The sequence below is a fragment of the Nilaparvata lugens genome, chromosome X, assembly GCF_014356525.2.
Source record: "Nilaparvata lugens isolate BPH chromosome X, ASM1435652v1, whole genome shotgun sequence".
Lineage (NCBI taxonomy): Eukaryota > Metazoa > Arthropoda > Insecta > Hemiptera > Delphacidae > Nilaparvata > Nilaparvata lugens.
In genome coordinates, this window is record NC_052518.1 from 88662190 (window position 1) to 88784378 (window position 122189).

The 122189-nt window shown below is 35.1% G+C and overlaps 2 protein-coding genes and 1 long non-coding RNA gene across 6 annotated transcripts; 1 reads left to right on the forward strand and 2 right to left on the reverse strand.

Moving 5' to 3' along the window:
* The first annotated feature begins 31363 nt into the window (after window positions 1-31363).
* On the forward strand, window positions 31364-83025 carry LOC111047128. Of its 3 annotated transcripts, XM_039443284.1 has the most exons (9): window positions 31364-31443; window positions 39443-39705; window positions 43633-43888; window positions 50692-50881; window positions 51547-51781; window positions 53906-54095; window positions 56348-56608; window positions 80433-81525; window positions 81673-82063. In XM_039443284.1, the coding sequence occupies exons 2-9, from the start codon at window positions 39467-39469 to the stop codon at window positions 81699-81701; spliced, it is 2493 nt and encodes an 830-aa protein (XP_039299218.1). In that variant the 5' UTR covers window positions 31364-31443; window positions 39443-39466; the 3' UTR covers window positions 81702-82063. The 3 variants fall into 3 exon arrangements, with proteins under 3 accessions (XP_039299218.1, XP_039299217.1, XP_039299219.1); XM_039443283.1 differs by having other exon boundaries at window positions 80433-83025; XM_039443285.1 differs by lacking the exon at window positions 43633-43888 and having other exon boundaries at window positions 31376-31443; window positions 80433-83025.
* LOC120355034 lies at window positions 41576-43616 on the reverse strand. Its single transcript, XR_005573377.1, has 2 exons — window positions 42941-43616; window positions 41576-41732 (listed from the first exon to the last, which is right to left on the reverse strand). It is a non-coding gene; the product is annotated as an uncharacterized LOC120355034 (long non-coding RNA).
* LOC111046975 (glucose-6-phosphate isomerase) lies at window positions 80063-116859 on the reverse strand. 2 transcript variants are annotated; one of them, XM_039443287.1, is made up of 12 exons: window positions 116488-116859; window positions 116237-116330; window positions 110132-110323; window positions 105467-105547; window positions 101960-102175; window positions 100519-100758; window positions 96052-96191; window positions 93621-93804; window positions 92208-92412; window positions 91446-91512; window positions 90606-90722; window positions 80063-80098 (listed from the first exon to the last, which is right to left on the reverse strand). In XM_039443287.1, exons 1-12 carry the CDS (start codon window positions 116694-116696, stop codon window positions 80089-80091), a joined length of 1755 nt encoding a protein of 584 aa, XP_039299221.1. In that variant the 5' UTR covers window positions 116697-116859; the 3' UTR covers window positions 80063-80088. The 2 variants fall into 2 exon arrangements, with proteins under 2 accessions (XP_039299221.1, XP_022188326.2); XM_022332634.2 differs by lacking the exon at window positions 80063-80098 and adding an exon at window positions 88939-89304.
* Between the last annotated feature and the right edge of the window lie 5330 nt (window positions 116860-122189).

Below are 122189 nucleotides of genomic sequence, written 5' to 3' on the forward strand. Positions count from 1 at the left end.
GCGCTCATATAACATGGACCTTAGGTGGACAAAATGTTCTATTGGAAGAGCTGTGGAATAACGTCAAACATAAGCCCAAAATAAGTGTTTTTCTTCTTTTTCTCAGCTTTTTCGAGAACAAAAAACGTTCAAATTAGGTACAAATGTTCAGCTAGAGTCTAAAAATATTATGTTGAAAGGTGTCCAATATTTCATCAAAGATACGCTCAAAGCTCGCGTTTTCCAACTTTTTTTATACTTTTCGGTTTTTTTCATTATTTTATGGACAGAAATCCGTGTAATATTTTTTTAATTTCAGAGTAAGTTGTTTTTCCAGGGTTTTCAGAAACAACTGAATTTGGAAGTGTGAGTTTGAGGTAATGGCGATGATAAATCTGAGGGATTCTTTTCTGCAGTTTTTCATTTAGTTTTCTATGCATATTTCTACATTTCTCGGAAAATTTATTCATACCTGAGAGAGTTTGATATGAATGTTTTGTAAGTTTACCACGTCATTCCTATCTCAAATTTTAAAGGCCTGAAATAAATACAATAATTATCATAATTATTTTTCTGCTTTATGTTGAACAACTACCCAAAGAACTGATGAATGGTAGAGCTCTCTTATTTGCAGACGACACGTCACTTATTTTCAGAAGCTCTGTGTTGTATAATCTCAAAATAAATGCCCACTTAGGGGTGCAGTCCATTATAGTTTTTGAATCTACTGAAGCTGACAATAAATAGCAAGAAATGTCAATACCTCCAATTCAAAAACAAATATAATATAATAGAAGATAGGAAGATAAGAAATTTTTGTGAATGATTGTCAACTTGATGATGAAGAACAGGTTCAATTTTTGGGTATTTTATTAGATAGGCGACTGACTTGGTCTCCTTATATTGAAAAACTGTGTGCCAAAATAGCATCTGGAGTATTTGTCATGAGACAGCTTGCAAGGCTCGAAGATAAAAAGCTACTAATAACAGCCTACCATTGTCTCTTATTGTCGCATATAAGGTATGCCATCATAGTGTGGGGTAACTCGTCAAAACAAAATATGGATAGAGTATTAATTTAAGATGCAAAAGAGAGCTGTTAGGTGTATAGGAGAAGCGAATAGGCGATTCTTGCAGGCCACTGTTCAGGTCACTGGGTCTACTAACAATGCCTAGCTTGTTCATCTGTGAGGTTATTTTATTCGTAAAAGCAAGTGATTTGAGCCAAAATCTTGACGTTCATGATTACAACAAGCGAAACCGATCTGACTACCACTTGGTGAGGCATAATAGTAGACTATTCGAGAAAAAACCAAGCTATACTGGTAGATTATTCTATAACAAGCTACCGCTCATGCTGAAAAGAATTGAAAATACCCAGACATTTAAAAACCAATTGAAAAAGTATTTAATTGATGCAGCTTTTTATAGCTTACAAGAGTTCCTTTCAGATTGAACGAACTCCAAAGAATTAAAATATGACGAGTAACTAGAGTAGGGCTGTATTATTGACTTATATGTTCACTTGACTATTCCGTATGGATTGGTGATTTATACACTTTGACTGTTCTGTACTGTATGGAATTGAGTATTCATAAGAATGACTTGTCTTTTACTCCCTCCTGGAGTCTCCAAGACGAAATCTAAAAAAACATAATAATAATATCCTAACAAAGTCTCTAAGAGAAATATTCATTCATTCCAATAGAAACACGATTTTTCCCATCCTGCACTACATAATTTAAATCAAACGGTTCATGGAAGACTCTTTTGATTTTTTGATGGAAAGAGGCATGTCCATATGAAAAATCTGGTGTGGTACACTTACACAACTTTCCTTGCTCATTGAACTGTAAGCCTCAGTCTTAAACGAGAATAATTTAGGGGAATAACATAATGACAATTGATGGCAACATATTTGAAACTACGATCAGACTACTGTATATGTGTATATATAATTGTTTTCAGAGTACTTTTTCCTTTGTATAGATTGTGAAATTCGATGATTTTTTTCAAAGTTGTCAAAACAGCTGTTCTACAGATGAAATATCTCGACTATGTGTTCTTTTTATAAACTGCTTTACCTACCTACCTCATGCACGAGGAGGAGTTTACAAAGTCCATTTCTCAAGGATGGGGTTGACCCCATTAGTTTCCAAGGGAAAAGACTCATGTAAGTTGATAGAGCTGATAAATAACTATACAGGGTATGAATTTGAAATAAATCAGTCAAGTCATTTTTGAGAAAATCGTGAAAAACATGATTCTTTAGTAATTATCCGCCATTTTTTCAAGAATATTACGGAGCTTCTGCAATTTTCCCAGAGATGAGACTTATGTCAGTTAATAGGGCTTATAAATAGCTATCCACGGTATAAATTTGAAGAAAATCGTTAAAGCCGTTTTCGAGAAAACCGTGAAAAACATGGTTTTTTATTAATTATCCGCCATTTTTCTCAAGAATATTACGGAGCTCCTGCAATTTTCCCAGAAATGAGACTCATGTCAGTTGATAGGGCTTATGAATATTCATGGTATAAATTTGAAGAAAATCGTTGGAGCCGTTTTTGAGAAAACCGTGAAAAACATGGTTTTTTAGTAACTATCCGCCATTTTTTCCGCCATCTTGAATTGAATTTCATTGAATTCCTTATTGTCGGGTCCTCATCGTATAAGGACCTTAATTTTAAAATTTCAAGTCAATCGGTTAATTAGGAATGGAGTTATCGTGTTCACAGACATACACACATACACACATACACTCATACACACACACAGACCAACACCCAAAAATCATGTTTTTGGTCTCAGGGGACCTTGAAACGTATAGAAAACTTGAAATTGGGGTACCTTAATTTTTTTTGGAAAGCAATACTTTCCTTATCTATGGTAATAGGGCAAGGAAAGTAAAAATGCAGACAAGCGAAGCGAGCCTGACGACTAGTCTCAAATATTTTTTCATCTCAAATTTTTTATATTATTGCTTCTGGATCCTCCTTGAGCCGCCACTGCCAGTGATTCCATGACACCTGGACCCCGGCAGTGTCAATGGGACTCACTTCGCTCGCCTGCAAATCCCATTGAAACGGATCTCTCTTGTACATCATATCAGTCAAAAGGGTAATTTGAACTTGCTTCACTCGCTTGTTGTTTTGAAATGTGGCTCTTGGATAAGAACATAAAAATATGAACCAATACCTAAGCTGACCTCATTATGAAGTTTAAACTTGGATCTTGGTTTGAAGTGGTTCTTGAAAAATGTGATATAACTCTTAAAAAAACGATGAATGACTGGGAAAACCAGGCGTGATTTGAGGAAATCCATAGAGTAAGTGCATGAAATATATATGTCAGTTTACTCGCGAAAACTCCGGCACTTAACCTAGCTCCGCAGTGCAAGCTGGATGCTTGTCTGACTCGGACTAGGCGCTGAGACAGCAAGTTGGTGGGAATGCAAGCGGCCGCAGTAACATCTTCCACCCAGCATTGGTCGGCGTAGTTCCGCCTAGCGGACAGACGAAAGATCAATCCAGTCGGTTATTTGATCCCTCCAGGCAGGCTCAGCCAAGCAGCCGAGACAATAGAACAATGGAGTGACGGTCTTAGAGCGTGCGAGGAGCTTGGTTGTCGGGTTCGGTGACAACAGCCAAGCTCCTCGCACGCTAGCGTGAACTAGTCTCCCCGACAGTAAATACCCTACTGGTTCAGAGGGGACTAGTTGTCGGAACCGTAGACGACAACTAAGCTCCTCGGTCGCTGACGACAACTAGTCTCCCCGTTAGTAAAGCTCCTCTTTCAGGAGCTTAGTTGACGCCGTCAGTAAATCCCCTCGAATGTGGTTTCAAAAGGAGCTTTACTGTCGGGGAGACTAGTTCCCACAATAATAATAATAATACAGAACGGTGGCTCTGTTTCAAATCAATGATTCATCAAATTGGCTATTATAAAGGGAAAACTCGAGTGAGAGAGAGTGAAACGTGTGAGAGAGAGAGTGAGAGAGAGAGATTGTCTGATTCGCTGCTTTTATTAAAACCTCTCGCATTGGAAAAATATTATGCAGTCTTAATTATTGCCGGTATTGAATTAAAATTATGTGTCTTATGAAAAAATATGTTCGACATGATCAAATTTATAGAGTAGAGAATTGTTCCAGAAATGCTTAACAAGCTTGAAATTACAGGGATATAATAAAGTTGACAAAAATAGAAATAATTGTCTAAAAACATCAAAACCCAATCGGTGTCTAGGAATGATTGTGGTATCTGAAAAGATTTTGATTGATTACTGAATGTTCAGAAGAGAAATTATATATGTTTGTCAGGTTTAGCTAAATCATTCAATATTTCATTTTATCGATAGTGTAGTGAGATTTTCTTGGAAAAAATTCGTAGGTAATTTCACCTTTCACGATCTACAGCTCAAAAACTGGCGCGCCGATAGATCGATTCAAATTTCCCACTTCGACTAGCATTTCTGGCACTCTTCGCAATTGGCCAAACTTTTGCGCCAAGGCACATGATTCGTCGGCCTATATTACATTCTTATTTACTCCATTAATTAGATCATTAATATAATCTTCAGGAGCCAGGATTCTGCCGTGTGGAAGAGTGTTTTATTTTACTGAATAAAACAGATTGATTATCAATTCAAATTTTCTTATTGTTCGTACATTTGGAAGATTACAAATTGAGAGTGTTTATCTGATATGTTGTATCCTATTACATAATCCTCACAATTTTTGTTCAGAGAAGTACACTCTTCCTTCTTTCTTTTTCTTCTTCCGTTTCTTTCCATTTTCTCATTATCCTTCTTCTTCTGATTCTTGTTTCCTCCTTTCTTGTTCTTCTTCCCTTCGGTTTTTCGGTGTCATCTCCTTTCCTCCTCATGTCTCTTCTTCTGTTTCATGCCTTCTTCTTCTCTTGTTCTCCTCGTCCACCTTTTTTCTTCACCCATACAAGCTAGCTTGGTATTATTCTGTATTATTTTCATACTTTGTTACATTAACTCTTTTTGTATACCAGACTTAATATGTTTCAATATTTTTTATAAATTTTTCCATCCCCATTCAATTCACTTTTTCTTTGTATCTATTTAGTATTTGTCCCAATTCCTTTTCGTCTGATTCCTTTCTCCTTCTCCATGAATATGTTTTCTTCTCTCTTTTCCATTTTCAATACTAAAAATGATGAAAAACAAAGTAGATCATTAACGTTACACATTCTAAGGACATCATGAATAATAATTATATTCAATGAATTGCTTCATCATCAAAACGTTTCCTTGAATATTCATTCTACGTCTACCAATGTATTTCATTCACTCAGGTGAGCGAGAAGAATAATAAGAATTTTAAAAGTTTAACTGTATGAAATTCTTTTAAATTTTACTTTCTCAAGTATAAAGTGGTGAATGAGAATAAAGAGACTTTAACTAGAACGTGACAGCATTAAGCCTTCCGAGAATCCGACTCTCACACGCGCATGTATGTTTACATTGTAGATCATCTCGACTTATGGAGTGCCGTGCAGTGCAGTGAGGATAGAATGTAACATATGAATGTAATATATACTGTAATATAGAATGTATACTGCACTCTCTGGTGTAGTAAATAGTTCATTTTTATTGCTGATACAGATGTTGTGAATAGCGAGAAATTACAATGATCATAGGCGCCGACTACTAGTGGCTGGCAGGGCTTCATCCCCACCCATACCATCAATCTTTAATTTTCTACTAAAAATGAAGATTATTCAAAAAATTAATAGTGATAAGTGGTGATAGGGCTGACAATTTGGGGAGGAGACTTTATAACTTTACTTTGTTATATTAACGTACGGTAAGGTCGACATAGATTTTTAATTTATAGCCTAGTACAATAAAGTTCTCTCATAGTTTAAAAATGAAATCATTCAAGTTCACAGGTAGAACAAACATGCGTTTGTAGTTTACATGTAGAACAAACAATTATTGAAAGAGTAATGTCAACCCAAGTAAGAAGCTGCACCAATAATATTTTATAGAGATAGCAGGTTGTGAGTCTGAGTCATTGAGCACTGCTTTTTAGTGATGAAGAAAAGAGAAGTAGCCTCTCACAAGGAGAAGAGTCTACACTCCCAAATTACAAAAATAAATTATAAACCTTTTCAGGGAAAACATTTTCAGGGGTACCGCTGGCGAAGCCCCCCGCCGAGCTCAAAGTGCGAGTTATAAATACTAGGCACAGGAATAATCTTAGATCTGAATTTCTACAAATTGCAAGATCTCAAAAAAGGTGGCTTTATAAAGGTACAAAATTATATGTCTGATCATCTATAGTAATTGATAGAGATCTTTCGGGTATATTTTTCAAAAACACAGAAAAAAATATTTTTAAGGAAGAATGTTTATATAAAGTTGCCGATTTTTCAAATCAACTTCCTAGATCATATAAGAAGGTTATTACTCTAATCATCGTACTATGTAACTTTTTTCGATTCTCTGAAGCTTATTAATTTTGAAAATTTTAAATTGTTTTGATGTTGACTATGCATTGGAAAATGTTTTATGTCAATAAATGAACTTTTATTTCTATTAAGTTGTAAAGAAGTTTCAGCATGTAAAATAAAGAAACCCGCATCTTCCCACCCTCCAATTGAGTTTCGTCAACAAAGGTGGTCAAGTCTTATTAAATTGAAAAGAGCATTCAGTTCACCCGGTAGTATGTTAGATATGATATACATTTCAGTACTTGGATGGTGGTCCCTAAACATATTTTTAAGTAATGGGAATCCATTACTACTGTATTATGCCTCCTTCATTGACAAATCTATACATCCATCTTCTATCTATATATAAGAAGAGATGGTGTCTGTGAGATGGTTTGTGAGCTCATCACGCTTGAAATACTTGACTGATTAAGCTGTAATTCTTCACAATGATAGCCTGTATACCGACAAGTGTCATAGGCCTATTTTCGTTCTGAAAATCCTTTTAAGATAAGCCCTACGATTCTTCAAAGTTCATATGCTTTTTTCCATGAAGGAAGTTTCCATTATTTGGATTTCAACAAATCAGATGTTATAATCATTACAAAATGTATTTCATAACATCCATCATACACTAGATGAAAATGCACTGTTGACCCATTAGTACAGGTATAGTCTGGTATCGCAGTAGGATGTGTCCTCAACTGTCGTCTGCTGCAAGCGACTCTCAAACTTTTGTACAGGCCCGACAGTCGAGACCTGCGACATTCGACATTCGAGGCCAGCGACGGTAGAGGACTCCTGAAAAACAGGCCTCAAATGTCGCCTGCGTTAGGCGACAGTTGAGGCCTCTTCAATTTTTGAACAGCCCTGACAGTTGAGACCTGCGACGGCAGAGGACTCTTCAATTTTCGTACACTCCCGACAGTCGATGCCAACGACCGTAGAGGACTGGAAAACAGTCCTTAACTGTCGCAGGCCTCAACTGTCGTCGGTCTCGACTGTCGCGCCCCCCATTAGGCTTAGGCAATGAACTGACCATGTGCTACTGTTCTGACTGCGTGAACAATACACTGCAATTGAATAATGCATTGGAACTAAAAATGCTTCCGACAGAACCGTTCAACCGATTTGTTTGAAATTAAATTTTAAATACTTGAAAAAAAATTCCCTTTAAAATGACTACCTGCATTAGTTAAATTTTTACTTATTATAAAAGTTATCAATTGTAAACACTTATTCAGAAAAAAAATGTATTAAGTGAATTGCAAACTTTGTCAATCACTCACTCCCACATCAATTACCACGATATGGTCACTGACTACAGCTCCAAAGAATGAAAGCTCTGGAACTAGTGAGATAGATTTATTGATTGATTAGCTGCCTTCATTAAAAACCTAGGAGGGCGAAGTTAGGGCGCAGCCGGGCCTCTCCTACACTTAAACCTCCAATACAATTCTAAGTAAAACTAAAACACTGTACAACAAAGATTATAAGGTAAAAAAAACTTTTTTTTTTTAGCACTACAGCCCAATATGAGCTTTGGCCGCCTCCACTACAGCTCTCCACGCTTCTCGGTCCTCTGTTAAATGTCTCCATCCTCTATATCCCATTTTTTGGAGATCGTCTCTCACTTCATCTTCCCATCTTATTCTCGGCCTTCCTATCTTTCTTCTTGAATGTAGCCTCTCCTTGAATATTATTCTAGGCATTCTGTTTTCGTTCATTCTACAGATATGTCCAAACCATCTAAGCCGCTGTGCCTTAATAAATTTTACAATATTTCGGCCTTTTATCAATGCCTCGAGCTCTGAATTAGTTCTTCTCCTCCACTCTTCTCCTTCTTTAACTGGACCATAAATCTTTCTTAGGATTTTCCTTTCAAAAACGCCTAAATGGATTTTGTCTTCTTTTGTTAACGTCCAAGATTCACAGCCGTACGTTACAACAGGTCGAATTAGGCTCTCATATATTTTAAGTTTCGTGTTCCTACATATGAGCCTGTTCTTCAAAAGTTTCATGTTACTGAAGTATGCTCTATTTCCAGCCAATACTCTTTGCTTTATGCTGTAACCCATCTTGTTCTCGTTATTTAGTTCAACCCCCAAGTAGCTGAAGTTCCTTACACCTTGAAAGATTTTATTTCCAATTCGGAGGGTTTGTGGAACTCTTCTTGCTTGACTACTTGGTAAAAAAACTAATTTTTCAAAATAATAAAAAACCAAATAGCGAATGAAAGAAAGAAAAAAAAACAAAATTTCTTTCCAATTTGAATCAGTGAAAAGAAGACAATGAGAAAAAAGAGGAAAGTGAAAAGAGAAAACGGAAGAAACGTCAGTTCAAAATCCATAGATCATTTCGATAGAAGTAGAAAAGAAGAAAGAGAGGAATAAAAGAGGAAAGGACCACATACTTACACACACACACACACACCACACACACACACACACACAACACACACACACACACACACACACCAACACACACGTTAAGATTCAGTGAACATTCCAGCCGAGTCCACCACCTCTGATCCACCGCAAGACAGCCGCGCCGAACCGACGATGTCCCTCAACAAGCCTTAGCTCAGCAGGCAGAGAATTCCACAAACTTCACAAGGAACGACTTGTTGTATATAACAGTCCTATGTGTTGGGACAGCCAGCAGATGGGATCCATGCCGCGTTCCTCCACGACCAAAATCACCAAAGTAACAGTACTCTACTGCCAGATACTTAGGGGTTTTAGTTTTCAATATCTTATAGAGGAAGCACAAAGCATGTGATCTACTCTCATGCAGCTTCATAAGTTCAAGTCTGGTAAAGTATTCAGTTACATGGTTGTCGCGTCTCAGGTTGAAGATAAAGCAAACACAGTAATTATGTGCACGCTGCATCCTCTGCAGAAGTTGAACTGTCATGTCAAGAGTCACAATGTCTGGTCGTAAGTAGAGTGCTTGTCACGTCATTTATGTAGATGCTGAACAGCAGAGGACCCAATACCGAACCCTGAGGAACTCCTCTGTTCACTTAACGCCACCGTGAAGAGCCATCCCCAACTCTCACACACTGACACCGACCCTGGAGATAGGACCTCACCCATGCCACAGTGGAGTTGGAAAAACCTAAGTTTCTGAGTTTATAGAGTAAAGCAGGATGGAAAATGCTATTGTATGCCTTACTAAAATCTATTAGGACTAGAACTGTTAACTCTCTACCATCCATAGCCCTACGAATGTCCTCAGTGACTCTCAGGAGTGCAGAGGTGGTGCTATGACCACTATGGAACCCCGATTGAAAGTCACAAATCAACCCAGAACCACGGATAAATGAGCTTAATTGGGAGTGAACGATAATTTCCAGAACCTTGGACAAAACGGACAATAAGCTTATAGGCCTGTAATCAGATGGAGAGAGAGGGTTAGGGATCTTGTTCAAGGGAATCACTATGGATAGCTTCCAGTCATTAGGAAAAACGGACGTTAAAAGTGAGGTATTGATCAAATGGTTGAGAAATGGGAGAATAAAAGGAAGTATAATTTTGATGAACTTGATCGGGATACCGTCTGTACCAACAGCATTACTCTTCACTGTTCTACCTCAATAAACATGTATTCAGGTCTAGCTGCACGGGAGGTATCAGAGGAAAACTTATGAACAGGCAGCAGAGAACACTTCACAAACGCGGCAACCCCTCCCCCATTCTTGTGTAACCGGTCATTCCGGTCATTCCGAATGAGCACATAATCCTCGAGTGCAACAAGTCGATTAGGGATTGTCGGTTTCAGCCAGGTCTCGGATATAAGAATGATGTCACAATTTTTGTCCTCGAAAGTGTGCCTAAATTCATCTATATGACAGAGAAGGGATTGCGCATTAACATGAGCGATCTTAAGTCGATCTGGGAAAGGAGAGAATGCCCGCTTGAGGGAATCGCCGACACTCAGCGCGGCCGCGCCATCATCCTGCTGTATAGACAAGGTGGCTGCGACGAAGCAGCAAGGCAGAGAGGGGTGAATCGGCGAAACAATGAGAAGATACAAAAAAGACACTTACCACATTCATACTGACACAGACACACAAAGAAGGAAATGATAGAAGAAATATAGAAATCATAAGAGATAGAAGAAGAAAAATAATCAAGGGAAGAAGTCGAGCGCTATGAAACGATAAGATAACGCTATATTAGATGGCCTAGGCGGTTCGGCTCCATTGATAATTGAAAACATATTAATACAGTTAATGCATATATTAATACTACAAGAATAGCGAATATTGATAGAAGAAAAAAGAAGCAGAAGGCTGATAACTAAATCAAGATACTGTAATTAGGTGGAGAATTAGAGAAAAAATTATATAAGGCAATGAACTGCATGCTGATAAATATAGGTATGAGCGATAAGTGATTTACATTGTGACACAGAAAAATGAGAAGATTACTTAAAAAATATAAGTAATAATAATAATAAAAAGAGTAAATAGTCGATAATAATAGGAAAGAAAATAATGTTATCATGTAACTATATCTTGACAAAGTGATAAACCCTACCGATTAGGAAGAATTAGAACAGAGAACAGATGCAACATATAAGTGAGGCGTAGTAAAGATAATGGGATGAGAAAGACAACCAGATCACAATCACATGAACATGTGAGATTCTACTCTTCATTCACACACAGAAATACACATAATGCAAAAAGTAGCATCAAGACAAATATATATTATGGATTTGACTGAATGGAAGGTTTTGCTAAGAAATGTTATACCGACTCAGATTTCATCCAACCAGCTGACTGATAATGAAGAGAAATTAAAAATTGATTTGATTTGAAAAAAAGAGTGAAAAGAACTATAAGAACTAGTCTGGTAGGAACTCCAATGAAGTAATCATTGAAAGAATCAGCTAACATTTGCTCATCAGATATTACCGCATCATCTATTTTCAATTCAATAGTCTGATTCTTCTTAGAGGTGTGTCCACATAAGTTATTTATTTCCTTTTATTGGTTTTTTACAGATAGGTTTTTCAAATTCGAATAGTACTTTGTTTTCTCTAGTTTGATCCATGCTTTTATAGAGTGGTTGTACCCTTACGCGATTCAGGTCGAGAAGAGACTCGACTCTAGTACACAACATTAATTTTATTTCGAAATGGTGACACTCAGACCAGTCGATTCTAGTCTCCACGACGTCACCATTTCAAAACACATTTTGTGGACTAGAGTCGAGTCTCTTCTTAACCTAACTCTCGTAAGTGTGAGTTCAGTCTTTGATTGCTTGCACAAAACTCTGGCGAGAGGCAGCACACTAAAAGCAAAGAGAAACAATAGCATAAGTAGATATCCCATGGTATATGACTTTTATGTCGCAACTTTTACTGTTATCTCAAGCCTATAGTCCACGAATTTCTTCCCCGTGAAGCTTTATGACGCTGGTAGTCTCTCATTTTGTGCCGTTCATACACTCTTACCCGGTCAAAACAGTAAAAATCGACAATAATCGACAGTAATCGGCTTGAGATAACAGTAAAAGTTGCGACATAAAACGCCCTATACCATGGGATATCTACTTACGCTATGCTTAAAGTCAGTTATAAGTAATAAATGCGGTGCAATTACATTGAAATTCATTTAGTGAATTCTTTACACATCAAGGAAAGGTTGTTGATGACAAAAATTGATAAAATTATCAACCATTTGGCGAAAACCCTTCCTAAAAAGTTCACTGACGGAAATTAATTTGAGTAGAGGAAAGCTTAATGTAGTTGTAGAGTGTTTGTTAAGATAGCGCTGGCAGTAAAAATGACACACGCCAGTTATTGATTTCTGTTTTGATACAGAAGAACAACACAGGATATGAGTAAGAAGGCAGGAGATAAAGAAGAAGAAGAACACAGGAGATAAAGAAGAAGAAGAAGAAGAAGAAGAAGAAGAAGAAGAAGAAGAAGAAGAAGAAGAAGAAGAAGAAGAAGAAGAAGAGAAGACTGGAGTTAAAGAAGAAGACAGGAGATGAAGAAGAAGAAGAAGATAGAATCAAATTCAATTGATTTGACATGGAATTGATTATTTTATGACGGGAATGGAAACTAATATTAGATCAAATTCAATGGGATGAATTGAGTAACAGCTGTGTACACTCAGTAGCAAAATAGAGTCAACTCGGCAACGTTGTTCTCCTATCTTTCTTCTTTGCTATTATAAAGTGGACCTCACGATAGGGATTAGTGAGAATGGGTTATAGTTATAGAAGGGGTTATATTAGGAGAGGTTATAGAAGGTTAAAGGTTAGGTTTGGGAGCTTCTGCTTTAGAATGGCAATATGCTGGTATTATTCAGAATATTTTCATCTTCTATTTAATAAGAGAGAGTAGGGTTGTGTTTGTTCGCATCAAAACATGTCAACTTGTAGATTGCATACCGGAAAAACGGGATTGATTTAGACCTCCAAACTTTGCACATAGATTCTAAAAATATCAATCTCGTGCACCTCGAAGCCCAAATTTCAATTTTCCTTCTAGATTTTTCATAATTAATGTTCAAATTTCATTCATGGGACATGAAATTGCATATGACATACATTGTTTTAGGCCTGAAATGAGTTTTTTCATAAGTAGGCTATATACTGACATTCATTTACGAGCGGAACCATGGGGAAATGGTAGAGTAGGCTACTCGGTTTTGGAGCGTAAGTTTCTTGGATCTAATCCCGATTCTTCCAATTTTTTTTTTTGTTCTCAATTTTTCCCCTCGAAACTTATCATTATGAATTATTATTTGAAGGAATTTGTTTTCATTACAATTGAACTTGGATTTTATGGATCAATGTAAATTTTGCCACCAGTAAAAATGAATTGGACACAGGCTTCATGCTGTATCATTGGAATTCATAAGGAAAACATGAATAGATCACAATAAATTAGTAATAATTTATATTCTTCAGTTATAATGTAGCCTACTATCATACAGAAATTCGGTGTAAAACGAATATTGTAAGTACTTTGTTTGGAATTGGGGAAATAAAAGGCTGCATGATTCAAATTGAGGAGGATCTAATCTTTACTAAATTTGATGTATTGAAAAAAATCAATATGATACAGTGAGGGTTTCAAGTATTATGTCTTCTTCAGTTAGCTATACTGTTATAAAGGAAAGAACTGGCTTATACAGGTAGGGAATAGGAAATATTATGTTTCACACATCATCACATCTGAACTACTCAACTGAATAGTTTGAAATTTCGCATATAGATTCTTAATCAACCGAGGATGGCTATAGGCCTATTTTCAATTCTTCAAGATTAGGTGAAAAAGTAATTATACAAATACTATCAAATCTGCAAAATTAGGTTTATTTTAAAACCATACTCGAGTTTCAACGCTATACTTGACATCATCTTCAGTGGAAACTCTTCATATTCCACAGAGTTTCCACTAAAAATGATGCCAGGTATGGCGTTAAGAATCAAATTGAAAGGAATTTTATGTTCTATGAGCACATAATCAGCATGAATTTTTCCCATCGATATTCAAAATGTTATAAGAGCAAAAAAAGCAAAAAATTGAAGGAATGCATTTTTTTTTTCTCAAAAAAGTCACACCTTCGAGAGCAGATATCTCGAAAAGTAAAAGAGGTATAGGAAACGTTTTAGGATGAATATTATAGGAAATTATGTAAGCTTTAATAATGTATAAAATAATCATGTCCATGAGTTGCATAGTTTTCGAATTATATGGGAGAAACAAAAAAAAATAGTACCTTTGAATAACCCTCACCCCCTTAGCACTGTGGGCAGGGGTGGGGACTTATGATATAATTTACCTCCTTACTACCCTAAACAGAACTGCGGGGTCAAAAACTGTCTTCCAAACTTTTCCCTCGTTGACTGGACTAAAAGCCCTGTGTAGAAAAACGAAGTGCAAGGGTTTGTATTATTAAGGGTAAGGCAAGGGAAGGGTATTATTTCACTGTAAGGGTTTGAAAGGTGAAAGGGTAGGTCAGGAGGTTAGGTTTTTGCTTTTATATGGCAAAATGCTTGTATTATTCAAATGTTTTGATAATTATTGTAAAGCAGAAACAGAAAGATTCCATATCAGAATATGTTCGTGTTACATAGTTTGGCTATACGTCACCGTCCAGTTATATAATAGACACGGCCCATTGTATATTCATACTGAAAGTCGATGAAGCCAAGATCTACTGCCATATCGCCCCATCGTGACGTCATCATCTGATAGAAAACACTTCTGTAGAGTTTGTTTACATTGTTTTCTATTTCTATTTCAGCGGGAGTTTACCATTTTCATAAATAATCATTTACTTCCATCTGAAATAGACACAATCAGCTATGGAAAACAATGTAAACAAATTCTGCAAAAAAGTTTTCCATACGATGCTGACGTCACATCGGGGCGATATGGCAGTAGATGTTGGCTTCAGAGGCTAGACTTTCCAGCGTGTCTATTCTATAACTGGTCTGAGGGTGTGCACTGTGACGCTTTGAATTCCAAAAACAAAAGAGGAGAAAAATATTATTATTGTTAATAGTAACAGAACATCAGAATATGTTGGTGTTATATGGTTTGGCTATACGTCACCGTATAATTTTCGGGAATATGATATTTTGCGACCTTGATCTTTGGTCTTTTGACGATGGCGGTCCCTGGCGTAATATTTGAGAATCATTCTGTGCAAATATTTGACCGTTTGTTCAACCGGAAGTCGCCAGTCGCCATATTGTTTGGATATTGGATTTGGTGTGACACTGTGACGCTTTGAATACCAAAAACAATAGAGGAGAGAAACATTGTTATTGTTAATAATATTGCTATTTCAACAACAAAGGTGAGTTCTCAATTTTGTTATTAAATTACATTACATTAAGATAATGTTCTGTAAGATTATTTGATCGCTTATGTCCAGGTACTCAGTGAACAGTATAAATAATTACAAATGTTTTTGAAACTCACTGAAGCAGAATAACCAATTCTAAAATGTTTCTTCACGTTCATAGGTTTATTAGAATTTCTACTATCAACATACAATTAAATAATTCCAAAATTAAAGCTTAGTAAAAGTTTCAACTTTTAATTTGTAAATGTTGTAGATAGTTGTTTCGTAACAGGGGAGTGTACTAAAATCAAAATTTCGATTCAACTGTGGCATTTGAAAAGAAGTTTATGCCGTCTATCATATTGAATCTGAGTTCATATTTTAATGAGAAGGGTGTCATGTTATACATGATTTCTATGCAGTGAAACAAATATGTTGAGGTTATCCTCTGCAGAGGACGTACAGTAGACACATCCCCATAATAAAACAATCTAATACACCTCGAAAACTATTCCTCTTACGAACACCACTATTCTATACATAATTGAAGCTTACATAATTTCCTACAATATCCATCTCACAAATTTATCTAAATCCTCTATAGTTTTTTAGATATCCGCTATTGAAGGTGTGACAATTTTGAAAAAAACACGATTTCCTCCAATTTTTGCTATTTCTGCTATTAAAACTTTTAAAAAATTGATGGAAGGAAGCCAGGCTGATTATGAACTTATATAGCATCAAATTCTCTTCAAGTTGATTGTAAAATCTTTAGTTTTGCAACAATCGACAAAGGAATTTGGAGGAAATGTTTTGAACACAATTTCTGACTTTGTAGCTCTGTTCGGACCAGTTAGGAGGTGAACATAATCATGAAGAGACCCCATCCCTACCCCTTGTGCTAATGGGATGAGGATGATTTAAAAATTGCATTTTTCAATCTTTGGCTTACACGCTTTTATGTTGGGAAAAAATGCGTGCAAACAATATGAATAACTATTCAAAAATGAAGCTTGATAAATTCTGGCTTGATATAAGTTTTGTGATTAACATATTTGTGATATTAACAACAGCTATTTCCATCGTAAAAATTAATGCTTATCGTAGGTTTGTAGAGCATTAAATTGTCTTCAATTTGATCTCTTCTCTCACTACCCTTCAAGTTTTCCTTTCATTATAGGCAGATCTAATGTACGGGGTCAAATTTTTAATGTTGCAACAATTGATCATTTGACAATGAAATTTGAAATGGGTGTTTGGAACATAATTTTTAAAATTGCAGCTGAATTTGGACTAGTTAGGAGGTAAACATAGCAAAAGAGCGTATCCATCCATCTGTTAAAGGTGGAAACGCTAAGTTGACACTTGTTGCAGAGTTAATAATTTCACCTCCAACATTGAAGTTGCATTACAGTACCACTGAAAGAAAAACATATAATAATGAAATACTTAATCAGATTGAAAAGAATTAATTGCTCTACAAAACCACGATAAGCATTATTTTTTACGATGCATTGTTGAAGTTTTTACGAAAACTGTTGGAAATATCACAAAACTCCACGAATCAAAACTTGTAGGGAATACATCAAGCTTTATTTTTGAATAGTTATTCATGTTGGTTGAACGCATTTTTTCCCAAGATATAAGCGTGTAAGCAAAAGATAGAAAAATTCAACTTTCAAGTCACCATCATTCCTTTAGCACATGGGGTTGGAGTAGACCAACTAGTAGTGAGGAGATGCAAGAATAAAGTTTTGCACAAGTTGAAAAAACAAAATTGTATTCTGTTTTTTTTACGGAACTACTGATGTTTCACACAAATCTCAGAGTCTCAGCATCCGGTATTTGATCAATAAAACAATGAGGAAGGATTTATTCTCGAAAAATATCCACCTTTCACTCTCTCTCTCTCTCTCTCTCTCTCTCTCTCTCTCACTCACTCTCTCTCTCCCTGATCTACTTTCAGCCTACTCCATTTTAATAATCAATGATTTGATCTTACTTACTTATATAATTCAATACTTAATTATTGGTAATTATTTTACTTTATTAATTTTCTGTTTTTTCTCTCTTACATCTTCATATTAATTAAAACTTTTACAATATTTTCATTTTTAAATAAATCCTTAGTTGAAGTAATGAAATTGACGTTTTGGTAGAGAGTTAGTGGGAAGGATACTTCGAATATTCTTTCTGAAGAATGGACATTGATATGTCCAAAGCTCCGCCAATTTATGTAGATGCATAACAATATTATCTATTTTATTTATAGTTATTACAAATTGCTCTATTTCATATCATAAACAGCTCAATAATTATTTTCTCAGTTTATATTTTGTAAATTCATCTATAATTTTGCTGTATTGTAAGCTATTGTATATAAGTGTATAAGCCAGTATATATTGTAATCTACATAAATAAAGTACTCAATCAATCAATCTCTCTCTTTCTCTATTTTCTACTCTCCTTCTCACTCACTTTCTCTTCCACTCTCTCTCTCACTCACTCACTCTCTCTCTCACTCTCTCTCTCTCTCTCTCCTCTCTCTCTCTCTCTCTCTCTCTCTCTCTCTCACTCTCTCTCGAAGAATGAGGTCAATGCTCCGAAGCCAGCTATTTCCGGAGCATTGTCCGAAGAGACCCTCCTCATTATTCGACAGCAAATCGAAGAGTCTGTCCACAGTGCTGTTTCAATGGCTGTGAAGTCTATTTTCGAGGAACTTCAGGCATTGAAGGAGGAGAACAAACAGCTGCACGATAGAATTCGTGAGCTGGAGGTGTCTTGTCACCTGAAGGTCGACGACCTCGAGCAATATGGACGCCGACATTCCATACATATTTTTGGGATCCCGGAGAGTGACAAAGAAGACACGGACCTGCTGGCGCTCAATGTCTTCAACAAGAAGCTGAACGTGCCCATGACTCTGGCGGATGTCAACCGCTCGCATCGCGTTGGAAGGCATCAACCACCTCAACAAGGGCAAGCTAAACCCAAGGACCGACCCATCATAGTTCGACTCTGCAGCTACCGGACCAGGAAGATGATCTTCGACGCTAAGAGGAAGCTGAAGGGTTCCGGCGTCACCATTCGCGAGGATTTGACTGCGGAATGTCTCAAGATCCTCAATGCTGCGGCCGACCGTCATGGGCACAAGAATGTCTGGTCATCTGACGGGAGGATTAAGATCTCTATCGGCGAGGGAGGATCCAAGAGGGTCCACACAGTCGAGAGGATGACCGACCTTCAAAAAATAAAGGTAAATTAAATCATTTCAGGATTTGATGACTAAGGTGCCCTTCACTACAATAATAGGAAATTCGTATTAATAGATTTCACAGTAGATAAACCTTAGCATTTTTCATGAGCTGTCTTTCTGTTCTATAAATGAATCTTTCCACTACTATTCATGATTGTATACAAGGCAATTATTTCAAACGGAAGAGATCCACATTTGTTAATACTGATTAATAATTTATCTTGATATTAATTCCCAAAACTACGTTCAATGCATCAACTACTCTATTCCAGAGGGTACTAAGAAAACCATTATCTCTATTCTTACTAATAATTACATCTCTTACTAATAATTACATCTCTTACCAAAATTATTTCCATAATAAACAATTCTCGAAATGCTGAATTCAAAATAAATTGGATTATTAACATACGTTATAGATATAGATGTAATCTATGGGTATAGATAGTAATCTCTTCTATATTAGGTGTACATAATGATATCTTCTACTATTGCCACAGCTCGAACAATAGAAGCTAACGTGTGAAGAGTTATTGATAGAGCAGAGGGGTGGGTAGTCTGTTCATATGCTTATAAAGGGGCTGTGTTTCATTTAACGTTATCTTAGACATTCAACACTAAAATATTACAGTACTCAATTTACTACTTATATCGTTATTGCAACTCCCAATAGTTGATTACACTTCTAATACTATATAATACTTTTTAAATTTCACTGTTCAATCCTATTTAAAACTCATCTGAAATAATCTAGCTCTTTCTCAAGCGTCTCCTCTACTTCTTATTTTTCTTTCTCATTTCTCTTCTTAATCTTATAGCTATTATGATTACTAGAATATTGTTGTAATTTTGCAATGTGATTCTTGTGATTTTTGTGACTTGTAACTTTTGCAATGATGATTATTATTCTTTTCTATTCTTCTTCGTCTTCTTCCTCTTCTTCTTCTCCTTCTCTTTCTTTTTCTTTTCTTCTTCTTCTTCTTCCCTTGATTAATTCAAGATCACAATACGATGTTCTATTTCTTATTCTATAGTTCAGTTTCATAAGTTCTTCTCAATTGTGCACATTCCTTCTTTCTATTCTCTTCTTCCCTATTATTATCATTATTTTCCCTGTGATTTTCCCACTAGCTATCCAGCATGTTCAAATGTTTATTTCTCTTTCTACCTATTCTCTTTCTATCTGATCACTTTCCACTAATATCCATATTTATATTCGGTTCTTTCTCACATTAAATCATACTATTCCTCTTCCATTTCATGCAATTATTATTCATTATCAGTTGTATTATGTATCTTTTCTCAATTGATAACTTTCTTCAAAGATTTTTCGTTTTTCTGCTGGCTTTTTCTTCTCTTTTGCAGTTTTTAATGGATCCCATTTTGCTCTATCTCCACCTTGAACACAATCTTCCACTACCGGATTCCATCTCTCTCTATCTCTAATTGGACTTGATTTTCCACCACTGGATTTCATCTCTCTCTGTCTCCACTTGGACTCGATCTTTCCACTACTGGATTCCTACTCGCACAATCTTCACTTTGACTCGATCTTCCACTACTGGATACCTTCTCGCTCTACCTCCACTCGGACTCGATTCTTCCACTACTGGATACCTAATCGCTCTATCTCAACTTGAACTAGATCTCCCACTACAAGTTCTTCCTCAATCTTCATCTTATTCACCATTAGGATTATTCATCACCGTAACTCCACAGATCACAACATCTACATCTTATTGATGTGTTTAGTGAATTTTTTGAACTAGTGTTTTTAAAATAGTGAAGGGAGCCGAACTGTCAATGCATACAGGATGCACTCGAATCAAGAGACTTTTTCATTTAGGTTAAGTTTTATCAGTTTCATCCCCATTTCCCCCGTCATGTGTCGTTCTGAGGTCGGTTCATGATTGGTCTGCTGCTTCCATGATGCCTCTCACTGACACGTCAGCACGCTCGCCCTCAAGTAGGTATGATTATTTCAATAATAGTAATAATGACGCAGGTATGTTTCTAGCAAATAAGCTCCACTCTTCCAAAAAACTTTTCAAGGCTGCTCACCTTAATGTCCAATCCCTCAGCTGCCACATTGATGAACTCAGAGCAATCTTCCGTTTCCAGGACTTCAATATAATTGGAATTTCCAAATCATTTTTGAAGCCTAGTATTTCATCACATTTTGTTGCATTACCTGTATATAATCTTTTCCGGAATGATAGATTAAATAAAGCTTGTGGGGGTGTAGCAATTTATGTGAAAGATGGTATCAAAACAAAAGTTTTAATCACATCTAAACAAGAGTATTGTTCCAGACCAGAGTTTATGCTACTTGAATTATCCTTATCTAGTACTGATAAATTACTCGTTGTTATCTGTTATCGCCCACCAAAAATAGGTCATTTTACAGATTTCGAAAATGCCTTGCTTTCTCTAATGCCTTGTTATAGCCGTATACTAGTTATGGGGGATATGAACACTGACTTGAACATGACAAATCGTAACTTTGACTACTTTCAACTGACTACTATTTTCCAATGCCTAAACATGACTATTTTACCTCTCGATCCAACTCATCATACTAATGAATCTGACACACTCATTGACCTTTTCATTGTTAGTGATCCTAACGAGGTTGTTCAAGCAGGCCAAATCCCAGTCCCAGCTATTTCTGGACATGATTTGATCTACTGTATTCTTTCCCATAAGATACCTAAGCCAGAACAGAAAATTATCACTTATAGAGACCTCAAAAACTTTGATGAAGCCGCCTTCCTGACTGATGTGGCTCAGACTCCATGGCATCAAAATTAAAGCGTTACCCTCAGTTGATGACATGGTCAAGACTTTCGAGAATTGGACTTTGACTCTGTATGACAAACATGCACCTTATGTGACAAGGAGGATTAATAGAAAACGACGAGTACCGTGGATGACTGAAGACATACTTAAGATTCTACTGCACACCCACCTAACAAGCTGAAAAGTAAGCATATTGCTTACACTCATACCTCAAGAATGGATTGAACTATTTCCTTGAAAGTTCGTAGGACTCAACTATATGCTTTTACAGAGAGCATACGCTTTTCATAATTTCATTATTTCTTCAAGTTTTTCTTATTTTAGCTATTTAAACATGAATTTGCTATTTTGGAAAAGAAGCATCGAGAAACGAATTTGAAAATACAGTGACCTTTAGAATAACAACACAAATCTAAATCCGTTTGAATTTTGTTCAAATTCCTAATAGTTTTGCAATAAACTGAGTCGTTAAATTGCAAATTTGAACCAAAAATGAACCGTTACATTGCCAACCTAGTTGAGGGTTATTCTCCAGAGAGCTCTACTGTTGAAACGTAACCCCCACCACCACCACCTACTACTTACATACTAAGACTGCCCAGCAGTGTATCAATGAATGAATTGAATGAATGACCACAAGAAAGAGTGGGAATGGGAGGGGAATAGATGAGAAGTCTGTTACACTCTCTCTGTCTCTCAATTCCAGCTAGATTTTGCCATATCCATGCCATGTGTGACTTATTAGTTCGTTGAAACGTGACAGTGACAGTTCATCCAGTCATTTGTCATAAGTTACTATGGGTTTTCATTTATAGAAACGTTTTGCCTTGTTTATTCTAGACAATCCTTGTTAGTGAATAATACTTTTCCATTCTATTCCTATTGACTTCGAATTACGTGAAATGTTATAAAAATGTTGAAGTGCATGCGACCAAATTATTTATCATAAAAAATGGACGAAACGCCGAAGCCTCATCAAAGTCGCCGACGCTTTAGACACAAAAGTGGACGCAGATTGAAACTTAGCGCGAAACCGCTTAAACGAAGAGGAACAGCGTTAATTCAATACTGGGCTTCCAAAAGGTAAGCTAATATTTGATACACATCCATAATTTCCTTCATCAAGAACCATAACAATCAATATATCTCCATTTGTAATTTGAGTAATAAAGCTTCAATTCTCAATCGAATATACAATTATACATGTCAACGTTTTTAGAAATATTGAACAGTTTCACGATTCTATGCTATGAAAGCTCAGGGAACTTGGAAAACACCCATTCAAAAATGTCAATTGTCAATTACGAATAGTGTAATCGGCAGACCTATCTTACACTAATTTTACTGCATTTTCCATAATATATTTTCACTATTTTTTGAATGGGAAGTTCGTCATTGCCACCTATGAATAGTCCTATTGATCTTGTTTTTTTTTGTAATTCCAGGGGCAGAGGCAGAAGTGAAGCTCAGACCGAAGAGTATAATGACTCCGAAAATTCTACGATAAATACGTAAGTTACCAAATTATTTTTCTGATGTAGATATTCTGTTTCACGTATTTGTTATCAATGTCCAACTATCATAGATTGAAGAAAGCTCGGGTGTATTCAGGATTTACAAATAATATTTAATGTTTTAAAAATAGATTCTTTTTTGCAAATCATAACTGTTATGTTCAATGGACTTTGGTGGTACAGTTTTCTTAGATCCACTATTATTGAATAATTATATGTTTTCATTTCCATTCCGGAACACAGTACTTTCAAGTATGGAATACTGTAATAAGCATTTATGACCGTGAATAACAGTGTCTTTATCTTCTTATTTCCAGGGCCTCTGACGCAGATTTCGTCGCTGAAGAAAGCAATGTCTGTGACACTTGTCCAGAAAACAAAGACGTTTACGACACTCATACAGAAATAATGTAAGTAGAAATCACTGTATTTTTTATTTGAGATTTGTTAGAAAAATATAATTTCTATTTTCCAGTAAAACTGTAAAAGTTTCAGGGATTTCTTTCTAAATATTTTTTGAAATTAAAAATAAGAAGATTTCCTTTAATAAAAAAAATCAAGTTCGCAAAAACACGCATAAGAGAAAGTGATAGGTCATCAGAAATAAATCATTGGATAGGTCATCATTGGAAAATAAATCCTCACAATGATAAATTGATAGAAAGCAACTACTTCCAATCTGGTGTGGCATAAACGTTATTTTTTATTGAATGAAGGGTGAATTCCTGCAATAGATATTCCATTCTAGAGCTTGTTAGACGACCTATATGTTTTATTCACCAATAATTTATTGACAATTTGTTTTTTCTTGTTTTTCAGTGCAGAAGAAAGAAAAAAAAACAGAAAGCAGCATCACCAAATTAGAAGGTAGACGAATAGTGGACATCAATTCGTTTATTGTGCAAATTCAACAAATCGATGACCACTTACCATTTCATTGCGGTTTTAAAGATATGGTAGTAGTGAAAGAACGAAGAATAGGATTAAATTCGTGTATAATATTGAAGTGTAAAATGTGCAATGAAAAGAAATCACTGTGGACAAATTTTTCAAACGAAAACACCATGGATGTGAATACATCAGCAGTTTCCGGTACAATCAGCACAGGAGGAGGACATGCACAGCTGGAAGAGGTTATGTCATCCCTAGACATTCCCTGCATGACCTACCACACCTTTAGGAAGTATCATGACCGAGTAGCTGAAGCCTGGAAGGAAACCGCCGCAAAATCAATGGAGATGGCAGCAGAAGAAGAAAAGCGGGAAGCGATCAAAAGGGAGACGTTGATAGTGATGGAGTACTTTTATTGACTGTTGTTGCGGATGGCTGTTGGGCGAAGCGCTCCTATTGTACCAACTATAATTCCCTCTCTGGTGTGGTAAGTCTACTTATTATTTATTATTATTTATCCAGCAATTGCAATAAAACAAATAAATTACAGATATCCTGAATGAGACATTCAATTTACAAAACAAGTTAAATATTGCAAAGTACACAGTTCAATTCAATAAAGCATTCATAGACGAAATATTCAATAATACTCAATTACATAGCGACTTCATAGAGAAATTGTGATAATACATTTACAGTCTTTATTTATTTATTAGAATAAAATATGGGCTATATGGGCTATATAATGTGGGCTATTCATTGATGCCGATTTTCCATTTCTGGCAGCATCGCCGGATGGATTATTAGAAGATGGGCATGGTATTGTGGAGGTCAAATGCCCTCAGACAATAAAGGACCTACTCCCAAGGGAAGCAGCAAAGTTGAAAATATTGAAATTTTGCAAAATTGAAGATACAAATATCGAATTGAACACAAACCATAACTACTACTATCAATACAGGGACAACTCCACATTACGAAACGTCAGTACTGCTTATTTTGTATATGGTCGCCAAAGGGGACAGAAGTTGTTACTGTATACAAAGATGAGCAGTTCTGGAGTTCGAAGATTCTTGAACAAGTGAAAAAATTTTATATGGACTGTGTATTGCCGGAACTTGTTGATCCTCGACACACGCGTTCAATGCCAATTCGAAATCCAGATTGGATTATTGAGGCGCAAGAAGCACGTAAGAAGAAATAATGATGACACAAACATAACTGGAAAATAAAAACAAATATTGTCACATACCACTTATTTATTATTAAAACTTACATTAAAGTATTATTAAAGTAAACTTACATTAAAGTAATGTACCTAGGTTTCATAATGGCCTAGGCTTACATTACTTTAATGTAAGTTTTAATATAAATAAGTGGTATGTGACAATATTTGTTTTTATTTTCCATTATGGAGAAATACCACAACATCTCCTCAAACACAATCAATTATACAAACATAACTATTCTTCCTTTTCTCCTTTTATAGTAGTAGTTATGGTTTGTGTTCAATTCTATTTGTGTCTTCAATTTTGCAAAATTTCAATATTTTCATTTTTAACAAAGTCATTTTTCATTGTTCATTGCACCGGTAAGGGCATTTGTGCAGAGAGAAAAAGAGAAAGAAACGAGTGAGAGCGAGGAGGAGAATGAGAAGATTTAGAACGGAAAGAGTGAGGAGAAGTGGATGGAAAAGAGGAGAAGAAGAATAAGGGGAAAAGAAGGAGGAGAAGGTGAAGGAGGAATGAGAAAAAGATTAAAAGAAGGAGGAGAAGGTGAAGAAGGAGGAATAGGAGAAGAAAGAGGAGAAGGTGAAGAAGGAGAACAAGAAGAAGTAAGGCTTATTATTTCTCAAAATTCACGTAATATTGTTTGAAGACCATCAAAATATTTTATCGTCTTATCTGTCTCAACTTCCGCTGAAATATATATTTAAAATACATAGAAATATATTTTCAATTACTTCTTTTATATTATTCTTTTTTATTAATAATACTTTTTTAGATTAATTTTTCCATTTTAAAACAAGTAATAAGTTTGTACTTCTCGCACACATTTTGTGTTTGAGAAAACTCACAAAGAAAAGTTTTCTTCTGATATTGATAAATTTGAAGTTGTAGGGTATAATAGTAGCTTCAGTTTCTAGTGTAATAGTAGTTCTAGTAACAGTATAGTGTATATTTATGTGATATTGAATTCCTGGCTGACTACCTTTAGGATATAATTCAATTATCTTCTGACTTATTGTAGTTTATCAATGTATATATAGAAATATATTTTCAATTACTTCTTTTATATTATTTTTTTATTATTAATAATACTTTTTTAGATTAATTTTTCCATTTTAAAACAAGTAATGAGTTTGTACTTCTCGCACACATTTTGTGTTTGAGAACACTCACGGAGAAAAGTTTTCTTCTGATATTGATAAATTTGAAGTTGTAGGGTATAATAGTAGCTTCAGTTTCTAGTGTAATAGTAGTTCTAGTAACAGTATAGTGTATTTCATTTTATTTGTATATTTATTTATTATTGATTCATTGTTATAGCCGTATACTAGTTATGGGGGATATGAACACTGACTTGAACATGACAAATCGTAACTTTGACTACTTTCAACTGACTACTATTTTCCAATGCCTAAACATGACTATTTTACCTCTCGATCCAACTCATCATACTAATGAATCTGACACACTCATTGACCTTTTCATTGTTAGTGATCCTAACGAGGTTGTTCAAGCAGGCCAAATCCCAGTCCCAGCTATTTCTGGACATGATTTGATCTACTGTATTCTTTCCCATAAGATACCTAAGCCAGAACAGAAAATTATCACTTATAGAGACTTCAAAAACTTTGATGAAGCCGCCTTCCTGACTGATGTGGCTCAGACTCCATGGCATCAAATTGGTGCGTTACCCTCAGTTGATGACATGGTCAAGACTTTCGAGAAGTGGACTTTGACTCTGTATGACAAACATGCCCCTTATGTGACAAGGAGGATTAATAGAAAACGACGAGTACCGTGGATGACTGAAGACATACTTAAGATGATGGGACGTAGAGACAAAGCACATAGAAAATTTAAAAAGACATTTGACTTGGACAGTTTGATAGAGCATAGGAGCCTTAGAAATAGAGTTGAACAGGAATTACTGAACTCAAAGATTAGGTACTTGAATTCGTTTATGACAAACAATAGACAAGACTCTAAATCACTTCGGCAGGGAATAAAAGAATTCGGGCTTGGCAAACAGAAATCGAATCCACAAATTGACTTACCATTGAACAATATAAATGACCATTTCATTTCACACTCTAACCAACGCGACGAAGTTGTCATTGCTAATCATATAGATGATCTTGAAGAGCAGGTTACAATCTTAGATTTACCAATTACTGATCAATTTCATTTCCATCCAATCTCAGAAGAAGACACTTTCAGAGCAATTCAACGTATTCATAGTAATGCTACGGGTGTAGACAAAATTCCTATTTAATTTATCAAGAAGATGTTATTTGCTGTTTTACCAACCATTACATATATTTTCAACAAATCACTTGAAGAAGGCATTTTCCCTGAAAACTGGAAGTTTGCTCTGGTTCGCCCTCTAAATAAAGTTCCATCACCCAATAAAGTTGAGGATTTTAGACCAATCAGTATTTTACCTGCATTGTCCAAAGTGCTAGAAAGACTCATTCATGGTCAAGTTGTAAAATTTCTAGACAACAATAGTAAGCTTCATAACTTTCAATCAGGCTTTAGAAAATTCCATTCAACTGAGACAGCTCTGCTTCGTGTCACTGATGATATAAGGTTAGCTATGGACCAAAGAAAATGCACCATCCTCACCCTATTTGATTTTTCTAAAGCATTCGATACTGTTGATCATACAGTCCTTCTGAATAAGTTGGCTATTCTTGGTTTCAGTCACAACTCGTTAGTTTGGTTTAAATCCTATCTATTAGGTAGGAAACAATGTGTATCTGTCGGTGACAATAAGTCTACTTGGAAAAACGTTATGCATGGAGTACCACAAGGTTCAATTTTAGGCCCTCTCCTCTTCACTTTGTATGCTAATGACCTTTCTTCCATTATCAAATTCTCCAGTTTCCATACTTATGCAGACGACCTATCTAATGAGGATATCAGTTCGATAGTGGAATGGACAAAGAAAAATGGCCTTAAGCTTTATCCCATCAAAACACAACCCATTATAATTGGATATTCTCGTCTTATAAACAATATTGACCTTGAATCGATTCACAAAATTAGTGTGGATGGTAATGACATTCCTTACTGTAGCTCAGTTAAAAATTTAGGCATTATTATGAATAATACTCTTGACTGGTCAGAACAAGTGAACAAAACTTGTAAAAAGGTATTCTCAGCCATGCATGCATTGAAGAAAATGCACGATATTCTCCCTAGAAACATTTAATTATTATTGGTTCAATCTCTCATCTTCCCACATATTATGTATTGTAATTCTGTTCTTAACAATATGCAAGTCACTGTGAATGATAAACTACAGCATTGCCAAAATTATTGTCTACGTTTCGTCTACTCTCTCCAACGCCATGATCATATCACCCCAGCCCACATTGCTAGTTCAACATTAAAGCTTCCCGATCAAAGGCTTTTTCGAATAGTCAAGCTTGTTAGAGATTTCTTGAAATACGGTATCCGAACTATTTTAAAGATGATTTCAAATTTGTCTCTGAAGGTAGGAGGATAGATGCTTCACATACTAGAACCGGAGAAAGTACTTTAAGGATACCCAATCATCGAACTACTATTTTCACAAAATCCTTCTTAGTCAGTGCCTGTCGTGCATGGAATGCACTTCCTGTTTCTATCAGGTTCATCGAGAGCCAAGCGAGCTTCATCCTGACTTTAAAAAAACATCTTCTGGAACAAATGACTGAAACTGTCCGGCCCTAGAACGATCACATGACAACCATCCCCCACCCATCCAACAAATACAAACCTTTAAACCTGTTATAGAATGAATTGTGTATATATATATATTATATAAACTCATGTTTTTTAATTATCCACTGCATACTGCTGTATATTACTGAAAGTTGATTACCCTTACTACTTTCAGCCTACTTCATTTTATTAATCAATAATTTGATCTTATCTACCTATATAATTATTTTACTCTATCAATTTTCTGTTTTTTTTTTCTCTTAAATATTTATATTAATTAAAACTTTTACAAAATTTCCATTAATAAATAAATCCTTAGCTTAATTAATTAAATTAACGTTTTGGTAGAGAGTTAGTGGGGAGGATATTTTTAATATTCTTTCCAAAGAATGGACATTGATATGTCCAAAGCTCCGCCAATTTATGTAGATGCATAACAATATAATTATCCATAGTTATTATATTACAAATTACTTTTTCATATCATATACTTTCAATAATTATTTTCTTAGTCTATATTATGTAAATTAATCTATAATTTTGCTGTATTGTAAGCTATTGTATATAAGTGTATAAGCCAGTATATATTGTAATCTACATAAATAAAGTACTCAATCAATCAATCAATCTATTGTATTTATAAATTAAGTTTAAGATTCACTCTTTTTACATATGTGATTGTATTTTGATTAAGATTTTTATTTATTTCTATTAATCTTATGTAATCTTATTAAATAAAAATGTAATCTATTAATCTATTATTTTTGTATTCTTATGTAAATTTTTCATTTTGTAAAGGGTTGTGTGGCAGAGAGGACCAGGAGTCCTAACTCCGCCCTAATAAAGGCAAATAATCAGTCAATCTCTCTGTCTTAAATTATACTATTATTTTTATGTAGCCTATTGTATCTAATAATCGTGGGTTAAGGCTGTGCAAAGGCTAAAAATAAACTTTCTACTCGTGATATTTTTCAAAGTGTTTTGATTTATATATCATCAAGCTATCAAAATGAAAAAGTTTTCTTGAGAAATTTTTTTTTCTGATCATTACTTTTTGAGATATGAGCGCCTAAAGATTAAATTTTTGGGACAGAACATTTCAAACTCGGTAAGAGATAAATCCATGAGATTTAGAGGATAGATTTTTCATGGTAATGTTATGCTAGTAAAAGAAAAATTTTCAGAAAATATCAATTTTTAAGATAGTTATTCAATTTACTAAAAATAACTTTTAATTGAGTTATTTTTGGTAAATTGAATAACTTTTTCCAAAAATGATATTTTAAGAAAATTTTTGTTTTACTAGATCAAAAATACCATGAAGAATCCATCCTCTAAATCTCATGGATTTATATCGTACCGAATTTGAAATGATCTGTCCCAAAAATTCAAACTTCAGTCGCTCATATCTCAAAAAGTAATGATCGGAAAAAAATGTTTCCCTGAGAAAACTTTTTCATTTTGATAGCTTGATGATATATGAATCGAAAAACTTGGAAAAATAACACGAGTAGAAAGTTTATTTTTAGCCTTTGCACAGCCTTAACTGGAATAACATGACTTTTGAAATTGTAGTGTGTAAATAAAAGGCATTTATCTATCTATCTATCTATCTTTCTATCTATCTCCTACTTTCTCACTCTCTCTCCCACTCTCTTTCTTTCTCTCTCTCTCCCGCTCTCTCTCTCTCTCTTTCTTTCTCTTTGGTAGAGGGAGTTACTGAGAAGGATATTTTGGATATTCTTTCCGAAGAATGGACATTGATATGTCCAGATCTCCGCCAATTTATGTAGATGCACAACAATATTATCCATAGTTATTCCAAATTGTTTTTTTTCCATATCATATACAGTTCAATAATTATTTTCTTAGTTTATATTATGTAATTTTATCTAAGCTATTGTATATAAGAGTATAACCGAGTATTATAGTAATATACAGTCATAATTAAAGTAATCAATCAATCTCCGGTCGTGTGTTGATGGGAAGGATATTATTTTTTTTCCTCTTCAGAGAGAGGTATTTGTTGAAACAACGCCGATTTATGCAAGTACATTGCAATATTATATCATTATTCGAATTACATTTAATCTCCATTGTGATAATGTTTTTCATACTTTGTAAATTTTGTTGTATAATTAGATATACAGCCCGTGTAAAGGCTCCTAGACGATAGATATTAATAGACATAATATGCTATTATCCAATAGGACGACGTACTATTTACGTAAAAGTATGTAGCCTCTCTATTGCATTATAATATATCTGAGTTTTCTTGAACCAAACTTCTTTCTTGAATTTCATTCTACTAAATGTCCTTCTTCTCTCAGAGTATCCTTAGGAACCCAATGTTTCCTAGCAGAAGATGTTTGTTTCAATAGTGATACTTCTAGTAAACGTCATTAGTTTCATATAGCCTTCAATCATATTTTACATTCTCCTTATTTGGGAGCACAGTCAACCCTCATTGTGTGAAATGCGTGTGACTCTTGCTTTCTGACCCTCTCTGACTCTTTTTCTGCAACCCCCACCTGAACTTTCACAGAGACCACAGAAGGTCTCTAGGCAACCCTGAGTTCGGGAGAGAACAGAGACCTTTATAATAATCTGTGCAAAATCATGACGTCAAGTCAGGTGAGCGCGCAGACCAATCAATTTTACCATGACGACCAATCCATTCAATGGATCTGGGATGAAAAGTTGCGAGCTTCGATTCAGATAAGTACCGGAGCTGTTTCTTGCAGCATATCCAAGCTCCGTATTCTCCTCTACAGTATTTGTAAGTAGCTTTCCAAATAAACATATCCTTGAATGGAATATGATATCATTTTGGAAGACTGAAATCATGTATAGAGTGTTCAGTGTATAGATTCTTTTATTAAAAAACTGCTGTTTTTGAAAAAGCTATTACTTTTTAAAGATAAAGTTTTTAACTTCTTAAAGTTGAATATTAAGTGAAATCTTGATTCTCAAAGAATGTGTTCTATAAAATTGGATTTTTTTAATTACAAAAAAGTTGCAAGTAAATAAATTACATAGTTGTGTAGATATGGCAACCTCCTCATTTTCATGTTTTCGGACGCACACTGGCTATGCATATATCTCGTAACATTGCTTGTAGAATGGTTTAACCCTTATCTTGGCAAGGATACATTATGACGTTGGAGAAGTTAATTCTTGCTTTTTTATCTTTATAAGGCTTGAAAAAGATGTATATCTTGTAGGATATCATGTAGCATACTCTGCCAGGTTACCGGGAAACAAAGTTTTTCAACTATTAACAAATTTCAATTGTTTGTTATTGTTTTTCAGTCCATCGTAACTTCCCAGTAATTTTCCCAGTAAGTTTCCATGGTAACTTTTCATGGTGACGGTCCCAAGGGGGGATTAGAAGGATATATCCTATCACCCAAAATATTAAGTCCCCTCCCCTTAAAGAGATAAAAAAACTATTTTATTGGCGAACATAAATAGTATAAGCTTGAGCATATTTTAGAACATAATTTATTAATTCTCAATGTTTCATGAAACAAAATTCTATGACGGGAGTTACTTTTATCAATTGATCCGATTCTATCAATACTACTTGTGTTTGTTTATTCGACAGATCTCGGAAAATGCTTCAACAATTTCGTTGAAATTTGGATTATTCAGTATGATATATATTGAGGATCTTTTTAAAACTTCAAAAGTGTCCGTGGCAGAATATGTGTGTAAACAATAACGAAATTCGGTCAAAATTTACTTGGGAAAACTTAAGGGTTGTTTATTAAAACGACCAAATAGCTTTTGTTGCTTTCCCAAATGTAGAAATGTCTTTTCTACTATCTTCTATCTTTATCTTTCATCTTTCCTTCTATCTTTTATAGAAGTAAGGCGCTTTTCCCCTGAATCAATCATCCCCAAAAATTGATTGTTTCATCAAAGAAAATAGAAGGTAGCTTTCGATGAAAATAATGGAGAATTTGCATGACTTGTTGATTTTCACATCAAACTGTCAGTAGCATGCCATCAATAGCATCAATGATCCACATTCAAACAATACTGACACATTGATGTGAAATGTACTATAATTTATTTACATTAGATCAGATGAAGAACATTATATTAATGATCACACCTGTTTCAATATTATTTATGGCATTTTTGCATTTTATCCCAACTGTTATACTAGTAGTTCTGTGAGCAGTAGACCTCACGCTCTGTAAGTTACATTGACCTGTTGTTATGTTTTCTCAAAAATTAATAAATAATTTATCAATTTAAAATGTCTAGAAAAAATCCTGAATAAACATAGAGCTTTCTGTCCTATCGTACCGTTACGTGTCGTCCCGGAATGTGAGTGTGAGCGTTATCAGGTCTGTCTGCCGTCGATACGCCAATCCAATCAACCCATCAGAGAACATTCTGTGTTGTCGTGTTGGCGAAAAATCGGTGTGTTGTGATTAACAAAATAAACTACCATAATGCTGATTTCCTACAAACTTCATTTCTCACTTTTCATGATTTTATAAATTTCTTTTCAATTATAATTGTTGCAATTTTAATCATCAGATTAAAAAAGAAAAATGTAAAAAAATGTTTTCTATCAATAACTTCAAACTCTAAACTAGAATCCAGGCCTCAGCTTATTGAAAGACAAATTTAATTAATAAAGTCTGTAAAGTTGTGAGGAATATAAAATATAAATACAAAATATTAGTAATAACTCTTTAGCGAATGTGTTCTAAAGTGAGTGTTTATTTCAATTACTATAACAAACTCAACTCATTAGGACAGCTGATAATATTATAAATACAACATATGCTTAACACTACAGTAGATATCTGTCTACCAACGTTGATGGAAAGATACATTTTCAAGATTTTCGATGTTTTTGAACGGGTAGTATTATAGTCCACTAGACAGCTGATGAATAATTCTATCGTCTGATTTTTACCGTAATATTGGCGTATGAAGGAGGCTCCTTTTTCGTTTTATATTATCCTTGAAATGCAAAATTTCCAAAAACCTTGTATATACGTCGACGCGCAATTTGAAAAGGAACATACCTGTCAAATTTCATGAAAATCTATTACCGCGTTTCGCCGTAAATGCGCAACATATGAACATAAAAACATTCAAACATAAAGAGAAATGCCAAACCATCGACTTGAATCTTAGACCTCACTTCGCTCGGTCAATTATGTGAATACTCTCATTATAGAAATGCAACTATTTCTCCAGCTTCTGCTGAATCGTTTCCCCTGTTGCTCTTTGTTTGTACGCAGCCATGGCCTTTAACCTAGCGCCGCAGTGCAGGATGGTTTCTCACAGCTTGGTGTTGTTGTCATTTGAGATGGGTTTCTGGCTTGGAAGTGTTTCGGCCGCATTGCAGGATGACTCATGTTAACGGTTGCTGGAAGATTAACAAACAGCTGGGGTTTTTCGTTATTTTTCGTGATAGAGAAATTCTGATTGCAGATTCGTTCTCAGCGACCCCAAGTTTAGCCTGAAGGCTCAGAATGTCAACAATGTTTTTAAATAATAAAAATCATCATGAAAAGTAATTAATTTGGTAGTACACCACGTTTCTGGAAACTTTTTACTGGTGACTGGAGTTATTATTGATTATAAGTAACACAAAAATCAAAATAATCGTGAGAAAGAAAACTGTTGATGAACGCGAATAAGACCGTCAGCCCGTCACTCCATTGTTCTATTGTCTCGGCTGCTTGGCTGAGCCTGGCTGGAGGGATCAAATAACCGACTGGATTGATCTTTCGTCTGTCCACCAGGCGGAACCGCTCGCCCTACGGCCTCTTTCACACGATAGGAGACGTGCAACTTGAACACTGAACAGTGTTCACGTTTTTTTGTCGAAGTACATTGAGTCAAATCGTGTCTTTCACATGGTGACTCCTATCCAGGAACCTCGTTTTGTCATGTCTTTTCCCCTCGAGGCAAGCAGAGGCAAGATCTAACAACTTTGCCGACGTTTGCTCAAAGTATATGACTCATCACTTTTTCTCAAAGTCTAACTTCCTTAAAAATATAGATAGAAGATTTCTGATTTCGGATTTGGATTCAGCGACCCCAAATTCTTTGAAGCGTAAGTCCCGTTTTCGAAAATATCCGAAAACAAGGAAGTTATGGCTGTTTTTAATAAAGCTTTCTATTATCATATAATTATACGGTAAAAACGAACAGGTACTGTACTATACAGTACGTAAGTACTGTAGCTATTATAATACAACTTACACTGTATTCGTGTAGGAAATTTGGTAGGTTATTTATCTTGATTTCTGAAAATACCCCAAAATAAGGGAGTAAGATAACTTTGAAAAACCAAAGTTTTCCTGCCGATTGAAGAAACATTAAAAATTAGTCTAAGACATATTATGTCTTAGAATAAAAACGTGTAACAAATATCAGATCACTATTCAAGCTATCAAGCTTTTCATAAATTTATTTGTCTCCTCATGGCAGAAGGTTTGCGCCCAACGTTTTCACTTAAACATTTCTATGATTAAATTGTGATAGAGAACATTATCGTATTGATCTTCTAAATCCAGTTACATGTACATCGATTTTCGTAAAATTGATTTTTTTACCGTTCCTATGAATTCTAAGAATTCTATGAATTGTTTATACAGGTTCATCACAGCCAGGTTGGTCTGAGCTATTCATGACTTTTTTTCAGTATGCATTATCAACTCAGCAGTTCTAATACACAGACATCACTACTTGGAATGCCATGACATTTTCTATTCTTTCAATTCCTATTATTACCATAGATCGATTCAGATCAGCACAATGTTTATACAGTATGTTCATAATAGATTTTTCTGATTGTAAAAAGAAATAGTCAATAATTGCTGGGAATTTAAAGTGATATTCAACGATTTGAACCTGATAAATTGGATTGTTGAATGACAATTGAAATTCAGTGAATTTTACTGTACAACATTCCTTTTCCTCCTATTTTATTGGGTGATGAGTGGAGATGATTTATGATTTCATATTTGGATTCATCTTTTCATAGTTCAATATTTTTTTGGAAAACTAGAACTTTTAAAAATTAAAAATGTTTATGTATAAACTTCTCAGGTGTTCAAAAACTTCTTAAAACCTTTGCCTGCCCCTTTGTGAGGCAGGAGTATTATTATCTTAGTACGTACTATATAATCATATGATAATGGAAAGCTATATTAAAAACAGCTATAACTCCCTTGTTTTCGGGTATTTTTGAAAATGGGACTTACGCTTTAAAGAATTTGGGGTTGCTGAATCCAAATCCGAAATCAGAAATCTTCTATCTATATTTTTAAGGAAGTTAGACTTTGAGAAAAAGTGATGAGTCATATACTTTGAGCAAACGTCGGCGGAGTTGTTAGATCTGTCAGCTTATTCATAAGATCCCCATGTGAAAGTACAGGAGAGCTGCAAAATATGAAATATGATCTTCCGTAATATGATATTCCAGGAGTGAGGTCTCTGCCGTGTGAAACTGGCCTACCGGTTAATGTTGAAAAATTAATGAAAAAAGTTATAAATTGTAAAGTCATAGGCTAATATTGATTACTTCTATAACTTATAGTGAAACAAGAAATCTGCTAACCATAATAGTGATTTAACCATATATCTGATTTAATGATTATTATATGCAATCGAAAAAAATCCTCAATTTTGATTATTTTTTAGTACTCGCGAAGCATTTTATTAATTTGAAGGCGCTGAATCCGAATCTGAAATCACAATTTCTTTATGTTCATTTTCCGCAATTTAAGTTTTCGATAATCTACTGGAGACCGTCTGCCGTCTGAAGACAGCGCTACACACTTCAAGACCAGACCAAAATAGTATTCCCGGAAGCACAAACAGCCTGTTGTCTGTGGTTCAAGTCAGTAGACCGGCAGACGGTCTGAAAATCATTAATCGGTCTGAAGACAGCCCTACACACTTCCAGACCAGAGCAAACACTCAGACTGTTTGTGGTCTGGTCTGCAAGTGTGTAGGCGGCTTAAGGTTAGCAGATTTCTTGTTTCACTACAAGTTATAGAAGTAATCAATATTAGCCTATGCCTTTATAATTTATCACTTTTTTCATTAATCTTTTATCATTAACCGGCTAGGCACCCGTGCTTCGCCACGGGAATTGATAGATAGATTATTTTTGAGATATATTTATAACCCAAATTCAATCAAATCGTTTTCATCGTGTCTCAAATTCACCATGCAATCAAAAGTTGCTTGCTGAATAGAACTGGATTAATAAATCAATTATACAGTTTCGTCACTGTCATAGAACATTGAAAATTTTAACATAAATGTCATGGGAGACAGAAAGAAGAAAGTACATTATAGGAGCCGAACTACACCTAGCTATAGGCCAATTCCAAGTTACATTCAAATACATTCCTATAATACTTAGTTACCCAGGAATTTTATTTTAGAAGAAAGAAGGATCCTCTTATTGATTCTCGTGATATTTACTCTGGATTAGGAGTTAACAGAGTCATGTGCAACTGGGTGTAAGTCTCTAAAGACTTATTAGAGGCCATGGCTGTGTACAAACAAAGAGCAACAGGGAAACCAATTCAGCAGAAGCTGGAGAAATAGTCGCATTTCTATAATGAGAGTATTCACATAATATAACAGCTGGGATGAAATGCAATGATTCCATAAATAATATTGAAACAGGTGTGATCATTAATATAATGTTCTTCATCTGATCTAATGTGAATAAATTATAGTACATTTCACATCAATGTGTCAGCATTGTTTGAATGTGGATCATTGATGCTATTGATAGCATGCTACTGACAGTTTGATGTGAAAATCAACAAGTCATGCATATTCTCCATTATTTTCATCGAAAGCTACCTTCTATTTTCTTTGATGAAACAATCAATTTTTGGGGATGATTTATTCAGGGGAAAAGCGCCTTACTTCTATAAAAGATAGAAGTAAGTAATCAGATAAAAGATAAAGATAGAAGATAGTAGAAAAGATATTTCTACATTTGGGAAAGCAACAAAAGCTATTCGGACGTTTTAATAAACAACCCTTTTGTTTTCCCAATCAAATTTTGACCGAATTTCCTCATTCTTCACACACAGATTCTTCCACGGACACTTCTGAAATTTTAAAAATATCCTCAATATATATCATATTGCATCTTCCGAGGTCGAATGAACAAACACAAGTAGCATTGATAGAATCGGATCAATTGATAAAAGCAACTCCCTGTCATAAAATTTTGTTTCATGAAACATTAAGAATATTAATAAAAAATATCTATACACTCAAGAATGGTTCCGATTGAATCAGCAGTGCCCAATCAAGTTTTTGCACAATAAATGTATTTCAAGTTCGTTAGCTTCCACCTAATGAAGTGAGAGAACTCAAATCTTATTTATTTATTTATTTATTTATTCATTCATTTATTTATTTATTATTTATTTATTATTTATTTTTTTTATCAATTTATTTATTTGTTGATATAACTACAAATCATATGAATATGATTGGGATAGAACAACAGGCATAGCCCAAAACTATTCTGTTCCCAAATTTTGATAATAGAATGTCCGAAAAAATAGGTTATGTTCTTACTGAGGAAAGTTAAAGTTCAAAGTTCTGTCCAAAAATATATACGAGCTAGAAATTTTGAATTAAGAATGATTAAAATACCACTTAATATCACCGCACTTTGAATAAATTGAGTCATTTCAGAAAATGTTGAAGCCAAAAATATACACACAACTATCCACTAGGCACAACTGTTACCTAGAAACCATCCTCAACCTAAGCCAACCTGACAGAATTAAAAATCAATTTAGTTGCCAAATTCAACCGTAACAACTGTTACGAAAAGGTAGGCTACTCTCTCTAGATTACAGTTCCAATAACATTTAGTATGGAAATTTGAATTGTTATATCTAAGAGTTTGGAAAAATAAGAATATACATGCTAAAAGACGAACTTCAAACCCTTAAAAACCATCCTTAGAGTTGAAATATCGCCAAAAGATTTCTTAGTGGGCACCCACGACCTATAAGAAAGCTTTACTCCAAGTTTTCTTGCAATCCATCCAGTAGTTTTTTAGAAATATTGTGATCAGTGAGTGAGTGAGTAAGTCAGTGAGTCAGATAAGAATTTTATAAGTATAGATCTAATATAAATGTTCTAGCCAATTTAAAATAGTGAACTCAAATAGTAATATTCATAAGGTATTCTACTTCATGCTTGTCTGGTCTGAGGTCTGGTCTTGGAGTATGTAGAGCCGTTCCAGACGGTTTGCCGTTTGCCAAACGGTCTTGGCTTGAGGTATGGTCTGGAAGTGTGTAGGGGGCATAAGCACATGAACAGTCACTAGAAGTTGGAGATCGCTGGCCGCTTCAAAACGGCAACATCGCGCCTCTGTATCCCTCCCGCTGTATGCTTTCTCTGCTGCGCATGTCCATCCCAAGTCTGAAGTAATTTTGTACAGAATATAGTTAGAGAAGACTTTGGAAACAGCTAAAAAACAGTAGTTTTTTTTTAAAACTACTAATGAAACATAATGAAACAAGCCCTAATGAAACATATTGTCAAATTAATAATATAAAATGAAAAATTAAAAAAAATATCATAAGGTACTAACAAAAATAAATGTTGCTATAATTAACTTATTGTTATTTAGAATAATAAAATGATTATTTCTCAAAGATTTTATATTCTGTATCTGTATGGTATAAGCATGAATAACTTAGTAGATTTAGATCCAACTAAAACATACGGTAAATTCATTTCAGATTGAGATAAACCATTCGGGTAAAATGGCGTCCGCTTCCGCCGAAAGTGAAGTGGATGACCTGGCTAGTGGCCTGGCCTCCTGTAGCATCGATTTCGAAAGAAGACTTGCGGTCGAGGAGCGATTAACGTCCCTTGATATACCATTCAATTGGAAACCACAGAATTCTGGATCTTACAGCAATGATCCGGAAGTTGCTGTTACTCATTTCAAAAGAAAGTTGGAAGAGATGTGTGAAAAACAATATGAGGTCGACTTCAATCGGTGAGTATTGAAAATAAAACTTATATTCCAGCTTATAATTGAGATTATTATTTATTTATTTAGCGTTTGGCAGATACACAAAAAATAGCCTATATGGCTCATGAGTCTCAAATGCCTAGATATACACTGTATATTTCCAAATTTTTTGAGATGTTGTGTAGTTTTCGGTCAGAACATAAGAGTTTGCTTGTACAAACTGCGCTAGAGAAACTTACTTATTTCAAAGGTCAATAAAAACAAAAGTATTTTAGATATTGTTTCAATTTTTTTTTATATGAGAATACAATATCTCAATTTTTTTCCATGCAGTCTTGAAAATGACATCAGACCAATATATTAGTGAAGAAAAAACTCATTTAGTTATGAGAAACTAAATATACTGAATACTGGAGACTTTACTATATACTAGAAACATCTACAATGTTATTATATACTAGCAGGTAACCCGTGTTCCGCAAGGGTGTCTAATTAAAAACTTGACAAAACTTGAAACTTGATGTAATGAAATCTTGAAGAATCAAAAAAAGGCCTATAACCATCCTCAGTAAATAAGGAATCTATATACAAAATTTCAAGTTAATCAATCCAGTAGTTCAGACGTGATGATGCCTCATTCGTGAATTTCCTATCCAGTACGCGTTTAATCCAGTTCTTTCCTTAATTATAGTATAGATGATAGATAGATGGATGATTGATTAGTAGGCTATCTTTGAATGTGAATAACAACTTTTGAACGGTTTTAGATATCGATAAGCAGTTTCCACCATGTATTTTCTCTTAAAATTCTTTATCGAAATCATGTATCATATTACTACCATCTTCCAATTTGGAAAAATGAAGTTGGATTCAAAATGGCGGTTCCAAGATGGCGGACAAAAATTTCGATGCGACGGAAAATCAGTTATTCAAATAATAGGATCCCTAATCAGGCCTTTCTTTCAATTTCCCTATTAGAAGAAATATTCAGCTGTAACCATACTTTTGAACCGGTACCTTATCAATTACATGGTAATATTTCTAAAATCATTTGAAAAGAGATGAAAATACGAAATCATATTTCCATTTATTTACATATGATTTCATGTAACAGAAATATTACCCTGCAATGCGGTACATTGGTAAGTTGACATTAAAAACACACAATAAAAACCATATTCATCTCTTTTCTGTATAGGGCTACTTTTTATAGAAATAGAAAGGAAAATAAAAATCTCAGTATCCTTTTTGAATTATTTAATCACTATTATTAATCATTATTTAAATGATTCAAAAAGGATACTGAGATTTTTATTTTTCTTTCTATTTCCATATTACTTCAATTTTGATCCACAAAAATAGTATGATGAAAGGTTGTTTAAAGAACTAAGATGGTTACAACCAAATTACCATGGTAATTAATATACTCTGCCAAGCTCAAAAACATTTTATGTCTGTAAGAAACATAAATTAAAACTATTATTTCAAGAATTCAGCAGTTGTTTAAAAATCTTGAATTTTTAGTATGATAATTTTATCTGTGGTGAGCAAAAATAGCTCAATTCTTTCTAGCAAATAATATAGATCATCTAAATTTTTACTTGACATTTATGCCAGGTTTAAACTATGCCAATTGGCAAAACAATAATAATTGTCAATTAGTTTTTATTTAGCTATGCCTAGATGATGGTTCTAGAATTAAAAGATTCAATTGATACTTTACACCAGCTATAAATTTCAGAAGACAATATTATTGTCTTGTCAATTGGCATCGTATAAACCCGCCTACATTTTAGTTTTCAGGTATGATGATAGTTTGTGATTTATGCAATAGAGAAACAAATATTTTATTACAGTGTTTCAATAGAAAGGGACTTTCAAAATAACTTTCCACTTTCATTTCATAATACTTTTTAATTACCGACGAAATTAGATTGTTTTTTTCTCCACTGAAAATACTCTGACTGTCGCATATTTTAGCCAATCCTTAATAGCATTTTCAATTTGGGTCTCAATGCCCACAGTCGACCCACAAGATTTTTTGATAGAATCTGAAACATAAGGTAATATAAATTTTAATAAGAAATTCTATAATATGAAGGCAGATGAAATTTTGCCACCACATAGGAGTTATTATTTGATACAGATGTTGCATGGTTAAAAGGGAATTGCTTTTAACAACAAGTACGGTACAGAAATTTTTCTCAAGTGCACATCTAATAATGTTATACATTAGATATTTTGTTATACACATTGATATTTTGAATCACAAGGCGAGGTGATGACTGTTTTTTAGATAAAAATAGTCCATTACTATACAATAGTCAGACGAGAAAGTCACGCCAGCTGTTCGTTCAAACATTCAAAAGAACTAAGAATAAAGTAAGAATATTGGGTTTCCAAATTTTGTAGCATAGACGAATTTTAACTTGAAATACTCCTCTTTCATTAGGCCTATAGAAGTAAACAAATAAGGCTCTATATAAAAACGGTAGAAAATTTATTTTTTAGATTTATGAGTAAAATTTAATAGTTACTGTAGGTACATACTTAGTTTTATGAAATAAACAGTTGTATCCCGATATTTCAACCATTTTTTATTGGCCTACTAAATTTTGTAAACCTAGACCAAAAGTTTAAAATCACAATGAAATTAATCAAAAATATCCTTGACATATATGGGTTGTAAACATGCATAAATTAATTGAAAATTTAATCTTAAAATGAACAAGTTTAAGCTAAATTTCGTCACCATGGAATGACGATATTTTGGAAAATGTTAATATTTATGAGCTGAACTCCGGACACCCGTTTTCAATTTCTTGGATCACCGAGTTAATTAATGAACTTGTTAAAAGCAATCACTTTGATGTTAAGTGATTTATATTATATTAAGTTCAGTGTTATTATATTAAGTTCGATGGAATTTCTCAACACAAGCAGTCCTGTGACAAAAATAATACATAGATAGCATAATGAAAATATTTGTGCAGGAATCAAAGTAATAGTAATTTATTTGGAAGTTAAGTAGTAGGCTACATGTAAAATACTTAAAACCAAGCTTATTGTATTATATTAATTTTTAATAATTATATTAAATTAGAGCCCTCTAATTTAAAACATAATATAACTTACCTAACCCTAACCTCAAATGTAAACATAATTATGTTCAACACACAATATTTGTTTTGAAGTTTAGACAATAAATCACCAAACAATCTCATCTTTTAAATAAGAATAATAAATTAAATAAACTTACCAAGTCAAAGTGGAATAGGTAGACTCTTCTAAAAGAGTTCACAGCTTTCATCAACGTGATGAGAATTCAAACATGAAATGGCGTTGATCAGTCGATCGTCGTTGATAGATCCGTTTTTGTGTAAGGACTACTGTAGCGCTGTGAGTGGTGGAATTGGAAGCTCGTTTTCAACGTGTTTCCAACGATAGATCAACCGTTGAAAACAACGTTGCATTTAAAACGTTGAAAAATTCAACCGCTAACGGTTATTCAACCTCAACAACCAAATTTCAACGTTGGAAACACGTAGGTGTGCTACCTGGGTATGTAATTGTATGGCACACTGTAGTGCCGAATAGTGAATTGCCACCATTTAAATATATGCAACATTTTCAATGATGAAGCTTCATCATTCGCCTCGCAACACCCTTAGCTTCTCCACTCTTGCACCCTTACTTAATGTAACTTATACAATGCAGCGTTGTCAACTTGACTGAATAAATTGAAGCATATGGGCTTGCAAGAGACGAAGATCTCATTTTCACACAATCTGGCAACGTCTTGGTTGGCTGCAAGCTCAAGTCTCAACGTATTCCACAAAGTATAGTTGTTTTATTTATTGAAGTAAAAAATTGCATTATTCATTATGGATATGTTTAAGATGTAATGGGTATAATTTTATTTTATTCTGTTTTGTTTTGTTTTTCTGGCAGCTTTTGTTGTCATTTGACACTGGCTCAAGAATTGAACAATCATAATACTAAACTATTGCATCAAAAATTGACCAAACATAATAGTGCGTGTGCATTGAAGAATGTTTTACAATGTGAGCCATGGTTCAAGAGTGTCAAAACTGGCACATGTGGAGAAAAAGACATTTTATCCATCAGTAAAGCAATCGAATACATTCATTTAGGCTCCAAAGCTTTTGCTCTCTTCAAGTGTGGATTCCAAGATGAAGCTGAAAAGGTAGTAAGAAATTAATTCTAATTTAATTAAAACTAATTCTCCTTCTTCTTCTTTTTCTTCTTCTTCTTCTTCTTCTCCTCCTCCTTCTTCTTCTTCTTCTCCTTCTCTTCCTCCTCCTCCTCCTCCTCCTCCTCCTCCTCCTCCTCCTCCTCCTCCTTCTCCTGCCCCTCCTTCTCCTCTTCCTTTTTCTTATCCTTCGATTTGTTTATCATTTATTCATTGTATTGTATGATTTTTTAATTAAATAAAAAACAAAAAATAAGCCCAGTAGTATAAAAAGGCGGGTTCTGGCACACAAGTGTGCCAGAACCCACCTTTATCTCAAGGTCATCCAGGTCAACCACCCCCAACCTCAAGGTCATCCAGGTCAACCACCCCCAACCTCAAGGTCATCCAGGTCAACCACACCCACCTCAAGGTCATCTAGGTCAACCACACCTACCTCAAGGTCATCCAGGTCAACCACACCCACCTAAAGGTCATCCAGGTCAACCACACCCACCTCAGGGTCATCCAGGTCAACCACACCCACCTCAAGGTCATCTAGGTCAACCACACCTACCTCAAGGTCATCCAGGTCAACCACACCCACCTCAAGGTCATCCAGGTCAACCACCCTAACCTCAAGGTCATCAAGGTCAACCACCCTAACCTCAAGGTCACAGAAAAAAAAATTGAAAAAATAAAAAAAAAATTAAAAAAAAAAAAAATCGAATAAAAAAAAATAAAAATAAAAATTAAAAAAAAAAATTAAAAAAATATTTTTTAAAGAAATAAAAAAAAAATAAAAATAAAAATAAAAAATAAAAATAAAAACACATAAAATTGGGAATAAATGGGAAAAAGGGAAAAAAAGGGAAAAAAGGGAAAAAAGGGAAAAAAAATTTCCCTACTGATCTTGAACTGCCCGCCGGTCGACCCCGCTGGCCGCCCGGCCACCACCGGTCACCCCACCGGTCGCCCGGCCGCCGCCGGTCGGAAGAAGTATCATATTCTATATAATTTAAGTCTTTAAACATAAATCCTCTATGGTGTAGTGGTTAGCAAGTCAGCTTTCTGAGTTGGAGGTTCTATGCTCGAATCCAAGGCGGTAAAGGTAAGTATTAAAGGTCAGTATCAACAGAACCAGAGGATATATTTTTTGTATGTAGTGGGTAGACTGGCCCACCACTGCCATTCATCCCGCTGCCGGTCGTCCGGCCGCCACCGATCGCCCGGCCGCCGCCGGTCGCCCCCGCCGGTCGCCCGGCCACTACCGATCACCCCGTCGGTCGCCCCACCGGTCGCCCCACCACCACCGGTCGCCCCACCACCACCGGTCGCCCGGCCACTGCCAGTCGCCCCACCAGTCGCCCCACCAGTCGCCCCACCAGTCGCCCAGCCGCCGCCGGTCGCCCGGCCGCCACCGCTCGCCCCACCACCGGTCGCCCGGCCGCCAGCGGTCAGCCGCCGCCGGTCACCCGGCCACCGGTCGCCCCGCCGGTCGCCTCGCCGGTCGTCCGACCGCCACCAACAGTCGACCTGCTGCGGCTGGCAATTGTCCCGCCGGCTGAGCATGAGCATTCTCAATAACCCTAGCTCCTCCTGCCACATGTCTGTGGCAGGACGGTAGGGTCATCCACTCAGTGGTCAGTCAGTCACTGTTCAGTCACTGATCAGTCTGATCAGTTACTGTTCAGTCAGTGGCACTCCACACTTGGTATGGGTCCAAAATGTATAAATAGCTGAGCTCAAACTCTCAGACCTCAGTATACTAATAAACATTGATCAGTATGTATATCAAACAAAGAAACACTGACCAGTATGTATATCAAACAAAGGAACCATAAGCCAACATTGGAGGAGGTTGCTCCTACCATATTGGAGATTGCTAGGTTGAAGCGTGAAATCAAAAGGAGGCATAAGGAAATCATGCTAGGTAGATGGATTGCAGAAGAGAAACATATGGAACACTTCAAACCTCTAGCTGAGCTACTAGTCAACCTAGTCAAAACCTTCCAACAGATGCCAGTTCAACAACCACAACTACCTCCATCAAGAGCATCCAAGAAGCGTCCTAGGTATCTGAAGCCTAGAATAAAATGCGCTCCAGGCATGTGAAGGGTAGGCAGAGACAATCCAAGCCAGAGTTGTTATCATCAGAACATCGTCCTTTCTCAGCAGCATCAACACACCACACATATCCTACTCCACCAACAACACCATTTGTTAAAGATGCCACATATACAAGGCGTGGACTTACTGGTGCAAGTAAAGCAAAACATAAGCTCCAACTCTCCAGCATTGATGAAGAGTCACCAACATTTGAATCATATGGAACTGGAGAAGTTTCAAGTCCAATGGCAGGCACCTCAAGAGTTGGACGGCAACTATGGAAAGCAGGAAAGCAAGCATTTGAAGGGGATGAGGGTGAGGAGTATAATATGAGTAGAGGATATGATGATAGCAGTGATGAGGAGCTGTCTGGAGATAGACAGGATGATGATAAGAATGTTGAACAATTATTGAATGAAAGTCATGGTACAACAGTTCAGAATATCCTTGATCAAACTGATCTAGCTGGAAAACAGGTAGCTGATTACATTAGAGGATCATTGAGCAAGGACAATGACGATTTTGATGACACTTTTGGGCCAAGAGTGAGAGACAATTCTTACTACCTGGGCAATAAGTATTTAACTTTTGGAGAGAATGGTGATGAAATTGTGCTGACTGACCCTGTAGATCAGGAAGAAAAGACCTTCACAGCTACATTGGGACTTTGTGAGTTGATTTTCAAGAAGAATCCAAATCGTGCATTAGTTGAATCTGCTGACAGACAGGCTTATGGAGAAGTATTGAACTGGACCAGTGTGCACAGTCAGAACAATGATACAAGAGGTGAGATTGTTAACTACGACAAAGCTAAGTATAAGAATACAATCAAACGCCTTTTGGATGATAGCAGAAATGGTGGTCAAAGACATTCTGGGAGACAAGTGACTGGGAGAGGATCTATTGCCCCCAGGCATGATTTTAGTAAGGAGAAAAGTCAGAAGATCTATAGAGGAAGAGGTGTTCTGTCAGCTATCAAGGGAGCTGCTGGTACAATAGTTAATAAGGCAATTGACATTCTACCAGTTGAACTTCATATCCCTGGCTATCAATACTGTGGACCAGGAACAAAACTTCAGAAGCGATTAGCACAAGGTGATCCAGGAATCAACAAACTTCATCAGGCTTGCAAGGAGCATGATATTGCCTATTCCAAGAGTGGTGATACAGCAAGCAGAGCAGTAGCAGACAGCATCTTGGCAGAGAGAGCCTGGGACAGAGTGAGATCTGATGATGTGGGGTGTTGGAAAAAGCTGCAGCACTAGCAGTCACCAACATTATGAAGGCTAAGGCAAAATTTGGGGGAGGTATGAAAAGATCACTGAAGGAAGTCAGCAGGGTGGTTGAGAAGGGGAAGAAACAAAAGATTCAACCATCGAAGAAAAAATCAATGAAAGGAGGTCGAGGTCTTTACTTGAGACATCAGAAACCAAAGGTTGGTACAGGTCTTAACTTGAGACAGCAGAGATCAAAGGTCGGTAAAGGTCTTTACTTGAGAAAGCAGAGAACAGCAACACCTTAGACATTATATTGAGGTACAATCAAAATCATAATGCTATACAAATATGGATATATATTGGATACATAGCAGATTAGATTCATTGTGCTGGAATCATCTGTGGAGAATAGACATTTTGTCGATCAACTGTGTATCTAGAACAATAGAGAAGATGGTACTCCTATTCTCAAAGTGGGCCGACTATGGTGAGACAAATTTACCATCAATCTCCCCATTTGATCTGAAGATGGTTGAGGATCATGTAGAAGATGAGGAAGAGGAAACTGATATGGAGGAGGACAATGAGGTAGAGGTGGAAGAGGAAGAGGAGGAAGAGGAAGAGGAGGAGGAGGAGGAGGAAGAGGAGGAGGAGGAAGAGGAAGAGGAGGAGGAAGAGGAAAAGGATGATGATGTAGTGGTGAGAAATACTACTACACCTATACTTTTGACTCGAAGGAGCATCAATTACCTGAAGGAAAGAGGTTGTGAGGTGATTCAACATCAATGACAGGGTATTGTCTCTAGCTGAAACAGTGTTCTAGAGGTATCACTGGATATCATCCGAAGACTATCAGACAACATAGAAGACTTGCCAAGGACTAGTGCTGGAAAAGGAGTCTACTACCTGGGACATCACCTGCTCGACATGGACCAAGGAGAAACATCATGGATACATCACTTTTCTGCACACTCAATATGATAAACAACTTGGATTTTGGAACACAGATATACCTGCTTGTAGTAAACTTTTCAATGAAATGGATGTTGAATTAATCAATAAATAGCTAATTGTATTCCAAACTGTTTACTTATTACCTACCATCTCCTTAGATATAGTTTAGCTATAAGTATATTCTGAGTGCCACTGACTGCGCTCAGAATGCTCATGCTCAGCCGGCGGGACAATTGCCAGCTGCAGCAGGTCAACTGTTGGTGGTGGTCGGACGACCGGCGAGGCGACCGGCGGGGCGACCAGTGGCCGGGCGACCGGTGGCGGCCGGACGACCGGCAGCGGGATGACTGGCAGTGGTGGGCCAGTCTACCCACTACATACAAAAAATATATCCTCTGGTTCTGTTGATACTGACCTTTAATACTTACCTTTACCGCCTTGGATTCAAGCATAGAACCTCCAACTCAGAAAGCTGACTTGCTAACCACTACACCATAGAGGATTTATGTTTAAAGACTCAAATTATATAGAATATGATACTTCTTCCAACCGGCGGCGGCCGGGCGACCGGTGGGGCGACCGACGGGGTGATCGGTGGTGGCCGGGCGACCGGCGGGGGCGACCGGCGGTGGCCGGGCGATCGGTGGCGGCCGGACGACCGGCAGCGGGATGACTGGCAGTGGTGGGCCAGTCTACCCACTACATACAAAAAATATATCCTCTGGTTCTGTTGATACTGACCTTTAATACTTACCTTTACCGCCTTGGATTCAAGCATAGAACCTCCAACTCAGAAAGCTGACTTGCTAACCACTACACCATAGAGGATATATGTTTAAAGACTCAAATTATATAGAATATGATACTTCTTCCAACCGGCGGCGGCCGGGCGACCGGTGAGGTGACCGGTGGCGGCTGGGCGACCGGCGGGGGCGACCGGCGGGCAGTTCAAGATCAGTAGGGGAATTTTTTTCCCTTTTTCTCCCCTTTTTCCCATTTATTCCCAATTTTATGTGTTTTTATTTTTATTTTTATTTTTATTTTTATTTTTATTTTTATTTTTTTTTTTAATTTTTTTTTTTATTTTTTTTTTAATTTTTTTTTTAATTTTTTTTTTAATTTTTTTTTTTTTTTTTAATTTTTTTTTTAATTTTTTTTTTAATTTTTTTTTTTAATTTTTTTTTTCTTTGTGACCTTGAGGTTAGGGTGGTTGACCTGGATGACCTTGAGGTTAGGGTGGTTGACCTGGATGACCTTGAGGTGGGTGTGGTTGACCTGGATGACCTTGAGGTAGGTGTGGTTGACCTAGATGACCTTGAGGTGGGTGTGGTTGACCTGGATGATCCTGAGGTGGGTGTGGTTGACCTGGATGACCTTGAGGTAGGTGTGGTTGACCTAGATGACCTTGAGGTGGGTGTGGTTGACCTGGATGACCTTGAGGTTGGGGTTGGTTGACCTGGATGACCTTGAGGTTGGGGGTGGTTGACCTGGATGACCTTGAGGCGCCTGGATGACCTTGAGATAAAGGCGGGTTCTGGCATACTTGTGTGCCAGAACCCGCCTTTTTATACTACTAAGCCCAAAACAAAAATCGCTAGCTTGCAACGGTCCTGATTGAAAACTGATTGCCCAGTTGATTAACTACTAGTTGATGTCTACTCCCATTTACAGTTTAAATAGTCAATTTAAAAGAAAACTATTGCGTCTCCATCAAGTTAACTCTATTCACATAAATTCTGCAGTATTTATCAACTTGAAACGTCGGGAGAAAAAAAGGTTTGAGTTATTCTTATAATTGTTTCTCTCCTAAAGATTGATTTTATACTTTTTTCGGTAAAAGCATAATGGCACTGACTCATTAACAGAACTAAAAATCTACTGAACCAAATACGATCAAATTTCGCATTTTTCAGTTTGCCTTCTATAGGCAAAGAGCGTAAGAAGGGGTCCAGGGAGATGGATAAGGCAAGCGAAGCGAGCCTGCCGGCTAAAATATATATCTTTTATTTTTATACATTTATAATATTTTCTATATATATATATATATATATAATAAGAATCGACAGAGATAGATTGAAAACACTTAGAAACTTACATTAGCCAGGAATTTTCGATAGCTGTGCTATCTTTTTCAACTGATGAGTGAATAGTGAGTCTTGTCCAGTTTGAATTCTCAACCGTTGAGAGCACAGAACATAGGACGAATGGAGGCAACATTTCTAAGAGTTCTCAAGCAATCATCTATCTCTGTAGTGTTTCCTGTTATTATTACAACTGTAACGTGTATCCTCAATCTATCTCTGTGGTGTTTACTGTTACTATTAAAACTGTAAACTGTATTTTAAAACTGTAAAGTGTTGTCTATATAATGAATTTTACTGCAATCTAGCACTTGGCTAATCAACAGTTCGGTTCCAAATTAATCTAATAGGGAATTTTACACTAAAGAATACTTTAAAAGTGAATCTTCTCTTGCAACTCTGTTTAAGCAATGCTTTTATACGTTTTAAAAACGAAAACTTAATAAATAAATTGCAGCTGCTACGTGAAATTCCTGTGCTGAAGGCAATGGAAGATGAGCAAGTATCAGGAATTTATGGTGTAAAAGCTTGGACTTTTAAGCAATATGGAGTGACGGGATTTGAGAAAGCATTGGAATTCATCAACGTTGCCAGAACTAAGCATCCAACAATGGCCGAGTGGCACTTCTTAACTGGAAGAATCTTGTGTGAGTTTACATACAAAATACTTATTTGTACATCACAATTTAATAAGTTATTTCTGGTCATATATTTAGCCCACATGGAACATGTCGACTTGAATCACAGAGGATTTAAATTAATTTTAGTAAAAATCAATATTGCTATAAAACAACAGAGTGTGATCAACTATGTTGAAACTAATTAAACCTTCTTAACATGGCGCTGATCGTAGACTCCATTCGTGCCATATGACCACTCTCAATCAATGATGTTATTATTCATTATTTATTCACTTGATGATGCACAAATGTTACTAGAGACTGGGAATAGAACAACAGGCACAGTCAAAAACTGTTCCATTTCCGAATTTAGTTGAATATCTTATCCATAAGGTAATATCACATTTACTAATATATCGAAAGTATTCTTCCAAGAAGTGATAGAATAGGTTACGCTTTTACTTGACCAATTTGAGTTCAAAGTATTCAAACCAAAATTACATAAGGCAGACCTTTAAATTTAGATGGATTATATATAAACCAAATGGATTCAGATTAATTTCTCAGTTCTGAATCTTATCTTAGAGATTATTGGAAAAGAACACATGTCGCATTTGAAATTGTATTCCTAGTATTGCATATTATTATAGTTATATTTCCTTAATAATTAATGAATTCTGATGCATTTTCAGCAAAGATTCGCTACATGAAATTTACTTTCATGGCCGCCTCAGACGAAGAGGCGAATTCCTACTGCACCGCCTACAAGCTAAACCCAGAAAACGAGGTCTATGGAGTGTACGTAGCACAGATCACTCGCGAAAAGGCATATCAACTGTTCCAAGAATCTCGTCATGACAGAGAACAAAGTAAAAAGGTCATAGACAAAATTGACAAAATGAATGACGAAGCGTTTTCGCTATACATGTGAGCAATATTTTTACTTCATCAGTTTTGTGTCTTTGTGTTGAGGTTGTATTATAAAGTGATAAAATAAGTCAATGGTCGATTTGGTTCATGTAAAAGGTCTATTGTTGAAGACCTGAGAGACTACATATTTGATTGGCATGCTCTATATCCTCATGTATTGGCAAGTTTTGATTTTGCAGGATCTTGTTGAACTCTCTCTTTTCATTCAAGCATTCATGCGTCGGAGGTTGGGTTCTGGAATGTGACTCAGTACCGGGAGCCATTCTGTAGGCGTCGAATTTATGACACCAGCAACCATCCTCATTTATTTATTCAACTGAGCATCAACCTTGTGCACATTTGAATTATTTAGCCACACGGGCGCACAAAACTCAACAGTCGAAAACACGAGATTCAGGGCTGATAAGCGCAATGTAGAAGCTGAAACTCCCCAAGAAGTTCCACGGAGCTTTTGGATGATATTGTTACTGGACTTTTTGTTTCTCCACCATTTTTGTAAGTAGTTCCTTGAAGAAAAACGTCCTGTCAAGTACTACGCCCAAGTATCTAAGTGTTTTGCAATGAGTGAGCCACTTGTCTTCAAATTGGATGCGAAGCTCCCTGTTTGCATATTTGTTACTGAGATGGAAGCATGCAACCTCGGTTTTACTGGTATTCGGTTGGAGGCGCCATCTACGAAAATATTTTCCCAGTTTTTTCAAGTCAGCTGTGTGAGAGTCTTTTCCGTCTCCTCAAACAACCTGCTCTGAGTTGTTAACACCCAATCATCAGCATAGCCATATTTTCTTGATGTTGTCTCTGGCATGTCTGCAATGTACAGACTGAACAACAGAGGGGTAAACACTGACCCCTAAGGCAGGCCGATCCTTAGATTTCTTTGTGTACTTACATCAGAGTATTGTTCAGGACTCGAGCTGTCACTTTCAAGTTTATCACTTTGAGGAGCTTGTAAATCATGCCTTCTCTCCACACAGTATGATATGCTGCTGATAAACATACAAATGCAGCAGAGATTTTCAGCGTGTTGTGGAATCCGGCTGCAATGCCTGTTGTGAGTGAGAGAACTTGGTCCACACAGCTTCGGTGAGTTCTGAATCCAGCTTGTTCGATTGGAATAGTTTCAAATACCTTCTGGCTGATCCTATTATGAATCAGCCTCTCCAATAATTTGTATATCACCGATCATAATGCAATTGGTCCGTAGCTCTTGGGTGAGCTTGCAGGTTTTCATGGCTTCAAGATTGCTATGTACTTTCATTGCCTAAGCTCTTGTATACAAGTTTGCATTATATCAGCGAACCAAACCCTTGCATACTTTGCACAATTTATCATTAATTTCGGGTTGATGCCACATCGCATCACACATAAGTTGCGACACTATTTACTTGATGGTATGTTGCACAAAGTGAATCATAGCCAGGTACCCTTTATCTTTTCTTCAGCGATTCTTTACTGTCACAGTGTGTTTCCTGGATTGCGACCAGATCAATATTGTCTTGTTTTAAAATGTTTGATAAAAACTGACTTTTAGAATAGCTTATACTCTCTACATTCAAATGAAAAATTCAGACAGAAGGCCCAAGATTTCTAGTTGGGTAGTCCTTAAAAAGACCTTTGGATTTATTATTCATTTGCATATTCCAATTTATATTCCAAAAAGTAGAGTTGTGTCGTGTGTGGTCAGGAAAACAATAGTTTGTCTGACCGCCAGTAGGCGTTAGGTCATTTAGCGTTATCAAGGGTATCATTTACACGAGTAGGTGTAACATTACAACCCAATGTTTATAGTTTATAGAATATGTATAAACCTCATAAATTATAAAAAATATATAGAAAATGTATGAACAATTTTTATAGAATACTGCCATTATAACATGAACATCATAATAGAATTAGGTGCAACATGCAAGATACAATTAATTTTAGTCTCTCTTGGAATTTCCAAATGTTTTTCAGTGATTTTTACTTGTGTTATATTTTAGGTGGCTATATGCTTCACTTCATTAATATTTCAGAATTGCAGTTCATAGGCCATTATAACTTTAATGATACTGTACTTCATTTTTGATCTTTAAATGAAATTATAATCATGTACTTGAAATATGCTAAATTTTATTCCAGGAAGATGTTAGAAAGTGAAAACAAGGATGCGAGTGTCTTAGCTCTAACAGCCTATGGTTTGGCAAAACTGCCCAAGCCATACAGAAAAGTAAATTTAGCAGTAAAAACAATTTTGAAGGCGCTGGAATTATATCCATCTAATCCATTTATTAATCATTATGCTGGTTTGATCCACATTCGTTATGTGAAGGTAGGATTCATTCTATAATAATTCACTTATTTATTCACTTATAGTAAAGGCTCATGCCCGAAACAGATCCAATTATTATTTTTACAGGTGTCGTTCAAATGTAGCTACGTTATCACTATCACATCATTGAATTACGTCCAAATTTACACTAAAAAAAACAAATAAGGTTACCTTATTTTTCATCTCCCTCTCATTTTGATAATGTACTTATTGTATAAATGAATAAATAAAATTATTAATATTTTACTACTAACGAGATTCTAATGTACGACTAAATCTATAGATGACTGACTTTATAATTCAGAGGTCCCGGGTTCAAACACTGGCCCGTCCGTAATATTTTTCTCATGTTCAAGATGGGCACTTTTAAAATGTATTTAAGAGTGCCGACTTCTATTATAGACTATTGAAATATAGTTTTTTTAAAAATGAGTTTTTATGCCTTTGAGTACCGGTACTTAAGCAGTCGGTTCCGACTGCCTAAAAGCAGTCGTTAGGTCATGCTAGAGCCCATTACATTAATCAGGGCTTACATTACTTGAGAACTCAGACCTATGCCAGCCACATCACTTGATATTTATTTTATTTATTTCAAACTGTCAGCTTTTCTCATAAATACATCGATGCTTTCCATTCAATCAATGCTGCCAGTTTCAAGTGAATTTATTCAAGTCGTCTTCATTGAATACCTATAATATATCATTCTATATTTATTCTGCTGTGCTTTTAGAATTAAAGTTTGTTTTTCGGTAAATCTTCAAAATTATATTTTTAATATGTGAATATCTCCCATTCTAGTTATAAATATCGGGACACCGACCTTCGCTCGTTATTCATTTATTGATAAACAGAACACAATTCTTCAAAATGATTGGGGAAGGACTAACAGGCACAGCCCAAAACTGTTTCTTTCCCGAATTTTGATTTATACACTATAAATGGTCCAAAAAGTAGGTTATGTTTCATACACTTGAATTCAGGTCCAATTTTCAGTCAAAATATTTAAAAACAGAAAATTTCTCATTTAGATTGTTTACAAATCAAATTGAATAACAAAATAACACTCACTAATCACTTAAAACTGTAAAATAATGATTAACTTTGAATATTATGATATACTCTAATTTAGAATGATAAGTCATGTCATGTCAACAAATCAGATTATTTTGATATTTGATATTATTTTGAGTCTATAAAATTTCTAGATAATATTTCTCGCGAGATACGGTAAGCTGATTGATTACACAGCTGATCTCCCACACAGGCACACGCATCTTCTGTTATCGACAGAAAGTAGGTTATGTCAATGAAAGAAAAACTTGGAATAGTAAAATACATCAATTCGAAGACAATCCAATGAATGCTCTATAAACCTACGATGAGTAGAAGAGCGAATATCTCGGGAACTATTGGGAATATCACATCATTCCACTGAACAAAAAGTGTAAAGAATTTATCAAGCTTCATTTTTGAATTGTTAGTTATGTCGGTTGAACGCATTGTTCTCAAAATATGAACGTGGAAGCAAAACGCTGAAAAATGAAACTTTTAAACCACCCTCATACCATTATAGCACATGAGTTAGGAATGGGGACTTTTGGTATGTTCTCCTCCTAACTAGTCTCAACAAAGCTGAAAAGTCAAAAATTTTGTTTAAAACATTCCCTCCAAATTCCTTTGTCAATTGGTCTATTGTTGCAATAATGGAGATTTCACACTCAACACTAAAACTGTTGCAAAAGGTGTAGGGAAATTCGTAAAGGTGTGAAATTATACATAAAATAAAAGAGAATTCAATGCTCTATAAGCTCATAATCAATATTGATTTTTCCCATCGATTTTTGGAAAGTTATGAGAGCAATAATAGAAGAAAATTGTTGGCAAACGTGTTTTTTCAAAAATGTCACACATTCAAGAGCGGATATCTCGAAAACTAGGGGAGATATAAAAAGAGTTGTAGGATGAATATTGTAGGAAATTATGTGAGCTTTAATTTTTCATATGACAGTCAAATTCTTAATATACATAGTTTTTGAGTTTTATGCGAGAAACCAAAAAATGGTACCTTTAAACCACCCCCACTCCCTTAGCACAGGGGATAGGGGTTGGGACTTTTACCTCCTTACTACCCTAAATAGAAGTGCGGGGATTAAAATTGTCTTCTCAACTTTTCCCTCTATAACCTTCCCTTGACTGGACTATTATTTTTTATTTTTTTATTTTGAGCTTACAAAGATATGTTATTTTTGCAGGATACTACTAGAGGGCTTGTCTTTCTCAAACAAGCCGTGGAACAAAGAAATGTTCCAGCATTGATGGATCTTTTAAAATTGAGATCTGATATCGATCCTCATTTCGATCCTATGCCCTGGTTGACCAAGGCATTGGAAAGATATGAGGACTACAAATCGATTATCCTCACTGAAATGGCGTCTTGGTATTTTTTTAAAAAAGAAGATGTTTTCCGCGCCTGGCATCATCTAAAGAAAATAACAAACGACTATTTTGCCAAAGTAAGTTGATCAATAATTTTAATATTCATCCAACTGAAAGTATGATCCACTTATATAATTATAGTGAGATTCGCCTCAAACTGTTGGGTGACAGTCACTTCATCACGGATTTCAGTTGGTCACGAATCAGCTGTTAAGGAGGGTCTCAGTTTGTCGAAATCTCACTTCATCAAGTTTCTGTTGATTGCTGAAAGTATAGTGAATAGAATAGAATAAATATAATATCAGCCCAAAAAACAGGAAGATAAAAACATAATATATTCGAATGAGATTTATAATATATTTAGAATAACACCAGCATAATTTAAATGCTAAAACCTTACCTTTTACCTTTGAAACATAACATTCAAAGGTGAGTCGTGATGCTGCGAAAATCGACGGCCAACTTCCTACTTGTTTCAGTTTATCACGAAAAGTTTAACATAGATACGTGATGAACTGAGGACTGTCTGCATTTCTTATAAATAAAATCAATGCCCCATATTCAATAAATGATAGCACTTTAAAATAACACTGACCTTAAAATGACACTGAACTTGCCTGTCACAGCAATTCAGATATTCATCAATGTAACTTTCATGCTGGTCTGTGTCAATTTGGATAGGCTACACATACAGAGTATTTCTGAATTAGACCGACAAACTTTGTGAGTTGTTTCGTTACATCAAGGTGAAGAAAAAGTGGTTCCAGTAGGGTATTGAAAATGCAATGTTACTAAGATATAATAATGATGGCGGAGTACGGCATATTTTTCAATTTAAAATTGATACAGTGAAACCTTGATAATACTACATCTCAAGGGAGCGCTCAATAATGCACTATAACGTGGTCTGTACTAAATTGGGTACTGTATCGTTGTTGAATGTGGAGAATGTGTAGTACTGTACAGTGTCTCACTAAAGGTGTAACAGCCGAGAACCACATGAAATTTTCAACAAAAAATGTTCAGTAAAATCTTCTTATATCGACCTAAGTCTATCGATTTTTCGATATTTTGAAAACTAGAAAACTATCAGAATCTAATTACGATATGATTGGAAAGAGAAAAAATTCCTATAAAATTGACATTGTTCTTCTTTTTGAACTTTTTATGAGCGTTCAAACTGTTTGAAATTCAGCTTTGAACTCAACAAATGTCCTTTTTTAAATTTAAGCTCTCATAAAAAGTTTATTAACAGTAGATATAAATTGCCAATCCTGGGACCAAATGTGCCAGACTTCCCCACCTAACCTGACCTAACTAAAAATCCAACCTAACCTAAGGTCAAGGTCAAGGTCAAAACTTCAAAAAAATAGAACAAATTAAATAAAAAAAATAATAACAAAAAAAGTAATAAAATTTAAGAATGAAAAACCAAAGATAAATAAAACTTGATAAAAATAAATCAGAAGGCCTCCCACTCACTCTGGAGTGTATAGTGTTCACAACAGTGGGGGGACCATCAGTGTTCAGTTAAGAGCTATAGAAGACACATCTCCCATGTTCAGTTCTAGGACCTGGTATTTCAGCACATTGCAGCACAGCCACACACTTCTCTTTGTGAAAAAGTATCCTAGGACACAACACTGCCATTTTGATCCTCAATTGTATAAAAAAGGTTAGTACACAAATGTTTTTTATTATATGTTTTGAAAAGAGATGAAGAAATTTGTCTTATTCTATTCATAAAAAATGGATATGTATTGATTTATATGATTAATTTATTATTATTTAGTCTTCATACCTGTTGAGCTCTATAAACAAAATGTCAGCAGATTCATATGATTTCAATGATTTCAAGTATGTCACCTCATAATGTAATGCATAATATATTTTGTGAATAAGTATGTTTCTGCCTGTGGAGCTACGAACAATGAGTTAACAGATTGATATGATTGTAGACAATGAACTGTGATTAGGTTGGGTCTGCAGAAGTTACTAGTAACTTCTTCCGACCTAACCTTTCAATGATTTCAAGTATGTCACCTCATAATGTAATGCATAATATATTTTGTGAATAAGTATGTTTCTGCCTGTGGAGCTACGAACAATGAGTTAACAGATCGATATGATTGTAGACAATGAACTGTGATTAGGTTGGGTCTGCAGAAGTTACTAGTAACTTCTTCCGACCTAACCTTTCAATGATTTCAAGTATGTCACCTCATAATGTAATGCATAATATATTTTGTGAAAAAGTATGTTTCTGCCTGTGGAGCTACAAACAATGAGTTAACAGATCGATATGATTAGACAATGAACTGTGATTAGGTTGGGTCTGCAGAAGTTACTGGTAACTTCTTCCGACCTAACCTTTCAATGATTTCAAGTATGTCACCTCATAATGTAATGCATAATATATTTTGTGAATAAGTATGTTTCTGCCTGTTGAGCTCTATGAACAATATGTCAATAATTGTAGACAATGAACTGTGGTTAGGTTAGGTCTGCAGTAGTTACTAGTAACTTCTTCTGACCTAACCTAACCTCAAAATATTGATTTCAAACATTGTTTTTTCTGAACATACCACCATCGTATGATTGGTTCTCAGTAGCATATATAGTAGTAATAATTGTATGCTAAACATCTAGATTTAGTGCAAGAGATGTCATTCAAGATGACTGTGTCACTCTAGATAATTGCTGTCTACATTGCATCCTATTATTAATCTGCTTGTACTTATGTTACAGATGAATAAAGCTACAAGATGTCAGCAGACCAGCAGCTTGTCAGGAGAGTTTTGTACATTGGAGAAGGTGTTCAACAACAACCTTCAGACACTCTTCTACAACAACTCTTCACCCAACCCAGCAAAAGATTTCCACTCTCTGCTGAACAGCCTGCAGACAAAGATCGTTGATGTGATAGGTCAGGAGTTCCAGACACATGGGCCAATCAAGGTCAACCTAGTGTTGGAGGCTACATACCAATGCACCTTGATGAGAAGAACATTGAGCAGGAGGAATTTCAGAATGTAGCCTTCAAGACTCCGAACTATTCAATATTCAATGTCAACAATATTGCTGGAATTATCAGGGAGGCATGCAAGAAACTGTTGGAAGAAGAGGCCAAGTTCGAGGGCAACTCTAGTGGATGGAGCCTTCTCATCATCGATGGTCTCCTCATATGCATCAGTAAGCACAAACCACTTCGAGGATTTTCCTACATTGAACTGCCAGCCAAAATTGCCACAAGAAAAGCCATCATCAACCCAAAGAATAGGGATCAACAATGCTTCAAGTGAGCAATCCTCGCCAAACATGTGCAAGGAGCAAATCCTGAACGAATCAATGATAGATATCATCAGCTCATTGAAAAATACAATTTCAATGAAATTTCTTTCCCCACTACCATCAATCAAATTGACCGTTTTGAGAGGGATAATCCAAGTGTAACTGTCAATATATATGGGATGGATTCCAAATGTATTATCTATCCAAGACGTGTTGCAAAAGGAATGATGGAGAATCATTTTGATTTACTACTCCTCCATGACAATGATGGTAGTGAATATATGCGCCACAAACATGAGCAATTCACTTTTAATCAGCTGACTATATCTGTATTTTTACAGAAACGGTATAAGATATAGATATAAAAAGCTTGGCATCAGCTGATTAAAAGTGAATTGCTCATGTTCGCAGCATGTATATCTGTGCGCACCTTAAGATAATTCCTGTGCCTAGTATTTATAACAGGGGCGCGACAGTTGAGACCGATGACAGTCGAGGCCTGCGACAGTAGAGGACTGTTTTTCAGTCCTCTACGGTCGTAGGCCTCGACTGACGGGAGTGTAGAAAAATTGAAGAGTCCTCTACTGTCGCCTAACGCAGGCGACATTTGAGGCCTCTTTTTCAGGAGTCCTCTCCCATCGTAGGTCTCGACTGTTGGGGCTGTACAAAAATTGGAGAGGCCTCAACTGTTGCCTAACGCAGGTGACATTTGAGGCCTCTTTTTCAGGAGTCCTCTACCGTCGCTGGCCTCGAATGTCACTGGTCTCGACTGTCGGGCCTGTACAAAAATTAGAGACTCGCTTGCAGCAGATGACAATTGAGGACACATCCTACTGCGATTCCAGACAAAATACATTTTGTAATGATTATAACTTCTGATTTGTTGAAAACCAAATAATGGAAACTTCTTTCATAAAAAAAGCATATGAACTTTGAAGGTGATAGGGCTTATCCTTAAAGGATTTTCAGAATGATCATCTTTGTGAAGAACTACAGCTTAATCAGTCAAGTATTTCAAGCATGATGAGCTCACATACAAACAGACAGAAAGACAGAGACACCATCTCGTCTTATAGATGGATAGAAGATAGATAAATTTTGGATTTGTCAATGAAGGAGGCATAATGCAGTAGTAATGGATTCTCATTACTTAAAAATATGTTAAGGGACCATCATCCAAGTACTGGAATGTATATGATTTGACCACCTTTGTTGACGAAACTCAATTGGAGGATGAAAAGATGCTGGTCTCTTTATTTTACATGCTGAACTTTCAAAGTTACAAGAATTTAAAGTTATAAAGAATTTGAAAGTTACAAAATTAATAAGTTTCAGAGAATAGAAAAAGGTTATATAGTATGATGCTTAGAGTAATGAACAAATTTACCTCTTTATATAATCTAGGAAGTTGATTTGAAAAATCGACAACTTTACATAAACATTCTTCCTTAAAAATATTTTTCACAGTGTTTTTGGAAACTATACCCGAAAGATCTCTAACAATTACTATATATAATCAGGCATATAATTTTGTACCTGTGTAAAACCACCTTTTTTGAGATCTTGCAATTTGTAGAAATTCAGTTCTAATATTATTCCTGTGCCTGGTATTTATAACTCGCACTTTGCGCTCAGCAGGGGCTTCGCCCACGGCACCCCTGTAAAAGTTTTTCTGGTATATATCATTTTTGGTTGAATTTTTTTCATTTTGGGGTTTGGCTGTGCCCCCTTGCACCACACAATGTTTAATTGGAGTGATAAAAGTTTTGGGTTGGACATTTTTAGGGTTAGAAAGTTTCTGTGGCCTAGAAAATGATTTGTTTTAACCTTTTTGTGCGCTTGATATTTTAAAAATAAATTAACTTGCATTTTCCTTATTTTCTAACCATTCTCTTCCATTCAAGTTTTATTCAACTCAGATTAATTTTCTGAATGTCTTATTCCTTTAGCTTTTTTGATAAAATTATCCAGTAAAAAGTTAGATAATTCTGAATTTATTTCAATTCTTCTCTCATGAATTATACAAAAGCCATTGTTTCGAGGAAGTAGTGGCCATTGAACTGAGAGACAAGGAAGAATATAGGAAATGGTATTGAATAGAAAGAGATGGAGAAACAACAGCCAGCAGGTAGCCATCCAGCTCTGTATAGGGTCGGTTGCACAGAAGCCTGTCAAACTTTAACCATGATTGAATGCTATGAAAAGAGGCGCCTTCTTTTCAAAAAAGACTGACCTGATTGGTTCTTTTGGCATTTAATCATGATTAAAACTCAACAGGCTTTTGTGCAACTGGGACAATGGGTTTGTTTAATTTGGAGTTAAAGACCATCTTCCTATATGACTAGGTGGGTCTCACCATATTTCCTGCTATGCTGATTCACTCATTATAGCAGACAATTCTTTATAATTATTGAGCTACGACTTTATTTTATAACAATAAATTGTTATCAACAGGTACACCTTTACATGCTGACTAAAGACTTGAATTAATCATACCCTTTCATTTTCGAAATACCTGGTAAGTTGTTATAGCATAACATATATTAGTCAAAATAGACATCCACTACACAGTTCATAGGCTCGTATAATTGATTTTTGAGTTCATATCATCAGTTTTTTATTCAGTGTTTCTATAGCTTCCTTTAATGCTACTCTTGCTTACTATTTTTAATCTCTTATTTATTGCCAACTGTTCTGTAACATCGGAATCTACAAAGGAACCTCAAAATATCTTGTGATTTATAATTAGATTTCCTATTGAATAGGACAAAGGCCTATTCATACAGAAACCACATGGTACAAATTGTATTGGTATTGTGTGGTCGCTGTATTCATAGCCCAAAACATAGGCCTAAGAAGTCCTGCAACTAGAGAGTTGAAGTATGCAATATCCACATTAAAAGGACAATATCGCTTTGAGTGAACCAATGTTTGCAATGCACCTTTGAAGAGCTAAACGAATCTTATCTCTTGTCAATATCCTAAAAGTAGCAAGTTCTTCAGCCCGGGGGAACTTACCAGTTTCTACAGTATTATTATCACCTCCTGACTACTTCTAACCAATCGTCTGATTTCGTCTTTTTTGTCTCATTTCATTGATGCAGTACAATGAATACTGAATACTGTTCTTGTTTCTCAAATGATCATCATTTTTTCTCCTTTAGGAACTTCGGTCAAAGGATATAGAATACTTACAGAGGAAATGATATCAACAGAGTACCAGATCACGATCATAAATAGAATAGATTAGGTTTGATTTGATGAAAATATATTCATTCATTCATGGAAATTGCAATAATACTTGTGCTTTCTGGTTTATGCTCTTATTCACAATGAGATTGAAAAAACGAATTATTCAATGTATTTAACTAAGGATGGGAACATCCTTAGAAAGATTGTAATGAAGGAGGAATGCAATTGAAATTTGGCATAATTCTCTTTTTTTGAAAAGGACATGAAAGAGTATTCCTTTTATGAGCCGGAGTATGGTGGAATAGAGCTGTTAGAAAGATAAGCTGATGCTGTATTGAATAGAAACTGAGAACTAAACCAAACATGGATATATGAATGAATGAATGAATGATAAAGAAATTTGATGGTGGAATATTCAACTCATGTTTTGGGACTTGACCTGTACTTTTCAAGAAATAGCCAATTCATATTAACGTACGTTTCAAGGAATTTTATTATTAGGCTGGTGGACAATGATGATGCTCATCGCACATCCAGTTTCAGAATTCTGCTTCTTCAGAAAACTGTTATCTGCTGAATGACAACAAAAAGGCGTACGGAATGGAAAAACATAACAGAGAACAAAAACATGTTAATGTCCACGAATAGAATTGATGAGGTGGAATAAGCTGTAACGGTGTTGAATAGTACTGTATTCAATGCAACACATTTTGGGAAATACCTGCTCCAAAATATACAAAGCTTATGTGTTTTAAAGAATTCCCAAACATTCAATATGACAATAGGTTGACATTATTTTCGTTTGTGTTCACATTCATACTTTGTTCGTTCATCAAAAATCCTACATCAAAATGTCAATACCTGAGAGAAACCAACAATCTGGTGATGTTAACCGTTGTGCATTGTATTACCACATACAGAAATTACAAGTGAGAGACCAAAGTTGCTCTTGACACTTGACAGTTTACACTTGATGGTGTTTGACTTCGAAGAATAACACATTAATTCAGTTTTCAATAAGTTATCATCATAGTTCAGTTTAAAGTAGCCTAACAATATAACCATGGTTATAAATATAGTCATAGTCAGTTACTTCTAATGGAAGAAGACCGTTTAGGGAAATAATTCCAAAGTAACTGAAAGATTCTTGGAACGATTCTGCAGTATTGGACAACGTCAATAAAAAAACTTGACCTTCTAACCCCAAAGTTTTTTACAGAATGCCCTGAAAACCTTGAATGTTGTATTCCTCTTGCAGTTGACAGCATTTCCTTCTTAGGAAATAAAATTAAAAAAAGTGAGCGTAAATACACACACAAACACATACACATATACAGACCAATACCCAAAAAACACTCTATTACCCAAAAAAACTCAAGGAATCTTGAAACATATATAAATTTAGAAATTGGGGTACCTTGATTTTTTTGGAAAGCAATACTTTCCTTACCTATGGTAATAGGGAAATGAAAGTAAAAAACTGATTGAACAGAGTAATTATAATAACAAAATTATTTGACAATAGTCTAAACTGAAAAACTATGCGACTAATTAAAAGAAAAAACTAAAAGAAAAACCGATAGAAATACAATACAATAATTCTTAATAAACACGGAAGAATTTGCCCACAATGCATTGGCAATGTGGGCACCTGCATGGCAAAGTTATTTGCTCTTCTTCTTCTTGTTCGCCATTTGTTAATATTGAGACAAAGTGTCGTGGCGTGATGAGGTGGAAAGGGAACTTAGATGGGATAGTGGAGAGGAAAATGGAATTGAATCAACCTTGAAATTAGGGAAAAACTTGGAGAACGGAATGAGAATGTACAAAAAATGAGGAGAGAAAGATGTGGAAATGGAAGAAAGTCAAGGTATGAATTTAGAAAGAAATGAAAAAGAAATATTGGCTAGTATTGGAAAAAGTGAAATTTATAAGAATAATTATAGAATGAAGAGTGTGTATGGGTTGATGCATACTCAACAAAGAGAAGAAAATTGATGAAAAAGCAATTCAAGTACCCCAACAGCCAAAGAAAGTCAGTCTTACCAAGCAGTGTTGCGTGTAATGCAGTGTTATGTTTTGTTCACGCTCGTTTCATCTTGTGTGTTTTGTTTATGTTTGTTATCCTTTTCATATTCATTTATTTTATGGCTTGAGGGCGAGCCAATTTGTCAGAATGGCCGAGTGTAGGATATGAGATTGTAGCGATGGCAATTCTATTTTGACGTATGATGTTATCATCATATGAAAGTAATCATGTGATTAATTCCATAAGCAACATCGTTAATGAAATAAATGAACAATTTAGTTTTTATGAGAAAAGCTCAATGTATATATAGATCAAGAAAATGTAAAATGTGAATGTGTGAAATTAATAAAAGTTATTGATTTGTAACAGGATATTGATTTGTAGAATAATATCCTACATCTATCATGAACTGAGAATTTGACATCCAAGTATCAAAAAGGTATTTATGAGTTTGAAAATTTCGTTTTTTATGATGAAGCAACTAAGGTTTATTTACAGTTGTAAAGTTGCAATACTTATTCATAATATGGAAGGAATAATGGGATATAATATATTATTCAATTGCTGGTATATCCATACAAATTAAATGATAATTCTTTTGGTGCTGTCTACCATTCTGGAGAGCCTAGCGCAGGCGACAGTTGAGGCCTCTTTTTCAGGAGTCCTCTACGGTAGCAGGTCTCGACTGTCGGGGCTGTACAAAAATTAGAGAGGCCTCAACTGGGGTCGAGTCAAACGAGGCAAACGACAGAAGAGACCAGCGACAGTCGAGACCAGCGACGGTAGACACCGGCGACATTCAAGGCCAGCGACGGTAGAGGACTCCTGAAAAAGAGGCCTCAAATGTCGCCTGCGTTAGGCGACAGTTGAGGCCTCCATAATTTCTGTACACTCCCGACAGTTGATACCTGCGACCGTAGAGGACTCCTGAAAAAGAGGCCTCAACTGTCGCCTGCGCTAGGCTCTCCAGAATGGCAGACAGCACCAAAATAATATTATCATTTAATTTGTATGGATTTACCAGCAATTGAAAAATATCCCATTATTCCTTCTATATTATGAATAAGTATTGCAACTTTACAACTGTAAATAAACCTTAGTTGCTTCATCATAAAAAACGAGATTTTCAAACTCATAAATACCTTTTTGATACTTTGATGTCAAATTCTCAGTTCATGATAGATGTAGGATATTATTCTATGAATCAATATCCTGTTACAAATCAATTTCACACATTCACATTTTACATTTTCTTGATCTATGATTTCCATTCAATATACATTGAGCTTTTCTCATAAAAACTAAATTGTTCATTTATTTCATTAACGATGTTGCTTATGGAATTAATCACATGATTACTTTCATATGATGATAACATCATATGTATAAGTTATAATATAAGTTATAATCATTATAAAATGTATTTTGTCTGGAATCGCAGTAGGATGTGTCCTCAACTGTCGCCTGCTGCAAGCGAGTCTCTAATTTTTGTACAGGCCCGACAGTCGAGACCAGCGACATTCGAGGCCAGTGACAGTAGAGGACTCCTGAAAAAGAGGCCTCAAATGTCGCCTGCGTTAGGCGACAGTTGAGGCCACTCTAATTTTCGTACACTCCCGACAGTCGAGGCCTACGGCCGTAGAGGACTGTAAAACCTCTACGGTCGGAGTCCTCGAATGTCGTCAGTCTTGACTGTCGCGCCCCCCCTCAACTGTCGCCTAAGGCCTACCATACACGTTTCGATCGGTCTCAAGACCCGGACTCTTTAGTCCCGGTCTTAAGACCGGGCCTCAATGGCGGTCTCCCCATTCACGTACCGATCGGCCTTGGGGCCGTTGTGTATCCAGTACCGTATCCAGTAGCGCGGTAGCTCTATTAAATACAGAACGCTTGAAAAATTCAGCAACTGCATGCAACATAATTATAAATATTGCAAATGACAACCTCGCCTCGAATAATCCAAGCAGTGTTTCATTACAGCCTTTCTAGAGGCAATCAGCTGCTTGCGTTTGAAATAATTTAGTCAAATATTTTGTAAATTACCAGCCTTTATTATACAATTTGGTACACAATACATACCATGCAGATGCTCTCCTAACTTTAAAATTCCTTGGAGACCAAAATACAACATTCCGTTTTGACAGTTGAAAATAATTTGAAAATAATTCTGTGAAACTTTCTTGCTTTCACCACCCACTTATCTTTCAAAACAAAAAAGTTTCGAGCGTGATGAAAATATTATGTTTTCTGCTCGAAATGTATCAACGTTGATGAACATAATCATTAATTAAAAAATTATTATGGGTCGGATAAAAAAAATCCAGACACCAATAGAAAGGAGACATTCTCTCCGTTAATTTGATATAAAATTGTTACACATTACAATGCCCCATGATTCTGGGAGAAGTTATATCCAAAAGAAAAGCATATCTTCGCGATGTTACCAATTTTATCATAAAAATTGAATTTCCTTCAATCCTTCAACCCTGAAACTTTTTTAGCACTACTAGGACAGGACTGGACAGGTATTACACAGTAATATTTCTATTATCTTATTTGATTATATCATTATTACCATATTTGAACAGAGAGGAAAATATGAAATCTATTTTTTATCTCATTTCATGTGATCAACTACAACTATGATAATAGGAAAATTATAATATGAAAATAGGAATATTATAATCATATATTATCATACCAGCCTCAGCAGATAATTTATTTAGCCGAATGTGATGCCACACTCCAAAAACACCACACTACACACACACTGACCCTATTGCTTGGGGGATGTGTTGATTCCTCAACTATTCTGCTCACTCTGAAGTGAAACAAGGGGATGATCAGTGCAGTATTCGTTTCCTGAAAAAACCGGTTTTTATTGTGACTGTTAACTTTCTCCTACTCACACTGAGGCACAACTGGGGATGAAAAATGAATATTGACTCTCTCAAAAAATCTATTTTTTGTGAAATCGATTTATTTTTTTCGATAATCGATTTTTCAAGAAATCGATTTTTAGAATAATTTTGCTATCCATAACATGTGCAAAACATGTTGACCAAGGGTATAATTGATTTTTCAAGAAATCGATTTTAAGAATGATTTTGCTATCCATAATAAGTGCAAAACGTGTTGACCGAGGGTAGAAAATATGGCAGAGGGGGAAGAGTGGGTGTTTTGGCCTTAAGACGAAACCAGGTTTCCCCATTCACGTTCAGTTCCGTCTCAAGAGCAATTAAAATTAATCCGTCTTGAGGCCGGGCCTCACTTGATTCCAGTGCGGCCGAAATCCGGCCTTGAGATCACTTTTGGTCTTGAGGCCACACCATACACGTTTCGATCTGCCTCAAGACCCGGAATGAAGAGTCCGGGCCTTAAGACCGATCGAAACGTGTATGGTAGGCCTAACGCAGGCGACATTTGAGGCCACTTTTTCAGGAGTCCTCTACCGTCGCTGGCCTCGAATGTCGCCGGTCTCTACCGTCGCTGGTCTCGATTGTCGCAGGACTCTTCTGTCGTTTGCCTCGTTTGACATCGACCCCGGGAGAACTACTGAACACTATGAAATATGTGTGGGGAGCTATGGATACAGTGAAAGGAATGAGCGAGGCGGACGACTAGTCGAATTTATAGAAGGTAAAGCCATGCATTTGATGAACTCATTCTTCCTGAAACATGAGACAAGAAGATTGACTTGGCTGAGTCCAGAAACGAAATCGACTACTTTGTCATAGGCAAGAAATGTATTGTACTAGGTGTAGACATAGAAGACCGAATAAATACAGTGAGCGACCACATACCTCTGAAAATGGAGATACGAATTGAAGAGAATAGGAAGAAGTGCTATGGCGACCGTCTCATAAGAGAAAGTACAATTGATTTGAGAAATTCCAGATTTGAACAAAAATTATAAGTTACACTTTTTGTGTAGTTGAGAAGTTGATATTGTGGTAATTATTCATATTAAATGGAAAAAACTAAGAAATTGTAAACAGAATTAGTAGAGGGAGGTTGATACTTTAGACTGACTTTTTTGCTCGAGATCCCCCTCCCCCCTCTCCCCCCTCGTCCATCCCTCCTCCCCTTCCCCCCGCCTGTAGGGCGGGGGGTGTTCTAAAAATAGATGTTCTAAAAATAGAAAGAAATAGATCTATTTAAAAATAGATAATATTATTCCTGTGCCTGGTATTTATAACTCGCACTTTGCGCTCAGCAGGGGCTTCGCCCACGGCACCCCTGTAAAAGTTTTTCTGGTATATATCATTTTTGGTTGAATTTTTTTCATTTTGGGGTTTGGCTGTGCCCCCTTGCACCACACAATGTTTAATTGGAGTGATAAAAGTTTTGGGTTGGACATTTTTAGGGTTAGAAAGTTTCTGTGGCCTAGAAAATGATTTGTTTTAACCTTTTTGTGCGCTTGATATTTTAAAAATAAATTAACTTGCATTTTCCTTATTTTCTAACCATTCTCTTCCATTCAAGTTTTATTCAACTCAGATTAATTTTCTGAATGTCTTATTCCTTTAGCTTTTTTGATAAAATTATCCAGTAAAAAGTTAGATAATTCTGAATTTATTTCAATTCTTCTCTCATGAATTATACAAAAGCCATTGTTTCGAGGAAGTAGTGGCCATTGAACTGAGAGACAAGGAAGAATATAGGAAATGGTATTGAATAGAAAGAGATGGAGAAACAACAGCCAGCAGGTAGCCATCCAGCTCTGTATAGGGTCGGTTGCACAGAAGCCTGTCAAACTTTAACCATGATTGAATGCTATGAAAAGAGGCGCCTTCTTTTCAAAAAAGACTGACCTGATTGGTTCTTTTGGCATTTAATCATGATTAAAACTCAACAGGCTTTTGTGCAACTGGGACAATGGGTTTGTTTAATTTGGAGTTAAAGACCATCTTCCTATATGACTAGGTGGGTCTCACCATATTTCCTGCTATGCTGATTCACTCATTATAGCAGACAATTCTTTATAATTATTGAGCTACGACTTTATTTTATAACAATAAATTGTTATCAACAGGTACACCTTTACATGCTGACTAAAGACTTGAATTAATCATACCCTTTCATTTTCGAAATACCTGGTAAGTTGTTATAGCATAACATATATTAGTCAAAATAGACATCCACTACACAGTTCATAGGCTCGTATAATTGATTTTTGAGTTCATATCATCAGTTTTTTATTCAGTGTTTCTATAGCTTCCTTTAATGCTACTCTTGCTTACTATTTTTAATCTCTTATTTATTGCCAACTGTTCTGTAACATCGGAATCTACAAAGGAACCTCAAAATATCTTGTGATTTATAATTAGATTTCCTATTGAATAGGACAAAGGCCTATTCATACAGAAACCACATGGTACAAATTGTATTGGTATTGTGTGGTCGCTGTATTCATAGCCCAAAACATAGGCCTAAGAAGTCCTGCAACTAGAGAGTTGAAGTATGCAATATCCACATTAAAAGGACAATATCGCTTTGAGTGAACCAATGTTTGCAATGCACCTTTGAAGAGCTAAACGAATCTTATCTCTTGTCAATATCCTAAAAGTAGCAAGTTCTTCAGCCCGGGGGAACTTACCAGTTTCTACAGTATTATTATCACCTCCTGACTACTTCTAACCAATCGTCTGATTTCGTCTTTTTTGTCTCATTTCATTGATGCAGTACAATGAATACTGAATACTGTTCTTGTTTCTCAAATGATCATCATTTTTTCTCCTTTAGGAACTTCGGTCAAAGGATATAGAATACTTACAGAGGAAATGATATCAACAGAGTACCAGATCACGATCATAAATAGAATAGATTAGGTTTGATTTGATGAAAATATATTCATTCATTCATGGAAATTGCAATAATACTTGTGCTTTCTGGTTTATGCTCTTATTCACAATGAGATTGAAAAAACGAATTATTCAATGTATTTAACTAAGGATGGGAACATCCTTAGAAAGATTGTAATGAAGGAGGAATGCAATTGAAATTTGGCATAATTCTCTTTTTTTGAAAAGGACATGAAAGAGTATTCCTTTTATGAGCCGGAGTATGGTGGAATAGAGCTGTTAGAAAGATAAGCTGATGCTGTATTGAATAGAAACTGAGAACTAAACCAAACATGGATATATGAATGAATGAATGAATGATAAAGAAATTTGATGGTGGAATATTCAACTCATGTTTTGGGACTTGACCTGTACTTTTCAAGAAATAGCCAATTCATATTAACGTACGTTTCAAGGAATTTTATTATTAGGCTGGTGGACAATGATGATGCTCATCGCACATCCAGTTTCAGAATTCTGCTTCTTCAGAAAACTGTTATCTGCTGAATGACAACAAAAAGGCGTACGGAATGGAAAAACATAACAGAGAACAAAAACATGTTAATGTCCACGAATAGAATTGATGAGGTGGAATAAGCTGTAACGGTGTTGAATAGTACTGTATTCAATGCAACACATTTTGGGAAATACCTGCTCCAAAATATACAAAGCTTATGTGTTTTAAAGAATTCCCAAACATTCAATATGACAATAGGTTGACATTATTTTCGTTTGTGTTCACATTCATACTTTGTTCGTTCATCAAAAATCCTACATCAAAATGTCAATACCTGAGAGAAACCAACAATCTGGTGATGTTAACCGTTGTGCATTGTATTACCACATACAGAAATTACAAGTGAGAGACCAAAGTTGCTCTTGACACTTGACAGTTTACACTTGATGGTGTTTGACTTCGAAGAATAACACATTAATTCAGTTTTCAATAAGTTATCATCATAGTTCAGTTTAAAGTAGCCTAATAATATAACCATGGTTATAAATATAGTCATAGTCAGTTACTTCTAATGGAAGAAGACCGTTTAGGGAAATAATTCCAAAGTAACTGAAAGATTCTTGGAACGATTCTGCAGTATTGGACAACGTCAATAAAAAAACTTGACCTTCTAACCCCAAAGTTTTTTACAGAATGCCCTGAAAACCTTGAATGTTGTATTCCTCTTGCAGTTGACAGCATTTCCTTCTTAGGAAATAAAATTAAAAAAAGTGAGCGTAAATACACACACAAACACATACACATATACAGACCAATACCCAAAAAACACTCTATTACCCAAAAAAACTCAAGGAATCTTGAAACATATATAAATTTAGAAATTGGGGTACCTTGATTTTTTTGGAAAGCAATACTTTCCTTACCTATGGTAATAGGGAAATGAAAGTAAAAAACTGATTGAACAGAGTAATTATAATAACAAAATTATTTGACAATAGTCTAAACTGAAAAACTATGCGACTAATTAAAAGAAAAAACTAAAAGAAAAACCGATAGAAATACAATACAATAATTCTTAATAAACACGGAAGAATTTGCCCACAATGCATTGGCAATGTGGGCACCTGCATGGCAAAGTTATTTGCTCTTCTTCTTCTTGTTCGCCATTTGTTAATATTGAGACAAAGTGTCGTGGCGTGATGAGGTGGAAAGGGAACTTAGATGGGATAGTGGAGAGGAAAATGGAATTGAATCAACCTTGAAATTAGGGAAAAACTTGGAGAACGGAATGAGAATGTACAAAAAATGAGGAGAGAAAGATGTGGAAATGGAAGAAAGTCAAGGTATGAATTTAGAAAGAAATGAAAAAGAAATATTGGCTAGTATTGGAAAAAGTGAAATTTATAAGAATAATTATAGAATGAAGAGTGTGTATGGGTTGATGCATACTCAACAAAGAGAAGAAAATTGATGAAAAAGCAATTCAAGTACCCCAACAGCCAAAGAAAGTCAGTCTTACCAAGCAGTGTTGCGTGTAATGCAGTGTTATGTTTTGTTCACGCTCGTTTCATCTTGTGTGTTTTGTTTATGTTTGTTATCCTTTTCATATTCATTTATTTTATGGCTTGAGGGCGAGCCAATTTGTCAGAATGGCCGAGTGTAGGATATGAGATTGTAGCGATGGCAATTCTATTTTGACGTATGATGTTATCATCATATGAAAGTAATCATGTGATTAATTCCATAAGCAACATCGTTAATGAAATAAATGAACAATTTAGTTTTTATGAGAAAAGCTCAATGTATATATAGATCAAGAAAATGTAAAATGTGAATGTGTGAAATTAATAAAAGTTATTGATTTGTAACAGGATATTGATTTGTAGAATAATATCCTACATCTATCATGAACTGAGAATTTGACATCCAAGTATCAAAAAGGTATTTATGAGTTTGAAAATTTCGTTTTTTATGATGAAGCAACTAAGGTTTATTTACAGTTGTAAAGTTGCAATACTTATTCATAATATGGAAGGAATAATGGGATATAATATATTATTCAATTGCTGGTATATCCATACAAATTAAATGATAATTCTTTTGGTGCTGTCTACCATTCTGGAGAGCCTAGCGCAGGCGACAGTTGAGGCCTCTTTTTCAGGAGTCCTCTACGGTAGCAGGTCTCGACTGTCGGGGCTGTACAAAAATTAGAGAGGCCTCAACTGGGGTCGAGTCAAACGAGGCAAACGACAGAAGAGACCAGCGACAGTCGAGACCAGCGACGGTAGACACCGGCGACATTCAAGGCCAGCGACGGTAGAGGACTCCTGAAAAAGAGGCCTCAAATGTCGCCTGCGTTAGGCGACAGTTGAGGCCTCCATAATTTCTGTACACTCCCGACAGTTGATACCTGCGACCGTAGAGGACTCCTGAAAAAGAGGCCTCAACTGTCGCCTGCGCTAGGCTCTCCAGAATGGCAGACAGCACCAAAATAATATTATCATTTAATTTGTATGGATTTACCAGCAATTGAAAAATATCCCATTATTCCTTCTATATTATGAATAAGTATTGCAACTTTACAACTGTAAATAAACCTTAGTTGCTTCATCATAAAAAACGAGATTTTCAAACTCATAAATACCTTTTTGATACTTTGATGTCAAATTCTCAGTTCATGATAGATGTAGGATATTATTCTACGAATCAATATCCTGTTACAAATCAATTTCACACATTCACATTTTACATTTTCTTGATCTATGATTTCCATTCAATATACATTGAGCTTTTCTCATAAAAACTAAATTGTTCATTTATTTCATTAACGATGTTGCTTATGGAATTAATCACATGATTACTTTCATATGATGATAACATCATATGTATAAGTTATAATATAAGTTATAATCATTATAAAATGTATTTTGTCTGGAATCGCAGTAGGATGTGTCCTCAACTGTCGCCTGCTGCAAGCGAGTCTCTAATTTTTGTACAGGCCCGACAGTCGAGACCAGCGACATTCGAGGCCAGTGACAGTAGAGGACTCCTGAAAAAGAGGCCTCAAATGTCGCCTGCGTTAGGCGACAGTTGAGGCCACTCTAATTTTCGTACACTCCCGACAGTCGAGGCCTACGGCCGTAGAGGACTGTAAAACAGTCCTCTACGGTCGGAGTCCTCGAATGTCGTCAGTCTTGACTGTCGCGCCCCCCCTCAACTGTCGCCTAAGGCCTACCATACACGTTTCGATCGGTCTCAAGACCCGGACTCTTTAGTCCCGGTCTTAAGACCGGGCCTCAATGGCGGTCTCCCCATTCACGTACCGATCGGCCTTGGGGCCGTTGTGTATCCAGTACCGTATCCAGTAGCGCGGTAGCTCTATTAAATACAGAACGCTTGAAAAATTCAGCAACTGCATGCAACATAATTATAAATATTGCAAATGACAACCTCGCCTCGAATAATCCAAGCAGTGTTTCATTACAGCCTTTCTAGAGGCAATCAGCTGCTTGCGTTTGAAATAATTTAGTCAAATATTTTGTAAATTACCAGCCTTTATTATACAATTTGGTACACAATACATACCATGCAGATGCTCTCCTAACTTTAAAATTCCTTGGAGACCAAAATACGACATTCCGTTTTGACAGTTGAAAATAATTTGAAAATAATTCTGTGAAACTTTCTTGCTTTCACCACCCACTTATCTTTCAAAACAAAAAAGTTTCGAGCGTGATGAAAATATTATGTTTTCTGCTCGAAATGTATCAACGTTGATGAACATAATCATTAATTAAAAAATTATTATGGGTCGGATAAAAAAAATCCAGACACCAATAGAAAGGAGACATTCTCTCCGTTAATTTGATATAAAATTGTTACACATTACAATGCCCCATGATTCTGGGAGAAGTTATATCCAAAAGAAAAGCATATCTTCGCGATGTTACCAATTTTATCATAAAAATTGAATTTCCTTCAATCCTTCAACCCTGAAACTTTTTTAGCACTACTAGGACAGGACTGGACAGGTATTACACAGTAATATTTCTATTATCTTATTTGATTATATCATTATTACCATATTTGAACAGAGAGGAAAATATGAAATCTATTTTTTATCTCATTTCATGTGATCAACTACAACTATGATAATAGGAAAATTATAATATGAAAATAGGAATATTATAATCATATATTATCATACCAGCCTCAGCAGATAATTTATTTAGCCGAATGTGATGCCACACTCCAAAAACACCACACTACACACACACTGACCCTATTGCTTGGGGGATGTGTTGATTCCTCAACTATTCTGCTCACTCTGAAGTGAAACAAGGGGATGATCAGTGCAGTATTCGTTTCCTGAAAAAACCGGTTTTTATTGTGACTGTTAACTTTCTCCTACTCACACTGAGGCACAACTGGGGATGAAAAATGAATATTGACTCTCTCAAAAATCTATTTTTTGTGAAATTGATTTCTTTTTTTCTATAATCGATTTTTCAAGAAATCGATTTTTAGAATAATTTTGCTATCCATAACATGTGCAAAACATGTTGACCAAGGGTATAATTGATTTTTCAAGAAATCGATTTTAAGAATGATTTTGCTATCCATAATAAGTGCAAAACGTGTTGACCGAGGGTAGAAAATATGGCAGAGGGGGAAGAGTGGGTGTTTTGGCCTTAAGACGAAACCAGGTTTCCCCATTCACGTTCAGTTCCGTCTCAAGAGCAATTAAAATTAATCCGTCTTGAGGCCGGGCCTCACTTGATTCCAGTGCGGCCGAAATCCGGCCTTGAGATCACTTTTGGTCTTGAGGCCACACCATACACGTTTCGATCTGCCTCAAGACCCGGAATGAAGAGTCCGGGCCTTAAGACCGATCGAAACGTGTATGGTAGGCCTAACGCAGGCGACATTTGAGGCCACTTTTTCAGGAGTCCTCTACCGTCGCTGGCCTCGAATGTCGCCGGTCTCTACCGTCGCTGGTCTCGATTGTCGCAGGACTCTTCTGTCGTTTGCCTCGTTTGACATCGACCCGGGAGAACTACTGAACACTATGAAATATGTGTGGGAAACAGATGAACAAGAAGAATGTAACTCAGAACAAGAAATTGGAGAACATATGAATGTAGAAATGAAGAATGTCCACCGATATTGAAGAATGAGGTAAAGCGCGCAATTGAACATCTCAAGGAGGAGTAAGCAACAGGCCGTAATGAATATCAAACGAGCAGTTAAAAGCAGGAGGCGAAAGAGTTATAGAAATAATAACAAAAATATTCAATTTATGCCTTATGAGTGGAAAGATTCCTGAAATATGGCTCAAAGCTAACTTGATATTACTCTCCAAGAAAGGTAATAGGAATAAGGAAATCAAGAATTACCGACCAATAAGTCTCCTGTCAAATATTTACAAGATATTCATGGCAGTAATTTTCCTACAGGATAGATGGATTTTGACGGCAGCAACTTCAATCAACCAGACCAGATTCAAGTAAAACTTTTCTACGCTGGATAACATCCTAGTCTTACAGGAACTGATAAGGAATTCTAGTGAGTATAAATTTCCACTAGTGCTGCTATTCATTGATTTCGAGAAAGCATTCGATAAAATCAACATCCGCATTACGAACGCTTGAAGACTTGGGAATTAACAATGAGTACCTATCTGGAATTATTCAGATTCATCTACAGAAACATGAAAATTGAATTCAAATTCAGAGGAAAAGGTAGAGTGGTGAAAGTGAATAGAGATATATCAGGCAGGGTGATATACCATCAGCAAAAATATCTAATGCAGTTCTGGAAAAATCATTAGATCAATTACAATGACAGGAAATCAACATCAATGGGGTGAAATTGAATACATTGAGATTTGCCGATGATATTTTTATTATAGAAAATAACACCGAAGATGTTCTACATACGAAGTATGTAGAATAATGAAGGAAATGATTGAAGTATCGAAAAAGGTTGAATTGAAAGTGAATTTTGATAAATCAATAGTAATGATTTATAATAGTGAAGGTAAAGAGAGAGTATTACAGATCGAAGACGGAAGGATAGAAACAGTTGAACACCTTATTAACTTAGGACAGTGATGAATAGGGAGAGATGGACAATGGAGAGAGACTACAGAGATACAGAAATTAAACAAGAATCGAAGATGTAGGTAGAATGATTATCGAGAGAAAATGGAATTGGGCAGGCCATATCGCAAGGACAACGGATGGAAGATGGACCAAAACAATACTCGACTGGCACCCATGCACGAAGAATTCAGGAGAGTATGCGGCAGAGCGACGTGGCAGAGAGTAGCAAGAGAAAGGAAGGAATGAGAGAGAATGAAAAACTTATTCAAATAAGTATGGCTTTACAAGGAGTGAAATGTAATAGAAGAAAGAAATTTTTACAAAGCGCACTCGTACACTTCATCCTTCTATGGGAAAAATATAATTTATTATACCCCAGCCTCTGCTGATTATTGCCTTTTGAATTGTATAGCTTTTGATTTTAAATTGTTCAAGGAAGCAATAGACGGTTTACTTATTTTTAAAATTTCCCCACGTCAACAAATAAAAAGTCATTCTATTTTTTGTTGCAAATTTCATATAGAATCTATGATCTTGGGCTGTAACACCTTTCGTGGGACACTCTGTATAGGGTAAAACCTCTGTAATCTGTATAGTACATGCTTTAAAGTATTTACTTTATCTTTATATTTTGCTTCTTTATTGGCATTGAACAAATTAAACGAGTTGACAATATTGCTGTTTCTAACAACCAGAAAAATACTTTCCTCCACCATTTTATAGATTTTCGGGTGAAGGAGTACGAACTTATATACTGATCTGCCACGTCCACACCTCCCATAGATTCATTATATTTACAAACGATAGTTGGTTTTTTCGCTTCTTCCTGTGCTCAACCTTTCCCTATATGCATGCCTAACTGTCTGGGTGGTGTTGTCTCCATACCTAGTTCTTAGCGTTGCCACAACATTCTTATCTTTCCACATTAAAAAACTAAACTTATTCACCAAATGAAAAACAATACGGCTTGTAGAACCTAAATCTGGCCTATCCAAACGCTCTATAGTGTTTTTTTTCAAAGTAGGGCTCAAGTGCACAGATGTATCCAGTGGAAGACTCTGGTAGCACAAAAACCTTCCTCCCCCATATGGGTTTGTCTTTATTGTATACTTTGAACATTATTCTTCCTTCAAATCCTATAAGGATTTACAATTCAGTGTGGATGCTCTCATCCACACTTACTTTACTAATGCTCTCATAATTTAGTATCACTATAACTATAGTGAGGTCCACGCTATAATGACAGTGAATAAAGATAGAAGAATAGCGATGCCGATTCTCTGCATTAATTAATCATATTTCTACACTCTCAAAAACATAATTGGCACCGTTGTGGACCTAGAAAAGGATAGTACCACCGGCTTTGTCGAAAGATAGACAAGGATAGCAAAACCAAAGTTGATCAAATACTGTCATTATAACGTGGACCTCACTATAGCAACATTTCGGACCTTTCCTGACCGTGTCAATGCATCAGTAATTGGTCCAGAAGCGGGTGGAGAAACATGCAAATTCCAAAATATTTGTAAAAATCTCTCTTTACTAAAAAATTGTTTGAAGAAACGTTGGTAGTCCAACCAGTTATTTGAGAAATAATCATTCATCTCTGGCTTGTCATTCATCCCCATATTAATGATCACACCTAAAAAAGCTTTCAATTCCAATAAAGTAACGTCAGTCCAAGTCCACAAAGTTGAATTTTTTAGCAGTGGTGTATTCTTAAAAATCTTGTCAGCTGCGTATCTATTACTGTTTCTTTTACTATTTCTTCTAAGAGAGTATCAGAAAAAAAACTTGAAATAGTTAAGAGGAATTACTGGTTTATCATCATTTTGATAATTAAAGCCACTCACCTGTAACCAGCTGAATTTTTCAAAATTTCATATCCTTCAGTCCATTTTTGCCACTCTTCAGATAACACTTCATTTTCTTCAAAGTTCATTTCATTATCAATGAGTCCCTGTCCTTCCTCATCTCCACCGAATCCCTGTTCTTTTTCCACAATTTCAATGATGTAATCGTTGCCTGGCTCTTGAAGAAGAAGCTCTTGTTTAAATTCCTCGCCTATATCTGAATCCACATCACTTTCATGTTCAGAACCAAAGAACAAACTTCGTCGTAATTCTCTGCTATCAAGTCTCTCATTTCATCTGATTGTAAAATATGTTCAATTTCTTAAATGTCCAACTTGAAAGTGATAAAGAAAAAACTATTAGCTAAGAAAAGCAACATAAACTATTCACTTTAAACATGATGTATATATGTAAACAATATTACAGCAGCAGGCAGAGTGTAGGGCCATCTCCTCTGCTTCAGCTGTTTCTATTCAATATAAAGTTGGCAGAAGTGCTCCCATTTAGTTGAAGAAATACTCAATAGATCTCAGCACAAATCACATTGATAATATATTGTATTATTATATGCAATATAGCGATGGCCAGTGGTGCTGGCCTTCCGAGTGTTCGATGATTTTAATGTTGGCCATTACCACTGGCCATCAGATCACCTGGGACCACTGCAGTTGATGTAAATCAGAGTTGTTTCACAATATGCTATGTCACTGGTCAGTACAGCTGGCCACCCGACCGACTAAGACAACCTGTACCTTAGTTTTGAGATCGCAAAGGATTAAGGCGTTCATTTATTTATTCCTGAAACAGCAAAAATGTATTATTTCGGGGCTCTAAGCCAAAATAATGTACAATATATGAGTCTTTCTAACATTGAGCTACATGGTAATTAATTTTATATATTGTCAATTTTTGTAAATGTTACTATAGGCAACAGCCTTGTAACAATTATTATCAATAAATTTTATAATTATATATTTATATATCTATCTACATGGAGTTTCAAGGGACTCCATGAAAATTAGGGACGCAGAAAAAATTATTATAACGAGGAAGTAGCTTACTGGAACGCTCGTCAGTAGCCAGCTTCATGAAATCTTACTTCGCATTAATAAGCATGTTTTACTTTTTTCAGAATCACAAATGCAGCACCTTGAGAATGACACAACCATGCAACTTGTACGAAGTTATTTTCGACGAAGTAAAGCTTCTGCTAGCGCAGGAACGTTTCAAAATGCAGATAGAAAAGGAGATGAAGTTGATGTCCATCCACAAAAAAATGCAGAAGTATTGTCCGTGGTCTCATCCTACCGATTACAGGAATTGCAAGGTTGCTATCTTCAATGAATCGGATCGAATCATGAGGTTTGAACAGGAAAGACTTAATAGGAGTGGTGTGAGTAATGAGAGAGGGTGTAATTTACATGCTAGTGGCAGTAACAGGAGTTCAACTGATGACCTTTCCAGAGGGGACTCCACTTTTATGCGTGGGAACTCTTCTAATCCCAGAGGAAGATCGTCTTACAATAGAGGAAGTTCTACTAATGTCAGAAGCGGTTCCAATGCTACAGGTGGCTTTTCCAACAGCAGAGGTGGGTGGTCCAGAGTCAGTGTTGATGCTAATGCTGATAAAAGTGCCAGTCAAACCGGTTTGAACATCGTTCTAAGCGAAGACACAAGTTCCAGAGATGACACACGTTCCAGAGATTCAGAAAAATCTAACAGAGGTAGAGGAGGAACCATTAGAGGTCGTGCTGGAATTACTCATGAAAATATTCAAAGTGAAGGGGATAACTCTGGTCAAAGTGCCAGTCAAACTGGTTTGGTCGTTGTTTTGGACGAGGTATACCAGAATTCAAGGAGAGACACTCGTACAAGTGGACGAGGAAGGTCCAACAGAGGTAGAGGACCTGGTAGAGTAACTAGAGGAGGACATAATGACTCTGGTCAAAGTGCCAGTCAAACTGGTTTGGTCGTAGTTTTGGACGAGGTATACCAGAATTCAAGGAGAGACACTCGTACAAGTGGACGAGGAAGGTCCAACAGAGGTAGAGGACCTGGTAGAGTAACTAGAGGAGGACATAATGACTCTGGTCAAAGTGCCAGTCAAACTGGTTTGGTCGTAGTTTTGGACGAGGTATACCAGAATTCAAGGAGAGACACTCGTACAAGTGGACGAGGAAGGTCCAACAGAGGTAGAGGACCTGGTAGAGTAACTAGAGGAGGACATAATGACTCTGGTCAAAGTGCCAGTCAAACTGGTTTGGTCGTAGTTTTGGACGAGGTATACCAGAATTCAAGGAGAGACACTCGTACAAGTGGACGAGGAAGGTCCAACAGAGGTAGAGGACCTGGTAGAGTAACTAGAGGAGGACCTACCAGAAGCCAAGCTGGAAGTTCCTAAAAGAATACTCCTGCAAAAGAATGGTCTATTAGTCGATGAAGTATAAATCGATTTGAATCAATAACTGATGTATTAAGTGTAGCCTTAAAACATGTCAATGATTGGAGTGATCCGTGGTCTAGTGTAAGCACTCTATCCACTGCGTAGCAGCATAGAGATCCCGGGTTCAACCCTCTTACAACCAAAAGTTCTTAACCAGATCACTCCCGTGTTATCAGATGATTACGAACGTTAACTGTCGGTCCCGGCTGAGTCGTAAGGCCCAATGACGGCTTAAATTATAAATTCAAGTGAAGTGGGACCTACACCAACATATTTATGACCATATGAATTTACTTTACTTTATGTCAATGATTTTTTTTTTTCATTCAAAATTTACATTATTATTATATTTACAAAAAGTCATATTCTAGCTTTTTTTCATTTATAATTTATTGCTTTGTAATCAAATCAAATAAATCTTTATCCACAAAATAAGTAAATACAGCGGCAGAGATGCCATAATAGCGCCAGAGCGGCGCAAATATGTACATAGTGAATATTGTATATTCTCCATGACTCGAGTTGAGGAAATTATTTTTGTAAATATTCTAGAATCCTTATTTTTGTTTATTGTATATTCTGTGAGTATTCCCCACAAACACAAAAATGTGGGTAATAATATAAATGTATGCTGTATAATTGTATATTCTCCATGACTCCAGTTAAGGAAATTGTTTTTTGTAAATATTCTAGAATCCTCATTTTTATAATCTCCTCAATAATTTTGGAAAAGCGTTTCAATAGGCTTATGGGAAGTATCCCTTCAGCAAAGCATCTGTTAATAATATGTTTTAGTAGATTAGCAATACAATCACTTATTACTTTCAGACAATGTGTATAAATATTATTTACACCTGGAGTGGTATTATTTTTCAAATCACCTATAACTTAATAGCCTAATAACAAATGACATAATAATAATAATAATGACTATTAATAAGTAATGCTGACAGTTGAATGTAAATTTATTTCACTATAGAAGTGCAAGCTGCCAGCATTGGTGAATGATGATGCAGGAAATCGTGTTAACTTATAACACTGCAACCGCAAGCATCACATGACAATGGAAATCGTGTTATAAAATTTATGTTCAAGTCGTTGCATAAATGTTCAAAAATGTTTTCATGGATTTCATAGAAAATGCAAATCTCCCAGATTTGGTTGAAAAGAAGAGTAAAAAGAAATCTGAATACAACACATATTGGATACAAAACTACTCCTGGAGAAATAATCTATATAAACGAGAATTTAACCAAGGTTAGAAGAAATATTTACAAGGAAGTTCGAGCACTCAAAAAGGACAAAGGACTCAGTTATGTGTGTCTGAAAAATGGGAAAATTTTGGTTCGTCCAACGGAGGGAGCAAGGGTAACGGCCGTGACTACGATGGAAGATTTGGAGAGGCTGAAAAGTTTACCGAATCCGAATGCTGTACAAACAGGTGAAGCTGCATCTACAGATCAAGTTCAAGGTCAATGAATCATTGACGTTTATAAAATCGTACAAGCAGGTGAAGTTGTTATATTTACCGTCTAAATTTTACTTTATTTTATTTCTAAATTTCTATTTGTCTTGAACTGTCTATTTGGTTATTGTCTTGAACTGTTCTATTGGTTATTGTGAACTATTTATTTTCCTTAAAATTGATGTAAATTTGTAATAATCCTGAGATGACAGAGTTCAAAACAGATATGTTCAATCATTTAAACAGTGGGATTATAATCATACAACAAAATATTCGCAGCTTGAGAGCTAATTTCGATTTGTTTGTAGCAGAATTAAATGAACTAGATAGAATGCCAGACATAATTGTAATGACTGAAATTTGGATAAGTGATAACGAAATTGATCAATATCGTTTACCTAATTATAAAATGTTTGTAAAATGTAATTATGATTATCGATCAGGAGGAGTAGCGGTACTTGTGTCTGATCAGTTGACCTGTGTTGAACTCGAAAACAATAGAATGACAACTGCCGATTACGTTCACCTACAGATAACGTTATCAAGAGGTTCGCTGTTGGAATTAATTGCAGTCTATAGATTACATGAAATGTCAATACCTATGTTTACAAATCAACTTAATGCTATTGTTTCTTTAATTGATTCACCCAATTTAATGATTAATGGTGATATGAATAGCAACATTTTAAGTGAAAATCCGAATATTGATGAATATAAAATTAGCTTTGCTAGTAACGGATTGATATCCCTGATAAATGAACCGACCAGAGTGACGGAATTCTCGCGAACATGTATAGATCATATATTTTATAGAACAAACATTAATAGTAAATTAGTTTTCAGTGCAAATATTATACAGACTTGTATTACTGATCACATGATGACCGTTGCTTACATAAAATCTACAAATATTATAAAAAACACAGAACCGACCTCAGTATACGATAAAATAGATTATAATGTTTTTGTTTCACTTCTTCAAAATGTTGACTGGAGTGATATATATCAATGTGAATCAGCTTCTATAGCTTTCAAAAAATTCATTACTAGGACGGAAGAGTTTGTGAAAAGTACACTCACAAAAGTTGTATCAAAGAAAAAAATTTTAAAGCCATGGATGAACAGTGACTTGAAAAAAGAAGTGGACAGGAAAAATTCATTGTATAAAAAGTATGCTAAGCAACCAAATAATCTAGAATTGAAAAATGAATATAATCTTTTAAAAAATCGCTTGATTAATTAATTAAGAGCACAAAAGAAGACATACTATTCCAATATTTTTGAAAGAAATAAAAATGATGTGAGAAAACAGTGGTATTGTATAAAAGAAATAATTGGTAGCAGTAATAAACAAAATAATGTAATACTTGAAGATCAAACTAAAATCCTAATAACTAGTCCAAATGAAGTAGCAAATGTCTTGAACCGATATTTCTGCTCAGTTGCAAATGATTTGAAAGAAAAAGTAGTGGAGGATAATGCGAAGTTGAATGCAAATTTCAATATCTTTAGAGAAAACTTCAAAGACACCATTATCAGAGATTCAATAATTTTCTATCCAACGTCTCGAGATGAAATCTTGCAAATAATTTCAAGCCTAAATAATAATAAAGCACCTGGTTACCATAAAGTAACTACAGTTATCATGAAATTAATTTCGGAGCACATTGTTGATGTTCTTGTGCATATATTCAATCTCAGTTTAAGAGCAGGCGACTTTCCTTCTGAGATGAAAAAAGCAGTAGTAATTCCACTGTTTAAGAAAAATGATAAACTGCAGCCAACTAACTAATGTCCAATTTCATTACTTTGAATCTTTTCAAAATTACTTGAAAAAATAGTTAAAATACGAGTTACTGATTTTTTTAATAAACAAAAATTTATAAGTAAAAATCAGTATGGTTTTCAAAGTGGATTGAATACGGGATTGGCTGTCATCGATTTTATGTCAGAAGTTTATACAGGAATTAATGAGGGAAAAGCCTGTGCTGGAATATTTGTAGATGTCATGAAAGCCTTCGATACCGTAGACCATAATATACTATTGCATAGAATGGAACTAGCAGGTATATAAGAGGTGTTGCTCAGGTTTGGTTTCGATCGTATTTAACTGGAAGAACTCAAGTAACAAGAGTAAATGATGTGTGCAGTTGTATCGGTGAACAGAAGGTTGGAATTCCCCAAGGTTCTGTTCTATCTGGTATATTGTTTTTAATTTATATTAATAGTCTATGTAATGGTGTGCTAAAGGGTAGGTTGGTTGCCTTTGCTGACGATACAGCTCTTTTCTATAAGGCCGATTCCTTGATCGAACTACACAATAACATGCAAAATTATATAAACCCATTTAGGTGGTGGTTCACAACTAATCTGATGGTAATGTGTCCAAAGACTAAGTATATTATTTTCAGTCTTAGAAAGAGTTCTGTTTTGATATCACCTTTGAAGTACCATGAAACAAATTGTACATTTGAATTGAATGAGTGTACCTGTGCAGATCTCGAACAAGTTGAGCAAATAAAGTATTTAGGTCTCTGGGTGGATAGTAAGTTGAATTGGAAGAAGCATATCACATATTTGAAAAACAAATTGATCAAATACATAAGAATATTCTTCATGCTGCGTATAGTTTATCATTTTTCTTCATGCTGCGTATAGTTATATTTGTTATCCGAAGCTATTAAGATCCCTGTATTTCGCATTGGTGAATTCGAGAATGGAATATGGCTTAGAAGTCTGGGGAGGCACATACGTTACTACTTTGAACCCAATAATTGTCCTACAAAAGTATTTTATAAGAGTTATTACATTTAAAAAAAGATTTGAGCACACGTTACAACTTTTTAGAAACCTTAATATTCTGCCAATCAGGAATTTATTCATTCACAAAACATTGAAAATATTTGATAGGAGTGGAGAGAGAAGAATTTGTGATTTTCAAAGAGTTTCTCGAAACAGATCAAATGTCGTTGTACCTAAGCCTAATCTAACAATATTCAGAAAATTTTATCTTTTTTAGCACTAGCATTCTTCAATCACCTACCGATTGATATCAAAGATTGTCAGGTAAAGAATATTTTAAAAAAAAAAAACCGTAAGCATCTTTTAATGGAGGACGACATTAACAAATATTTTAATATTGTAGTATAATTAAATTGTAACCTTGTTATTATATAAAGATAAGGAAGCTTATTCTAAAAATAGTACAATAGTTTAGAGGTTTCGCTGAAATTCAAATTGTTATTAGTTTTAAGGCCGGCTGATGTTATTCTCGAGAGTTGTATGTATATATTTAAAAATTATGTTTCCCAAACAGGTTATTACCTTTGGGCTTTATTGTTTTGAAGGATATTTATATATTTTTGTTTTGTGAAATTGTATTGACAATAAAGAAGTTTCAAATAAAAAAAAAAATATTCGGGCTATGGATAGAGATTGACAAGTGTCGTGCTATAATATGAGACGTTTCTCTTCAATACTAAGTGAGTTATTCACTGAAACAAAATCCTAGCTCCACTCGCAGATCAGAAAAATCAGTCATCTTCAAATGCTCATAACTCAAGAATAGGAGTGAATTTCGCCAATGTGATAGGTAGCCATTCGCCAGCCCGAATATCAACCAAATCTGGAATATTTGCATTTTTCATGAAATCCATGGATTTTTGCAAAATGGAAAAATTAAAAACTCTCAGGAATGATATTACTTGACGAGAGGAACAATAATATGTCATCACATTGGCAAAATTCACTCCTATTCTTGAGTTATAAGGATTTGAAGATGAGTTGCTAGCGCACCCTGCCGCGCTAGAATCATGGCGGTGGCAACGCTCAACAAAATTTATTAAGGCTGTGCAAAGGTAAAAAATAAACTTTATACTGGTGATATTTTTCAAAGTTTTTCGATTTATCAAGCAAGAAAGTATATCATCAAGCTATTAAAAAGTTTTCTCAGAAAACATTTTTATTCCGATCATTACTTTTTGAGATATGAGCGCCTAAACTTTAAATTTTTGGGACAGAACATTTCAAATTCGGTAAGAGGTAAATCCATAAGATTTGAAGGATACTTCATGGTATTGCTGATCTAGTAAAAAAATTTCCTAAAATGTAGATTTTTGCGAAATTTATTCAATTTACCAAAAATACTCAACTAAGTTATTTTTATTAAATTTAATAACTTTCTCGAAAATTGATATTTTCAGAAAATTTTTGTTTTACTAGATCAACAATACCATGAAGAATCTATCCTCTAGATTTCATTGATTTATCTCTTACCGAATTTGAAATGTTCTGTCCTAAAAATGTAAACTTTGGGCGCTCATATCTCAAAAAATAATGATCGGAAAAAAATTTTTTCCTGAGAAAACTTTTTAATTTTGGTAGCATGATGATATACAAATCGAAAAACTTTGAAAAATTTAATATCACCAGTAGAAAGTTTATTTTTAGCCTTTGCACAGCCTTAAGTTGAATGGATGGTGTCAATCTTGGTGACTGAGGACATGTGTTTGCGTGTTAAGCACTGCGCTGCGTTGGTAGCACCATGGACATTTAGCGCCCCCGTTTCTAGCGACGGCAATAACACTCGTATAAAATGACCCTCACATACACACATTCACTAGCCTATCTAAAATCCCTTATTAATAGGTATAGACTCCTCTGTTATTTAAGAGACTCAACAGTATTTAATTTCGTCACTGATACTGTGACTTGAGAACCCGGGTTCAAACCTGGATATGAACAACAGTTTTTAGCCAGGTCACTCCTGTGTTATCGGATAGGAACATTAAATTGTCGGTTCCGGCTGATATTATACAAATGATATGTATAACAGTTGTGAGCCCTTTAAGGGACTTTATATTACACTGAGGCGAGGTGGAACTTTTGTCAGGGACTCTCCACTAATAGAAGAGATACAAATATGATTATTATTTTATTCAATATCTCATTTCAATTTTTAAAACATATGGTCTGCCACTAACGACAGAAAATATGTGAACACACATGTTCGACAGACAAGTTGTGTCATTGGCGAAAGGCTTTCAACAAAATGTTTTGAGGTTAGGTTTTTGTATCTTCGATTTTTTGTTATTATTCTTCGTTGCTATATTTGAGGTTAAACTACTTTTTATCATTATGATTTGTAATTTTCCAGTGGTTTATTTTATGTTAGAGAAGCAGCTGCAAACAGCTTAGTTTTTTGTTCAAAGCCTTTCGCGTGAATGCCTTATTCGTTCGAAGACATGACCGTTCACACATGTTTGACACAAGTATCTTGTTGTTAGAGGGTTATCTTCTTCAACTTTTGCATGAACTGAGTTCCAATTCCATCCTGCTTGACATTAATGTCGGTTCAACAATCGTTTATTTAGAATCAACAATTATAATCAAAACTGTTCATTTTGAATTAGTCACACCCACTACTTATTTGAAAGCAAGGGGTTGTGACAATCTCTAAAGTCTTCTATTTTGTCTATTACTAAAAATACAAATTTGATTTTTTTCAATAGGTGGTTCTGATGTGTTCAATCAATAAGGAAATATCTATTTTAATAGGATATCCTATTAAGGGCAATTTTTCATTTAAAATTTCCTGGCGCCAAATATGAAAATCCCTCTTTCTTATTCAAATTATGCATTTCGATGGTATTACAGATCATAAACTATTGTCAAATATTGATCAAAAAGTTTAAATAGCTGGAAATAGGAGTAAAAATGAGTAGATATCTATCTATCTGAAAAATAAACTCTTCTGTATTTGTTTACAAAATGGCCGTACAAATTGATCCAGACGCACCTCACACATATCAAAACTATAAATTTCTTCATATAAAATTAAACAACTGTTTTCACATAAAATTACAGTCTAAAAATTGAACAATATATACAGAAGACTAATTGCTTTATAATCGGTTGAATCTATTTCTCTTCAAGTTTTTGCCTCTTTGAACAATGATTTGTACAGATGAATTGCTCTAAAACTGTTAAATCTACTTGTGTTGGAGTTTTTGCCTCTTGCTGCTCCTAGTCCGCGACGATTGGGGGGGATGGGGATGGGGGACATCCTGCACTGTGCTGCACTCTACCAATCCGATGCTGTCAGGCAAAATGGTTTCCATAAACAATATAAATTATGATTCATAAGATTATACCTCTTCACTATTCTAAGACCACATTACGGATTTCATAGAAATATAGTTCCATAGATCAGGGAGGATACACTGCATAGTATATCTATCTATTTTAATTAAAAAAAAAAACTAGTCATATTGTGACTAGTAGAAGTATGGCTCTACCTGCATGGCTTTAATGAAGTTGACTGACTTCATTGACAGTCACTAACAATAATCATACTTTTTTATCAACGAACAGTACTAAAATACAGTAAAGGCTCAAATTGAGGCAGTGATTATTTCTGTAACAAGTAGCAACAAAACCAAAATATCATGAGCTATACTATTTTAACAAAAAGTATGAATTGTAACAAAAAATGAATAGTATTATTTAATTGGTGGAACATTTGATTGATTATTATTACAATGGATTATTATTACATGTGGTGGAACGGGTTGGCTGTAAGGGGTGATGTGGAGGCCAACTATTATTATTATTATTTAAAGCTCTTCATTCCCTTACTACGAAAGATTCAACTCTTTTACACAACAAAAACATTATTTCATGACCAGGATTGAGAAATCTATTCTCAAAATTCAACCACAAATTAAGCTTCAATCATATTTTGGTATCATCATCAATTGAAAATTCAAAATCTTGGAAAAACAAGGTAAATCTTTCAAGGAAATCAATACAAAAATCTTACATATCTTCAAGGAAAAACTTTTGGGAAGAAATTTAATACTTCTTATTTCTAAAATGTTTTAAATTATTACCAATTGAGATATTAATAAGAAATAATGATCATAAATGAATATTAAAACGAGAAACGAATTGAATGTGGCATACCGATGTTGAATCAATGAGATAAATTCCGGCTATAATCTTCTCAATTCAACTAATCTTCTCAAATCCTCTCATATTCGTAATTGGAGCTATCAATTATGTCCAGATACAAGAAAATAATATCAATTACCCTGAAAAATCATAATTTCTATATTGCATTACTAACGGCTCATTATTGCTTCGATTATTTTATTATAAGTCTATCATCAATGAATGCTTCCGGTTTTCTTTAAGAAGGAGAATAACAAATGCAAATAATATTTCTTTTACAGAAAATATAAATGTATGAATAAATAAGATTCTTACGTATAAGAATAAATAAATAATATTTTTAAGAATAGATGAATGATGAAGAATTTTTCACAATAAGATGCTTGAGATGATGGTCCTACTATTTTCTGAATGTATTATATACTTAATAAGAAGTATGGCTCTACCAGCATGACTTAATAAAGTTGACAAGCCCATTAGTTGATTGGTCATGGTTGCAGATTTTATTGGATCCTTCCAAATCCTTTTCAATTGCCTTAGCCAACTGCTTACCAAGTTCAACCCTGGAATAAAGTTTATTCGAACATGATTACACACAAATATATAAAATTAACATTGTTTTTTCATATCTTTATAAGAAATATAGATTAATTGTAAGATTGTTGTATTCATAGTGAGATTAATAAACTATGAAGTTAGTGCAAGACTTACCTTAATAAATATCTGTACCAAGTATCATAGAAAAAAATGTCTTATTGACATAGGACACTTTTTTAAAAATGCATGGTCAACGTCCTATATATATATATATATATTATATATATATATATATATAATATATATATATATATATATATTAAACTATAGGCTTCATAAGATACGATTATATAATTATACATAAAATAAAAAATGCAGTAACTACACAAAATAAAGTGATTTATTTCCACAAAGTTGAATTAAAATGATTGAAACACAAATAGAGTATTACGGCATTACAGAAAAGTCGTATTAACTGTTGTTTGACAACATAAATAAAATAATAAATGAATAATATTAAATAATAATGTAATAATGTTCAATTAATATGAGGAATTCTGTTTCAAATAATTTTATAGTGATTTTTATAAAGAACACTTATTTCATGATTCAACAATTTGCTATCTCAATATCCATTTCTCACAGTGTTTACATTCTTAACAACAGGAAAAAATAAGTTTCATAATAAAAGATGAAAAAATTTAGAAGAGCAGCAGAAAATATTGAAAATATCTCATAATGAAACTTACCCCCATTGGTCGAATGAGTTGATATCCCAAATTACGCCCTGGACGAAGATTTTGTGCTCATACATAGCTGTAACAGACAATTTTCATCAATAAAGTAACATTGACAACAGTAGTCTACTTCATCTATCACAGGATATTAATTATCTGGGATATTAGCTTTCTAAGAACTCGTGTTTGTTTGTCAAATATGGTATTTGCACACTGGTTGCATAAATAACTATAAACCAAGTATAAACAAAAATGTACTCACTACCTATATAAACGATAGAAAGGGTTGAATATAGATTTTTGGAGGGCAATTCATGATCGAGTAACAAAACGTACAAGATTATACTATGTATAATACCTGTCTAGTACCTTTTCTAGTACCTGGACAACTGGAAATATTTCTCAGGTACAATATGTTAACTATTATTTTGTTCTACAACATTTTCCGACACTTATGAAGAATGATGCACTGAATAATAGGAATCGGAATATACAATAAATGTATATGCGATATAAAAGATTGGAAAACTTCTACATTGTAATTTTCTACTAGGAATGTTTTATTTTTACAAAACCAAGAGTCTCGATGCTCAAAGCATCATTTTATTGAAGGTTGAGCATCGAAACCCTGTGTTTTGTCAAAATTAAACATTGTAGAAAACAACATAATGTGTTTTTTTTCAGCAAGGAAAAATTCTTCAACATCTCTGAATACAGAGTCAAATTAGAAATATTGAATTCGATATAAAAAGTATAATGAAAATGAATGCTAACCGATAAGTGCGCCAAGAGTGAACGGTGTGATCATCTTGCAAACGATGGAGTTTGTAGGTCTGTTGCCCTGGAAAACTTTATGTGGCAGAATTTTTTCAATTTGGTCAGCTGACATTCCGGAAGCCTTCAGTTCGGCTGCAGCCTCCTCCCGCGATTTTCCTTTGGCCAATGCCTCAGTCTGAGCCAGGAAGTTGGCAAGAAGAATCTAAAATTAAGAAATAGGAATCAATCAAATGGATAATCGATAAATTAAATCTGTGATCATTGGTTGATGAATTCCATCTATGATAAATAATTGATTAATTAGGTTTATGATCAATGAATGATGAATTAGAATGAACGATGAACAAGAACTAAATGACTGATTAATTCAATCGATGATTTATAATTTTAAACATAGACGAATGAATGTAACAATCCATAAGCAATTCATTTCAATACACAATTTTATAAACTTGAAAGTGGGAAATATTATTCACTGGTCAGTGACGATCATTTGTCATAGTGTTTTACCATCTTTAGTTCATACCTTCTACTACAGTTCACTGTATGTACACTGCACTGGCTGAAGATATAATCACAACATGGCAAAAGGATTTTCACTAACCAGTGAGTAAATATTACCTACTTTCATAATTATTTATTATATTCAACAGTAGAAAAAGTAAGGATTATCATCAACATAATCCATTCGATTTACTATTTATTATTGAATTACTCATACATTTTAAGAGCTTAACTATTCAAATTGAAGTATAGAAATGAAACACAAGTTATGGATTTAAATTATGATGATTTCTTGATCCATCCCAAACTGAGAGGTATAAACACCACGATTTCTTCACTTCTATACTGACATGCAATCAAAGATTTAGGTGAAAGATGTAAGAGAAAACTTTTTTACTTACAGTACTGTAGCGATTTCAAGTTTTATGAAGTTTAGAAAATGAGTTCATGAAACTTGAAAGCCTGCGAGTAAAACAACTGTTTTTTATATCTAAATAATTGAATCTATGTCGTTAAAAAGTGAATAAACCGAGTGATTAGGCATTTTAATGTTTGATTATTTCAAACTACGTATGGCCAAAATTATAGGATCCTTAATTACTGACGAATTCCATGGGTTACATCCGTCTATAGCAGTAATTTGTTCCATAATCTGGAGGAGCCTGAAATTTCTGAATCCGAATTTCATGGGTTACATCCGTCTAAAGCAGTAATTCCAAATAATCTGGAGGAGCCTGAAATTTCTGAATCCGAGGTTTACAAAATCTATTTGAACACTAACTCAGCATAATTTGGTATTTTGAATTGTTTTCAGCTTTTAGATTTCGAGCCACAAAGTTGAGCGACCAAGCAAACAACGGGACAAACACAACCGAACTCTCTTATAATATCAGTAGACCTAGTAACCTTGTGATGTTTTCCATCGGCGATAGGATTGTGCGTGCAAGCCGGAGCGATGAAATCTGCTGGTATCAGTCTTGTTCCCTGGTGAATGAGCTGATAAAAAGCATGTTGTCCGTTTGTACCAGGCTCTCCCCATACTATGGGTCCAGTTGAATACGACACTTGATCGCCATTTCGTGTTACATATCTACAAAAAAAAGTTTAATCATTTAATGTCTTCATTATTGTAAGCCTTATATAGGATGGAATCGAGGCTGCCTATAAATTGAATTCGGGATATTTAACTCAAATTATTGAAGTGGAAATAACCTTTTTTTGACCATGTTACAATTTTTTATCAAAATTTAGAAGAACCGTTTTAGGCTATGTCTGTTGTTTTCTCCTAATCACAAATTTATGATCTGCAATTGTATAAATACAACTAAATAATCAGTATACGGCCATTAGTAGAGCTATACGAGGTTGGTTATACTTGTAATATTCACTACTCGACTAGTAACTTGGCTTTACTTATAATTAATCAGTTTTTTTCTTTGCTTATTATCTAACAATGGAATTATTGAACGAGGATTAATTGATATACAGTAGTAGTAAACAGTAAGTAATTCTATTCTGTTTCCGTTTATAGGCTATCAAGAAAACAGTGTTGTCACTGAATTGGTTACAAAAAAATAAAAATAAAAATATCTTTATCGTTGAGCAAATAAAATCATGTACTTCACACAAGTTTTACAATACCCACAATTGATTGAGCATTGAAAAACAAATTTCAATTGAACTAAGTACAATAACAGTCTGCAGAGGAAACAAAAATACATTTTTTTCAAATTTACATCTCAACTTCATCTCACAAACTCATCGTCTCAACTGAGAAAAATATTAAATTATATTTATTTTTAGCGATATCAGAGATATTTACAAGGCAAACGCAAATTAATACTGTTCAATAGAATAGAAAAACGTTTAGTGAATCAAACAAGCTACCTTAAAAACCTTAAAGAGGCTGCTTGACAAGGTAAAATATAACCAATGACAATGTAAATAAATCAGTGGAATTTAATTTACAAGAATTTACTCAATAACTAAACATTATCATGATATTAACTAAATAATTGTGCGCACAGCTCTCAAAAAACTTGAAAGTGCTATAATATATTGTCTTACATAGAGAAAAAAAACAAAATAGTTTACAACTTAACAATACACTAGTCATGTATTTCATTATGCTACATCTGAAGTATAATTATTCAACTAATTTTTTCAAATTTCCTTTTAGTAAGAGCATCAACAAATTTGGCACAATTATTATCGGATGTTTTACGATAGAGAGATTAAGGTGTTTCTGGCTTAATTATTCTAAGTAAATGGTACAGCATACGCATACCTCTCATTCCTTAAATCATACTGACTAACTTTCAGAACTAAATATTTCCTACTGAAATAAATTTAAAAAAAAATTAAGTAAACAAAAATATTTCTTTTATATTGAAATCATTGCATCTAAGAAGGTTTTCATATGAAATATCTCTTTGAGAATTGTTGACCAATCGTAAAATATTTCTCTGAACCGAATATATCCTCCTCAGATAAACATTGCTAGCAAATCCCCAACCTTGCAATCCATATCTCATAATGGATTCTCCCAGAGCTATATACATCATTCTCTTTATTGGGTATTAAATATTTAATGTAATGCATTATGGGCAATACCTGCTTGAGACTACAGGATGTTTATAAATGAATACAGGGGTTTCAACTCTTTAAAAAATGTATTATATTAAACATACAGTTATAATTTTAATGATATGTTAAAAATGAAAGAGTAACTCAGTTTTGTTTGTTGGCACCAGTGCGCATGTGCGTGCAATGTTTCCGCCGCAATCCGCTAGACAGTGGAAGTAGCAAAGATACTGTCATTATTGTGGCAAGAGTATTGGTATCATATTGTAACCGGGTTTCGGCCACATCTAACGACTTATGAGAGAAAATCAACAAAATATAATTTGCAAACCTAAAAATCTTATAAAGAATAAAATATCTAGGTAAATCATTCGTGTAAACTAGAAACAGTAAATGTCCCAGGACTGAACCTTGAAGCACTCCCACATTTGAAGTCCTCACTTGACTGAGTTTCCAATTTCAACAATAAATTCTCTGTTCTCCAGTTAACTTTCAAATTCAAATTCGGTTATGAACATTATCCTTTAGGTTACCATACATGTAATTATAAAAATTTGACAATAATGTATTTATTTAAGAGAAATCGCAAAAATAGAACCATGTCATTCTTCAAAGACAATATATCTTTCAAACTAATATTATCAAAACCGGGTGATTTATTTCTATCAATTTTTGCCAATAATTTGCCTATTTTTTATCATGTTGTATTTAAATGATAAATCATAAGTTTATTTAAGAATGGAAATCTACTTACTTTCCATTTGATTCCATGTCTCCTTGCTGGAAATAGGCGGCAAATCTATGTAAGTACTGGTCATAAGGCAGAAGAGCATGTGTCTCTGAATTGTAGAAATTGATGTACCAGATTCCTATCACTGCCAGAATAACTGGTACCTACGCGAACAATAAATATAAGTGATAACTAATAACTATTCAGTTGTATAAATATAGAATTATTTCAAACGAAGTAATGAAACTGAGTTACAGAGTTGTGAATAATGGTAAAATCCCCTTTCAAACTGGATGACTCTTAGCAGTGAAGGGAGACACTTAGCAGGATGATTCAAAAAGAAGGGAGAGCCCAAGTTAAGTTCAGATGAGGAATACATTTGGAAAAACATCATGTACCAAAGGACTGTTCCCTAAATCTTTAGACATCCTGTACTACAGGGAAGAAGATAGCAATATACTGTGATGCAGGTGCGGGAAGCTATGTGACTATTTCTAATTTAATTTAATTTTTATTTTCAATACATAACATCACACTGTACGGGGAATATTATCATTTGATGGGTTAATTGTAAAATTGGTCTTATAGTATAAAAGAATATATAAAAACATATAATAATATCATACAAAGAAAATCAGTATTTCAATCACAAAGAGATTTTCAATCACAGTTATAGACTATTCATCTGTTACGGCCACCGAGGCAACTGGTTGGCGGTAACATCATCAAAATAAAATAAATTTCATCTTAAAATCCATCAACAATAAACTCTGCCACCGAGTAATAGACTCTTTCAGTTAACATTGAGTTAATTAATACTTATAATTAATATTTTTATTTTTAATTAATTAATTATTACTTTTAATTGATTAATACTTTTAGTTAATATTGACTTAATACTTTTTTTAAATAGGTATACAAATTAATATTGCTTTGTTTTAATAACTCTTACAATGAGTTCTTCTGTTCACTGAACTGTTCTGTTTACTGAGTAATTTGAAAAGAAAATTGCTTTGTACCACTTAATATTTGATATTATACTTAATATTTTGTAACAGCATATTTCAAATTTATATTCTACATCATTATGTTTTATTGATGAGTAATATTGTTCCTAATTTTAATAACTAAGAACATTTTGTAACATGTTATTCTATAGGGTGCGGCATCATAATCTGCTTTATTGAAATGTGCACTATTCAGTTAGTTGATGAAATAGCGAAGTGCTAGTAGTGAATATCGAAAGAGGTGGTTTAGAAGTTTTGTTGTTGCACAGTTCATTTGCCATGATGCGTAGAAACAGCGAGGAGCGTGCCTACTTTTCGAGTGGCGTTTCAGTGGTTGCAACACAGTGCCCTTTTCGGAATCAGTTTAATTTAGCCCCGTTGGCCAGTGATCCAGACCGGAAATGAATTGTTTCATGAGTAACTACTTTTAGAAAAACAGGTAGTACAGCAAAAATAAGATCTAAAGTTCCACGGCCTATTAGATCACGTAAAACATTGAGACAGTGATAGCTTAAATTTTTCAATCTAATAGGCGTTCAGCACGCAAATATGCGTCTGCTCTTGGACTTTCCGATCGATCTGAGTGGAGGATTCTTCACGAAGGCCTTCATTTTGAATGTAAATACAAACTGGATTAGGCCTTCAAAATGGATATGATATACAAAATGGCTGTTTTGAAGAAACACTTCCCAGAATGACTTATTCCACTTATCATTGCAAATTTACAATGATAAGTTGTGGAGGCGATTTGCAATGGCCGGCTCGATATCTCCTGATTGCCCCTGTATAATTTTTTTCTGTGGGGTTTTTTAAAGTCCCGTGTCCATGTGAACCATATGAAGAACCTCCGAGAACAACATACATGTGGAAATTGTCAAAATTACGCCTGCAATACTTGACAAGGTGATATCAAATACTGGAAATAGGCACTCTAGGTCTAGGTGTATCCAGAATGGGGACGTAACCTTCATCACTCTTTGCCACTTTTCACCTCTTCAAAACTACATGAAACAAAACTTCAAATACATACTTAGATTTTGAGAATAGAATAAAACTTTTCTGACTCTCACAATGTGTTTTATCAAGTTTTGAAAATAGGAAATTATGATGCCGCAGCATGTACATCACTATGTTGTATTGATTAGTAATATTTTTCTACTTCTAATATCAAATCCAGTTAATAATAATTTTGTAATAAATATTTGTAAAGACATGATATAGAAATACTATTGTTATAATTTTCTTACTAATACAGAATTGCTAAGTTCGATTCATCAAAAAGTTGCTGAAAATTCATAATTATCATCAAAGTACTCATTCGAAATGAACAATCTTTATACCAATGGTAAGAGAAAATTCCAAAGTTTTTTGCAATAGATACCTTGGGCCCCTATTAGACTAGGCATCCAGGCTGCGCAGCCAGCCAAGCAACCAGATCACACAGTCATTCGGGCAGGAAATCGCTCACTCCGTCAACAGTTATTGAATTGGACAGCCACATTTTGGCTACCAGTGTGGTCGTCGGGCACGGCATCCAAACAGCAGCCAAAATGTGGCAGCTAGAATGACTGTCTGGATCCTTTCTCGAGGAACGAAATTGAATATTTATAAAACCATTATTAGACCAGCAGTGGCCTACGGCGCAGAGGCATGGACATTAAATGTTAGAGGAATAAATTCGCTGCGCATCTTCGAAAGGAAGATTATAAGAAGAGTGTTGCGACCAGTGAGAACAGCGGAAGGTTGACGAGCAAGGAGTAACACAGAGGTGAACATGTTCCTGAATAAAGAAGATATTGTGCGTTTCATCAAAGCGTAAAGAATAAGGTGGCTTGGTCACGTGACAAGAATGGGAATAGACAGGTTACCCAACAACTTGATGAACGCACAAATGATGGGGATTAGAAAGCGTGGAAGACCAAGGAAGAGGTGGTTAAGGGATGTGAAGGAGGAGTTACACACCATGGGAGTGCGGTCGAGGAGGAGAAAGGCATAAGACAGAGAAGCAGGGAGGCAAATCGTGAGGGAGGCAAAGGTCCGCACCGAACTGTAGAGCCAGCTAAAGTGAGTAAAGTAAAGTAGAATGGCTGCCTTGTCTTAAAACGTGTCCGGTGATGGAGAGAGCAACTGCCTTCCCGGCCGACTGTGTGACCTGGTTGCCTGGCTGACTGCACGTCCTGGCTGCCTAGTCTAGTAGGTACCCAAGATATTTAGAGCCGGTTTCCGAGCTCGGGATTTAGCTAAGTTCTAGACTTTAACTGGCTTTGAACTCTGGAGTCAGAAAATTGGCTTTCCGAGTCAGAGCGTTAACGTAGTTGAGGACTTAAATAGACTCTGGAGTTTAGAGATCACGTTAGACCCTGGAGTATATAATTTCGCTTTCTGAGTGAAGGGCTTATAAGTCCAGGACTTGAATTAGATTCTCGCCTCTTTCCGAGTCGAGGATTTATTAAAAATCGTTAAGTCCAGAACTTAGAACAGCGTAATTTTAAACCCTCGACTGGGGTAGGGTTTAAATTTAAGTTCTAGACTTAATTGAGCAAACACAATTCAGTTATTATTTTGGAGTAGATGAAAAGCCAAATAGATGTCATGGAATACCTAAATTATTTGGATTAGTCCATCTAAATTCATAATTTATAGTTTGCAAGTTTATTTTGCAATAAAATTGTATCAGAATTATGCGTAAAAACTAACCTTATTTTACGAGTGTGACATAACCTAAAAATGTTACATATGAAAAATAATACCGGATTGGCTTGGAATTTATATTCCAATCTGAATGTTATTAATCAATGTCATATTCAACATATTGATATAAAAATAATAAACTATTATTCCAGTTTTTTTTCAAAACAAATACGTTTTCAAACTCAATAGCCTAATGAAATTTTTATTCCAAAATCACTGGTTAGGATCAATGATCAATAATAGCATAAAGTAAAATAAAATGTTTATTCATTCATCTTTCAAAAGTTTAGGTTTTGCTTTGAATAGGCCTACAAAGAAATCGAAACGTATTTTCACAAAATAGTTTAGAGAGCATGCTCATTTGAATTATCCCGCTGCAATCAGCTGTTTTCGTTTTGCTATAATGCCAACAATATAACAGCAAAATATTGTGAATTTCCCTCATGTTTACTACATTAAATTCCTGGACTCAAATAAGTCATCAAGAACTTTATAGACCCCGGAGTTTAGAAGATAAAATCGTAACTCAGAAAGTCGATTTAGACCCGAGCGCTTATTTCAGTCCTGGACTCTGTAAGTCCAGAACTTAGAGCTCGGAAACCACCCCTTATTGTAATAAAAAACTTTTGAGTTATCTCTTTCCATTGGTATAAAGATTATTCATTTCAAATTATTACTTTTGTAATCATGCATTTTTAAAATCCATAGTAACCCTGTATTTGTTTTACTAAAACGACTGTAATTATTGTTGATATTCTTGTAGAATAAATGTCATTTGAAATTGAATACTTACATTCTCCTCCAGAGGTGTATTGAGAAAATGATCATCAATGTAGTGTGCACCTTCCAGCAGTTTGACAAAGTTGTCGTAGCCAATGTTGAGAGCAATTGACAAGCCGATAGCAGACCACAACGAATAGCGACCTCCCACCCAGTCCCAAAATCCAAACATATTGTTTGTGTCGATTCCGAACTCCCTTACTTTGTCAGCATTCGTCGAGAGGGCAACAAAGTGCTTGGCTACGGCTGATGCCTGCAACATTCACATCAACACAATAATTAGTCATTTTAATCAGTAGGTAAAAGTGATAATTTATTCGACCAAAAAAAATACATTATATAAACAAATTGAAATAAAATAATATAACTGGTGTAGCAAACACCTACGCATTCACAAGACATGTTCATAATTATAGTATAAATAAAGCCCTATAGTCATTTGAACAGTTTCATATTTTGAACATAAACAATTCCATATCATAAACATTCATGATAAACGCTTCTGAAATCCTCAGAATAAAAATCCTTACTGGATAAAATCAAGAGTTGTATTTGACTGATACATTATTCTTCAAATTTTGTCTTGCAATCTTTGTAACGTTGAGCATTGATACGAGAATCTCTTTATTAATAGATGGTGCCAACTTCTAACATAACACCATCCTCAAGTATACTGCCTTTCACACAATAAGTAAATGGTCCAGGGACTTACATCACCAGCAATGGCAAGGTCACCCTGGTCAATCACTTGGCAAAAGGCTGCTAGCAGACGCAAGCTCTTGCTCCACCTTCTGTGATGGTGGCTGGTGAGGTTGGGTAAAGGTCAGGTCAAGCAGTTGATTGCTCTGATAGCTAGACATGGCCACTTCAGGAAACATCTCCACACAATTGGACTCAGAAATGAAAGATGTTTAGACTTTGTAATCAGTCTGAAGAGACTGCTAAGCATATCATACTGGATTGCGAGAGACAGGGAGAGGCAAGGAGAAGGGCTCTGTTTGGCTGCATGCAACCAGGTGATGAATAAGATGTTAGTATAGGGGAAAAACTCTTGGATCTTTTAAATGACACAGGGATTGGTTTGCCCAACTAACGTACTTCGGACACACAATAAGCTTCTGTTGACGTGTGAGGTTCTTTGAACCTTTGGATCCTTGAGTCCGTCCCTTCAAAACATCGATCTACATCTATCCTCAAGTTTGATGTATGGAATCACGAGCTGACTCCAGCACAAGCATCCTTACAACATTATATAAATAGTTAATTATTGTAAAAGTGTTGTAATAAAACCGAACCAAGCCACGACAATGACCGAATCGGCCAGCAATGCTATTATGTCATTAACCCGTCGTTAATCATGGTTCGATCAATCTCATTTATAGAAATATCAAGTTTTCATGAAAAGGTAGGCCATACTTAGCCTAATACTGAAATTTGCCGAAAATGTTACTTACATCACCAGACGCTGCAACAAGCCACATTTTTGCCGAAAGTGCATTAGTGATGGTTTCCTGTGTGGTAAAAGTTTTGCTGGCAATAATGAACAAAGTCGTCTCAGGATTGACCTTCTTCAGGACCTCAGCAAGATGTGTTCCATCTATGTTCGACACAAAATGCACCCTTGGTCCAATAGCATACGATTTCAACGCCTCTGTAACCATCAACGGTCCCTGTCAAATAAGTAACAACATAATAAATTTGCAGTGTATGAAAATACAAATCAACTTCTTCGAACGTTAGTCTCAATACAAATAACAGGAAGAATATGATATTGTTGGAGTTTTGTTCACCACAATCTAGATGTTTTCTGTACTAAAGAATAAAACATCAAATGCATAATCAAGAAAAGGAGAATTCTATCTTTTGAGGAGCAATTCGCAAATGACTGCAATTATTCTCATTGATCTCTATTTTTACAACTATTACACATCATTTGAATGATTTTGAAAGGAAAAAGGCGAGCCTTAATGTATTGCTCTCCAGATTTAGATCAAGGGTCAGAAATAAGGTTTTTTCACTTTCACACATCACAACACAATTTTCAGTCAAGCAAAGCACTCATTTTTGCACAAGCAAAAATCTCACGTGGGAATCATCAGCAATAAAACATACTATAGTACATAAAATGCAAAAGTGAACGTTGATTATGTAGGAGTTTAGGTAACTGAATGTGTCAATAAATTGTATTAATTAAAACATTAAGTACTATAAAACATTTTCCTGAAATCAATATGCCCTCATTTTTTCAACACTTTGGACTACTAACAACAGTGAACGTGATTATGGAGTTTGTAAACTGGCTGCAGTATTACTCTATCAAGACAAACAACCAATTCATCTTAATCAGCTGTTCCGGATATTAAATTATTATCAACTACTGTGCTGTAAATATTTGGTTTACTATTCATGTTTCGGGCTGATAAAAAGGAAGAGCCATTTTATAGGAAATCGTATATATTTGAACATTAGTCGATAACAAACTTGAGACATTAATTTCACCAACCAGAATGAATCTAATTTTTTCAAGATTGTTTGCTTAAGGATATTTTTCAGCATCTACAGCAGATTTACCATTGACTTTCCTTGGAAGAATTTCGAGTGTTGACTCACAGTCTACCATTTCACGTTCTTACAGCGTTATTAACGATGATATGGGAGGCCTGATATAGTCTAGGTGAACTTTTCTACAGTGCCTAGACTAAATCAATTTCCACTCGCTTGAAATAAAAAAACCATACAGTTAGCGGATTAATTGATATTCCGAATTTCAAGTATCTCATATGAGTCAAATAAATAATTATTGTCATGGTGAGAAGATAAACTTGAAATATAAAAACCATACAGTGAGCGGATTAATTGATATTCCGAATTTCAAGTATCTCATATGAGTCAAATAAATAATTATTGTCATGATGAGAAGATAAACTAACAGATTCCTTGAATTATATTGTGAATCAGCATAAACATCCTTCAATCCATCGAAAACTCAAGCTAAGCATGACAAATGAAATGCCAGGCATTCTTGGTAATCTGGAAATCAAATTCATAAATGATGTAAGCCATATCCATAGATTATAATCCAGTATTATACTGTAGTAGGTAACCCGTGCTTCGCAAGGGTCTATTTTAAAACTTTGAAAACTTTAATAAAAAATTTGAAATTTGAAAACAGGCCTATAACCATCCTCGGTTAATAAAGAATCTTTATGCAAAGTTTCAAATCAATCAGTCCAGTAGTTCATACGTGATGATGCGTCAAACATAATTTTCCTACATAATTTCACGTACGTGTATGAGCCAGCTCTTTCCATTATTATAGTAAAGATGATGGATATATGGATGATTTATCAGTATCTTTGAATGAGAATAACTTTTGAACGGTTTGAGAAATCGGTGCGGTTTTCACCAATCATTTTCTCTTGAAAATGAGAATTTCAAGAAATTGATTCTGTATCATATGACCAACATTAGTTTTCTGTCTTCTAACTTTGTCATATATAAAACCTTCCAATTTAAAAAAAATTAAGTTGAATTCAAAATGGCGGAACAAAATTTTGATGCGACAGAAAATCAGTTATTTTTATTCGAATAGGATCCTCAATCATACGTATCATCTAATGTCCCCTTTAAAAGAAATGTTCAGCTGCTTCTATACAACTGGAAGCATGACAAATTGAAAACTTGACGTAATGAAATCTTGAAGAACTGAAAATAGGCATATAACCATCCTCGGTTGATTAAGAATCTAAGAATGAAAAATTTTATACTAATCAGTTGAGTAGTTCAGACGTGATGATGCGTCAAACATAATTCCCTATTCATTACGTGTACAAGCCAGTTCTTTCCTTTATTACAGTATAGAAAACTGAAGAAGACATAATACTTGAAAACCTCACAGAATCAAATTGATTTTTTTCAATACATCAATAAATTTTAGTATCGATTAGATCCTCCTCAATTTGAATCAGGCAGCCTTTTGTTTCCCCAATTCCAAACAAAACACCTAAAATATTCGTTTCACTGCGAATTTGTGTCTGATAGTACATTATAACCGAAGAATATGAATTATTACTTATTTCATTGTGATTTATTCATGTTTTTCTTATGAAATTCAATGATAGGCCTACAGCATGAAGACTATGTCCATTTCATTTGTACTGGTGGCAAAATTTTACATTAAAAATAATTATTTGATAAAATCCAAGTTCAATTGTAATGGAAACAAATTCCTTCAAAAGATAATTGATAATAATACGTTTCGATGGAAAAAATAAAGAACAAAAAAAAAAATTGGGAAGAATCGGGATTCGAATGCTCCGAAAGCGAGCGTTTTACCGTTACGCTACACGGCTGCATTCGAAAATGATCGTCTTGTAACATTATAACCTCCTCATAAAAAACACACTTCTGGGCTACAACAATGTAGCCTATGGAACTTCATGTACGGTAGCATGAATGAAATTTGAACATTAATTCTGAAAAATCTAGAAGGAAAATTGAAATTCGGGCTTGCAGGTGCACGAGATTGATATTTTTAGTATCTATGTGCAAAATTTGGAAATCTAAATCGTTTCAGTTTTTCCGGTATGCAATCCACAAGTTGACATGTTTTGATGCAAACAAACGAACACACAAACAAACACAAGCCTACTCTCTATTATTATAATAGATACCACAGATTATAATTATTATTAGTCAGATTATATATAATACCACAAGTAGTATACAGAGTTTGTGAAAATTATGGAAACAGCTTAATATTTCTTAATCAAATTTACTGTAAAATTATCATTGTAAAGGAAATATTAAACTGTTTCCATGATTTTCACCAACCCTGTATAGCCATAGTATAGCCATCCATACTATTCAGTACTATAGGGTATACACCACTCTGTCAAATGGATATTATAACGACTTACCAGTCGTTATAATAGACTCATAAATAGGTTGTACAAACTCACCAAATCTGAGCCACCAATTCCAATGTTAACAACGTCTTCTATTGGCTTTCCGCTAAAGCCTTTCCATTTCTTTGATATTACCTAAAAAAACACAAAAATTTTCTGTAGAATTGATCAGTTTGATAGAATTGAATTAATAATAAATCATCTTTTCAGTATTCAGACTTTTTGGTTAACAATTTATGATAATTGACAAGTTAGAATGGTACAAACATAAAATAATACCATATTACAGATAAATATTATTCTCTATTATGTTCTATGTGTGTTTTATTGTATAGAGTGTTTACAAATGGATATCGCAGTTTAAACTCTTAACATTAATTACATTAAAATATGAAATTATATACTTTGATATCTTAATCAGATACTTGAAAAAGTAAAAAGTAGCTCGAATAGTTATGTTTGTTAACACCAAAGCGCATGTAGTACAATACTTCCGAGCAATCCGCTAGAATTTGTTGAATTAATTGCATCTGAGTGCTAGATAAGCTGTAAAGCAGCATGTGGAAAGGGAAATTTGACTGCAAGTCACTAGTAGCTAGAGCTTTTCATTAAGCCAATTTCCATTCTGAACTATGTTTTGTTAATGGGGATTGAAAGAAAGTGACGTAATGAAAGCCACAGGTCGCCAGTAAATTGCCGTCTCTACACTCGCCATCTATAAGCCGCTAACTACGCAGACGTCCCATTTCTCCTAATCTAACACCATACAATTCTTTGTAGTTTATCAAGGATCGTGTGTACATGTCTTCGCTACCCAAATGACCTTGCTGAATTCAAGCTGGATTGAATTACTGAAGACACACTTATCAATGTTTTGAAAACTCGACCATGGAAGTCCATAAACTTGAGTTTTAGTCCTAAAACTTGACTCGACATGTGAACCATGAAACTAATTGCGGTCATATTGAACGTATAGACGGTTCTTTAAAAAGCTGTTTGAGTTGATTTCTCACTTAATTTTGTTCTGTATTAATGTAGGCTAGCTCTACATGGATACTAATCATGTGAACCCGGTTGCCAAGGTGTCTGTTTTAGCAACGAACGTTTACAAGAAGATAACAAGTTGGAGTTTTATGAGAAACGTTAAAAGATGATGTTTTATTTTTATTTTTATCTTGTTTAATGTAAACTTTTAATGAATATTGTGTTATTTACAAAAGCACATTTACAACATTAGTGTCGGAAGTAGGAATGAATCCTTAAAAAAATTGTGCTAAAAGTTTGTTACACTAAAAAAAAGTTTTGCATGAAAACAAGAGCAAGATTAAAAATGGAGATGAAACACTCAACGAGTGGGTAAATTCGATCAAAAAAGGTATGCTAGAATTTTTATCTAATATGGGGGAAACTTTTAACAGGAAAATTTTCAAATTGTTTGGGATTGTTTTGTTAGTGTTGGAAAAAAAGAAAAGATGCGACTTTTAGAAGAATTATGGTCATTGGTTTGCTATGGACTTTGATGAGCCTTTTATGTTGGCTCTGAGATTTGTATAACATTTTTAGTGTGCCAAAAGTTATAGTGATTTACTCACTGGGGAATCTGATCACGTGGAAAAAGGCTTACGTATATATTCGGGCGATTGGATTCAATGTTCTTGTAACCTGGTCTGACTGATTTAAAAATGTTATGACTTTTAAAACAAGATTTTATCAATTTGAATTTCTTTGTTTGATTAATGAAAAATGATTTCAATCAAATAGACAAACTGGGAATTTATGACTTGTCACACATAGGGTGTGGGCACAGGTAACTGCCTAGGGTGTGCAGGTTACGACATGCATTAGGGTATGCATAAGTGAGAAAATAAGGAGCAAGTGAGGGTGAGGGTGTCACTAGCTTGAATGGGACTCCTCCAGTCCTCAGCATGTAGCTGAGAGGAAGCACAACTGTCCGCAACTGCAGAAGCATGGCTGCCTGGCAGAGAGGAAGTGTGTCTGTCCTGAGGTTTGGCTGAGCAGAGTATTGTTCGATTTAGAGGCTTGAGACATCGTTGGTGGGGACGCGATGGAGCCCACAAGGTAGAGGATCAAATGTTGCTAAATCGAATTGTTTAAGTTTGTTATTTGCAAGAATTGAATTTGGCAATTTAAAAAATGTGTGCTCAAAATTAGAAACAGCAAGGGAAGACCTGTACTACATTTTGAAGAGGATAAGTGTGTACAGGATTAAGAAAACTGAATGAAGAACCAAACCAAAGGTTGTACACATTAATCATCAACCTTATCAAGGAAATTTGTATATTGGAGACCAACATCCCTAAGGTGGGGGGGTAGTGATGTAGGCTAGCCCCACATGGATACTAATCATGTGAACCCGGTTGCCAAGGTGTCTGTTTTAGTAACGAACGTTTACAAGAAGATAACAAGTTGGAGTTTTATGAGAAACGTTAAAAGATTATGTTTTATTTTTATTTTTATCTTGTTCAATGTAAACTTTTAAAGAATAAAGTGTTATTTACAAAAGCACATTTACAACAGTATGCTATGTTATATTATGTACATAGAACTTTCATTTTATGACGAGCTTATGCATTGTGAAATGTCAGGCAATTCGAATTTGACATATGGTTTGTAATAATATTAATAAATATAAATAGTTGAAGCCACGATATTCATTTATTCATTTGAGAACATTCTGTATAATAGCATACTTCAAATTCCACAGCATCGCAATATTAATTGATTTTTCTACATTAATGGATTTATTAATAAATAAACAGTTTGTTTTCATTCAAATAGTACTAAAACACTACCTTTGCATCGGTGAGGTCCAGCAGAACCACCATTCTATTTGAAAATGTCAATGTATCGTTCATTATTCATTTCATTATTACGTAATTATTCCTACCTAGCTACTTGATAGTTTTCTTTTATAAAATATTACTAGTACCCTTCATTTAATTATTTCATTATTCGTGGGACTATGGTTTCGGCTAATTTTGCCATTATCAAGTATCCAATATTTCTAAGAAAATATACTACTGGATTATAATAATGATTATTTGAAGAACTATACAGTTACAAGAAGATTACAATGTTGTGAAAAAGAAGCAGAGGATGAATTTGAGTAAACGATATTGATAACTGGTTTAAAAGATATAACTCTAGAATTATTGAGCACTTTTATGGTTTTATAGGAGCTTCAATAAAAGCTTATTCTACCCATCACCAACTACTATCAGCTGAATTCTGATTACAAAAACATTTATATTTGAAACAATCAAATCGAATTCAATTATTGCCGTAATATAATCATTGAACTGAATTACATATTACATAAACAACATGAAATTAAGATAAGAATATCTTTATAGGGGGGAAATTGAAATTATTTGACAATGATTGTCTAGAAAACTTTCATTACCAACAACAACAGAACTGTAAAATTGTCAAGTTACTGAACACTTTATGCCAGAACGATATTATTTTTTAATCAGTAAAATACTTGGTATAAATTTAACTTCAACTTAGAATTATTTTACTTTTGAGAATTAATTGATAATATTGTAATCAAATTATAATAATGATACCAATATAAAAACTTCATTTTATATATTGTGAATTGATTTTTGAAACGATTTATTCATCTTGAATCTTATGAATAAAACTTTTTTAGATGTGTCAACTGAGTTAATACCCTTTGTTCAACACTTTTTAGAGTTATTAACTGGAAAATGGAATTATCATATTCATGTTAAATACATTAAATCATTCAATTACTCTTCATTTTTGCTTTATTGCTGACAGTAATCTCTCTGTTCTGAGAGGGAGTATGTCAACCTTCTTTAGTATTAATCAAACCTTCAAGAATTAAAAAATAATTAATCTACATCACCCTAGACATCATCGCACTGTCATGAGGTCCACGTTATTATGGCAGTGGAGAAACATATCAGAACAGTGTTGCCAATTCTCTGCCTTGCTACCTTCTATCGAGGATAGCTGATACCGGTATATCTGATGTAATATTAATTCTTCATTCTTGTTTAAAATAATAAATTATAATTCATTGGTCAAGAAAATATATTCTCCAATGATAAAATAGTACATTTTCATGATTGAGATTGAATATTTTGTTAATTAATTATAATTCTACAATGTTAAAAGACAATCTGGCACCTAGCGGGTCTAGAAAAAAATAGTGCTACCTGCTTTGTTAAAGGATAGACAAGGGTAGCAACACCAATGTTGATCAAACTGCCATCATAACTTGGACCTCATTATAGTCTTACAAGGAAATGATATTATAACATGAATTATATCATACTATTCCACAATATGTTTAATCTAACAAATGGATAAATATTTTAATAATTCAGATAGAAAAAAAATATTTAAGTTTAGAATAGATTACAAAAGGGTTACATGACATTCATTAGAATTTACTTTACTTTATTAGAAGTTTAATTTGGAACCCCCAATGAAATTCACATAATAATGTTATGAAATCTAATACTAATGCACATAATAATGAAATCCTATTTCTTGAAGTAGACTTTCAGACATCATAAACAATAGAGGATGAATAATTAAATTTCACAATACATCGTACCTTTATATTCGCAAAACCAACAGCCTACCCGAAAAGAAGAATAAAAATTTAATAAATTAATTCAATGAGAAATATTATATGTTTTCAGAGAATACATTGCGACTTACCGAATCGCAGAAAGATTTTATATGATCCAGAACAGCATTTACTTCAGGCATAACATCTTTTCCATCAACAACTATCGGTCTATTACTCCGGTTACGAAGAGCAATGTGGAGCACAGACCGGTTTTCAGTGAAATTGATTTTTGCTGCTGTGAACATAGCATCTCTAGCTGACTCCACGCCTCTTTCTCTAGCCTGTAAAAAATACACAATTAAAAGTTAAAAAATACACAAATTAGTCTATCATCACGATAGTTGATAATGTTGTTAGATTTTCGTTATTGAAGAGACAAATATAGCTAAATTTAATTTATAATTTTTAATGGTAATTTAATTTTTAAATATAATGTTCCTTTCAAAAACGATACAATGAGGGTTCAAAATACCTTCATTGAAAAATTCATCATCTCGGTCAAGATCTTTCCATGGGGGTTTTCAGCTTCATAATGATCAATCAATATAACTTAATCATTCAGCACATATGATTTAAAAATTAATTGGGTATGATATTACACATTCTATTTCAATTTATGTAACATTATTCTATTCCTAAATATTAATAAATGTTCTGGTAATATATTATACTTGAACAAATACAATACGTCTGAGAGTAATCATATAGATAATCAGATAGTAGTACGTTAATCAACCATTCAAATAGAGGGTACCAATGCATGAGAAACAATTTCAAAATAATGATGCGTTCACGCAATCGTTAAAAATTCAGTGCGTTCACATGTGCTTGACCTCAGTGACCTGTAGATAAAAGATCGTTGAATTTGTTCAACTTATTTATTCAAGTCTTGACGTTCTACAATAAGTTATTTATAATGACGTAAAATAATACAATACAATATAATAATGTATTTAAGCTTAAAGTATTAGTTTATCAAGAAGGTACAATATTAATGTGTTTCACTATTTAATGGATCAAAAGCAAAGTAACTTATTTAAAATGAATTAAACTCTAAACTAGGTTTAGATTCAGTGAACAATTCTCAATAGCTTTGTGACATCGTTGCCTTGCAATATAAAAAGAACATTTTCGTTAGTTAGTCGAAATATAACTTTCCTTGAAACAGGTTTTATTTTCATTTTCTATTACAATCATTAGTTGATAATTATAATGATATTAGCATTTCGAAACGCTAAATTGGTGACCCCGACGTGACAATAACCATCATGTTTTCAACACTATAATGATGACTAGCAGCTACAATAATATAATATGTGAAAAATATGAAATATAATATTTACTCACTGACGCTTTCGAATCGCGAAGGATACATTATCAACAGTCACAACGATGTGTTGACAATAATTCTGTGGGATACGTAATTCTGCTTCAGTGAGTAAATATTTCATATTTTTAACATAATACAAGTTAAATGACTAAAAACTGCATACAACCACTATATTGTTTGGTCAGCATAATATTGTAATTAGCTAGTAGAGTGCTATTGTCGAGATATTTCTACATCAAACTTCGAGTAAGACGGACAGAGTCCTTTGAATGTAAATCAGTTACAATTGTAAAGTGTATTTGTGATAAATAACATGTTTTTTCAAAGTTAATCGTTTATTGGCAAACCATAATATTTATATATAGGCCTAGTCCGCAAGTCATTATTAACTTATAAGTGATTCGATGGAACATCTCAGTTCGCAATGGGTCAGTAAATACAAAACTATCATGGTTACAAACTTCGAACTAGTTTCATTGGATTTCTCACCAAATTCTACGAAAAAGATTAGACCATTAATGCCTCCTCTGACTAGACATGAAAAAGCCTGGACCCACAGAGATCAATGCTAATCAAATGCTGCCATTATAACATGAACCTCTCTATAAGAGTAGAGATACATGAGGCGTTTTTTTTCATCTCCGGAAGAATAGTGTAAGGCTAGGGACACACGAGGCGTTTCTTGCTCTCTCGTCATGACTCGGGCAATGTAATTTAGTGGAGGCGTGCACACGCTAGTGGTACTGGCTGAGAACGACTCGTTATTTGATCATTTATTGAGATTAAATATAATATTATTATTTTATAATTTGTTAATTAATTATAATTCTACATTGTTAAAGAACGGTCTGGAAACGTTGCGGAGCTAGAAAAGGATAGCAACACCAATGCTAATCAAATGCTGCCATTATAACGTGAACCTCTCTATAAGAGTAGAGATACATGAGGCGTTTTTTTCAGACGAGTCGACAGGCGGCGATTCGTGTGCCGTTTGAATAGGCTGACCACTAACGGTAGGACATATGTTAAATTTGCTCTTCGGTCTGCGCATTGGCACAGCAATGGACGAATTGGCAGTCGCTCAATGAGACATGACGTCATACATTGTTGTGTCATCACAGCAAAAGGCTTCCAGCAATATATCTTTGAGGTTAGGTTTTCACATTTCCGATTTTTTTGTTGTCAATTTTTTCTTCACTGCTCTATTTGAGTATTAATTATTTTCCTATCATTATAGTTTGTAATTTTCCAGTTTTTTATTTATTGTTTATTCTATGTTAGAAGCCTCTCGCTGTTGCCAAAAAATGCATGTACGTGCAAATTTATCATGCATGTCCTAACGTTAGTGATCAGCCTATTCAAACGGCTGTCGACAGGCGACTCGTCTGAAAAAAACGCCTCATGTATAAATATAAAGAAAATAAAAATCTCAGTACCCTTTTTTAAAAATATTTTATCACAACATGTTTCTCTCATGTATCTCTACTCTTATAGTGAGGTCCACGTTATAATGGCAGCATTTGATTAGCATTGGTGTTGCTATCCTAGTCTATCATTCTACAAAGAAGATAGCGCTATCCTTTTCTAACTCCGCAACGTTTCCAGACCAATATCCAATATTCAATGTCGTGATCAAGGCCAGGTTTTCTGGATCGATCGTGTCAAGTAATTAAAAACAATATTCACAAACTTTAGGCAGTATCACAGTCCAGCAAAGCTCTTACCAAAGAAATCCTCCAACTGGTAGATGCTCCTTCCAATGAGCCATCACGACAATGAGTTCCCGAATACATTTACAGGGCGCGCCCTAACTGAGTCTGGCAGGCAGTTAGGAAAACTGGAAAACTATCCTTCACTCTTGACAGGCGACAGCGCGGCACATCCAAGTTGACCCTCCCTCGAGTTCCATGTGAATGCACTTCCTCTCTTCTGGTGAATGTGAAGATGTTTTTCCTGACATGTAGGAGCGATGACAGTATGTAGAGGCCATATACTGTATGGATACCAAAACGCTGAAATATGGGCTGGCAGTGTGCATCATCCTCACTACATGTCATTACACAGAGTGCCTTCTTCTGGAGCAGGAGAATGTTCCTCACATGCACCGAGTACCCCCATATCAAGATGCCGTACTGAATGTGGCTGGAAAATACCGCATGGTACAACATCAGCAGGCGCTACAGTGAGCAGCGCCCCTCATTTTCCGGAACAGATAAACAACTCTAGAAAGCCTTTTGCAAACGTTGGTGATATGTGACTCCCATGATAGTTTGGTATCAATACCAAAACCAATTAATGTCACAGGCTCAGTATCAAGAGTATCTGTTCTGCTGAGAGTACATGCAATCTCCTGAGTTTTGGTCTCATTCAGCTCCAGCTTATTATTGGAAAACCACTTTTTGGCCTCAGAAAAAAGCGTGTGAGCCTTGGATTTGGCATCATGGGGCCGTCTGCCCTTACCAATGATTGTGGTGTCATCAGCGAAAAGCAAGCTGGCACCATTCAGGTGCAAGTCATTAATCATCACCAGAAATAACAGCGGGCCAAGTACTGAGCCTTAGGGCACACCATGGGGTACATCGTCTTCATTTGATCTGGCACCCATTATTGAAACTACCTTCTTTCTGTCCCTGAGGTAGTCGGCGACCATCTTCCATGCTCTTCCCCCGAATCCATATATAGCCAGCTTTCTCAACAAGATGACATGGGACACACAATCGAACGCCTTTGAGAGGTCGCACAAAACCAACTCAATTGATCCATTTTCCTCAAAAACCTCTTGTATTCTTTGTACAAGAGAGAGCACTGCTGATGAAGTGAACCTGCCCCCTCTAAAACCATGCTGCATGTCACCAAGGAGGTTATTACTTTCCAAATACTCACTCATTTGCCTCAACATAGCAACCGTTCTTTAACTTTGTAGAATTATAATTATTTAACAAAATATTCTATCTCAATTATGAAAATGTATTATTGAATCATTGGAAAATATATTTTCTTGGCGAATAAAATATCATTTATTATTTTTAGCAAGAATGAGCAGTTAATATTACATCAGATATACCCATATACCAGACTCAGCTATCATCTAAAGAAGGCAGAGGATCGGCAACACTGTTTTCCTATATTTTCTCCTTTGCCATTATAATGTGGACCACACTATTTGTAGGTATCTTAGATATGATCTATATCTATTTATAATAACCTTCTAGAGGTTCAATTCCTACTCTACGATTCTAACGAATATTATTGTAGTCTATACATGTGGACTATAGAAGTTGCAAATCAAATCCATTTATTGCCAACGACAAGTATAAATCAAGTATAGGCCACGTCATAAAAATCACAAACATTGTTATGCATATACATAAGATCACAAATATCATCACAATTTATAAATTATCCATATTAAAGCTAAAATATTCATTCAGATTGTAAAAGCAGTTTCTGATTAGAAAATCTTTAATTCTTAGTTTAAAATCTTTCACAGCCAAGTCTCTAATGTTTAATGGTAATTGGTTAAAGAATCTAATGACACACGCCCTAAAACTCACATGACTGGATTTGTACCTACAATACTCATTTCTCAGGTTCAATCTACTTCTAGTAGCCTATTGTGGGAATGAATTTCAGAATGACTAGAAAAGGACAAAATATTAGTTTTTACGAACAATAAACATTGAAATATAAAAATACAGGTAAACACGTAATTTTAAGCTTAATTAAAAGAGGTTTACAATGTGTAAGGGGTGGAACTTTACATATATTTCTTATTGCCCTCTTTTGTAAAACGAACAAAGAATTAGCATCTTTGTAGTTTCCCCATAATATAGTACCATAGGAAAAATGAGAGTGTACATAGCTATAGTAAACAGTAATTAGGATCTTTTGAGACACTATCTCCTTCAGTCTCTTGAGCATAAAAGTACTCCTTGTGACTTTTGGGATAGTGCAATCAACATGGCTCTTCCACTTCATATTACTTTGTATGTTAAAGCCTAGGAATTTGACCAAATGTGGTGAATGACGATTTCCATAAGACACAGATAAATCCTGTGTTTTGTCTAAGTTTAAAGCAAGTTTATTAGCTCTACACCAATCTGACACAAGATTCACCTTCTCTTCTAGAACAGTTTCTCTCATTTCGCTACCAGTTGAAAGCACGTGACATATCGAATAGTTTTGCATTTACAGTATTTTTCCCTTCCATACCAGTTAGGATATCCTGGATGAAAGACATCACCGCCTGGCAAGTGGTTCTTTCTGAAACCGAATTGCTTATACGATAGTAAATTTTCCCTCTCTAAGCTTAGGAATTGACCTCTTTTGGTTAAATTATCACTAATATTTATCTAAACTATCATTTCAAATAGTTCGTATTCTTCTTGTATGACGCTACAGTCCAAGGTGAGCCTTGGCCTCCGCAACTATCAACCTCCACGCATCTATATCGTTGACTATGCCTCTCCATCCCCTCACTCTCAGCTCCTAACATCATTCAACATCTTAAATCATCCATGCAAACTATTTCTAAATGTATTTAATTAAATTCGGTGCGCTCTGATCGCTGCTCGCAGATCGTTGTGTCTAGGCTCTAACGGTGGCATTGCGATAACTTGCGACCCTCAAATGTAAATATGAGCATTTCTTGACTTGAACATCTCATAAATGATATTGATTATGTGATATAATTTAAAGCAAAATCCATGTTTTATATGCTTCTGACAGTGACAATCCATTCTGTATTGTATTTATTACCATTAATTTTATTCTCAATTTGAACGAATGGTAGGATCATGAAAATGATTAAGACTACAATACTGACTACAGATACTTAAATTAGGTAGTAACAATAATCACTTACCAATTGGAATAAGAGTTCAAGAACTTCATCACTGATACGATTTTTAGAATAATCTATCATAATTGGGCCATCAAGAGGAGTTTCAAGTATGGTGCTGAAACAGATTAGAAAAATTAGACCAATCGAGAAAGTTGCAATAATATAGGCTACGGTAACCGGTGAACCGGTTATATGTAGACTAGCATCGAAAATTTGAGGACAAATGAATGACAACCACTTGTTTTTATGACAAATGAACTGTTTCCACTCACCTAAATTTCTCAAATCTTTTCGGGTCCTGGGCAAAAAGATCCATAATGTTTATTTTCGATCCGAATTCCTTGTAAAATTGGTTAAGCTTTTGCCATGAAGGCTCAGTAACAAGATTTGGTCGCGCTTCCATGTTTTGGAGACTCCTAATAAAATTCTCGTGTTCTTGAGCGATTATTGAGCTGAAACTGGTGCAATCGAACAGAAACATATAACCTGTACCGGAGTATTCAAAAAACGTTACAGATAATCACTATCTTGAAATAATAAAAAAGTTAATGTTTGATGACCTTCCAAAACTAATTTGTCCGCTAGTTTATCTCTAGAGGTTGATTACTGTTGAGTTGTTGACTGATGACAACTGAGCCACTGTATACATACAGTACGGAAACTTGGCTATATCCTGACGCCAAAATCCGCCATCTTGTTAGGAAGCGCCGCATTGTAATAGTATTCATGGTAGGTTCGGATCACTCCAATGATCCGGATCAATTGATCTCATTCACTGCCACGAGCCAATCAGAAGACCAGGATTGGAACTTCCCAAGGTCACGTGACGTGTTCAGTATTGGCGTCATGTAAAAAGCATTGGTTAGATAGGCGATTGATTACAAGTTTCCATTCTGTATATTCTGTGACTGAGCCACAGAATAAAGCCTTGTACACACGTCCGTACAGATTCGCGCGAACAATCGTATGTACATATGCCTCAACATTCACTGTACGTCCTTGTGGACGCGATCCACGTATGCCTCAGCATTCAAAAAGCATGACAGCATGATTTGCAGACGACACGAAGACATGGTCAATGTAGATTTTCCACAACATGACAACAATGGCGTCATTTCATCATTGAAGATAGTTATCACAAATTGCAGCAGTATCATTTTATTTCAATGACTTATATAATAAAATCAAAAATAAAACTTGACAAACAATGTTGGTGGGTTGAACGATTGTAGGTTGAAGTAAGGAAATAAATTGCTACATGACATAATATTGACAATTCAATCTTTCTTAGGTTGTCAAAACATTATGTTGTTAATATACTGAATCTAATTCAACTAGTTATCTAAACAAAAATGATATCATCATGAGGGGAGCAATAACTCCACAAGAACGATTGGCTCTAACTTTGAGATTCTTGGCATTAGGCGATTCATTTGTTGGTTTCCAATATCTATTCAGAATCTCAAAAAAAGAAAAATTCTACAATAATTCCAGAAGTTTTGATGACCTAATCAAAGCACTTAACACTGACTCACAAAATTGACAGTCTTCTTTAAGAAAATTAGCCATAAATTGAATCAAATACTAAATTGCTGCCCATTTTAAACTAACTATGCTCATACACATGACAAAACAAGATTCTCCAAAAGATTACATTCAAGATTTACCTTCAAGGGAATACTAGTTCAAAGTTTGTATAAATCTCTCTATAGATAGCCTAGCTATCTAAAACGTATAATATCATATTGAAGATTACAATTTTAATTAACAACTCTGATTGATAACATGAAACAAACACAAGATGATTTGATAGCCACAGTAAAATAATATTTGAGCTATACTTTCTTGTAGGAACCCTGTAGAGAAGCTTTTTTCACTTAAATTATGCAGTTCTAAATTTGTTAATCATTATACGAATTATATACTCCATGCATGTTTCTATTTAAATATTTGACAATCCACATATCCTACAATTTACAATTAGTTATTGGATCACAATTTGATTTGTCATTCATTAACCTAATTCATTGGAATTAGGTTATGACGCCTTCAATGTTTACGTTTTGCCTCACCCGTATGGCAAAATCGCGTCCACACGTATATTCAATGCTCGCCCGAGGCGCCTTTGAGCACGCCAAAATACCGACAGGGTTCCGGTTCGCCCACATGCCTCAGCGAACAGTGTCCACACGTGCGAATGCAAGCCCATACACGTATGCTCACCCGAGGCAAACGTACGTGTGTACACCGTTTAAGTGACTGAGCTGACAGCTTCACCACAGAATAGATACAGAATGGAAACTGTCAATCAAACGCCTATCCAACCGAAGGAGGATCGTGGAGACGAAACAATAGGCTATCCCAATGGTACACTCTGACACCACTTTTTTCCCGCGCTAGCCATCTTGGATTGACCATAATTAATTTATTCAAATTAAATATGTCATTCCAATTCATGCATTTTCTCATCATTTTTACGAATGATTATTATCAATGGCTCTAGTTGAAAATAAGTATTTGAACAAAACTGATAATAACAATGTTTTTATGTATATACTAATAAAATCCAAATACCACTGACTTCTCACTAATAACAATTTGTGGAAAACTACTTTAGACTACCATATGGATTGCAGTGATTGGAATATAGCTTCCTTATTGGCCCTAGGTGCTCACCAACAAATAATATTCTAAGGATATTTTTACTTTACGTTACAATAGTTCTAAAGGATTCAAAATAGACAATAAGCATTGATGAATTAATACAGTAATGTTGACAAAAGCCATATGATTTTTTTCAAACTAGTTGAATGCTTTGTAATGCTAATATGGTTTATGTTTGAAGTATGATGTACTAGGATAAAAGAAGAAGGGAGACTCTCCAAAACATAAATATGTTTCCAACTCTGACGAAAATCTTTGAGTGTTATTAATGCTAGGATTTACCAAGTCGGTCAAATAAAAACTCTGGTTGCCTGTAAAGTCGGTATATGGGCGAAAGTTTTATGTGACAACGACTTTGAGTGGTAAAATAATTTTAATGTGAATATTTATTCATATAGTAGGAAGAAGGATGAAATAATAGTAACAATTTAAAACATTTATTTATACAAAGAATTTTATTTAAAACATAAATTTATACAAAGAGTCTCGCACTGAATTTCATATAACCAAAATTTTATTTTTACCTTTACACATACATACGTATTCATATACAAATATACATACAATAACTTGCAATACATTTGCATACAATGAAACAGCATTTACTACAACTTAACTTGTTCCTATCTGAGTGATTTTGTTGAGGATAGGGCAATGATAGGAGAAATATGAAATGAAAGGAAGTGTTTCTGCTGTAATTCATCATTTATTTCATCATGTTATATTATCAGTCTGAAATTATTTACCTTTGCTGTTTGAATTGTTGCACTTTGGCATTATGGGGTGTGTGTGGTACAGCGAAAGGTATGGCAGACGTTGATGGCACGATATTATCAGTCTCCATCGGTGTACCGAACGTTGAAGGAACGTTGCCAGCCTGGGAAGTAGTGGCGCAGTCGCAGGAGATTGCTTGCAGTGCCTGCGCAGGTTGACTGCTCCGTTTCACTCTCTCTCCAGGTGAATGCCTTCGGGTTGCTGCTGCGTTGCTCGCCACTGCTCCTATTCGTGCTCTTTCCAGACGACTGTGAACCGAAACGAACGCTCTCACTCGCTCTCATTGTGAGCACATAATGCGGAGCGTAACACAGTTTCTTGAAGTGTCACCTGGCAAACCAATTTATAAGACATTGTCATGTCAAAATTTGATAATGTTCAAAACATGCACTGGCTGACACTGGACTGGAGTAAATCACCCATATATGTGATTTTGTCTTGTCAATGGGATTACAAACCCGTGTTTATGTCCTCAATGGATTATTGAACCTGGGCCTCTGAATCATGAAGCCAGCATCTAATCCAATCGACTATGGCCACTCCATATCATGTTTTGAATTCAACATACTTCTGTGCAACTTGATGCATGGGCATATGTGTTATTCTATCAGGAACATAGGTGTAGTTTGTACTGAAATCTTGTCTTACCTTACTTCACAATAATTGAACATGTTTCGATTCTTCATGATATAGTATACATTTAAAATGTACCTAATATAAAACACCACAATTATTGCAGATTCACAATAAAAATATTTGGCTACTATGAATTGATTCATTGACATTGTAGATGTAATTCCCAACAGAAGTTGTCAAAATTGATTAAAATACTTTACTTAAAAAAGGGTTTACTTAATAAATGAGTGAATGTGCTCCCCTATAAAAAATGAGTCTATTCAGAGTTCATTACAAAGTGGATTAAGTAGAGCCTGAGTTGCTAGCCAGCATTCGTAGCGAACAGACGTATTTTGATAGAGCTCTGCTATCTTGTTTAGATAAACCGTTACAGTATGATTGCAGTTGAACAATACCGGGCATGCATAGGGCTATTTACAGTTTCACTAGTGATTCGTAATAAAAATTCGATAGTGCCATACAGAATAAACACAAATGGATTTAGTAAAATGTTCACGACAGGTGTTATTTTAATGTTACTACTGATAGGAGGAATCGAACAAAACCCAGGACCATCAGACACAGTGCACAGTATGGAAGATATAAGTGAGAAACTGGATCGCATGGAACAGCTTCTGAAACATATACCAAACATAAATACCTCATTAACACTGCTACAACAGGGGCTTACTGGAATGACGACTGAAATTGAAGGCTTGAAAGAGGCATGCCGCAAACTAAAGGAAGACAACGAACATCTCACGTTACAAGTGGACCGTCTTGAAGGCTTTTCCCATCGCTCCAACCTCATATTTTTCAGAATAAAAGAGAAACGAGGTGAAACTTGGGACAATAGCGAGGACTTCATCAGACAGATTGTCAACCAGGAAATGCGGATTCATCTGGACGCAAATGACGTTGAACGAGCGCACTGACTGGGCAAACGGCGTAACACTAATCGACCTATCATTGTCAAATTCCTTAACTACAAAAAAAAGATGGAGGTTCTCAGAGCTGGCCCACGACTAAGGGGCTCGCTAATTAGGGTGGAAGAAGACTACACTCACCGAATAAAATGTGTTCGAGAAGAATTGAAATCCTATATGTTCTCGGCTCGAAAGGAAGGTCATTATGCGGAGTTGCGCTATAACAAACTTGTAGTAAACGGTCGTAGTTATACGCTAGAGGATTTGAAAAAATCAACATCAACTTCAAGTCATAATTCGCCCAGAATAGAGCAAGAAAAAACTACAACAAATGTCGATTTTCACTCACCACCAAAGGCTGTTCAATCAGAAGATTGTAGGGCAGCCGTGCAAGAACAACAGCCAGAGAGTCCAACACAGCAGCTGGAGGAAGCAGAGGGGCAGTCAGGGCAGCAGCGACCGCAGCCACAACAAAAAAACAGACTTGAAAGCGTGAAGCGACTTGTGAATGAATGGAATCGCGCAAGTAGCGGCGGTCCGATCGACTATGGTGCTATTCAACGCGAGGAGAGTGTGTTCACGGAGGCAACCGCATCAGGCAGAAAAAAGGCAGGCAGAAACCAATTCAAGAAAGGTGACATACGCGGCTGGATGGCTGAAGGTGCGATGACCAGGAGTAGGACCAGAGATAGACGTTCAAATAGTAACACGATATAGGATGAGGCTCAGGCAGATAAAAATCAAGATAACGGTTTATCGCATGCGCGAGGAGGTGAGTTAAACCAAAACCAAACTTTAAATTTCAAGAACTCTAGTCGGATTGATAAGGGGGCAATAGGATTAAGTGCAACTGGACTAAGTCATAGTGATAAGTCTTTTAAAATAATGTTTTGGAATTGCCAGGGTATATCTAACTATTTTAATCTAGATTCAGATCAAAAAGATTCACTGCACCAATTCTCAATAGTTTGTATGTGTGAGACATGGATGCAGTG

Bases quoted from the DNA above. Each gene is read 5' to 3' on its own strand.
- LOC111046975 (XM_022332634.2), bottom strand. From the start codon at position 116,696: ATGTTTCTGTTCGATTGCACCAGTTTCAGCTCAATAATCGCTCAAGAA. The intron at 110,324-116,236 runs GTAAGTGATTAT...TATTTTTTACAG, and splicing joins TTGAACTCTTATTCCAATTG to GCTAGAGAAAGAGGCGTGGA. The intron at 92,413-93,620 runs GTTACTAGGTCT...TCTTAATTTTAG, and splicing joins CCGATGGAAAACATCACAAG to ATTCTTCTTGCCAACTTCCT.
- LOC111047128 (XM_039443283.1), top strand. From the start codon at position 39,467: ATGGCGTCCGCTTCCGCCGAAAGTGAAGTGGATGACCTGGCTAGTGGC. The intron at 39,706-43,632 runs GTGAGTATTGAA...TTTTTCTGGCAG, and splicing joins TATGAGGTCGACTTCAATCG to CTTTTGTTGTCATTTGACAC. The intron at 43,889-50,691 runs GTAGTAAGAAAT...AATAAATTGCAG, and splicing joins TCCAAGATGAAGCTGAAAAG to CTGCTACGTGAAATTCCTGT.